Source organism: Cyprinus carpio, chromosome A9, assembly GCF_018340385.1.
Source record: "Cyprinus carpio isolate SPL01 chromosome A9, ASM1834038v1, whole genome shotgun sequence".
Taxonomy (NCBI): domain Eukaryota; kingdom Metazoa; phylum Chordata; class Actinopteri; order Cypriniformes; family Cyprinidae; genus Cyprinus; species Cyprinus carpio.
Window position 1 is genome coordinate 10,707,276 of NC_056580.1, and position 118,474 is coordinate 10,825,749.

The 118,474-nt window shown below is 36.5% G+C and overlaps 4 protein-coding genes and 1 pseudogene across 8 annotated transcripts; 4 read left to right on the top strand and 1 right to left on the bottom strand.

Moving 5' to 3' along the window:
* The first annotated feature begins 835 nt into the window (after positions 1-835).
* On the top strand, positions 836-6,981 carry LOC109048586 (transformer-2 protein homolog beta-like). 3 transcript variants are annotated; one of them, XM_042763458.1, is made up of 9 exons: positions 836-974; positions 1,206-1,273; positions 2,720-2,865; positions 3,996-4,161; positions 4,253-4,441; positions 5,062-5,177; positions 5,319-5,426; positions 6,561-6,634; positions 6,801-6,978. In XM_042763458.1, exons 2-9 carry the CDS (start codon positions 1,241-1,243, stop codon positions 6,809-6,811), a joined length of 843 nt encoding a protein of 280 aa, XP_042619392.1. In that variant the 5' UTR covers positions 836-974; positions 1,206-1,240; the 3' UTR covers positions 6,812-6,978. The 3 variants fall into 3 exon arrangements, with proteins under 3 accessions (XP_042619392.1, XP_018921769.1, XP_018921770.1); XM_019066224.2 differs by lacking the exon at positions 836-974 and having other exon boundaries at positions 1,089-1,273; positions 6,801-6,981; XM_019066225.2 differs by lacking the exon at positions 836-974 and having other exon boundaries at positions 1,089-1,273; positions 5,319-5,417.
* A 3,124-nt stretch (positions 6,982-10,105) lies between these two features.
* Positions 10,106-68,691, top strand: LOC109048587 (insulin-like growth factor 2 mRNA-binding protein 2). 3 transcript variants are annotated; one of them, XM_042763461.1, is made up of 16 exons: positions 10,106-10,762; positions 11,799-11,859; positions 44,036-44,084; positions 45,176-45,227; positions 47,649-47,712; positions 48,456-48,743; positions 50,328-50,462; positions 50,543-50,665; positions 51,367-51,502; positions 52,435-52,569; positions 56,591-56,659; positions 57,401-57,517; positions 62,287-62,361; positions 62,523-62,654; positions 63,736-63,849; positions 64,611-68,691. In XM_042763461.1, the coding sequence occupies exons 1-16, from the start codon at positions 10,588-10,590 to the stop codon at positions 64,704-64,706; spliced, it is 1,821 nt and encodes a 606-aa protein (XP_042619395.1). In that variant the 5' UTR covers positions 10,106-10,587; the 3' UTR covers positions 64,707-68,691. The 3 variants fall into 3 exon arrangements, with proteins under 3 accessions (XP_042619395.1, XP_042619393.1, XP_042619396.1); XM_042763459.1 differs by having other exon boundaries at positions 10,107-10,762; positions 57,398-57,517; XM_042763462.1 differs by lacking the exon at positions 10,106-10,762 and adding an exon at positions 10,802-11,195 and having other exon boundaries at positions 57,398-57,517.
* Positions 68,692-69,911: 1,220 nt separating this feature from the next.
* LOC109073377 (transmembrane protein 41A-A) lies at positions 69,912-72,440 on the bottom strand. The gene is made up of 5 exons (XM_042763463.1): positions 72,107-72,440; positions 71,490-71,640; positions 70,957-71,112; positions 70,728-70,866; positions 69,912-70,645 (listed from the first exon to the last, which is right to left on the bottom strand). Exons 1-5 carry the CDS (start codon positions 72,277-72,279, stop codon positions 70,425-70,427), a joined length of 840 nt encoding a protein of 279 aa, XP_042619397.1. The 5' UTR covers positions 72,280-72,440; the 3' UTR covers positions 69,912-70,424.
* A 631-nt stretch (positions 72,441-73,071) lies between these two features.
* LOC122146049 lies at positions 73,072-79,792 on the top strand (annotated as a pseudogene).
* Positions 79,793-80,614: 822 nt separating this feature from the next.
* On the top strand, positions 80,615-89,940 carry LOC109096150 (UPF0524 protein C3orf70 homolog B). Its single transcript, XM_019109816.2, has 3 exons — positions 80,615-80,983; positions 81,289-81,477; positions 87,226-89,940. Exons 2-3 carry the CDS (start codon positions 81,294-81,296, stop codon positions 87,813-87,815), a joined length of 774 nt encoding a protein of 257 aa, XP_018965361.1. The 5' UTR covers positions 80,615-80,983; positions 81,289-81,293; the 3' UTR covers positions 87,816-89,940.
* The last annotated feature ends 28,534 nt before the right edge of the window (positions 89,941-118,474 follow it).

Genomic DNA, 118,474 nt, shown 5'->3' on the forward strand with positions numbered 1-118,474 from the left:
TCAGTAATTTTTTTTTCTTTCTTTTTTTTAATAAAATCAATACTTTTATTCGCAGGATGTGTTAAATTGATAAAAAGTGACTCACGCAGCGTAAAGAAATATATTATTAGAATAATATAAGTAGAATGATTTCTAAATGATCATGTGATCATGTGATGTTTACATGTGACACTGAAGGCGGCGTAATGATGCGGAACATTTCAGCTGTTGCATCACAGGAATAAATTATTTTTTTTTAAAGTATATTCAAATAGAAAAACTATTATTTTAAGTTGGTAATAATATTTCCAAATATACTGTTTTTTCTGTATTTTTGATCAAATAAATGCAGGCTTGATGAGCAGAAGAACTTCTTTCAAAAAACATTAAAACGCAGTAATGTTTCCAAATCTTTTGGTCCGGACATGCTATTATTATATATAGTATATATATATATATATATATACAAATATATATATACTATATATATATATATAAATATATATATATAGAGAGTTTTTTTGTTTTTATGTTAGTAATATCCACATCTGTTTCACCACTTTTTTTTCTAAAACAGAATAAAAAATTACATGTGCAAGTTTACTGTTGTGTATAAAACAAAACAACACTAAGGGCAGCAGAATGGTTATTTGTAAGTGTAGCACTTAGGTTTTTGAGTATACCTCTGCTCCAAACAAATTAAAAAAAACAAAGCCAATACAATTAATAAAATTCAAAATTCATAATACATACAAGTTTCTATTAACGTCAACAAAATAAAAATCACTACCATCCAATCCATGTCTTTCACATACACACACAATCATCAATTATATTTCAGCCAATCAGCTCCTCGCTTACTGAGTAGTAAAGAGTCTTTCATAGGAAGAGCAGCCACTCCGCATTTGATGCCAGCAGAGCCGTCGACACTCGGATCGGATCTGTTCTGAGGATTTTTTTAAAGCTTTGCGCTGTTTAAAATGAATTGAATAAAGGTCTGTTTGTGTAAAACATATGTTTATTACAGATGTATGCTTTGACAAGAAGCTTTTACGTATTTTCGACGCCCTCTTGCGGCCGGTGCTTTGCCGCGCGAGTGGGAGTGGAAACGCTGGTTTCTAAATAAAGCCTCTACGACCGAGAAAGGCGTTCATTACCAGACGTTCGATCTGTTTGTACGTTTGTGCGGTCTGTTTGTGTTTAATTATCTGTAATTTCTCCCGCAGTGTTACAGTTGCAGCGCAATACATACTAAACGACAATGAGTGACGCTGAGAAGGAATTCGTGGAGCGGGTATGTAGTATTTTTAATGTTTTCTCTTCTTGCACGCGCCCTTCCACGTTTGTTCTAGAAATGGCCTCCATGTTGTATGCTAGCCAGCAGCAGTGAGTCAGACTCAGTCGTTGTGTAAAATCTGATTATTAATGTACAAATGCATTGATGCACTCTATGCCTTTACTCTTGTAATTTCTAAAAACTTCATAAAATGTATATAACGTTACCTTATTATGGATTTGTGTCGAAACCAAGTATCCAGTTAGCTAACTTCAGTGCTAGCAGACAGACAACGTGCTTCAGATAAGAAAGACCTTTATTTGCCTTTCAGTTTCTGCTTTTTCACTAGTAAGCAAAATGTTTAACTGTCTCTACTAAGTGTTGTTTTTTTCTTGCATGTTTTATTAAATCGATATAACCTGTATGAGTATTACTTGCTGCTAATACATGAGAGAAGGTCATCCTGAGCCTTAAAGCAATTCGTATATGCACAAAATGCAAATTAGTTTCAAAATCACGTGTATTTTTTCTATTACAGCGACGTTAATCTTTTATTAGTTTAATAACATAACAGTAGACTTGATATGTGTATGCATATCAGGATCTTTTTCATGGTGGCTTAAATTAATGTAAATATGCAAGTGACGTATTTGTTTGTAATTGGAGCAATTTCTTTTGCATGCATGCATAAGGCTCAGGATGCACCTGAAAGTATCTAATTGTTCTTCTTGATGGATATTAAAGCTCACTTTTCATTTCTGTTGGTTCATCTATAATGTTTTTCCCACGCTAATAAAACAATAGGTTTATTGGTTGTGATGTCCAGTGTTTACACATTCTTCATCCTTTTCTTTTTTGTTAAGGTTAAGGTTGGAAGAAGAGAAATCTGGATGAAGTCAAATGTCAAGTTGTTAATGCGAATAATTTGAAGCTGAATTTTCAGTGCATGCTAATTTTCGGAGCAAAAGAAGTTCCCATATAGCATTTATGGGCAGTGAGAGAAATGGGGGAAGAGGAATGAAGTCAGAAATGAAATTGAAACTGAAGAAAGAAGAAAAGATGTGTTATGAAGTTAAGATCAGAAGTTATCTGGGATAAGATCGCAGCGCTAAGTAACTCTTAGTATGTTTGTCCCATGCGTGCATGCATAAATTAAATCTTCTGTTGTCCATTTGTATTGCAATAGTTACTGTTCTCCTGTAGCATGACAGATTTACAGCTAGTTATTTTCATAAATAATCTGATGTATTACATGTCAAAAAACTGCAAAATGTTGTAAGTGCTTCAGAGTAAATTTACACTAACACTAGTTCATGAACTTGCAGGGAAAAGGCCATCATCACTACATATTATCTTAGTCTAGAATGTTCTCAGACTCATTTATATGCACACAATAATTAGTTAAACATTGTCAGTGTGACCATGTTCTCTGGCTCAAACGTGATTTGGATGTGGTTGGTTTAGGAGTCCCGTTCGACTTCTAGGAGCCCAAGTCCTAGAGGATCTGCTAAATCAGCCAGTCGCTCACCGGAGCGTTCACCTGCTCGGTCGAAAGAGGGGTCCCACCACTCTCGCTCCAAGTCCCGTTCTCGCTCCAGGTCCAAGACTAGGTGAGTGTTTCTAGTGTTTTTGAGATCAAACAACCTGCATGGGAGAGCAAGGGGCTTCTTAATTAATAACTATAATTAACTTGTGTAGAACCTTGTCACAAAGTGATACACAATAATAATAATAATAAAAAAAAAAAAACTACTTTTACAGGAAAGCAAGTAAAAATACTAGTAAAATGTATATTATTGTAAAGCTGTATTATTGGGTTTCTTTGTGTGTCTTAAAGCCTTGATTCACCCTTCCACAATTTAAGGCATTACAAAGGGTCTTAAATCAGAGCACAACGTTTTAAATTCATAAATGTAAGGCATTAAATATTGCATCCATTGCAAAAAAAATATTTTTTTACTATACATTTACTTGGAAGTGTAAAATGAAGTCTTGTAAAATTCAGTAACATTGAGTATGCTTAAAACATGAATAAATGAATAAGTATAAATAACTTAAAGTCAATTGGCAGATATCTGTACTTGTTTTAATAATAATAAAAAAAGACTTCAAGACTGAAATGTATTAGTATCATTAATTTTTAGTAAGAAAATAAAAAAAATTTATATGAAAATAATAACCTTAATAAATTCTACACAAAATGTATTATTTTTTTTTTTAATAACCTTAAGAAATTGTATTTGAAAGGTGTTATTTTTTTGTTTTCTGCACAAAATGTATGTTTGTTTGTTTGTTTTTTCCCCATTTTCATTCATGTTGATGTATATGTTTGCCAATTTTTTTAAATTAAGTTTTTACACATAGGGAAGTGGTTGTGTTGCTTTTGATCAAGTCCAAAATCGCATGTCATTTGAAACTTCTGAAATGGCCTCGTGGCTCGGCTACTAGTGGGATTCACAGTTCTTGGAGTCGGCAGAGTGGACGTCACACCTGCTGCTTTCCGGTTAAAAGTAGAAACGGTGTTTAAGCCAGATTTAAAAAATGTTCCCCCACCCAGGACTACAATTTTAAGCACTCTGCAGTTGATCATTTGACATGCGTTGGTAGGAACTTGATATATAATGAAACTGAAGCTGGAGGTTCTTGTCTGTCTAAGAAGTTTAAGACAGGACTTATTAGTTGGTAACTTGATAGACTCCAAGTCTGTTGCTCTTTTTCATTTTACTCCATACTTCTGCAGGTCCCGTTCCCATCGGAGTTCTCGCCGACATTACAGTCGTTCCCGTTCACGCTCTCATTCTCGCCGGCGACGTTCACGCAGCCGCTCAAACAGCAGCGAATACCGCCGCCGCCGCAGTCATAGTCATTCTCCCATGTCCAACCGTAGACGTCACGTTGGAGACCGGGTGAGACGATGAGCCAGTTCCAAACATGAGGTTTTTTTTTGCAGTGTTTTTGTAGCACTGTATTGTAATCTGTAAAGTTTTTCACCTTCAGACAAACCCAGACCCGAACTGCTGCCTGGGAGTGTTTGGCCTGAGCCTGTACACCACAGAGAGAGACCTGAGGGAGGTGTTCTCCAAGTTCGGCCCTCTGAGTGATGTCAGCATTGTGTACGACCAGCAGTCTCGACGCTCCAGGGGTTTTGCCTTTGTCTACTTTGAGAACAGAGAAGATTCAAAAGAGGTGAATTTTCCAGCTGAATAGTCACGTGCAATTTAGCTGTGAAATATGATCAGTTAATAATCTGCAGCTGTTATTTGTATGGACTTTGCTGAAATCTTTAATTGACAATTTGAAAGGTTTTTTTTAATTGCTTTATTCAGAAGGTTAAAGGAATATTTCACCCAAAAATATGAGTCCTCTATCCATAATATTGCTTTTTCCTGTAAAAAAGCTGTTTGAACTTTCATTCTGACGGCACCCTTTCACTTTTCAGAGGATCCATTGGTGAACAAGTAATGCTAAATTTATCTAAATCTGTTCTGATGAACAGATGAAGAACTCCTCTGGATCTTGGATAGCCTAAAGATGAGTAAATGTTTAGCAGATTCTCATTTTTGGGTGAACTTTAATTAGTCATTTGTATGTTTCTGTATTGATTGTAGTATGCTGCATAATTGAAAACACTGTGGTCTGTCAGCAGCAGAAGTTGCATTTTTTTTTTTTAAGTACAGTACAGAATGTATTGTTCTTGCAGCTATTTTATGGCCAGCAATAGAGGCATACCTGGGATTAATGGCCTTAAGCAGAAAGAATATTGTTGTGTGCTCTGTATGGGTTATTCTGGTCTGTTGTGGTTTTAGGCTAAGGAGCGTGCAAATGGTATGGAGCTAGATGGCCGCAGAATCAGAGTTGACTACTCGATTACCAAGAGGCCACACACACCTACTCCAGGAATATATATGGGCAGACCAACATAGTGAGTCTGATTCCTTGCAGTCTGTTTAATCACACACTCGGATACCTCTTCTGAATGTTCTAGATGATAAATTGAGTATTTCTCTCACGGTAAATAGTCTTGATCAGTGTTGAATTCAAGTCATTTTTTTGTCTTGTGCAGTGGTGGAGGCCCGAGCGTAAGCCGTCGGCGTGATTACTATGATCGAGGATATGAGCGTGGATATGATCGCTATGATGATCGTGACTACTACAACAGCAGGTCGTACAGGTGATCCCCTACTGTTCAACAGTCTGTATGTGTTTGTAGCGTGATCCCCCCCATACTGCATGGCTCAACAATAAGGATTCCTCTCTGCTGGGCCTCATTTCACTATAAAATGTGATGTTAAATATGCAGTATATTGTTAAACACACTACCATGCCACCATTACAAAAAATTATTTTATTTTTTTAAGTAATATATTTATTTAGCAAGGATGCTTTTGATTGATCAAAAGTGACATTAAAGTCATTTGATGTAACGCAAGGTTTCTGCTTCGAATAAATACTGTTCTTTTGAGCTTTCTGTTTAGTAAAGAATCCTGAATTAAATATCACTGTTTCCACAAAAATATTAAGCAGCAGTTTTAAACATTGATAATAATAAACGTTTCATGAGCACCAAATAGTCAATTAGTCATTACAGGAATAAATTGTTTTAACAGTATATTAACAATTTTTTTTAAATTGTAATGTTATGACTAATGTTTTTAACTATTTTTGATCAAATAAATGCAGCCTTGGTGAGCATAAGAGACTTCAAAAATTTTATGACATTTATTTTAAGGATTTTAATTAGCAGTAATAAAACCTCTACAAATAAACCTCTCTACAAAACTCTGCTGAATTTTTAATGCTAAGCTATAATGCTTACACGAATGCCAAAATTCATTTAACATTAAAAACATTCTAATACCATTTTGACCATGCTAATGCTAAGCTAAATAATAGTACTATGATAACTTTTATACGAGCAGAAGTTATATTCAGTTGATTTTAAAAACAAAAATTTAAAATTTGTATGGCATACAAACAATACGTATGAGCTAATTGAAAGTAACGTGTAGAGTTGATGAGCTCCACTGGTCAAATAGGTCAAGTGACAGTCTATTCAACTGGCCTGAAACACTCAAACACTTGCCCCAGTGCATCAGATTATCCTTATTGTTGAGCCCTGGTCCTACAGACTGCATACTACATCAGTTCACACTGCATACAGCAAGATATTTTTTTCACATGCAGCATGTGCTAAATGCCTTTTAACTTTTAAAATGGTTTGATGTTGTACAGTTTTGAATGCCACTTCTTTGTTGTGAGCTGTAGATGCTGGCATATCCATTAAATCTCAGCTTTCTGTTCACAGGAGAAGATCCCCCTCTCCCTACTACGGCCGAGGACCATACAGGTCAAGATCACGCTCTCGCTCCTACTCCCCTCGTAAGTACTGCACAAGCACTACCACAATAAACTTCAATGAAAGTCATTTGTTTTGTCATGTTTGAAGAGTGCTTTAAGCTCAACACAGTGTAAGTGCTCTGGTGATTTGTGACGTGTGTATGTATATGTATGTTTTAGTTCATAAAACTATTATTTGATTTTACAGGCCATTACTGAAGTGAAGTTTGACTCCTCTCGCCCTCCCTGAAGATGATGTTGATGACAATGACATTGTTTATGACGTAGATGTTTATTTCTGGTGGCATGAGTTTGGATGTACTTTAAACTCAATCCCCTTGATTTCTTGCCTAGAGATGTGTTTTTGACCTAACTTTATTTTCCATTATTTTTATTATTTTTTTTTTTTTTAATTTTTTTTATACTATTTTTTTTTTTTTTTTTTTTTTTAAGTTTCCTATCTGATGATAAACTTGCTTTTGTTATACGATAGTGTCCTGCTCACACACCATTATGTTTTAATGCGTTTTAAGCTTAGCAGTGGTCTTGCAATAAACTTCTGTATACCTCCTCCCTGATGTGAGCTTCTGCTTGAATCGCTCTAAACATTGAAATCTGTATGTTTCAAACCTAAAGGATTGAAATCCTTGTCTTAAAATCCTCCACTGCAGATTTATGGACAGCATATTTATGTAATGCCTACAAATATTCTCTCAAGACATTTCCCTTGAATGCAGTGAAGTTAATAGGCCTATTGAATAGGAACGCTAGAACATCAGTGCCTGAGCTCTGTTCCAATTTAAGTCTCATTACCTCAGAGAATAAATCGTTAATAATAGGATCATCTGAAATACTTCTCCAGTATGTGTAAAATATAAAGTTTAAAGTACTCAGGGATGTGGACACGGTGAGGACGTCTGCTTATAGCTGACCATTCTGGGTTCCTTTTTACTGTACCTGGTTTTTGGATTGATTTTAATTGGCTTTCTGAAGTTCTGAAATCAGTATCATTAATATTTTTAAGGTGTTTTTAAACACCACAAACTTGATGGTAACTGGTAACTGGTTCCAATTTAGTCACAGATTATGGATGTAACATTGTAACAAACCAATGCAACATTTTGAAAAAAAAATTTTAAATTTGAAGGACCAAAAACTGATGTACAATCACCTTAAAATGAACAAATAATAATAAGGGGGCAAACAACATTTCAGGTAAAAGCAAAGAGCAATCCTGTAACTGATGTACAGTCACTTGAAATGCAGAAATCAGCATAACATAAAAATAAACAAAGATTACAATTAAAATAAATAAAATCATCTAGATATTCCACACATATATATTTCCATACACACATCTATGGCATAAAAATGATGGTAGATATAGGAACGAGGGAGCGGAAATAGTTCCTTCTCAAAAAATTAGCATATTGTGAAAAAGTTCCATTATTTTCCATAAGAGTATGATAAAAATTAAACTTTCATATATTTTAGATTCATTGCACACCAACAATATTTCTGAGATATTTCTGATATACAGCTCATGATTGTTTTAAATTCATCTAATGATTTTGGCTACAGACGGTTGATGAAAAACCCAGCTATTCCTATCTCAAAACTAATTAACTGCATATCATGAAAAGATTTCTCTAAACCAAGCTATTAAAACCTAAATCATCGTGAATAATCAACTGAGCTGCTGTCCTTTTAAACACCTGCAAAAGATTAAGACACAGAGGAAATTTCTGAAAATAGCTTGTTCCCAGGTAAAAGGGTACCTCAGTGGGACAGTCATTACTCAAAACGGCAATCATGGGTAAAAGACTGCACCCCGACGTGCTGCTGTCCAGAAGATCATAGACTATTGCCCCTCAAGCGAATAAGAACAGAAAGAAATTTCATGAACGAATAGGCGAGTGCTGTATCAAGGTACCTCAGTGGGAAGTCTGTGGGAAGGAAAAAAGGTCCTGGCAGGAAACACCGCTGCACAACGAGAAGAGGTGACCGGACCCTGAGGATTGTGGAGAAGAACCGATTCCAGACCTTGGGGGACCTGCGGAAGCAGTGGACTGAGTCTGGATAGAAACATCAGAGCCACCGTGCACAGGCGTGTGCTTTTGAACCAGAAGAGAACAGCGGCAGAAGCGCCTGACCTGGGCTACAGAGAAGCAGCACTGGACTGTTGCTCAGTGGTCCAAAGTACTTTTTTCGGATGAAAAAGCAAATTTTGCTGTCATTCGGAAATCAAGGTGCCAGAGTCTTGGAGGAAGACTGGGGAGAAGGAAATGCGAAATGCCTGAAGTCCAGTGTTCAAGTACCCACAGTCAGTGATGGTCTGGGGTGCCATGTCAGCTGCTGGTGTTGGTCCACTGTGTTTTATCAAGGGCAGGGTCAAAACATGCAGCTAGCTATCAGGCGATTTTGGAGCATTCATGCTTCCATCTGCTGAAAAGCTTTATGGAGATGAAGATTTCGGTTTTTCAGCACGACCTGGCACCTGCTCACAGTGCCAAAACCACTGGTAAATGGTTTACTGACCATGGCTCAATTGGCCTGCCAACTCTCCTGACCTGAACCCCATAGAGAATCTGTGGGATATTGTGAAGAGAAAGTTGAGAGAGACGCAAGACCCAACACTCTGGATGAGCTTAAGGCCGCTATCGAAGCATCTGGGCCTCCATAACACCTCAGCAGTGCCACAGGCTGATTGCGCTCCATGCCACGCTGCATTGAAGCAGTCATTTCTGCAAAAGGATTCCCGACCAAGTATTGAGTGCATAACTGAACATAATTATTTGAAGGTTGACTTTTTTTTGTATTAAAAACACTTTTCTTTATTGGTCGGATGAAATATGCTAATTTTTTGAGATAGGATTTTGAGTATTAAAACAATAAAGCCAAAATCATCAGTATTAAAACAATAAAAGACCTGAAATATTTCAGTGGGTGTGCAATGAATCTAAAATATATGAAAGTTAATTTTTATCACAAAACTATGGAAAAAAAATAACTTTATAACAATATCAAAAATCATTCATAATTACAAGTCTATCATATATATTTCCATACACACATCTATGGCATAAAAATGATGGTAGATTTTGCTCAAATATCAGTCCTCTTTAGAAGGCTATTAGCACAGTATGCTTAAGTGGAATCAATGCATTATATTCATATATAACGTTCATGCTCCTCCTGAATCATAATTCCATAAGGTTTCTCCACATTCCTGTGTCTTTTCCATTGACATGGGCGTTCCCACAGAAAGTCCCATTTTCCAGCAGCTATTCTCTTTGGAGTCTGTGTTTACAGTTTTTCAGTCCAATTATTAATCGTAGATTAAATAGCGAATCAAACTCGAAGAGTGTAAACGAATATAAGATGCCAATCAAGCCACAGGGGACGGAGGAAACCGCCCATCAATCCACAACACCCTGAAGATGCCAATCAAGCTGTCAATCGCATGCAAATGAAAGTTATTTAAACACGCATACATCCGTGTATTAACACAAGCTGAAGGGCTGTATGATCTGTCATTACAATATAATATTGACTTGAACAGACATCCTCTCTCTGTAAGTGGATTTAAATGACCTAAACCCTACAGTGTTACTCACTGAGTGTCATCATTATGCCGTATCCGATGATTTATTCCGGCAAACTGAACACTATACACCAATCTAAGTCCATAAACACCTCAAAAGTGATTTTGTGATATTTAAGAGCGTTTTTATTTAGAGGCGGCGCTTGTTGGCAACAGAGTAACGTCGCAACGACACTTTTTTTCAGTCCCAGTAAAAGAGTTTGAGCAGGAACAGAGTTGTGTATGTAGCAGGGGGGGTCGGGCTGCATCTGGGGGGTGACTGCTGATTTTCAGCACGTATATTTTATTTAATTTTTTTCTATTTTATTTTCTTCTTATTTTCCTAACTCCGAGCAATCAATTGCACGCGCGCACGCCGATATATTTGGACGTACAGACCTTCTTATTGACCATGAACAAACTCTATGTGGGGAATCTGAGTCCTTCGGTGACCGTGGAGGACCTGAAGCAGCTCTTCGGCGAGAGGAAGCTTCCCTTGACCGACGAGGTCCTGCTCAAATCCGGCTATGCCTTCGTGGACTTCCCCGACCAGAACTGGGCGATTAAAGCCATCGAGACTCTATCCGGTAAGTGCGTTTTTCACATCGAGCAAAGTCACGGTTATATATACATATATGTATATTGGACTGACACCGTAAAAGACTTTCTTGGAAGAAAAAGAAAAAGTAACGCTCGCGCATCAGCCGCGCGCTTGCTCCAGTTCGGACCAGTGCGCGAATGAACGCCCGCGAGCTCAATCGCACTCGTGCTGGCTTCCAACACGCGATACAAGTTGAATTTATGGTATAATTCTTTAAATGAACACTCGTTTCGCCGAGCCGAGGTGCTGAACGGGGGTGGTTTTTCAGCCATTGGCCCATAGGAATGTATCGGATGGGTCTGATGCTCGGGTGAAGCGCGTAATTATTTTTCAGTTATTTTTTGTCTTGATTTTATTGAAAAGAAGCGAGCGAACTGAGCGAGAAGAATGCGTCACATGCATGTTCCTATGGTGTCCAGGTATGTTTTTACGAGGTGTCTTAAAGGTGGGTGACGGGGGTCTGGAGGAAAGTGCTAATAAACAGGTAGCTGGGGGGACGGAGGTGAGATGCCAATTTTTGTGCTGCGCCAGGCCACTCAGACACAACAGATGCACAGCACAACACCTCTTTGACGCTCGCGAGTCGTTGTGCATGCAACAGAAAAGTACACATCCAAACCTACTTGAAGACACAGGACAAATTTAGGCAGAAGAGTCTTATCCTTTGACCTCCCATTCTTCAAACTCTCCTCGTTGCTCGTATGTGGTTAGTTAGTGGGAGTGGGAAGCATGGCTGCCCATTCTTTATATCGTATCAGATCATCAAGCATTTCGCGTAATATCATCAGGCATAATAGGAAATGTGGTTAATATATTACACCTTACATGTAGACTTGAGAAAACTCACTACTCACCGACGTGCATTTATAAGCACGAACTTGCACGTGCGAGTGTATCCCACTTATTTACGTTGCACTCACGGTTGTTTGTTTTATAAATGTGATTAAAACGCTGAAATAAATGTCGATAATGCATTCGAGGAATGCAATTTAGTGATCATTTGTTTTGTTTCCTGCTCGCAGGGAAAGTTGAATTACATGGGAAAGTGATCGAGGTCGACTACTCTGTTCCTAAAAAACTAAGGTAATCATTTTGATTTATTTATATGCTGTATGCAGTGCAAAGAAGCGTTAACTCTGCTGCATTTGGAAGTTGCTGGTGCAGTGTTTGTTTTGTCTTTGTGAAGCTGGGATGTATAGGGAAAATTTAATGTCATTTTTTAGGTTATTTTGCATATTTGTCAATCAAGCTTAACTTTTATTTTTCTTGCTTGTTTATTTTATCTGGTCTGTATTTTTAATTAATTCTTGTCAGGGTTAACGAGCTCGTGATTTTTGCAGTTCATCTTTAAGCATTGAAACTGGCACAGTGTGGCCTGGACTCAAAATACGCAGTTTTACCTATAAGTTATAAACTGTAAAAGCGCTATCTTGATTGTATCAGGCGTAGAAAAGAATACTGATGATATTGGGTGTTTCCTTGCATAATCCAACACAGATTTTAAGTTTGAGAAGCTTTAAGAACACGCCGTGTTTACGTGCAGTAGATCCAGGTACTGAAGGAAAATATAGAAATAAAGTTTTAACTGAAACATATCTGAAATCTGACATTATACGCCCTTTTCTCACGCTTGAATTGTACAAGAGCAAGATCATTGTGCATGACCTCATGGCGCGTGTTTAGGGCCTTCCTAGGCCCACGTGATTTCCCCTATAGGCCCTGCGTTTGTGTTCCACGGGAGGGCGGCATAGAAATGGCTAGAGAACAGCCCACAACCTTGAGATGTAAGGGTTTATGTGAAATTACATGTACCGATTTACAGTTTATATCAAAAGCACGCCTATTACGGCGTCTCCTTGTCAGACAAGGCGTCACACCCAACGCTTAAATAAAAAGAAAAAAACTTTCTGTAAAGAAGCAAAAGCGTTATTTCGGAAACCATATTAATGGCTGGTCTCTAGCGCCTCGAGGCCCCATGTAACTCGGGGAGTGTGTTGCATAAAGTGCGCAGTCAAGATGGCCAGTCTTTGATTTGGAAGAGTCGGCCATGCTGCTGCTAGAGTCAACCTAACATGACTGAAAGCAGCATGTACGAGCAGAACGTGTGTGTGTTTTCTCTCAGCTCGCGCAGCTCGTCCTAAACGTTTTACGCAGTTCTAGAGTGCTTCTAGAATCTGAAGTGTAATCTGAAGCGAACTGGAGCGGCTCGAATTACAAATGTGCGATATCTGGACGCATTTATTTCGCAATATAATCCTCACAAACAAGGCGCGTATGTGTTTTATGTGTTAGATATGGTACCTCCGCCTCTAATGTCCATGTTGGCCGTGATTATAGGTATTTCTGTTGTTGTTGGTGGTGTATTTTTATTTTGTTTTTCCCTCAGTGTTAATTTCACAGTTCATACCTACACTTTCAAATTAACAGCTCATAAAAGACGTACATAGTAATGCTGAGTAATGGCGGAGATATTCAGTGCAGCAGCATATACGTTGTTATTGCTGTTGTGATGGACGGCATTAACTTGGACACTGAAATAAGATGTGTTATCGATATTTAACTCAATCCTTGGTGTATTCTGTGTTTAATGCAGTGGTGTGTTTAGTAACGGCTGGTTTAATTTACATGCTTAATTTATATATGCATACTGTGAAAAATTACCATACGACTGAATCGTTTTCTCCTCACTAACATTTATTGAAGAAAATGAGCCAATATCTTATATATGTGATTTTTTTTTTCTCCATACACTGACTTGCTTGGTACAGATTTGTTGCCTTAATAATTATAATGTTTTTAATTAATTGTTTTATTGTTTAACACTGGGATGCTTTTTTCTTTAAGACACTGACATTACATTCTTATTATGAACTGGTTTCTGTTAGAAGAGGCTAAATTAAAAATGCAAAATTAAAGAGAATAATTTAACCCACATAAGTGAATACATATAGTTAGTTTTAATGTGCATTATGGTATATTGCATTTGCTGAACAGACTTTCCAATTTACAGAAATAATAAAAAACAAACATTAACATTAAAAATAATATTAAAATAATATAAATTTTTAAGTAGTTATATTATGGCTGTATTTAATAAATAATATTACAAGTAAATGCATTTTAATATAACATGTAAAATAATGTGAAAATAATATAAATGATCACATGTAGGCTAGTGAATGACAAAATAGATATTATGTTTGAAATGAGTATTGTTTTTGCCAAATTATCATATTGATCTGTAAGTTATTAACTATTGTATGCCAGTAATCCATTGTTTTCAGTGATCAATTGTTTTTTATATTTTCACAAATCATGCTGTAAATCTAGTCAGAATTTAATGAAAAAGGCTTTTAAACTTTATCTTTTACATGAACATTTAGTCAGCTGTTTTAAAAGTTATATACTTTACATATAATTTTAACATGTCAATTCAAAGTAGCACAGTAACACAATTTTCACAGGTTTTCATATTTAAAAAAAATTGTAGCATATATCTTGAATAATCAGAATGAGAATACAGACTATTGAATTGTGAATATTGAATTGGTACCGAATATCTTTCTAGAACAGAAATGTCCCAGTATTTTCTCTGTGCATTTTGTAAAAGATCTATTGCAGTGGTTATACAAAATCTCTTGAATAGCAGCTGTACCTTCCCTTGATGTATGTTACTTTTAGATTCATAACTTTTGGCTTACATCAAGCAGCCTGTGCTCCTTTCAGGATTCTCCCTGTTTTCATGTGATCTTTTATTATGGAGTCTTGTGTATTTGCAGTAAGGGAGTGGAAGCATGAAAACATACAGTGCAGTGCAGAGCAGAGCTGCATGTATGGAACAGATGACATTTAATGCTGTAAACAGTTTCTCTAGTTTCTCAAATCTGTCTCCAGTGCTTCTTAAATATTGTTTTTGTCTATAATTTTAATCTGCATAAAATCATACATTTATACAATGAAGTGATAATGTTTTAAGCACATTATGGAATTTTTACAATTATTCTGAAATGTTGACCAAATAACTACCATATTTAAATTTCTTTTTAAATGTGCTCACAGGTTAGGTATAATCTCTAACTCATGTTCTTGTCATTGAAGTGACTTTTTTTAATAGCTGTGCTAAACAGTAATAAACCATGAATCTCTAACTCATGTTCTTGTCATTGAAGTGACTATTTTTGTGTATTTGTTAATCTGTTTTTTTTAAATACCAGGAAAGGTTTATAAAAATTTCCTTGTGTGGTGGCAAGCCTGATATTTTAATGATCTAGTTTGTTAGGAATAATTCAGCTGGTTATTGATCTGATAAAATGATTATTTATCCAAATCCAAACAATAAAATATGATTTTGAAGTTTGCAGAACAAGCATTCATATTTAGTAGTAAACATTCATATGTAGTGTAATGAACAGATATAAATGGATTACAGAAAATTTGGTTAAATTCAGAACAATAATGCATTTTATTTTATGAAGGATGATTCATTAATTTTGTTTTTAAATTGAGTGCAATTGTTACTGTGTTATAGTGATGCTCTATGAGTTTTACTTGATTATAGTTTCTACAATCAGATTATTTGTTGTGTAGGAATATTCATACTCTGTTGAACATAACAGATTTTACTTTTACATTTGACAGGCAGATTAAATTCCAAATAACTCTGCTTATGTTTTCAGTTTAAACATTTATTTAAGAGTGTCTGTAATGATCAGTAATACTCTTTCCCCACCACAGATTTATTCATGGTCACTTATGGAAAATAAATGACCTGTAATACTCTTTGTAAAATCGTTGTGTGAAATCCTAAAAGATTATTAGAATGACTCAAGATTCTTGTTAAAGTTTGATGCAAGCTTAAGTGTTTATTTTCTGAAAATTGAAATGCAGCGGATGCGATACTAAATGCTTTTACATTTAAGGCATCAGTGTTGACATTATTTGTTGTCATAAACACATCAGTAACGTTTAAACTCTGAGCAAATGAAATTCATTGCATTGTGCTCTTCTCTTTAAATGAACATTGCATATTTCTCTTTTCGTTATAGTACACTATGCTTACCTTTGGTTCTTCTTTGAAAACAGTGATTAGAGAAACTTAATGCACAGGTGTTTCTCCCTTAAAAGAGGGTTCCCTATTGTGTAAAAAACTTAAAAAAAGGCATCGCAGAAACTTAATGCACAGGTGTTTCTCCCTTAAAAGAGGGTTCCCTATTGTGGATAGAAATACACTGTCAATCAAGTGTAGTAGTAAAAATAAAAAAGTTTTTTATTGAAATGTTACTGTTACTGTACTTGGCTTTCTTCTATGCCTTCTGTCACCTTGCCTCACTTGAGATTAAAATACTGTAACGCATAATTCCTGATTTGTTAATCCCTTTATCGCTATAAAGGGCGCAGAGTAAAGAAAGGGATTATATCATAAAGAATGTGAGAATGATTGTTGTAGAAGCTTTTATGCTGTAATCTCCTCTGAAGCGGCTTTGGCTGCTCTCTTCACTGGCTCTTATCAAGCGTTTGTTTGTAGACTTGCGGGTTAATGATAATGTTTCTCATCTGTTGAGTATTTTTAAGAGAAGGTCTGTTTTGATTTTGTGTCATTGTTAAACCTGTAAACAGGTGTAATGTGTTTCAGTCGTGTTGTTGGAGTGGATTCTGACCTTCGCTGGCTGTCAGTTAGTGGTTTGTAGCTCATTTGCTAGCTGGCTTATTTGTTGTCATTTGTATGTATACCTTAAAAACTTTGTCTTTAACTGTTCACATGGTGACAGGAAGCACTTGAAAGGTGGTGGACTATATGCTCTGTTCTTGTGCGTACAGTAAATGTTCAGATTTAATCTCTGTCTGTCTAGATCACTGCGTTAAGGAAAAAGGCTTCAGTCTGGTTAGTGTGAAAAGGCTTAACGTGAATGGACGCTGTTTCAAAACAAATCTGCAATCATTTCCTGCTTGTTTGAATTGAAGTTTTATAGTCGGCATGAAATGAAAATTCACCCTATTTGTTTTCTAAATGCACATTGTTGTTTTTATTGTGAGGGATTCATCGATGCAAAAAAACATTAATCTGTTTAAAATAATTGACCTGGTAATGTTATCAATCTGATCATAGTATCATAATCCGGTGGTTCATAGATCATCCGGTTAAATGACAGACTTCTCTCTGGTGACATAGGTTGAACTTCTGATTAAGTCCGCTTAAACCTCTCCCCTTGATTACAATCGATGCAAGCTTGCATTTCTTCCTTCCTTCATCCAATCAAGAAGTGATGGATTGAACCAAGGTACAGTTCTACTTTTTTTTCTTTTCAGATAATCCATTTCACTCATGTTTGTCTCAATACAAAAGAAAAGATCAGTCGCTACTTTAGTTTCACAACTTTAATTCTGACGTTAACTTACATGACATCTGCTCTTTTACCCTGCACACACACACACACACACACACACACACACAGAACAAATGTAAAATTATCAAAACATCTGAATTGTCCATCAGATCATGTTATCTGTCATCGTCAAGCATAAAAATAAAAATAGTATGTTTTTGTTACATTATTTACAACAATCTTGCATAAAACGCTTGAGTACAAAATTCTAATTAAAATATTGTATATCCACAAATAATTTTCCATTGGATACATGTGCGCAGTAGCCTTGGCTTGATGTAAGCTTACCTTTGCAGAAGAGGACTGTGGGATATCTCAGCTGAGCAGGGGTGCAGGTGAGTGTTCAGACACGGTGCAGTGGCACTGTTTTGGGGTTTGTCTTACTCTTGGGTGGCATGGCAGGCCGGGGAAACAGGCAGCTGAGAACCCAGCAGGTGCCACGTCTTGCACTTCGGCCCTGACTGGCTCACACTGCAACTGAGTGCCGTTAGTGTGTGTGTGTGTGTGTGTGTTGGAGCAGTTGTTATCCCCCAGTGCTGGTGAGATGGTGTCAGGCTTGCTCAGTACCACCTGTCCAGTACAACCTATTCTTCTCCTAATGATTCACACTTGTAATACTACGAAGGTTCATCTGTCGTTCACTGAAGATGGCAGTCAGTTGAACTTGATGGCATTTATCTTGTCCTTCTGCACAACTGTCAAAAGAAATATGCGTAATATAGAGGAATTGTAAATATTTCATCAAGGGCATGCTGCCTCATCTTACAGCGTTCAGAAGAGAGAGTACCATACCATTAAAGGGAGCTTTTCCTCACCCAGCGGTGTTTGCAGATATTATCAGTGCTCCAACTGTTCTGGCAGAACAAAGTTTATACCCAACAGTGATTCCAGCAGAATAATCATATGGTTACCATATAAACCAAATAGGAGTGTTTTTTTTTTCCTGAGAGGTCAAAGATGGAGTAAAGGATCCTGTATTATACATTGCATTTTATAAAAGTGCGTGTAGCTTTTCTTTTTAGGCCCAAAGGAAAATTGTATTGCTCAGAGGTTGTTCTGTCATAGCCCAGGAGACCTGTGGAGTTTGCTGTTGTTATATTTAAATATCAGCTTTGTCTCAGAAGTTTATTATAAAACTCTTTAGGAGGAATCCAAACAGACACAACTGAGATTATTGTTGGTAAACTATGTAAGAATGTAAAATTTTGCAAGTTTATGGATTTGATTCTCATGGAATGGTTCAGTCACTTTGGATAAAAGCACCAACTATATATGTATAAAATGTAAATAAAAGGTTAAATGGCACTCATTTTTGTCCACATCTATTATTTTTTGTCTTCTGTAAGGAGCATGTTTGTATTTCTGAATTTAAATTAATTTTAGGCGATCTGTCCGGATACCATAATAAAAAAAGAAAAAAATCTAATTAAAAACAAAATAAAAATATTTCAATAAAAATATATTAACAAAACAAAAATATTTCAACTAAAACTTCTAAAAATCTGATTACTGCCAAAAAAACAGATGTCTGCCAAATTAGCATTCAGCAAAAATGCATTCAAAGAAAAAATAATTTTATTTAATGGTTTCACCACATTTTAGAGTCATTAAATTGAAACTCTTATAATGGTACAAAAGTGTGTTTTTTTTTTTTTTTTTTTTTTTTCAAAACCAACATGAATACATAAGGTACATGTACTTGGCATATGTGCTTAAAACTGTATTTTTAAGACTTTGTCTTTAATGTGGACACGTTTAAATGTCATTGCTCATAATGAATATACATAGCACAGCTCAAATAATTGGCAAATCTGAGCAAAGCTTGTGACATTATTGAAAACTATTTCAAATACCTCTTGAGATTACCAGCATCTTTTTCTCAGAAGAAAATTGCTCTCTAGGGGAAACAGTTACAACATTATGGGGATATATTTATGATTTTTGTTTTCATGTGTAATGTTGTAATTAATTAATTCTGTTATTTAGAAAGTCTGTGGCTTTGTATTTTTATTTGTTAAATTTCATGATACCTTGTATCCTTTTAAAACGTGTTAATAATTAAATTGTCACTGTCTATCCCTCATGGTCCATCTGCATCTCAGCTTTTGGCATTTAGAGCACAATGTCTCTGGTGTTTGTGGGATCTTCCCCTACGCAACTGTGAAATTCTATCAGTAAGATTTTTATTCATGAATCCCACTCATGCATTTACATTTTGCCGCTCCATATGTATGACTGAGAGGGCATCAACAACACGTCCTCAGAAAGCCCTGAGCGAGTCAACACCCACCAGCTCTGGGCACAACTCTGAGTATTGTTTTGCAGTGGTTGATTTGTTATGAATGAAGAGACAGCCCTCCGTGAGTGGACTAGACAGATGGAGTAATCACAGCCGTCCACAGGCCTTGAGAACGTTACTAAATGAGTTTTGATGGAATTGTAAAGCTCAATTCAATGTTCCTGTGAGATGTTTGCCTTATTTGATGTACCTTTGATGGTGGTGGAAATTTTGTTCAAATGGAAAGTGTCTTCTCAGTGTTAACAGTCAAGCTGTGTTAATAGAATGTCGATTTTCTTTTATACATAATGTATACGCTGCTGCTGTTAGAGAAACAAAGAGTAATACCTTGAGAAATTTTTCCTGTTAGCATTTCCATTCATATCAATGGCAGTTGAGTTTGGGGTTCGTAAGAATTTTAAATGTTTTTGAAAGACTTCTCTTATGCTCACCAAGGCTGCATTTATTTGATAAAAATACAGTAAAACAGTAATATTGTGAAATATTACAATTTAAAATGTTTTTTCTTTCTTTTTTATATTTTTAAATGTAATTTATTCCTGTGATGCTTAGCTGAATCTCACATGATCCTTCAACATTTATTATTATTTTTTTTTAATATGATGATTTGCTGCTCAAGAAACATTTCTTATTAGCAGTGTTATGCTAATAAACAGATGCGCTGCTTAATATATATCTGTGATGCATTTGTTTTCTGGATTCTTTGATGAATAGAAAGTTCAAAAGAGCAGAATTTCTTTGAAATAGAAATCTATTGTAATATAAATGTCTTTACTGTCACTCTTGATCAATATGTCCTTGCTGAAAAAAAAAAAATATTGAAAATCTTACTGAGCCCAAATATGCTAATTATAATAAATAGTTTTCATTTATTAAAAACATTTTGCATAAACGTTGCATTGAAGAAAGTAATGTTTTTTATATATATATATAGGAGGTAGGTATTTTTTTGAAAAAAAAAAAATATTTTTAAATAAATGCTGAATTAATGAAGCATTAATAATAAGTCTGCTCTTGGCACAGATCGACAGTTTATTGTTAGAAAGTTTGCAGCAAAAGTCACCATCAAATGTCCTCCGGGGTCACCATACAACCTCACTTTCTGTACCAGTCACTTGATGTCAAAGTTTTGTTCATTAACAAATGAATGGTGCTATTTGATCAGACCACTGTTGATGGTTAAATTCTCATTGAGTCTTGTTGGGGTAACCATTAGCTGTTGTCCACGGGGCTCTTGTTTAGCATGTCTGCATTGGCTCTGAGAGTCGCTGGCAGATGGCAGTGTTTCAGAGGTCACGAGCAGTCTACCTGCTACAGTATGTGCTGGTGACATATATAAAGGCATTAGTAAGCCTAGAAGTCGGTTCTATGCCTGTGGTGTACTCATAGATAGTCTGTTGTGGGTGCAGTTCAACAATGGATGACGCCATGTCAGACACGTCTTTCAGTTACACCATTTTTGGACAGTGTGTCTTTGTCACCCTCTTGCTGACTGAAAAGCCTCTGCCTCAGCCTTCATTGTGGGAATCGGTCAATGAGTACACTGAATGAAACTCTCCCTGATAAATATTTAGCCCGTTCGCCTCTGCAGGCTAGGCAGAGAAAGAACCCCTTGAAATAATCATAAAAGCGAGAGCACGTTTGCAATCATTGGAAACAAAACAAAACTGGGGAATGGATCACAGTACAATTTCATTCTTTGACTAAAATGTTCTACTCTAAATGTTCTAATTTAAACAGGCTCATTATCTCAACGGACACTATGTTGGCCCTATGAAATCTGTTTGATTTTTTCCCAAATTCTGTGTTTTCTGTTTTCATTTTTCTGGATTCTGTTTTAATGGTTTAATTAAATTTTAAGAATAAAAAAGAATGTCTAATCAGTTGAATTCATAAAAGTTTAACAATGTAGTAATTTATAAAAATGTAATAATAACAGTGCCCTATGAAATGTTTTATGTATTTTTTATTTTCAGAGGTTTTGTGTTTTCTGGATTTTCTGTTCTATGATTTTATTAAAAAAAATAATAATAATAAACAATGGTAATACAATGAATGCATATAACTTATAATATATTTTTACAGTATATATTTAGATATCAGTCACTGAAAACACCATGAGCGTCATGTGTTCTTGACTATGTGTAGATGAACCTGTGCTTCTCATTCAGATAGAGACAGAGCATTTCAGTAGCAGTCTTTTTGCGGTTTAATATTCACAGGCTCTAGACCATACTGCGATTTATGTATACAGCCCTACTTTTGATTTATTTATCCAGGTTTTGCCAAATTATGTGGAATGGGTCCCGATTATGTCTGCCAAAATATACGTGTGATTGGTAGATTTCTAATGTTTGATATGATGCTTTTGAGCGGAGCAAACCCAGCTTGTTAAAGGTAAAAAGCCTGTGTCTTTTTTCAAGCATGCTAGATGTAGGGCTGTGACATATGCAGGTGGTATATATCGTTTGTAAGTAGCTGTGTTTGTGCGTCTGCCAGTGGGCAGGACTGGTTTTTAACGTTTGGAAACATGTATTGCAACAATAATGAAGGATGTATCCCAAACAAGTCAAAATGAGGAATAACTTGTTACTACGGGGTGTTTGCAACAACAGGAAACAGTTTTAGTTTGATGAGAAACATCACAAACTTGTTTCATTAATATAGAATTCTTCAGGTGTGGTGACATGGGTGCGAGAATTTTCAACAGCTTCAACTGACTCATCCAATCAGAATTTTGATTCCTAATTTTCCATTTTATAAAGTTAGTTTTTTTTTGTATACTTTCTTTTAGCAATTAAAATTATTTTCTTTTCTTTTCTTTTCTTTTCTTTTCTTTTCTTTTCTTTTCTATTCTTTTCTATTCTATTCTATTCTATTCTATTCTACTCTACTCTACTCTATTCTATTCTATTCTATTCTATTCTATTCTTTCTAAAATTTAGATTGGGTTCCACAAAAATATCAAGCAGCATTTAACTGTTTTCAACATTGATAATAGGACATGTTTCTTAAGCACCAAATCGCCATATAAGAGTTTTTTAATGCTAGATTCATTCATAAAAATAAGTTAACAAACAAATTAATTAATTAAATCTTTGATCAATTTGAAAAAATAAAAAGATTAAATGGATTATAAAAAAGTAGGTTATTTAATATATGTTAATAATTGTAATATATTTGATTGTTTTTGTGAGTATAAACTACAACAGTAATAAACAACAATAAAGAAAATAACTGTAAATGTGATATAAGGTTGTGGTCTCAATTATTAGGTCTGGCTATGTTCAGGGTTTCCGTGGGTCCTTAAAAATTCTTAAATTTGAGTTTAAATATCCTGCAGAGAAACCCTGATGTTAAAGTAGACTGCTACTGCATTTCCACACTTATATTTTTCTGCAACAGAGATTCAGGCGATCACTAAATAATATCCTTGATGCAATGTTTGTTCACCAAAAGCACATTAAAATATTGCTGAGAAAATTGCTATTATTGATTGTTTCTTACACTTTTTTAATAATAATAATAATAAAAAGTTTAATTTCATCTGGTGACCAGTACTATTTTTATGACCACTGCTGGTCATTCATTCAAATAAATTCATTCACCATATTTTGTTGTTGTATGATGCCAGTTCCTTCAACTTATGTCTGCATCCCTTTTAGTTTGATCTGTCACATTAAACAACACCTGAGCCATTGAATGTTTTAGATGAGCATGATAAGGTACCAAAATAGTATCCACAAACCTTGACCTTGATCAGATTCCCCTGACTTGTGGCTCAGATGCCAAGTTCATTAAGTGATTCATTCAGAATGTATTGGGTCATGTTGTTGACTCAGTCCCCTGAGGAAAAAATAGCATGTGGACTTGTTGTGGCCTTGTGGACAGACTGAAGAAGTAAATTTGTTGAAACTCAAATCTGAAAAGACGTTTATATTTATTTGACCCATCTGTTCCTTCGTTAAAGTCTGTTTTTCTCTCTTTTGAGGGTGCAAATGGCGCTAACTGTCTCAGAGATATTGTTCACTAACAGACATGTTGCTAGGATACGGAATGACTTCACTTAGCACTGAGTTTCAGTGCTTTGAAAATGACCATGGAGAGTGCTTTGTCTCTTTCAGACTTTTACTGAAAGCATATTTAGAAAAAAAATCTATCACGTCTTGTTTATCTGATAGTAAGACGTTTGTTTGATGTTTCCTGTGAATGTGTGACAAAAAAAAAAAAAAAAATCAATTAAGGAGCCATTGGCTCCTATAAGAAACAAAATTAGGCAACAAAGTATTTTTTTTTTAAGTGCCACAGAATAAACATGTTTTATTTATTTATTAATTTAATTTTTAACACTTTAACATTTCAGTCATACCGTCATGTGTTTGTCTCATCTATATCAGCATTTTAATCCACCTTGTAGATGTCCTGGGAACTAAGGTTCACTTAAAGTAGGATCTATACATCTTTTCCAACTTTTAAAACTTGTATACAGTTTTATTCCAACTGTTTATTACACATAATCTGTGCCAATATCACGGCCCATAACTATGTCAGCATCACTTTGCCCTTTTGAGTGTAGTTTGCATCCTATAAATGTTGTCATATGTCTGTTTTTCTTTATTAGTAACATGCAGTTATATAGGAGGTGTTGCATTTTATCTTTAGCTCCTTGCGCTCTTTCTTATCATGTAGACAACAGATTAAGTGAAAATATGCAATATAGCGCATATATTTAGCAAATTGCTCCTCTTTATGGTTATTTTTTATCTAGCTGACTAATGATTTTATGGACACCGGATGGTTATTCTGAGGTAAATGTATTGTTGCGTAGCATTGTTTACAAGTTTAAATGTTTTCCACAGTTTGAAACACTGAATGAGCGATTACATGAGACATTTCAGTAAGTTGCACTGCATCTTATAATGTTCATTTTGATGTCCATTCATGTTTGTTTGGTAGTAGTAAAGAGACAGATATGATGGGTTCAAGTGCCGCTTGAACTGAAGCGCTAAAGCGATCGCTCATGCCACATTTACGAGCATCTAAATGGTATTTATTGTTTGAATTTCATTATGAATTTGGCAGAATTTTAAAGCTGATACTTTGTTTATTAGAAGGTGACAGAGCATGGTTAATGAGCATGTTTTTCTGAACATAACACTTTTCATAGAAATCTCAGATTCAGTGCTATGAGTCGTTCTTCAAAGCTTGTTGTAAATCAAGGGAGCGGAGCGTAGTGAAGGGTCTATTGCTGTTCAGAAATAAATGTACGCAGGCATATGTTAATGTGCTGGTATTTCTGGCATCAAAACAGTGTTTCAGTCTTAATGAGCTATTTTAACAGCTTAATTTCCATAGGCTAGGTAGAGCTTTGCATTGTAAACACTGGAGTATGTGTTCGTTGTGGAGCTAGGTCTTTTCTGTAACATCTCATGACACAGTCCTTGCCTTCCTTTGCAGACTGTCGAACTGCTATATGGTACTCAGAGATTTATTTTATTGAATTCGAAGGCCTGTAACTCTCTGTGCACAGGTGGATTGTGATGGACGTCACTTTATGGAGTGGAGAAACTGGTCTCTGTGTGCCAGAGCAGGCTCAGAAAAACCACAGGCCTGCCAAGAGCAATTCATGCTATCATCTGCCCGGTGACTGTGCCAGCTGGGTTTCAGATGAGCTGCAGTCTCTCTTACACATCCCTGTTTTGTCAACACTAACATTTTAAAATGTCCTCTACAACTTCCTTGTTGTTTTTGCATGTCTTATTAAAATACTGTTGATGTTCTCAGCTGCTCAGTTTGGTTCTGCTCCTCTGCTGTTGGACTTTTGACTAGACCTGCACAAATAATCAATAAATAATTCAATTAATTACAAATTGAATAAAGCCTTGACTGCATGTATATCATTTAGGTCTGCATCAATAATTCCTGTTAGCAATGTTTGTGTGTGTGTGTGTGTGTGTGTGTGTTTATCAGCGGTGGAGCTTTGAACAATCACAGATATGTCTGTTATTATCACATTATTTAATGTAAATACTAATAATCAAAATTAAAATGACAATTACAAAATCAGGGAAAATACTCAACATTTGTGCTTTTTGTCATTATACATTTTGTCAATATATTTGCTCTTAGAAGCTTCAGAGTCAGATGATTTTGTACTATAAGACAGATGTGAAAAGTATGAATGTGGTATATAATTCATTAAATTTGTTGCACTTCTGAGTTGTATAAGATTATCTTCTTGTTTCACTGCCCATCACGGTGATGCATGTTTCTCAGTATTATTTCTACTCCACACAAACCCGATGAAACATAAATAATCCTGCAGAACAATGAATGCATCTTGTAAGCAATAAGGCACTGGATAACTCATTACACAAGGTAACTCAATCTCATTTTACATGTTGTTACTCGTTACATGAAGTCATATTAATGTAAACTATAACAGAAAGTGATTTAGGATTTTCCGCAGATGTGCTTGATTCAAGGCTGCCTTTTGCTGGATGAGTACTGAAGAGTAGGGATGCACCGAAATGAAAATTCTGGGACGAAACCGAAAATTCTGGATGCACCTGGCCAAATCCGAAACTGAAAATGCTTTGTAATAATTATTTATTATTTTATTAGTAATATAAAGTAATTTTGTAAGACTTTTTAATTTAACTCAATAATTTTAATGCCATATATTTTCGGCTCTATGTACCTTTAATGTACTAATATGTACCATTTAGGGGCAAATAAAGTATAAAGATGTAACCTTTAGCTTTTGTTACTAAGGGTACCACTCCAGTGACAGTTTTGTGCTTTTTTCTGAGAGTGTAGGGCAGGCAATTTAACATGTTTAGTGATGCAGTTCTTATAATATATATATATATATATATATATATATATATATATATATATATATATATATATATATATATATATAATTGACGCTTGAAGTACCATCTTTTTGTGAATAAGCAGTTAGATAAAGCTGTTTTTTTTTTTTTTTTCAGCTGGTCTTCCAGCCTGCCCGAAACCACTCTAAATCTTATTACCTCAAAACATTTAAGTAAACGTGAGAGCGTGTTATAGGCTATATGACATGTCATAGCCAGATAGGACAGCGTTAATGCGACACGCATTGACACAGATGAGTATTAAGTATCTCTTCAGCAAGATGATGTGCAAACTGTCACAAATGAAACTAAAAGTAAGTTGCAGATGCTCAACACACAATCATCTTCATTTAAAGTAACTTATCTTTCCAGTGCTGATGCCACTCTTTCTCCTGTTGTGGTCTTTGATCTTGAAATTAGCTGATGATGAATAAAATGTGGCACATATCTGGTGCTTTCACTGATGTACACTCTGTTAAATTTGCATATAGCGCGGGAATTAAAGAACTGATTTATATCCATTTTGCAGATAGACATGTATGTGGCCAGGTGTAAATGGAACCATTTTAACAAATCCGATAGCTATCCGATCAGAGAAAACACATGAAGTGCCCAGATGTAAACAGTGAGGATGCCTCATGTAAACACTCCTTCCTGTCTCTTGCTGTCTCAACCATTAATCTCCTTGAGCAAAGTGGACAAGTTCCTTACTGGAAGTACTCTTTGTGTTTCTCTAATGGGGCGCTATTTAGAGCAGGTATTTCTTAAATAGGAGAACAAACAGATCACTGTTACCCAGGGAAGATGAAAGCACAAATAACTGATAAATACTTGCAGATTCGTGTTGCCAGGGGTTTTTTGTGTGTGTGACTGACCCATAAAATGGAGCTGTACTGGAAACAGCTGGCAGACTTTACCTTTATTTACCCAACAACAACTCTGCACCATGCTTTGAAAGCAAACTGCCAGCATGTTGATTACTTAATGCATCAGTGAACTAACAATGCCCTCCTCCAAATCCTGTGATCTCTTCAGCTGAACATTTAAGCAAACAGTGAGTGAACACAGTGTACCTGCGGGGTACAGTGTGCTGTTATGAAGCAGGATGCTATAGTAATTTCTGTCTTTCTTTCCCGGCTCCATGCTGAATGTACATTTCTACAGTGCTATTGTGCTAATGTAGAGTGATGTGGATTTTTTGATCAGAGCAAGGTGGCCATTGACCAATATATAAGATATCATGCTATTTAATTTAAATATATTAAATAATACATGCATAAAGATTTCTGCAAAGAAATTTATATTTATTTATCAGATTTTTTTAACTCCTTACTAGTCCTGTAAGTAATTAGAAATACATAATTTGAACTTTATAAAATCTAGATTTGATGATTGCTTTTTGGGACTTTTGAAGAAGCCATTCTTTTCTTTTCTGTGAACAATGATAATTATATGAAATTACAATTAATTAACATAAAACATAATTGAAAAATTGAATGAATAAAATGTTGTGCATTTCAGGACTGGGACCATTCACTCTGACCGTTCTCTTTCCACTGTTTTGCCTCCTCTGTCTCTCATTGGATGAGAGTATAGTGCTCTCTGATAGGCTGTGCCAGTCAGTGGGCGGGGCTGCGACTGGGTGGCGCTTGCTCAGGGTGCTGCTGTGTGATCTGTGCGTCTGTGTGTGAGTGTGTAAGTGAGTTGCAGTGCAGCTGCTTGAGTGGTAGTTACGCCTGCAGCTGTGAGCAATGTGTCGTAAAATAGTAGTTAACGACATAATCTTATATGTACTCTGTAAAGCTGTAGCAAGAGTGTCTCAGTGAATTGGACTGAAATGTTTATCTTCTATGTTTGCATTTGATGTATTTTTCCAGTTTTAAACAACTTCGGTTGTATTAGCGGCAAAGATTAGACACATTTAAGATTGTGACTATAGTGATATTAATAGTGCCTGTGGCAATCCCAAGTTTGTCAGAAATCTGTCTCACTTCTTTTGTGGTTCAGTGTAGATACATTTTATAGGAGATGTATTTTTGGTATTAATTTGAATTACTTCTGCATCTTCCTGTTGGGTAAACAGACTGTGCAGATACACTGATAACCTAGTCAACGGTTATTGCTGTTACTGGCTACATATCCTTTTCATTTATTTCAGCTTTGACTGTCAGTTGTGCCTGCAGCATGGATGAATTTCAGCCGGTGAGATGGGGATGGTTAGGAGAGACTGAGTGTCTGAAGATGTTTGAAAGAGTGCATTTCTAATAGTGTTTTAGTTAATCTATATAAAAAAGAGCATTTCCTGTAAGAAGCATCTTCAAATTACTGTTGGGCAGAAAAACAAAAAAAGTCATGATGACGAGGATGAATTAATGTCAGTTATCATGAAGCGTGACTGAAAATATAAAACGCTCTCACTTCCTGTTTTATAACATGACATCTAATTGTGGAGATGTGTTAAAAGTACATGTTTTCAAAATGGTCTTTAATGGTTAGTTCATTTAAAAATGAAAATTCTGTCATTATCATTCATTCACCCTCATGTCGCTGCATTCCTGTGTGAGCACAAAAGATTTTGAAGAACATTTTGGGGCCCAGTCATTTCACAAAATATCTTTTGTGTTTCACAGATGAAAACACGGGTTTGGAATGACCTGAGTAAATGTTGACATAATGTTTTCATTTTTAGGAGATTATATACAGTGGGTATAGAAAAGAATCACCCCCTTTAAAATAATAACATTTTGTTGCTTTGCAGCCTGAAATGAAGACGGACACAGTTTCTGTTTTATCCAACTGTATTTATTTATAACATCCAAGTTAAAGATGTAACACCAACATATCAGAAAAAACAAAAACAGAATCATAGAGTTGGAAAAAGGATCATCCCCCTCCTAAAAATGACTTGTAAACTCAATCAGGTGTAGCTAATCAGCTTCTCAAGGGCGGTTTCTCAATTCCAAGAATGCAAAGAACGGACTTGTGTTCTCATGGAGACCGGTCTTGCCAGGCTACCTTGAAAGAACAAACTCGGAAGGACACAAGAACACAGAAGGCATTTTTGTGAGAATTGAGATGCGCTGTGATCTGTCTGCTTAACTGACCATCCCAGCACTTTATAAGGAGCGATACACATTAAATAACACATAACATCACAAACTAATGCCATATTGAAACATTATTTCAGGTAATTATAGACATTATTTTATTTTTATATTAGTTAAATTATTCTTTTTATTTTACCACATGTAGCCTATTTGTGAAAATGATTATGCTTTATCACTTTATTAAAATTATGCAAAACAAAATAACAATGTTTACTTTCACAAGCCGTCGCGTATTTACAGGCTTGCTGTGTGTTTAAAAGCTTACAGGCTTCCATAGGTCATCCTCCCGCAGCGTTTTCTGGGATTTCTAATGGTTTGATTCCATCAAGTCTGCATTCGATGCATTCTCGATATCAAGAATGCATCTGGGCACTTTCATGTGTCCTCTGTACTTGCGTTCTAGAGTATTGGAATTGAACTTCGATGGTTAATAATGACGTAGAGCGAGAACACTAGGACGCAAGATCGCTTTAGAATGCATATTGAGAAACGGCCAATGGCACAAAAAGCCATTTGACTTTCAATTGTCATCAGCTGTGGTGATTTTGATTAGCTCAGCATGAAAAAAAGCTTTCCTGGAGCATTTCAGTACTTGGTAGTGCAGCTGAAGCAAACGATCAACTATGGGTGGCAAAAAAAGATTGCGAAGTGGTAATATTGGGATCAGGGCCGACTAAGCATTTTTTTTAACTGATCAGTATTGGCTCTCCTAAGCGCGATCCTTATTTTATGTCAGCTGTCATGTCGTACAGTTGGTGTTGGTATGAACCTTCCAGAAGGCCATAAATAAAAGAAGATGCTCAAATGTGCTTGCCTGACACGCGAGAGAACCAATGAGGTCTGTTCTAGTGCCTCACACATGTTCGAGCTTCCGTGTTTAACACATTTGATACACTTTTTAATGAATCACTCGAGTCATTTATCTACAGTTTACATTTATCTGCTGTCAGACTATCTCTAATATGTTGTAATGGGTTGTGTCTCGTGGGACTTGACTGACAGACCGGCATTCTGACACCGCAAGCTTCTTCTAACCTTATCTTACCTTAACCTTTTTTCCTCTTTTTGTTGCAATTATTCTGCATATTATACATATAAAATACAAGTTTATATCAGTAGTCCCATATTCATAATTGTGACAACACATTCTGATCACAATGTCTACTATAGTAATATGTTTACATTTATCAGTGTCTATAATTACTGTAGCAATTATTTTTATTCATAATATATATTATTTTTTAAATCTGAGCCCCTGTCCCTGAGAAACTCTCTGCACATCCTGTATAAATTGGGTTGATTTTAATAACTCTATAAATTGAATTTACTTGAAGTGTGCAACAAGCACAATGTTTCATTATCAGCAGATTAAATTAATCGGATCAGACCAGGGGCATAAGAAACCTGATCGGAACTTCCTTAATTTAAAGAGTGTGCTTTGTCCAATGTGAAACAGAAAATCATTCATCCACAGTATGATAAATGGTTTGAGATATTAAAATACATTGACTAGACCAGTGGTTCCCAACCTTTTGCCCAGACCCCCACCCCATGTCAAAGTGACATTAAATGCAACCCATAGGTGTAATTAAACAAAGCATGTGTAAAGCATGTTGCTTAAGCCCAGGGTTTAGGAATGTACAGTATGAAATGTCAGTTTATGGATACCTTGGATTAATTGTTAACCCCGGGGTAATCCCCATTTCTAACATAAGCTTGTTTTACTTCCTCAAATCTTCGAGCATGGACTAAAAAAATCCTAAAAAGCTGCATAAAGTTGTCCTCCTTAAACTAAGTTTAAGAGTTCATGAGTGTCTCCTAAGAGCATGACTTCCTGACTGCTGTTTTGAATGAGTGAATATTGACAGCAGCCGAGGGCCTGTCAGAGGACTGTTGCCTCCATTTACCCACGAGCAGCATCTGCCTCACGCAGGATCTCAGCCAGGCGGGTAAACACACTGCATTCTCATTAGCCTTTGCTCTGAGAGTGAGAGCGACAGCAAATGAGAGAGAAATGGAGAGGGTGTATATGGCATTGTTGTTCCCTAAGGTCCTTTTGTAGGTATGTCTAAGGCACAGGATAGAGGGCAGTATAGATCAGAATGGTTAGGAAGGTTTCTGCAGTTGCCGTGTCACATTCATCGTTTTTGGTGCCATTTGAGCATGTTGTATAAAACATTGCCTTTCTCTGTCATGTGTATTTGGCAGTTCTCTCTCCTGTAGTTGTCTCTTTACACTGAGTTTTGGTACATTTTTCCATCTGAGAAATTAAAATGTAAATAGTTTTTCATACTAAAGAGATGTGTTACTTCCCAAAATTGTATACTCATTGAGTTTATTCTTGAAATGCAGTGGCATAGTCTTGTTTTTTTATTTAAAAAGTGCCTGTTATGTTGCTGTTAGAAAAGTTTCAGTGACACTTGGACAGTTCCAAGTTTTAGTTCCTGTCGTGAGAGGTTTTGTAGTGACTTCAGGAAACATTGAAAGCTCAGTCCGTTATAACAGTGGGGAGGAAGTCAAGGCAAACAAAACATTTTTGCAAAAGTACTCACAGCCCCATCTTCAGCTACTTATCTGACAAACAAGAGTGACCCTCTGGCTGAAGTGTTAACCTCAGTTGGTTGCACTCTGAATGCTGGTAGTATTATAGTATTACTGCAGAATTTTAATTTGACTTTTGTAAGGGAGAAATAATGTGGGTTACTATCATCTTGTTCTGTACGTTTTTTTAAGCCACAGAGCCCCTTCTTTGAATATAAAATAATTAATAAATATTATAAATTGTGTAAAATATAATCTGGAAAACATTTACTTTCTACTCATCATTAAATTACTGGTAGATTTACATTGTCGTTCAAAAGTTTTAGGTTGGTAATTTTTTTTTTAATGTTTTTGAAAGTCTCATGTTCTTAAGCTATTTAATTTGATCAGAAATGCAGTGAAAATAGTAATATTGTGAAATGTTATTACAATTTAAAATGTTCTATTTGATTATGTTTTAAAATGTAACATTCTTGTTATGCAAAGTTGAATTATCATCACACAGTCTTCAGTGTCACAGGATCCTTCAGAAATCATTCTAATAATTTGATACTCAAGAAACATAATGTATCTGATCATTATCAGTGTTGAATATAGTTGTGCAAACCACAATGATTTTTATTTACTTATTTATTTTAAATCAGGATTCTTTGATGAATAGAAAGTTCATAATAACTGTTATCAATAGACCACTATATTCCATAACATTATAAATGTCTTCACTGTCACTTTTGCTAAATTAATTGCATTCTTGCTGAATAAAAGTATCAATTTCTTTAAAAAAAAATCTTGACCCCAAACTTTTTAATGGCAGTGTGTAAACCTGAAGAGAAACATAAAACTATGTCTGTCTATAGAATAAAATATTTGTGATTGGCATCATGACCAGTCTTCAGAAAGAACTCTTTATCAGAAAGAGCAAAATGAGTTGATCTTAATGTCATGTGAATCTCAAGAACTACATGTCCACATTCTTCCCATCTTTTCCAAAATACTCTATGAATCTGTAAAGTTCTCAAGAAAACCAGCACTTTTGCGAGCATAGATGCTTCTTTATCATGGAATTCCTGAGAGTGAGGGCAACCCATTGTGGCTTTTAAAGTTCATGAGCAGCTAAAATGATTAATGCCAGGAATGTGAATCTTTTTAAAGGGTCTGCATAGATTCACAGACCAAGTGTAAGGCATCTGAAGTGGGACTGCATTTCATGCATCTGAGGAGGGAGCAAACGTTCCTGAAACTGCTAATTTAGCTCTTCTTCTTTGAGTCTTTTTGTGGCCACACTGTGGGACATATAGGACAGACATGGAACATTGGGCATCTGTGGCTTGTGAGCTGCTGCCTGGTGTCAGTTCTGCACACCCTTATGAGTGTGCGAGTGTATGTGTCCTGCCACCCATATGGAGTGGAGCCACTATGTCTCATCTCTGTATGAGTGCGGTTTTTGTTCCTGTGGATGTTACCTATCATAACATTTACTCCACCCATGAGACTAATATTGATTTGAAATAAAAGATGCAACAATCAAAAGGTAGGGCTGGATATTGACAGAAGATTTCACAATTTTCTAATTTGATCCAAAAGCTCTTGATTTGACTTAGATTAAATTTTATTTGATTTATTTGTATATCACTAGGTCCATAGCTATTGAACCTGACCAATTTTTCCGTGTTGAAACATTGATTGAGGAGAGAAAAAAAAACAGTTTCTCTCTCAATGTCTATACAGTGGTAAACCCTTACTATAATACTATAATATTAAAAGTTGAAATGACCCAGTCCGAAATATTAAAATTCAGTTGTTATTTATTTCAATACATAATAAAAAATCAATACATTACAACTTTTTAATTACTTTAAGACATAATATGTATAAATTAGACATAATAACAAGGCAGTTTTGTTCAACTTTTTAATGACGTGATTAATTTTAATAATGTAGTTTTCCAACAATTCTGATTATGTGTTCTACAGTTTCTACAGCAGTGGTTCCCAACCCAGTTTTTCAACTCGCGGCCCATTGCCATAACCAAAAAATATATACATATGTTTGCGGGGCCCACTGCAAAAAAAATGAGTACTGAGCCCCTGCTATTGTTCTGGGTTAGCATCCTCTGTAAACTATACTTAGTACTCAGATCAGCTAGATTGTTAACTGTATTTATTGAATGAACTAGGGTTGTGCGATATGGACAAAAAAAACATATAAATCTTCTGAGAGCACAAAAATAACAACTCTATCGCAATTTCTTTGACATTAATTTTGCGATTTGATTCAACATGATTTTAATCACAGAGGTAAGTGTGCCATCTTTTTGTCAATTGACCACACACAGATAGGCAATTACAGTCAGTAGCATTACATAAATGCATTCCTAGGATGAATATTGTGAATCAGGTCGATTAATAGTTTTAATTATGTGATTATCAAGTAATTCTTGAGCTTTGGGATCTTAGTAAAATAAAGCACCAATTTGACTTTAATTTGAATTTGAATAATCAAATAAACAATTAATCTCTTGAACTTTGGGAAAAAGAGAAAAGACAGCTGCTGCTTCTCTCTGCTTTTGACTCAAGTACAGGAGGAGATTCTTACATTTCAACAGCCATGCGGTTGGTCTTCGCAATTTACCCCATGATGAAAAATGTCCTATTAGCTTGCTGACCGGAGTTGTATTAGCTGTAGTGGTAGTAAAAACAGCAGTTTTTCTCTTTATCTCTGGATCACTGTCTGAAATGCAAAGTGATTCTTGAGGCAATTCAGGCCAGTCTGCAGCAGGACTCTTCATATACTGTATTCTGAACCTCTCAGCCATCTTCCCTCATTCTTAAAAAAAACTAGACCTTTACACATCAGGAGGCGTCATCAGTGGGATTGGCTGCAGAGTTCACATAATGCCACTGAAACTTCTGTGACAGATTTCTGAAAGCTAAAATCTGTTGGCTACATATGTCTGGAATCTGCTAGTATCATTTAAGATGTATTTGAGGACTGATGTACTGTTCGTCCAAAATACTGAATCATCCAGAGTTAACTTTCGTTCTTCCTTCAATATTCTGTCAACTTTTGAAGCAAGAACTGCGGCTGCTAATTCAAGTATAGGGATAGTCATTCAGTGGGGCTACTCTTGCTTTACCAATCACAAAAACAACATGGACAGAACTGCTGTTGTCTACAAGATGTAGATAGCTAGCCATACCATAGCTGATTTCTATATATTTTCCCAAAGTTGTTGGGTATGAAGCATCTACTGAAGCTCAAATTCGAAAGTACTGTAGCTTGAGCTCCTTTAGCCACTTGTCCCATTTTTTTTGCAAAGGCTGCAGGAATTTCTTCATCCCATCCGTAATTCATCCAGCACGATTCTTGTCCAATTCTTTTAGCTGGCAGCATTACTAGAGCAAGTAATCCAAGTGGGTCATAAACTGACAAAATACCCCTTCTGGTAAATTGTTGTTGCTTCAAAGCTATTTTGAAGAGAAAGGACTCTGTATTCCAGTGAAGTGTCATTGCGCTGTTTAAAGGAAGTTCATCTCTGTGCAAGTCAAGATGTTTCACTTCTTTAGATCTCTTCTCATCAGGGATTGAGGCTAGTACAGTGGGGTTATTACTAACCCATTTGGTGAGCTTAAATCCACCATTAGCACATGCTACAGTGAGCTCCTGAACCAACATGACAGCTTATCTTTCATACGAGACAGACTCGAGGCAATCATCCACATTAAAGTTGTTGCAAATTGTGGAAAAACATTCTGTAACAGCTTTGCCTTCATTATCAGTTGGTGCAACTGTTTAAAGTTGGTGCAACTGGGGGAAGAAACAGCTCCAAAGAGATGTACAGTCATTCAGAACTCTTCCATTAGTTGACTGATATCACCATTAGGCCACCACAGGAATCCCAAAAAATTGAGGAATTCCTTTGGAACCTTAACTTGGTGAAACATACCCTAAATATCCCCCATCACAGCTATGGGTTCTTGGCGAAACCGGAGAATTACACCTGAGAGAGTATTCGTGAGATCCGGACCCTGCAACAACTCTGAATTTAGTGAAGTACCTTGAAATGAGGCGGCACAATCAAATACCACTCAGATTTTCTTTTTGCTTTTATGGTAAACTCCATGATGTGAAATGTACCATACTCTACCATCATCATCATAGCAGTTGAGCTCCTCTTCTGACACTTTCTCTGCATGACCTTTCTTTAGTATGTCACCAATAAAGTCTCTGTAATCTGATATGAATGTTTCATCCTTCTTAAATCTCTTAAGTATACTTAAGGCTCATTGTTCTGCAGTATTTTTGTTGTCAGGCAGGGTGAGTTCAGGTTTGGGAAACCGAAGGCATATTTGGTTATGACCATCTCGTTTAACAACAGAGTTGTTCACAATTTCCAAGAATCTCTGATTCTCAAAAGAAAGTTTGGGTTTCTCATTGTATGCGTGCTCTGGGAAGTCATTATTATACTTTTCTTCGAGTAATCCATCCAGTTTAGCCACTGAGATTCTGTTAGAAGACACAAGTGGTCATCCATGAACATCTGTGGATGAGTTACCATTTAGTGCCCCGTTAACTAGCCATCCTAAACACGTTTGGACTGCATAAGGACCATCCTTCTGGCTGTTAATAATCCTCAAGCATTCCATCGCTTTTGGGACATAGATCCCAGTTAACAGATCAACATCTGCTTTTATGGAACACAGTCAAACATCTTTCAGATACAGCCATTTCTTTATGTTCTTTGAGTGAACTTTGTGTGAAAGTTTCAGCGAATTCCTTGAAGTAGTCGCTGTCCAGCCTACTTACTTCCAAGCCACTCAACCGAAAGGTTATCATGGGCTTTTCCTGTCCCATTGTCTTGAGCAGGATTTCAATTCGTTTGCCAGGCATGTTTAATCGCCTCATTTATATCTCCAACTAGAATGTGGCGATTGACGATTTTTCTTTGGTTGACTATTCTGTTTTGATGCTTCAATAGAACAAATCGTGGTAACAGAACTTTTCCTGCAAGAAGATATCTTCAATCTCCACAAAAACTAGATACCAAGTCAGCAAAGTCAGACCTTCTATTAATGATCTTGAATCTCTCCAAAGACTGGATCAAGAAGAATATTAGCTTGTTTCTCAATGAAAGCTACCAAGTCAGCAAAGTCTGGCCTTCTTTGAATGCGTTCCAGAATTTCACCAGCTGTAGCGCTCGACTTTTCTCTTAGATTATAAGGAAGCTTAGAGACAATAATTTTTAAATTGGATGGTAAATTGAACTCTGCAAGATCTGCTGGATCTTGTGCTGCATTGCAACGTCTTCTAAGGTAGACTGCATAGCTATACAATGCTTTTCTATCATCAGAGCGAACGTTACCCCATTTCAGAGCTTTCGACGTATATGCACTAGCAAGCTTAAATTAATCTCCAAAATGGTCCTTAAAGGGATAGTTCACCCAAAAATGAAAATTCTGTCATTAATTACTGACCCTCAAGCCTTTCCAAACCCGTAAGACCTTCGTTCATCTTCAGAACACAAATTAAGATATTTTTTATGCATTCTGAGAGCTCTTTGACCCTCCTAAAATAGTCCATGTGACATCAGCAGTAAAATTCACCCTAATTTTACGGAGCTACAAGGATACTTTTTGTGTGCAAAGAAAATAAAAATAACAACTTTGTTCAACAATTCTTCTCCTCCTAATCCAGTCTGCTGTGGCTTGCCTCCATTTTGGAGAGTATTATGATGCATGCACGCACTTCGTGCTTCGTGTAAACAACACATGTGCATTGTGCTGCTGCTTACGTCAACACGGACATGCGTATGTGTAATTCGTTCGTTCTTGCATCAACCATTTGCATCAGCTTAAATCTTTGGCCCATATTAGACAACTTTGAACCATCTTGCAAGACTGCTTTCAATAGCCATCATCATCACCATCCTCAAAACATGTGCCATAAATCTTGCTTTAAACACTCTCAAGTTCAAAAATAGCCTTCAATTCACGTCATATCAGATCTTATAAGCTTAATCACACATCCATCGCAGCTCCACAGCCAGTATAATTCATAATAAACTTGCCGAATGGCTACCCGGCCACGGCACAGCACATTCAAACAGCGTCTTAATGAAGTCAGTTCCTTTGCTGAATAATCCATAGGTGCAGTACAGCAGGAGACATCCACATCAATAGCCAGCAAGTCGTGTCACAGATTTGGCGTGATCCGTGTCCACGTCTTTTTCAGACTTCAGTGTGGCGGCACATTTGTGATTAGCCGCTATCCATATAGGGGCGAACAACTGACGTGTAAGTGCATAGCATAGCTTCTTAATCATTTATTTTCACAAAACAACAGTTCATAAAATCAACAGTTGAACCGAAGCTTCACCGCTAATCATTAACACATACAGCCACATGAACACATGGTCTGAACATTGTCTCTGCTTCCCCCTACTAACTCCACCTACTTCTTTACCTGCACTAAATACGTAACTGCAATAATATAACCTTTTTGATTTCATCATAAGACATTGCCAAGAAAGTGTTCTTATTTCCTGTGCATGGATCCAGATAAGGGTCCACTTCCTGTCTTTGCGTCCCCTGCCAGAAGATTAGAGAGAAGTGAGGTCCACCTCTTCCTAATTCTCCAGTGAGGAATGTCTGAAGGTGTGTTCTCTGTCGGCACACGTGTGACTCCCAATTAGCCACCCCTGCTCACGTGCCCACATTGTGGTCAGGTGATTTATGTATGGTGAATAACATTTTGTCTGGCTGACAGGGATGATCAGATGGTGGTCGTTAGTAGGTCTGAGAGGTCCTGGCCCAAGGTGAATGGAACTATTCTGACCCGTCTGCTGCACGGTGCTCCGCACGGTGAACGATCTTCCACACCATCCACGCAGATGTGAGGATCTGTATGTGAGCGTGTGTGCCGACATGGTTTTCTAGCTTGAGCACTGCAGCTGGCTGCTGTAAATATTAGCTTTTCAAATGAACGTGGCCACCCTCAGATATTCAAAGGCAGAAATTGAGAAGCATGTTTTTTTATTTAGTTGTCTGGCACCCTTTTCTAAACCAGCAGCAGACAGCTTGGTTACGTTCAACAAACATACGGTAAGCAGTGCATTCAGCCTGCATCTTCTAGTGCTGGTGGTTTTGGACTGGGGTGAAGGGGTCTGTGAGACTGGTTTCAAAAGGGCATTGGGTTCAGCTCCATTACACATAAATATAAACAAATACTCACTGAAGAGATTCGAAAATAACAAGCTAATAAACCTAACCTCCCTATAAGCTGAAGCTATGCAGAACTTGAAACAGAATTGATTAGTCCACCTCTTGAGTCCTCGGGTTCGAGTTGTTCGTTCAGTTAATGCTATGCAGTCTGTACGGGAAACAGAATTGATTAGTTCACCTTTCGAGGCCTTGGGTTCGAGTTGTTCGTTCAGTTAATGCTATGCAGTCTGTACGGGAAACAGAATTGATTAGTTCACCTTTCGAGGCCTTGGGTTCGAGTGAATTCATTCATCTTGTGACAGCATAGGGCTATAATGCAGTCTGCACCAGAAAGAGAATTGATTAGTTCACCTCTCGATTTGGTTTGAGTCGTTCGTTCTTCACATGACCGCTTCCCGGCTCAGTATCTTACAACAAACACATTACATTAGTATATTATTAACATAACAATGTTTTTGAAAAACATACAATTACAAAACAAAAAATCATAAAAAAACGGTGACAAAAACTTGATTAAAAAATAACGTCATTTAAATAAACAAATATTCAAACATTTGTTTTTTATGAGCCCAAATATTCGAATACAATATTTTTGAAAATTGCCCCTCCCTAGTTATGATGACGTGAAAGTAGGGAAAATGTTCATGCATTTAAATATCTACTCGATGACACTGACACGTTAAAAACAAATTTGTAATATTGGCCATAATCAATTTAGTACCATTATTTTTTATTTTTTGATTCTGATTCAGTGATCCAGCCTTCACAAGTTTTGTAGAAGATGGACTTTACCATCACTGTATGGACCAACCAAAAGAAAAAACTAAAAACAAACAAAAACACAACACTGATACATTGTTTGGATCCTAAGGAATGAATGGTGCTAAGCTGAATGCTAGCATAGTGGCGGTGCGTGCTACAGTGATTGAGTGTACGGACTGAGATGGGAGAGGTACATATCAGCTCGTCTAAGTTGAGGGAAAAACAGTGGAATATGGAAAAATTGTGTCGTTTTCCTTTAATGGGGGAAAATCATATATACAATGTCTGCAAGTAAAAGCTGTTAATTTGTAGATGGGATAATAGCGTGACTAGAGTGGCTCTACAAGCGCGTTAGATTAGATTAGATTAGATTCAACTTTATTGTCACTGTGCAGAGTACAAATACAGAGCCAATGAAATGCAATTAGCATCTAACCAGAAGTGCAAATAACAGCATATATAAAATAAATATAGAATGTTTATATATACATCAAGCTTTATGACATATAGTGCAAGTTATGAGGTAGGAGGGCAGAGACCAGCTTAATGCAAATGACTATACATACAACACGGTGCAAAGAAAGTATAAACAGAAGATGCATTGTACAGTGAGTATAAAAAGAAGGTGCATTATACGGTGAGATACGTAAATAGCATACGTTTATATATAGCCAATGACCATAACAGTGCAAATGGCATCCGGAGGTAGAAATGTGCAAGGAAATGTGCAAAAAAATCAGAAATGTGCAAAACACAGGGAATAATAAGAACATTGTGAGTGAGGATAGCAGACAGGTTATTGTTCAGTTTTCACCACCCGCTGGAGGGCTTTCTGGTCCGAAACAGTGCAGTTGCCATACCACACTGTGCTGCAATTTGTGAGAATGCTTTGAATAGTGCAACGTTTAAAGTTCAGCAGGATGTTGGGGGACAGGTGAGCTTCCTTTAGTTTTCTAAGGAAGTAAAGGTGCTGTTGTGCCTTTTTAATCAGTATGGAGGTGTTGAGGGTCCAGGAAAGATCCTCAGAGAGATGGACACCAAGGAACTTGAAGCTCGCCACGTGCTCCACTTGCAAGCCCTATCAATGTAGATGGGAGTGTGGTCCTTCTTAGTCCACCGGTGGTCTACAATCAGCTCTTTGGTCTTTTGGGTGTTGAGTGCAAGGTTATTGTTGGCACCAGGGATGGGCGATATGGGCTTTAAATGCTATGTGCTGTTTGCTGGTTTATAGTCTGTGAGGGCATGGATGCCTGTCCACATGCGACGAGGGTCATTGTTTTTAAATCTGTCCTCAGTGCACAGTTTGTAGTTGTATTTATTTAGCAGATTGAATTCCCCTCTTCAGATTGGACCTGGATAAGCTGTAGGCATCACAGTCGCCAGATTTGAAAGCAACATCACGTGCCTTCAACAAGAGCTGTATTTCCTTGTTCATCCAGGGTTTCTGATTGGGGTACATTTTAATTGCTTTATGGGTGGTTACCTTGCCAACACATTCATTGATATGATGCAGGACAGAGGTGGTGTAGGTATTAACATCTGTGTGGGAGTCCAGTGTTTGTAAGCATCAGGGATGTTTGATTAGATCTAGAAACGACATGCCTGTCAACCCAAATTGTGCCTCAGCTGGCTGTAATGGACTTCTCCAGTGTAGACAGCATTACTGATTATAATATGAGCAATTTAGTTTATCAAGTGGTGCTGCTCATGTCTGCTGTGGACAAGGTGTTATGTCGAAGCTCTAATTGGAGGGTCGGAATGAAGAGGTGGAGGTTTGAGCTAGCTGAACTGCCATGCTCAAATGGGATATCCCAAATTACCCTTTCTCAACAGGAAGCTTATAAGGATTGAACGTTTGCAGCATACTAATCCAAACCAAAATGAATGCATTCAATAATAATGAAGTTAGAAAGAATGCATGAAGAATCACCACTCACAAAACGAGTGAGTGATGGATTCCATGTAGAGCACTAGAGTATTGCAGAGTGTGCTGGGCAGTTGTGTAAAGACATGAGTCAGGGCAGCTTTACAGTGTATTCAGTTCACACTGAAAGAATGAGTTTAATCTCTTCCTGTCGGGCACCGTGAAAGATGATGCTTGGCGCATCTTTGTAAGCCACTGTTCACTGTTATCAGTCTGTTTACTCTGCATTCATCTTATGAAAGTCTACCTGCATAAAAAAGCACTAATGAACTGCGAGTGAAAAACAAGTGCCTCTGCAGATCTGGTTCTCCCTCTCTCTCGCTGCTTTTTTAAAATCTCTTTCCTCTGGCCAGCTCAGTTCCACTAATTTTAATGTAGTTGTTAACAGCTTGCGGTGGAGCGGTTTGTGTGGCTTTGGTGTCTGTACGCTCACAAGCTGTTGGGTAGTGTCGGATCCGATGAATGAAGGATCGCAGACACAGTCAAATCCCTCTGGTGCAAAGTAGTGAATGAGGGACCTGCTCTCCCTTTACTACTCCATCTCTCTCTCTCTCTCTCTCTCTCTCTCTCTTTCTCCCCTGAGCATGTGTCATTGGATGGTTGCCAGCAACCGATGAGCTTGTGATTGGTTTAAAGGATTTCAGGAAATATTAGAATGGTGCCGAAAGACTTTGGTAATGAGTGAATGTGCAGAAACGCAATATACTTTTTGATTTATTAAAATACTGTGATATAACCGTCTTCAAAATGGTTATTACACAGTAGGTGGAAATTGGAAGTCGATAACATCTTATTTTCTTCATTTCATACTGAATACACTGTGTGTTTTCGTGTAGGTTATAGAAATACATTAACAATAGAGTTATCAATATTTTCTATTGAATTATACATTATGTTTTGATACATTATGTTACAAGGTTTTAGTGTGAATGGACATAACATAATTGATAACAGGCCGCATCACCCCGTGGCCGCATCACCACCTCGGGTGTGCATTATTTTTCTAATAATTCAATGGCCCAGAGTCAATAATTCCGCTTATTCTACGGTTGCCACACCTCAAGACATTGATCAGATGATATATTTCAAGGCATTTGTTTGGTTTTTGTACTTAAGAGCTACGGATTAATTTCTTCCACATCTCATCTAACACCTTCATTTAAGACCTAAATAATAAATAAGCCATTAAAAACACAGACAGAGAGAGAAGAGAGAGAGAGTGTATATTACCTCTCTGCACCTGTGTGTCTCTCAAAATACATTTACATCATAAAATAAAATAACAATTCGGCCAAGAGATACCTACAACTAATTCCGCCCAAAACTTCCCTGAAAAAAATTCACATCATTTGGCGAAGTGATATGGACATGTAATGCGGTCCAGAGCTGCCTGGAACTATGTTCGCTGTACATTTCCCTGAAAATAATTGACGACTTTTAGAACGTTCGTCAGCCAATCAGATTCAAGCATTCAACGCCCCATTGTATAATGATTAATAAACTATAAATAGTTACAATGTCATATGACTTGCTATGAAGACAGATTGGAGATACATGCAATTCTACAATAATATTTGATATCTCAACATGTATATATTTGCTCTGCATTTCAACCTAATGTTAAACATATTCCAAGGCATGTTTTTCACGTTTAACACAAAAATGAACAATATTTAATCATTTTTATCACAAAACGGCACTAAACAGCAGTTTATTTTTACTAAAACATTTTAAACTATTGTGAACTATTGTGGGTTCAAAATCATTGAATCAAAGTTTAGAATTGATTCACTGAAATTATTCAGTTATAACATTACTGTCTTAGTTATAAGTTGTGAGGTCTTTTTTTATGGAAAAGGCACTTTAAAGTTATAAGCATTACTATATTCACAACATTTCAAGAATATGGTTACTGTTTGTCATGTCACAACAAGTGGACAGCTCAAGTTATAGCTTGTCAACTACTGTAGACAACTGAAGTTGAGTGTTTTGTCTCACTCTGTTTCTTTGGGTTCTATTGGATCTGATCTAGAGGCAGTCTGTGTGTTTTAACACTGTAGCACCTCTGCTGAATACCGCTGCGCTTCTCTCTTTCACTTTCTTTTTTGTCTCACTGTTTCTCTCTCTTTCTTTTTGTGTTCCCAGGAGTCGGAAGATTCAGATCCGGAACATTCCTCCTCATCTCCAGTGGGAGGTGAGTGTCTAACTGCTCGGGCAGAGAGAACAGTGTGTGTGTGGTCAAGACTCTGTCTATCTCCGCTGTGCTGCAGCACTTCTTTCTCTAACTCTCGGTGCATTAGGGAAGCTCCGCCCATACACACAAGTACACTTCCTCTGCAGTCCATGAGAATCTGCCTGGAGAGAGTTCAGCACTGGTGACCCAATTGTAAATCCTAATGACATCATCACAGTGAGCGCTGGCCCACTTGCACGCTCTCACACACTTGTGCGTGTATTTGGACACTGTGCCCCTGTATTCTGCATTCGAGGGTCAAGTTTAGTGGTTCACTGTGTAAAAATCCATGTGTTCATTGAGTCTCATACCACATAAGCAGTATTGACATTTGCACACCAGTTTGAACCTTGAGCATGAACAGGCACTTGACACAAGCTTGGGCAGAACTGAAGTATCTCAGGCAGTGTCTCAAACAAAGCTATCAAATGATTTGAATTATGATGAATATACAGTATGTACACTTTTTGAACTTTAACAGCCTCAGGTGACTGAACTGTCGTTATATGATAAGCTACACTACCGTTCAAAAGGTTAGGGTCTATAAGATTTTTATTCTTTTTTTTTTTTAAGAAAGGGGGGATGGGAACACAAAAATATTAAGCAGCATATTAACTTTGATAATAGGAAGACATGTATCTTGAGAATGATTTCTTATGAAAGACTGGAGTAAATTAAACTTTATCATCACATAAAAAATTTTTTTTTTCTTAATATCAAAGTTTTTACTGCATTTTTTAATCAAATAAATACTAGACATTAGGGATATAAAATATGAGACATCTTTCAAAAAAATAAAAAAAACCTTACTGCCACCAAACTTTTGAATGGTAATGTATATATACATTGTGGTAGACAGAAAAATAATAGCATACAGAGTTTGATATTTGATGTAATAGTGAATATAATGGTGGCATTTTCATTTCAGGGTGAACTATTCATTTTATTTTCCAGCTCTTTCCAATCTTTATTTTCTGGTATTCAATCTAAAAACAGTTTATGAGATGTTTGGCTGTTTGTGTTTGTAACTGATTGTGCTCTTCTCATTGCAGGTTTTGGACAGCCTATTAGCACAGTATGGTACTGTAGAAAATGTGGAACAAGGTAAAGGAGTTGCATAGTCTATAAATTGACTATACTTGCATATAATTATATAGCACACTAAGCTTTGTTTTTTGTTTTTTTTTTCTGTTTGGGTAGTTGACATTTTAAGCAGTGCTTTAAGATATGACATGCTAAATTCCATCAAAAAAAAATTCAATTTCTTCAGTAATTTATATGTTTGCAGCTGGTATCAGCTGGATGCTCAATCACATTCATATTCATGTTATTAGTGAATTAACCATTTATAAAACAAATAGTCTTTTCTGTTGAGGACTTTGTCATACTGCACTTGTGCTGATATACCCTTTTGGATGAGTCTAAATTACTAACAGACTGTCCCAAATGAGAGAGAGTGTGAGAGGGAAGGCACACAGGCAGGGCGCTTGAGACTGAGTGTGAATGAGAGGAAGTCACAGACAGACAGTTCATGAGAGAGGGATGAACTCTGCTCTGGCTGAAATGAGCAGTGTGTGGATTGAAGTGGGAATGGCGAGGCTCCAGCTGTAATGTGTGTGTTTTCAGGGAGGTGCGGCATAGTATTAGAGAGGTAAATGTAGGCGCCTGTGGTCTCTCTCTCACTCACAGCTGAGACAGATTGCATTTATGCCTGGTTTAAACTTGCGTCTCCTGCAACCACTTGTGATTCGATGGAAGGGTCTTTGATTTAGTGACTAAATATTATTTTATCTGTGTTAACTTGATGTTGTTACAGTGGTGCTTGACATGACCTGTCATTGTATGCTGATATCAGACACAAACACCTGTTCATATTTCAGACAAAGACACTTACATTTTAGCAAACATGTCAGTGATATCCAGAATGAGAGTCCACTGTAAAGAAAAATGTTTCAAAAATGTACTTTAAAACACACGTGCCGAGTTCTTAGAAATATACTATTTGTATTTATGCTGGATACATATAGTTTTGAAAAACCTTTTTTTTGCGATTTCCAAGACAAGTTTACTTTTAAAAGTGTTTAAATGACTTTAAAACTGTCATGTGGTTTAACAGTCAATTCAAAATATTGATCTAACACCTTATATGTGAGTGACATTTTTGCAAATATCACTCACATATAAGGTGTTACATCAATATTTTTTTATTAATTGTTTATTAGAATTACTAGTTTTGGTGCGATACAGCTTAAAAGTTAAATTATTGGATAATTAGTCATTTTATATAACAATCAAATAATAATAAACTGTGAAGCAGTTTAAATATTTTTATAATGAATTTAAATATGTATGAAATAAAAGATTGTGCTAAAGTACTTAGAATTAATTTAATGAATAAAAGAATTACTAATCAGGTTTTTATTTCAAGAATTTTAAGCATTTTAATGAATTTTTCTTCATGATTGATCACCCTCACATTTTTGACTCCATTTCATAAAAAAAAATCATAATGAATTTTAGTTGAGAAATGAAATAAAAAAACATGCTCATTATAGAAAAGGTGTATTCAAGCTATTGTATGTAGGAATTGCATTTTTTAAATAAGTGAATAGATCCAGACTAAATTATTGAAATTACAGACTATAATAATAATTGTAACTCCAGCATGGTTTAGAAAACTAATCCCATTCAAATAGTGCTGTTGTGTGACATGTGCGCTGCATCTTACGAAATAAATATGATAATGTTGGCATGACGTAAGGGTCTTGCTACTTCTCGTCGTTCTTTCTCAGGGCTTATTGCGTGATGTGTCTACATTGGTGACACTCATTGGTTCTGAGATTGATCACTTGAGCTGTCTTATTACAAGGCTTTGTGGTTCTCTTCATGTGTGAAACTCTGGATTTCTGCCCAGCTGTCTCACTCAACTTCGTCCAGACAGACTGTCTGGTCCTCTCAGCACACAACTCCATCTAATCAATAAAAAGGCAGGCTCTCCTCTTAAAAATGCCATGCACATGCACATTGTCTATATGCAGTGGCTTCTGTCTGTAATCACTGAAATGACCCAAGAGGAATTCTTGTAATGTGGCACAACCTTCATTTAGTCCCATTTCACACTCTTCAGAGAATATAATACAGCTTGACCTTTAGAGGTCCGGATCTGTTCACAGGTGCTATAGTTAGCTGTTGGACCTGTATAGCTACATGAACTCTTGAAGTGGAGGTCTTTCCCTCATTGTGCGTGCATTTACATGATACACAGGGCTTTGATCTACGGACGTCAGGGTTGTTTTGTGCTTGTCCTGTGAAGTACACATCTGGCCATGGCACAGTAATCCTTCTTTTATATGCAGACACTGGGACGCACAAGTGGCTCTTCACAGCAGCACTAGTATAAAACTGGGTTTGTTTGTCTGTATGCACCTAATATAGAAGCATGCAGTCTCATGTTTATGAATATGACCGAGCTCCCTGTTTCTAACTCGTGTTTTCTCTCTGTATTCATTCACTTTCTTTTTGCAGTTAACACTGATACAGAAACAGCAGTGGTGAATGTGACATATTCAACAAAAGAAGAGGCTAAAATGTAAGAATCTAAGAATTAAGGTTCTGTTTTAGGAATGGACAGTGTGGCCACAATCATATGTAGACATTATGTTTTAACTGTAGTTATTTTGGCTCATTTTAATATTATTAATAATAGTCATTATTCTTTTCTGAAATTTAGAAATAATATAATTAATCTTTTCTATTACAATCATAGTATAAAGCACTTTTTTATTGTTGACTAAAATGTTGTTTTTGTTAATTAAAAAAAAAATAATATAAAATAAAAAATAAAACATAAAAATAAAATAAGTAAAAAATAAAAAAAATTAAAACTAAATAAAAAAAAAAATATTAAACTAATAAAAATAAAAGCATGTAGCAAAATGACTGACAAATTAAAATGAAAACTGAATATATAAAAAGCTGTCAAAATATTCTAAATACTATAATAGTAAATAAATAATATCAATATAACACTAGCATAAAATTTTATACTATTACTAAACTATATAAATATTTTTTTATATAATCTATATCAAAATTCAGTTTTTTCCCCCTGAATTTTTTTTTTCCCCAAAATGTTACAATAAATCACTCCCATTATAATTGGCAAAGTTTTCTGCATTGTACATGCCCTTCTTCAGAACCTCTCATGGTTGACATTTTTAACTGTCACTGGTTATACACCATCATACTGATTTATAAAATAGCAGTGCAAAACTCACTATCTGTACACTGTCATTATATTCCACTGATAATTGTCCCCCTCTGTGTCTTCAGAGCTGTAGAGAAGTTAACAGGACAGACGTTTGAGGATTACTCCTTTAAAGTGTCTTATATTTTGGATATGGATGCTGCTCCACCTCTGCCTGCGACCCGGAATCGTCGCAGTGGAAGGACAACACGGGAACAGGACTCGCAGCCCGGGACCTCTGGAGGCTACCTGGTGCCCCGACAGAAACAGCCAGACTTCCCCCTGCGTATGCTGGTGCCCACGCAGTTTGTGGGAGCCATCATTGGCAAGGAGGGGCTCACAATCAAAAACATCACCAAACAGACACAGTCTAAGTGAGTGAGAGAGTGAGATCCTTGCTGGTATTGAACAGACATCTGTGGTTGATAAGATTCTGAGGAATTCTTTCAGTGCACTGGAATTAATATGCATTTATTTTTATAATTTACATAATACATAATAAATTCATTAATTACAAATGTGATATACACTACCATTCAAAAGTCTGAATCAGTACGATATTTTGGAAATACTTTACAATAAATTTTTAACCACATTATTTAAAGGGATAGTTCACCCAGAAATGAAAATTTGATGTTTATCTGGTTACCCCCAGCCAATACAAAATTTACTTTACTTTTTCATTACAACACAAAACAAAATATTAAACTTAAGCTTCAGCAGTCTCACACTCTCATAATTAAAATCAATGGCAAAATCAAACGAAATCTAGGAGAGTAAAAAAAACATGCACAGACAAATCCAAATTAAACTCTGCGGCTCGTGACGATACATTGATGTGTAAAGACACAAAACGATCGGTCTGTGCAAACAACTGAACAGTATTTATATTGTTTTTTACCTCTGATTCACGCATTGTCCGAACTGTTAGAACTCCTAATTGAGATTGTAGATAGAGTGTCAATGGTCCATTTGAGAGATAGGTGGCGGTAATGCACTTATAAGTCTGCGATCTGCCATAAAGCAAGAAGATGAAGAAGATGCCTCACGTTACACATCAATTCAATCACAATAACAATAACACTAACAGTTCGGACACTGCGTGAATCAGAGGTAAAAAACTGTATAAATACTATTCAGTTTCTTGCACAGACCGATCGTTTTGTGTCTTTACACATTGTAACGTCACGAGCCGCAGGGTTTAATTTGGATTTGTCTGTGCATGTTTTTTTTACTCTCATAGATTTTGTTACCTTTGCCATGCATTATACGACTGAGAGACTGCAACGGCTGGAGCAAAACAATATTTGTGTTCTACTGAAGAAACAAAGTCACCTACATCTTGGATGCCCTGGGATTAAGCAGATAAACATCAAATTTTTGTGTGAACTATCCCTTTAATACACTGTAAACGTAAATGAACATCAACTTTATTATTGAAATATATTTGAATATATTTTAAAATGTAAAAATTACATTCATTCCTGTGATGGTAAAGATGAATGTTCAGCATCATTTCTCCAGACTTCAGTGTCACAAGATTCTACAGAAATCAATCTAATATGGCGTTGTTTTTTGATGAATAGAAAATTCAAAAGAACAGCATTTATTTTGTCTTTAATGTCCCTGATCAGTTTAACATATCCTTGCTGAATAAAAATGTATTTAATTTACAGAAATTGCTTAAAGACTTAAGTTTTAAACAGTAGTGTTTAGTGTACATAGAAATGCTTCAGTTAAATACATATTTTACATAATATATTTAAACACACACAAAAAAGAGCACTATTGCTAAGATCATTAGTATATTTTGCACATTAAATATCCTGGAAATATTTTACATTTATTAATCAAATTTGGCCATAAGTGTCAATGATTTTAAAAACCTGCTTGATGACAGTAAGAACTCTTCATGAAGCTTTGATCTCTGCTGAATAGTCATGTTCTCGTCCTTACAGGGTGGACATCCATCGTAAGGAGAACGCAGGAGCGGCGGAGAAGCCGATCAGCATCCACTCCACTCCGGAGGGCTGCTCTGCCGCGTGCCGCATGATCATGGACATCATGCAGAAAGAGGCTGATGACACGAAGGTGTAAGTCCGAATCTTCTGAAGTCACTGGAGTTCTTTAATTACATCTCTGTAGTTGCCAACTTGTGGTCTTGCTTCTGTAGAACTGAGGATATTCCTCTGAAGATCCTGGCCCACAACAGTCTGGTTGGAAGACTGATCGGGAAGGAGGGCAGGAACCTGAAGAAGATTGAAGAGGAGACAGAGACCAAAATAACCATCTCCTCGTAAGTGTCTGTTGCATTTTATGGCATCCAGCAGGTGAAAACAAGGAAAGCTCATAATTATTTCTTTGTTATGTGAAATTCTATAATGTTCTGTTACACTCCAGCTCCACAGTCGTCGACTTCTCTATGGGGGCATACATGATTACTTGGTTCACCATGGAGAGCTCTTTTGATAGGAATACAGCGTTTTGTAGTTAAGATATTGATCGTAACATGACCTGAACATGTGACATCTCGTAATGGGCTGCTAAGTGCTGGGATCTGGTTCAGAGCATCAGAGTACAGGTGGTTTTATGTATTTCCCAGAAATAAAGTGTGTGCTGGGCACACAGATAGCTTAGGAAGTGAGTCACCCAATTAAGCTCTAACCAGGACTGCTGACGTCATTGCTTAGCTGTCTCTCTAAAAACAGCCTGATTTACCAATGCTGTAATTATTTAAGATTCTAATATATAACTTTCTAATATTAGTCAGTACCAATATGATCACATCATACACACATTATAATAATAATAATTGCAAAAGATATTGACCCATTGAGGCTGATGTCATATCCGCAATATAATAATTAATAATTAACTTAATTAAAAATGCTCTCAATAGGAACACTGCTCTGATCGGACAAAAGTAATGTGTTTCTTAAACATGTACCAGTGATTTTTCTCTCACCTACTTTTTGTCTTTCTTGATTCTTTCCCCAGTTTGCAGGACTTAACTATTTATAACCCAGAGAGAACCATTATAGTGAAGGGGAGTATTGAAGCTTGTTGTAGGGCTGAAGTGGAGATCATGAGAAAGCTGAGGGAAGCCTATGAGAATGACACTGCTGCTATTAACGTAAGTGTTTGCGGTTTTGACGAAAGGAACATGTGATTTCCACTTTTAAGCCACTGTTTTCATGTCATAATGAATATGACTTTTTTTAGATTTGACTCAAAGAAATGCTTATGTGCTCTATATAAAACACTGTTTATTGTGTGTCGAGTGTGATCAACCTTGAGTCAGCGTCTTATAGATGCCTCATCTGTTTACTTGTATTCGGTTATTGACTGTTTATAGAAAACAGCCTTTGAGTCAGTCCGTCCCCTGCCATCCTCAACAGCCGTTCACACAGCCATACACGCACATGTGCACCATTCCCCGTTAACACGCATGACATCACTGCCTGTGTCTGAGGGAGGTGTAGCCATAGACTGAGAGCAAATACTGTAACAATAGCATCATCATTCTTGTTTACACCGGCGCATCCAGTGTCTCCCTTCATCTTCAGTGAGTCATTTATTTTGGGGAAGAAGCCTCTATCAACTACAGAGATCAAATTTATGCGGTTTCATTTATACTCACGCAGGCATACAGTAAATTATTCATGCTTGGATCAAATGTTTTTGCGACAGTTTCATGTGTAAATGTCTGCTAGTTGATCCTTGTAACCTTTGAATGAAAGAGGCGCAGCAGATGAATCAGACCACGAACATGAAAACTCAGGCATATGAACTTCTCTCTCAAGAATAAACAGCATGAAAACTTCTATCTAAAAGTGTTTGCCCCATAAAACGATGCACCGGGTTGATAGAGCCACCTAGCGTGACGGTAGCGATATTACAAGATGTTATTACAAATATTCACATGGTTCATACAGCTCTGAAATACATTGAAGCTGAGAATCCTTTGAGTATTTTTTAATCTCATATGAGAGTTAGTGTCAAGAAAAGCATGATAGCTTGAGGTCATACACTGCATAATCATTCATAATCCATGATGTCTTGCAGCAACAAACCAACCTTATCCCTGGGTTAAGCCTGAGTGCACTGGGCATCTTTTCAACTGGTTTGTCAGTATTGCCACCAGCTGCTGGGCCCAGAGGCATCCCACCTGTATCCCCAGCTAGCTACAACCCTTTTCTTGTGAGTACAAACCACAGTATGGAATGGACTTCATTATGGAACTACAACATAACTGGATATTTCTACCTCAGGAATGCATTACAATTGGCAGGTCAAAATACAGATTTGAACAGTTAAATGACAAAGAAGAACACACACACACATACACACACACACACACACACGTGTGTGTGTGTGTGAATTGTAATCTATGTATTATATATAATGTAATCTATTGAGTAATAGATTAAGATCAAATTGGTAAAAATGTTTACAAATTGGTAAAATAAATTAATTTACCTTGAGCATAATCAAATTATTAAAAATGTTATAGTAATTATAAATTTCTAAATTTCTGTAAGTATCATTTTATTATGAGTAACATTAATGTTTGGCTCCATTTATATAATAATTTATATTATATATATATAAACACTAACATTAACCATTTACACAATAAATAATAATATATATATAAAAAAACACCCAGACACAAACAAACAAACAATTATAAATAAAACTCTCAAAAAATAATCAAAAAAAACAATAATTAATACTTGATAACAATTTCAAAAAATACCCAAAATGAAACTTTACAAACATTTTAAAAAAATATTCAAATAAAAACATTTTCAGCCACGATACACTGTCCCTTTCTCAGTGAGTGCTCACCTTATTTAAATCTAAATTGCTCACATTTAGCCACGTTGTACATACACTGTCCCTTTCTCAGTGAGTGCTCACCTTAGCATGCACCTACTCCTTATTGAGTTGTATAATCCTTCCAGTCGGTTAGCGTGCTGCAGAATTCCCCTTCATATTTAGTGATGAGTCAGACAGGACAGCTTATGGCTCACGGATGAACTAATGAAGGTAGAATATGTGTGTGGGTGTGTGAGATGGCACTCATTACAGAATGAGTGTTCGCTGGTTTTTATCATCCTCAGTAGTACTCTAAAACTTGTCAGTTATGTAAATTGTTACAACAGGTTTTTATTGTTGCAGTTCTTTCCTTAAGGTAAATCAAGTTCTCTTCATGTCTTTTTGGGGCTTTGGCATTTGCTGTCAATAACATATTATACTTGCAAACTGTTGCAAAGAGCTGCCAGCATGTTGGCATCCTCACCAGCCAGCTAGTAACCTGTTATGCTAGTAACTGGCCAGCTGGTTAGCCAGCTTTTCTGTCATACCTTGGATATGAACAGCATGGAAATGCCCTTTGAAAACGTAGTTCCCTTTCGAATGGTATGTCCTGTTGCATCTCTGATACTGAAGCCTGATTTGCTTACATTCATGTAACTGCATGAACCTGTAAATGGTCGGTCTTCTCTGACTGGTGTGTAGCACCGAACCAGGACCCCTCATTGGGCGACGTGTCCTATGTGCTAATCTTTCCACAAGAGTTTCTGAGGGGCGCTTCAATATGGTGACCAAACGTGCCATTTTCCCAGGACACGTCTTGGCCAGGATTTCTATATTGCCTCAAATATCCATGTTTTGGCTTTGGTTTCCTGTTTTCATACTTAATGAAGGTAATGATCGTTTGACCAATAACATGCAGACATTGTATGTAATCGACAAATCGTGGTGCGGTCAAAGCGATGCAAATACGTGTACATATTAATGTTCGACTTGAAGCAGCACTGAGCATACCGATCGGTGTATGACATCAAAGTACCGTGAGAGCGATTCAAAAGCAAAAGAAGCTGTCTGCTCTCTAGAGCTCACGGTACTTTGTCATACAATAACTGGTCTGTGCAGCGCAAACAAAGCCAAAACGTGGATATTTTAGGCAATATAGAAATCCTGGCCAGTGTGTGTCCTGGGAAAATGGCAGGTTTGGTCACCCTAAGCTTCGAGATTGAATACACTTCGCCCTCATACTGTGCCAACTTGGGACTTATCTATAGTTCTCAGTGCCCTAAGAGGTCCTCCCTTTGAGCCACTCCAGTCGGCAGACTTGCAGCCCCTGTCACTTAAGACCACTCTCCTTTTGGCTTAAGCATTGGTCAAGCGAGTGGGTGACCTGGAAGCACTGTCAGTCAGCGCTTAATAAATTGAGTTTAGGCATAATGACTGTAGAGTCATCCTCAAACCGAGACATGTGGCTATAGGGCCTTTCGCACTGCTTTAGTTCCAGAACTACATGTACAGTACTAAAGTACTGGGACGATTTTGCGCGAACTGTTTCCCAGTACCATTTAAAGGGTTGCATCTGCACCAACAGTGTGTGCTAGAATGTGACATAAGCCGGTTGACAGCGATGTCATTTCAACAACGTTAACAAAGAACAAAAACAGGAGGATGGAGGACGGTGTGATCGGAGCTGTGTTTTTGTTGTGTCTTGCGGGTTTCACAATAATGGACATGGAATGTCGACGTATACGTAAAGCGATTGAAAGAAGGGAAAGGAGGATTAAGATTCTCCAACGACAACTGGCTGTGCTACAGTGCTACAAGTGCCTGCACATTAGCCTCCGTATATTTATCGCTGTTCATCATACTTGCGAAAGAAGTTGACACAATGTTTACAGTATGTTACACAGTGTTTTAAGTCATGGCGAGTGAGGGTGTTTTCGAATGCGTCTGGCCAATCAATGTATACTTACATCACGGGTAGTACCAGTTGTGCTGGTTAGACCCTGCTCCGGAGTAGGAGCTAATTTGGTTCTCGAAAAAGGCAGTCCGGTACTCAAATCGTACCCAGTTCCTGCGGAGCGAAAATGCCCAAAATTGGGTAGTTCCACGATTAGTTCTGGTACTATGAAAAGGTTCCTGCAGTGCGAAAGGCCCTTATGTGCCAAAAGTGCTCTCCAGTCCGTTCAGAGCACAAGTCATCACCCTCCTGACGCTCCCCAATTCAGAAGATGAGCAGGGTCCTAATCCACTCTGCCCGGTACAGACTCTTAGAGTGTATGTTAAGTGCTCTGGCCCATTTAGGCACTCAGAGCAGCTCTTTGTATGCTACGAAGGCTGCTCTAAAGGGCCTGGATAGTCAATGCTATAGCCCTGGCTTATGCCTCAGTGGGCTTGTTGTCTCCTATAGGTGTGAGGGCCCACTCCAGCAGAGGAAAGGCCCCCTCTTGGGCGTGGTCCAGTGGGACTTCTATTTGTGTGGCCGCCTGCTGGTTGTGGCCGTCTACCTTGCAGGCACAGATCTTGTCCACTTAATTCTACCTGATCCCCTTTGTAAGTGGAGAGGGTTATGTAGTCTTCAACCTAAGCGGCTTGCGTCTCATTATTGGCTCATGCTTACAGGAGCCCTCAGTATGGGTGCTCCAAGGCTGGGCTCGCAGAGTGGCTTCGTTCTGCACTTGCTTATAGCATGGTGCTATTGGATGCGCTCTCCATGAGCTTTATCGACACAATGGAGAGACAGTTCGAAAGGGAATGCTCTGGTTACTAACATAACATTGGTTTCCTGAGATAAAGGATCAAGAGTTGCGTAGGCTGCCATGCTATAAGGCTTCAGGCGAATCAATGACCGTCTCTACAGTTGAAAGATTATGAAGAAATGGCTCTTAGAGCCGACTTGTATAGCAGTTGGCTCCTTCCCTTTTAGTGGGTTGAAGCACCATTTTTTCGTACAGTTACAAGAAAGTGAACAAATTAGGCTTCAGTATCAGAGTAAACAGGAGTTTCTTACAAGGAACCGAGGTTACGGTAGTAACCGGGATGTTAGTTACACTGTGAGTTACTTACAAAAAGTAGCTTAATAGATTGTAGATTTTTTAACTCTGTTTTTTTAATGTAGTTTTTTTTCTTCCTTTTTTAAATAAGAAAAACAGTTATGGTCACACAACACTTATAATAAATTAAAAATAACCAAAAAGAATTGTAAAAAGTTTGTTAAATGTTGCAGTGTCTTTTTTAAGCATTGTGTTAAAGCAGGGCTAATGATCTATTAAAAAAAATTAACTAAATAATCATTTCATAATCAGGTTTCTGTAATTATTCATGATTAAATGCACCTAACATGAACATTTGTAATCATTAATACATTTTTACATGTTTGTAAATTGATCCATCCCATTTGTTCCAGGGTCAATCATCACAGCTGGGTGGGCTGTACAGTGTCCCGCCTGCTAGTGCCATCTCTCACCAGCACACAGTGAGTACTCTAACTGAAACTGTCCAGTAAAATGAATTGTTCTGGTTGTGGATGATGATTTCTGGATGCAGTGTTCCAGCTGATCAATTTTGTGTGATGTCATATTTTATATCATATATTGATATCTAGAAAGCATAATGGCCGATATAATGCTAATATATTGTATTGTATATGCAGCACAATTTAATTATGGCAAATAAGATGTCCAAAAAGACACCTATTTTACACAATATTTACGCAAAATTCACCCCAAAACAAGCTAATGGTGTTGACTTGAAATGCTGTAAACTCCTGAATGAAAAAGCTCTCTGGCATCTTTAGTCTTTCACTGTTGCTCATGCAGAGAGTCTGAACAATGAGTCATTGGTTTCCTATGTTTCACACTTCAGTGCCAGGCAGGTCAGGTCCTCTAGAAACAGATAAGAGCTTTGCATCCTCATCATCAGTTTGAGTGTTGAATGGATTGTTTTTGCCTCCGTACAAACCTGTGTGAACCTTCAGGGCTTGACCTCCAGCCTGCGCTGAAGTGAGCAGTATCTCAGTGGGATTGTAGGTGGTTTGGGTAAACTAAATGAGTAAACAGACAGAGCGACCAAACCCTTTTAAAAAGGATGAATCTACAGTACCTGACATGCTCAGATGTATTTTAGAAGGCCTTTTTGAGGAATCCCTGATTTGCAGAATCACATTGTATGAGAGGCCATAATATTTTGCATGTTTTCTCTGCCCTCTCCACAGCAGGCTCCTGAACAGGAGGTGGTCTACCTCTTTATTCCAACTCAGGCTGTTGGTGCTATTATTGGCAAGAAGGGCCAACATATTAAACAACTGGCACGATTCGCAGGAGCGTCTATTAAGGTAGGAGTTTCTGCCTTTTGGAATGCCACTGCTTTCATGTTAAATCTGTAAAATGAAGCACAATAATCCATATAATTTTGTCCAATTGCTAAGATCCTTGATTTGAATCTAACCATATCATGCTCAGATTTGGCCTAGTGCCTCAGTGTGGGTGAGCCAATCATCCGTAACCTCCTCTCTGTTGATTCGGCCAGTCCTGTGGGTTGCTGTTTAATCAGAAGGGGTGAGAGAGTTCACCACCCATAGTTCAGAACGTGTTTGTACCTCAGTTCATTTCATGTCTAATGGCATCTTTGAAAATATGCAAGAATGCATTTATTTGATCAAAAATACGGTAAAAACTGTAATATTGTGAAATATTATTACAATTTAAAATAAATACTTAAATTAAAAAAAATCACCCCAAACTTTCCTATTATAAAAAAGTTTAACACATTTTACAATTTAAATAATTCATTCACACAAAACATTCTAAATGTGAAATTCGACATTTTAACAAATTACAATTATCATTTTCCAAGCAATTAAAGTAATTCTTAATATCGGTGAAGTAATGTAGACTTAGAGCAGAGATTTGGCATTTATTATTTTGTTAAGTGACACAAAAAACTTTTTTTGTTTCGTAATAATGCAATCACTAAATTCAACATTTCACAAAATGTGAATTGTATGTAATTTTACAGTGTGGTGTATTTTAATGCAGCATATGGTTTAATGACATCTGATATTTTATTGAATTACTGATTTAACTAAATTCATGGCCACAAAATCAAAATACAAAAGAAACATTGAGAATTTAAACTGTTTAACCCCTATTGATCAGAGACGGCCCTTGGAAGTAATTGGAAACAGAGACCTCTGGTGGCTGTGTGATGAAACTTCAAGAGAATGAGCTCTATGAATGGTTGCACACTTCAGATCCAGCTCTAGTAATAAAATGTTCTTTAAAGCAAAGTGTTTCTGATCTAAATAGTATGACCTAAATATTAAAAAACAAAAATCAAAAAAAAACATGCACATACAAACAAATTAATCACAATCAAACAACATAAATTCAAAAAACAATCCTGTCTTACAGGTGCACTCAATAAATTAGAATTTCGTGGAAAGTAATTTATTTTTTCAGTAAATTCAACTAACATTGTGAAATTTGTGAAGTTCAATGCACACAGACTGTAGATCAAGAAATCAGTTGCAATCATTGACTCCCTTCACAAGGAGGGTAAGCCACAAACATTCATATTTCACAGATTGCTGTATCCAAGTGTTTAATCAAAGTTGGGTGCACAACCGGACCGAATTATGAGGATTGTCAAGCAAAATCCATTCAAGAATTTGAAGTGAACTTCACAAGGACCTGGAAGGGTGGGGTTCAGGCAATCCAAGAGCCACCACTTGTGTTGTCTGGTACAAAATTTCAGTGTTCACCGATACAGGTGAAAACCACTGACCAATTTCGGTACCAAAGCAACATAACAAAAATATGCTAATTAAAAAAAAAACAATTTTTTATCACTAAAAATAATAAAACCCCTGCACATGGTGTAAAGTTTTTCTACAAGGTCTATAAATATGAAAACAGTAAACAAGTTTCACCCAATTTAATTTGTTTTTAATTGATATGAAATTTAAGATTTTTTTGTTAAATAAAAGAATTAAAAACATGGATTATAAGTCTTTCTGTCTTTATTTCCCTATTATACAGGTCCTTCTCAAAAACCTCAGGCATATTGTGAAAAAGTTCATTATTTTCATACTGGAATTGATCAAAATAAACTTTCATAATTTTAGATTCAGTGCACACCATGAAAGATTTCAGGTCTTTTTATTGTTAATAATGAATGAAATGGCATACCAGCTCATGAAAAGCCCAAAATTCCTGATCAAAAAATTAGATATTTCATCCGACCAATAAAAGAAAAGGCAAAAAAAGTCACCTTCAACTAATTATGAGGTTATGCACTCAATACTTGGTCCAGGAATCCTTTTTGCAGAAATGACTTGACGTGGCAGGGAGGCACACAGCCTGTGGCACTGCCTGAGGTGTTATGGAGGCCCGGATGCTTCATAGCTGTGCCTGTTTAAGCTCATCCAGAGATGTTGGGTCTTGAGCTCTCAAATTTCTCTTCACAATACTACCCCAGGATTCTCTATGGGCTTCCAGGTGGATTTGGCAGGCCCAATTGAGCACCAGTAAATACCATGGTCAGTAAACCATTACCATTGGTTCTTTTTTTTTTGGCCCTGTGAGTAATCGTGCATGAAAACAATCTTCATTTAAAGTCAAATAGGCGCCTTGAACCCTGCCCCTTGAGAAACAAACCACAGTGACAACACCAGCAGCTGCAGGTGCAAGGCTCACGACTGTGGGTACTGTACAAACCTTCAGGCATTTTTGGCATTCTCGCCACGTGACTCTGGCCCCTTGATTTCCCGAATGACATGCAAAATTTGCTTTCCATCATACCGAAAAAAGTACTTTGGACCAGAGAAAAGTCCAGTGCTGCTTCTCTGTAGCCCAGGTTCAGGCGCTTCTGCCGTGTTCTGTTTCTGTTCAAAAGCACACGCCCTGTGCACGGTGGCTCTGGATGTTTCTACTCCAGACTCAAGCCAACTGCTTCCGGCAGGTCCCCTCAAGGTCTGGAATCGTCCTTCTCCACAATCATCCTCAAGGGTACCGGGCACATTTGTGCAGCGTGGTTTTTTTGCATTTTTCCTTTCCACAACTTAGAGGGTGCCTTGTACAGGAAACACAGCAATTTTCGTTCAGAAAATTTTTTTCTGTGTCTAAACCTCCTCTGCTTGAGGGTGGTAATGATGGCCTCTCGGTGTTAACCTCTACCCCATGATTGCTGGTTGGAGTAAACAGGCTGGGAGTTTTTTTAAAAAGCCTCGGAGAATCTTTTTGCAGGTTGTGTAGAGTTAATTAGTTGATTCAGAATTAATAGGTCGTTTTAGTAGAACCTTTCATGATATGCTCTTTTTTTGAGTATGCCAAATCCATCACAATAATAAAAGACCTGACATATTTCAGTTGGTGTTGACAATGAATCTTAAAATATATTAAAGTTATAATTTTTATCATTACATTATGGAGAATAATGAACTTTTTCACAATATGCTTAAGAAGGACAATCATATATGCAAATTCATTTTCTGCCAGCAGGAGGCGCTTTAAAGAGCGGAGAGATACAGGATTCTCCGGTGACGGCTGTAAAGCAACGCTGAGCTCACAAACGCTGCCTTATCAAGCATTACATGCAAAATGAAATGAAAATGAAATCGACAAATTTAAATTGACACTAGTTTTACTCGAATGAAACGGTAAAATGCTTGTGAAGTGACTCAGAACAGTTCTGGTGATGTTGTTGATGTATTTATGTCCTCATTGAGACGACAGATGCTGAAATTACTGCAAGCATCACACGCTTCAGTCTATGTAGTTAACAAACCCGCACGTCTCTGCCATTCATTCATTCACACAGAGACGCGCAGAACAACAATAACTGAAACTTTGCGGCTTAACATTTACAGAAACTGGGTCCATATGGAGATTTGATTTGATTAATTTATGCTAAGTTTGACAAATTCCGCGTCTGTCTGTCCCATGTTAAAAATGTAAATTTCATTTTCATGACTGGATTTTGAGATTTCGTCCGCGTTTTCTGCTTCGCGGAAATCATAGCGCTGTATGCGTCAAGAACCGGGTTGACCAGGTACTCGGTACCACCGCTACTTAAAGAAACCCTGCTACCGTGAGATTTTCATTTTTTTAGTACCGACTTGGTACCGAAGAACCGGGTCTTTTGAACAACACTAGCCACCACACACAGACATGTTAAGGAGTTTGGCTACAGTTGTTGTATTCGTCTTGTTAAGCCACTCCTGAACCACAACATCAGAGGCGTCTTACCTGGGCTAAGGAGAAGAATAACTGGACTGTTGCCCAGTGGTCCAAAGTCCTCTTTTCAGATGAGAGCAAGTTTTGTATTTCATTTGGAAACCAAGGTTCTAGAGTCTGGAAGAAGGGTGGAGAAGCTCATAGCCCAAGTTGCTTGAAGTCCAGTGTTAAGTTTCCACAGTCTGTGATGATTTGGGGTGCAATATCATCTGCTGGTGTTGGTTCATTGTGTTTTTTGAAAACCAAAGTCACTGCACCATTTACCAAGAAATTTTGGAGCACTTCATTCTTCCTTCTGCTGACCAGCATTTTGAAGATGCTGATTTCATTTTCCAACAGGATTTGGCACCTGCCCACACTGCCAAAAAGCACCAAAAAGTTTGGTTAAATGACCGTGGTGATGGTGTGCTTGACTGGCCAGCAAACTCACCAGACCTGAACCCAGAGAAAGAATCTATGGGGTATTGTCAAGAGGAAAATGTGGAACAAGAGACCAAAAAATGCAGATAAGCTGAAGGCCACTGTCAAAGAAACCTGGGCTTCCATACCACCTCAGCAGTGCCACAAACTGATCACCTCCATGCCACGCCGAATTGAGGCAGTAATTAAAGCAAAAGGATTTTGTTTGTTTTATTGGTCTTGTGAAGTATTCTAATTTGTTGATATAGTGAATTGGTGGGTTTTTGTTAAATGTGAGCCAAAATGATCACAATTAAAAAACTAAAGACTTAAACTACTTAAGTCTGTGTGCACTGAATTTAATACATGAGTTTCACAATTTGAGCTGAATTACTGAAATAAATGAACTTTTCCACAACATTCTAATTTATTGAGATGCCCCTGTAAGTGTGGTGTTCTCTATGTTTAGATTGCACCTGCAGAGAGTCCTGACGTCACTCAGAGGATGGTGATCATCACTGGCCCACCAGAAGCTCAGTTTAAGGTAAAGGAATAAATTGCAAACTTAAAATCCCAGGATTAATTAGTATATGACAACTGAAAATTCATAGTTCTGTTAAACCCTATAACCCTCATTAACAATGTACACTAAAATGCACCTGAACAACTTACATTTACCAGACTTGACTGGCTTCTGTGTTTCAGGCCCAGGGCAGGATATTTGGGAAACTGAAAGAAGAGAATTTCTTTTCTGGAAAAGAGGAAGTGAAGCTGGAGACACATATAAAAGTGCCCTCTTCAGCAGCTGGGAGAGTCATCGGGAAAGGAGGCAAAACGGTGAGAATATGGTGAAACATAGAAGTAGTAAGTACGATCAGAAACATTCAGTGATGTTCCAACATGATAGGCCTGCTTCACAGTAGTGTTTTCTCTTATTACGGGGGAGCGAACACAGTGGATATGGCATCAGGCCTTAGTGTGGTGTTTATTAAAAAAAACAATGATTAAAAAAAATACAAAGTGGGGGGGAAATTAAGTGTTCTGTGGGTATTATTTGTTTATTTCAGATTCTGAAAAACATATTTATGCTGAGCTTGAGTATCCATTCAAAGGTGATTCACTATCCAATGCCAGACATACTATATGATTCTGATTCACGATAAACTATCTCTGTTTACACATTTTCAAAGAACAAGATGTTGTGTAGCGCATCCAATCACAGCTACTGTCTCATCGCAGAGTCAGTATTCCTTTCATTATGCACATAAAAGCACTGAAATGCCGGTGAAAGTTTCTTTTTTTTCTACAGTTATTCTCAGAATCCATAAAACATTTAAAATAGCTTTACAAAAAACAATGAAATGTTCGTGGTTAAAGAATGGGAACGTTGTTGATTATTCAAAGTTAATGTGGTGTGAAGAGTTCCTGAGAGAGCTAATACACCAGAGCAAATTATGGAAATCTTGTTATTGTCTTTCATAATCGTTTTGTATGTACCAGACATATTTTTCTGTGTAATTTGGTCAGCAAATTCACTAAAAGCACTGAAATGCCGGGGAAAGTGGCTGATCCAAATCAATGTGACCTTTTTTTTTAAGGGGAAAACCTTTAATATGGCAAAAGTTTGGTTATTATGTTGTATAACTCTTACTTTTTAGTCTAAGGCTTTGAGAGGACAGGCTGATCCAAATCAATGTGACCTGTTCTAGTCAGCTTGTTGCAGTTGTTGCCCAGGGGCATCATAGCAGCTAGGTCTTGACGTAGGTCATGTACAAATGAGCAACTGGATATGTGCTGCTTGTTTTTGTATGAGTCTGATTGAACCACAGCGTTTGCACATTTTGACCCAGTTGACATTATTATTAGATGTACTGTTAGGTAGTGGCGTCATCAGCCTGTTTCTCTAAACATGTTTCAGGTTAATGAGCTGCAGAACCTAACCAGTGCAGAGGTCATAGTGCCACGGGACCAAACCCCAGATGAGAACGATGAGGTCTTTGTCAAAATTAGTGGCCATTTCTTTGCCAGCCAGGTGAATTATACACCACACATCACTACAAATGTGGAAAGTGTTTGTTTTCATATGAAAAACTTTCTGCTGTTTCTCCAGTAACAGTAACTGTTTAAGGCCAATGTAACATTTATTTCACCATTAAATGTGATATTTTGCCAACTATATTTAAATAAATTGATACTTTTATTTAACTAGGACAGTAATTTTTTTTTAAAGTGACAGTAAAAATATTTGTTAAAAAAGTTAATGCTGTTATATTTACTGAAAAAATGTTTTCCACAAAAATATTAAGTAGCATATTGACTATTTTCATTATTCATAATATAAGAAATGTTCTTTGAGCAGCAAATCAGCATATTAGAATGATTTCTGAAGAATCATGTGACACTGAAGACTGAAGTAATGATGCTGAAAATTCAGCTTCGCCATCACATGAATTAATTAAATTTTAAAATATTTACATAGAAGACTATTAGTTGAAATTGTATAATAGCCTTGGTGAGTATAAGAGACTTCTTTTAAAAATATTTTTTTACCAAGCCCTCTTGAATGTTTGTGTATTATTTTTATTTTTTTTAATGTTGCTTCTTGACCATGTAAAAGCTAAATGCAGTAAGTAAATTCACCTCTTATCAGTCAATGACACATGGCAGTCACAAAACATGAAATCTGTTATAATGGCTTATAGCGTCACCTTCATTCAGCCACCTCTCTCTTATTGAAAACAAACTCAAAGTGAACATTTACCACTATAAACATACTCTCCTCTGGTCCCACAGACTGCACAGAGGAAAATCAGGGAGATCATCCAGCAGGTGAAACAACAGGAGCAGAAGCACCAGCAAGTCGCCCCCGTGACACACAGTTCCAAGTGACCATCAGGGCAGCCCCAGTGGGCACCTGCCAATGAATGTAGCCCTCCCAACTGGAATCAGACCAGACCGGACGAAGGGGACCGGCCGGGCAGACCAGCAGCCGTGGGATCAAAACCAAAGAACTTCTTTCTGGGGGAGATGAAGGAGCCACAGGCAGAAGGGCTCTGAGTGCACTGCCAGCTTGGGGAGGGAGGTGGGGGGCGGGGGGGAGCAAGCGCAAGGAAGACTAGCGTTCCTTTTATTGTTCAAACACACCCTGAGTATGAAAAGAATAAGTAGGGACATCTGTTATCGGGACGGGAAACATCAAGGTCGCCCCACGTAACAATGTATTTTTTAAATTTCTTAATTTAGGCTTAATCTAGGGTTAACACAGATAAGAAGCTCCATAAACACTTGTACACTGATGCATTTTGACTGAGTTGTGTTGCTGTTTTCTCGGGTAGGTAAAGTGTGGGTGTGCACTAGCAGTTGGCGACCGAGATTTTTTTTTTTTTTTTCTGTTTTTTTTTTTTTTTTTTGATGCCCAGATTGCGATTTCAACAATCAGCAGTATTCTCACCAGTACACTAGAACAAATATACTGTTATATCTGAAGCAGAAGCACGATTCTTCTTGTTTTGCACAAGCCATCGGGCATGTAGTGCACATATGCGGTTGAACTGATGTTTTTCGGATTTCTTTGATGATGGGACAAGCAAGTTGGGAAATGTTAATGACAGAACGTTTACTCGTATCTTAGCCTGTTTGCATTTCGGGACACATCACCCAGCTCAACGGATCCTTGTTACTTAGCCTGTGCGTGCCAACAGATGCCGTTAAAACATTTCTTTCTGTGCATATCTAATTTTTTAGCTTTTATCATTTGTAGTTTGTTGTTATTTCTGTCCAGCTCTTACACTCCCTTTTTATTTTTCTGCCAGTGTTTTTGCAGCCTCTGCATTTAGTCATTTCAATGCCACCACATTCTTGTGGCGGCAGTTATTACGAGACGGAGTAGGTATGTGGTAGATGTGGATTAGGAGTCAACACCCCTTGTTTGCTTTAGGGGGTATGAAAAGAATATAAAGCAAGCACCAGCGTCTGAAAGACAGCGCACCTTTACTGGCTTGGGCAGAAGCGAATTTGAATGTGCACCAAGAACTCTGCCTTAATCTATGCTGAAAGGAAACAAAAAGATGGGCGACTGAAAATGTGATTGGAGGGTCAGGTTGATGTGGGACGAGGAGGCACCTCATGACCTGTGGTACACACACGACCGCGTTTGGCTTTAAATCTCTTTGTCAGGGAGCTTTCTAAACGGCATGACAGCTGTGAATGTACAATAAGCAGCCTTTTAGAAAGAGATCCACCCTGTCATGTTCAGTAAGCTGGTTGGTCGGCAAGATTGTTTTTTTTTTTTTACTGATACTCTGGTTGTTTTTGGAAACAAATAGACTGTTCCAACAGGATGTGCAGGCATGGATATCCCTTTGTGCTTTATTTTCTTTATTTCTTCTTTTTGACCATGGAAGTTTGTGGCCTTAAATGTCACCGGTCTACGTCATCACAGACAGCTCCCTCGCCCAATGAGAGCTAAGCCTCATCTTCCAGACACAAGGTTTATGCCAATACGCACAGCTTCCATTAGTATTCTGTTGTGTATATAGATATATATATAAAGAGAGAAGTATTTATGAATCTATTTTTTTTTTCCTATTTTGTGACGAGAGCTATTAATAAGAAACAAACAGGAAAAAAAAAGTCTTTTTTGGTGGAACACTGCCATGTTATTCTGAAGGGATGTGTTTATTTTCTTGGAAGTAGACTATGAATATTGGTAGCAGACTAACAGTAAGAACAGTAATGAATCACCGCAACACTTTGATCAGAATGTGAACGGTGCGCATGTCAGTATTGTGATCTACCTCATGCGTCAGGGTACCTCAGTCCAATCTTAAATTTCCCTTTTTTTTCTCCTCACATTTTGTATGCCTTGTAAACTGAAAGTTTTTCAAATTTTCCTTTAATTAATAATAAAAGAGATCAAGAAAAAGATCTAGTCTGAAGTCTTCAGGTCCATCTGACAAAAACGAATGGATCTTAAAGCTTTCAAAACTGTATGCAAATTTACTGCGTTACTTCACCGATTTCAACCTTGTGATTTATACAATGTGTAACTGAGGAGTGTTTACTTGCCCAAAAGGGGTTCTGAATGTGGATACTATGTACTGATGTTTAGATCAGTGACAAATGGTTATAAAGACGATGAATATCAAGTAGAATGGCTTAATTCAAAGCATTCTCCAGGAACAGCTACGTGGTCTGAAGCGTAAGCCAGCATTCTCTTTACATTTTATAAACATGAGTCTAAATTCAGGAATTACAGTCGGACCAAATTTTTTAATTAAGGTTTTTTTTTTTTTTTTTTTATTAAGGCCTTTCAAAAAACAAAACCAGGTTGATATGAAAAATAAAAATAATAATAAATAGAAAAAAGAAAAAAAGAAAACATCTTTTTTCTTGATGTAATCCACAGAGTAACTGTTTTTTAAAAGTGTTTATTGTAATCCCACAAAAATCACAAATGCAGGTATTTTTGTTGCCTCAGATCTGCTGTGGATCTGTTGCCGGTTGCAGTCTTTGTGTGTTACCGCTAAAACAACAAGGCCTATGTCAAATCAACAGTAGAAGGCCACTATGTTAGGTCCAGGTGTGTGTACTTACAATGGCTGGTTTGTCTTCACACAGTAATTCACATGATTTGTCTGTGGACTGAACTGCAAGCTGTCCCACTCCAGTTTTAGTTCTAACATTTAACCGTGTTCAATAGAGGCGTTACTGTAGACCTGTGTAAATTAAATTTTTACCTACTGAAGCAACCCGTCCACACGTATCCACAAAGAGTAGCAAAGATATCAGGTGCCGAAGGTGTTTCTGTTAGTAAAGGTTAGAGGCTTTTTCTAGATCAGGTCCACTTTGGATTTCGAACTAATTTTTCACTCAAGAAGCCGAACTCGGATCTTATGGTTCTTGACTCTGTGAAGGCTTGTAGCTAGACGAGGCCGTCATTTCCCCCGAATGATGCTTAATCTCAGGTGTTTGCTCATTGATGGAGTTCAGGTTGTGTAGCAGTATAACTCAGATCACTTTGAACTGTTTTTGTAACTGTAACACACACCACGCTGTCGATAGACACCTAATGTTCTACAGTGGTTCTTAACTTTTCTGAAGAGTTTGTATTTCGAAGCTTTGTCAGGTGTGCATCAGTCTTACATCAGTATTTAACTTTAGGGAAGCATTAGTTGATACTTGCATTAATTAACATCACACTGTTATATTGTCTCTGTAGTCTGGTAATTAAGCAGTCTCGCTATCCATTATGATATCCTGTAATATAACGCTAGGAAGAATTGAGGTCTTTGCATTAACTTTAGGCCAAAAAGTCATAGCTAATATAAGTCGAATGAATCAGGTCAGTTTAGGATAGCTGTTGGTTGTATTGTTGGCATGAAATCTCATAGTGGTTTACTTTGGCCCTGAAGCTTTTAGGGTGAATGGAAACAAAGAAGGTGCTATTCTATGTTAATTTTCTGATATTAGAATAGACCACAGTCACAGCTATAGTTGCTCACACTATGACGGCACCGTTCTAGACATGTTTAACTCGGGATGAGAGCAGGAAATCAGAGCGATGCATGAGAAATCAATGCAAATCATAGGCTGTGAAAACTTCTTTGCGCCTTTACCACAGCAGATCCATTCCTACGCAGCTCTCTAGCTTCTCACGTTAGTTCCTTTCGAGCGATGTGAAACAGAGACTGGGCTCGCTGCACTGCCTGCCGTGTCCACTCAGCTGGATTGTGAGGGGTGGGTGGGGGGGTGGTTGGGGGAAGAGCTAACTCATTCTTTTTTTTTTTTGCTAACAACCATGTTGTTTTGAAATGTAGGTGAACTGTACTGCTGATCAACATGGATTTGAGCAATAAAAATTCTTTATAAAATTCTTGTGTCTGAAGCTCATATTGTTGGACAGGTGTGTCCAATCCTCCTCCTCAAGGACCACTGTCTGATGGATATTTGCTTTATTACTAATATAAAAAACAACAAAAAACCACATAAAACAACAATATATCAGCGATACCTCCCGCACCCTCATTCACTATTCCTTACAGTACTCAACTTATATAGTCCACTGAATGCACCGAGTTGCTGCGGACACATGTTATGGCGAGACATGGAAATTAATTCAGCATGGAGCTTAATGTGTAAAGGTAAAGTTTAGGAGCTAGCTGGAAGTGCATGGAGGTGCATTATGGGGTTGAATAAGTGCACTCAATGTCCACTATAGTTTTGGACGCCACTATAAATGGCTGTCCCCTGGAATAGTGCATTATATAGAGCTGCACGATTAATTAAAACCTAAATCGCAATAATGTCACCATGAATATTAGTATTGTAATTTTACTGTTATAATTTAAATTAAAATGATTTTATTATTCTTAAAAACTCAGTTTTACAGTGAAGTATTACCCTTTTTTATTACTATTTAGTTGTAATTATTACTAATTATTTTATTTTGTATCCATATTAAAATATTATCAAAATTGTGCAGCCCTACAAACAAGCACTTTTTAATTTTTTTTTAACAAAATGATCAGAAAAATCGCAATTAGATTCTTAACCAAAACTGTGCAGCCCTAGCGCTATACAAGGATATAGGGAGCAAATGTGAAACAGCCCTAGTAAATTCCAGGACATTGGCCCTGGTCAGATAAATATTTGGGTCAGACAAATGCACTAATCATATTTTGATAGCATTTTTTTATTTAATAAAAAAAACCCGGCATTAATTACATTCAAAATCTGCATATGAATACTATCTTGAAATGAACACAGCATGCAGATGTGATAAAATATTCTGACAGAAGCTAACGGATGAGTTTATTATCAGATGATTGAGCACATCGTAAAGCACTTTACTCACGTGATGTAGGCACTCATACAAAAAAAACAATTAACTCTAACACTTATACACAAACCACAATTAGCTTTAATTCACCATTTCAACACTATTAAGTTGAATGGGCTTTTAGTGACCAGGCAGAACTTCCTTCTTCCCCATAAAGGAACAAACCCCATAGTGAATATTTACAGCTTGATGTTTTAATGTTTACAAGTACTCCAAGAAAATTGAAACTAATAAAAAAAATCACAAAAAGGTAGGTCACTTTTACGGCTGATGTGAAACTTCAAAAGACAGTAACCCACAACCAAAAGCCATGATATTACAGTCTGTAAATACAGAAGAATAGAATCAAATACCTCAAATGTCTATATTTTGCTGCAAAATTTCACATCATTTAAACCACAAAAGCCTGTTATGGACAGCTGATGTGCACTGGAATAAATGTACAGTATGTATAGTAAGTGAAAACCGACAGATGAATATAGTTATATATTTCTGTGATTTGTACATAAAGGCAGGATTCAGAATTCAAGACCAACAATATAATATATAAATACAGAACTTCCCAAAAAGGCAGCAAAAAGTCCCTTTTTCTCACTTACATTTCGATCCATGCCAGTAAAGGCATAGCAGCCTTTAAAGTAAAGGCATTTTAAAAAATGTGAGGACACAAAAAAGATTTTAGAGCTCTTAAAAGCCACTTTAAATACAAATAGAAGCCACCCACAAAGCAGCCAAGGGGGATCGAATCACTGACCCCACACTGTCCCTTATCTGTTTTTCTTGTCTTGACTGAGTCCACTTGTTTCATGACCATCCAGGTGGAGATGCCGAGTGCTGTATCTACGGATCAGAGCTCCAGGCAGCAGAGCAACACAGGCAATAAGCAGTAGTTTCAACACCACACTCCAGGAGAACAAGTCGTCCAGAGTGGAGATTTGAGACAGCATTGATCCCGTCTGGACGCAGATGAAGTTGTACGGCATCAGGCCTGAAAGAAAATACAGATGTTTCAAATAAATGCTAGAAATGATGTTCTGAAATATATTCTGCTGTCATTTAACGGTATTTACCAATGAAGACAGCCATGAAGAAAAGAGTGACGGGAATATTCAGTATCGGGGAGGTCATGTTTAAGAACCAGTTTGGACTCATGGGAAAGAATCTCAGGAACAGCAGGAAAAAGAACAAGCTACTTCTGTTTTCCTCAACCTGGAAAAGAGTAAACATGAAATCTAGTGATGATACTTTTGATGATCTTGTACTTTCAGACATCTTAGAAGATGAGATATGTTGATGTACCTTATTTTGAAGCATGGCAACCTTCTCAGGGAAGAGTCTCACAATGTGCTGCTTGCCAAATGCCTGGGACATGAGGAAACAGAGAGTGGCACCCACTGTGGTGAGGACACAGGTGAGGAGAAGACCATACCATGTCCCGAACAAAGCACCAGCCAACTACGAAAAACAAAAAATCAATACCACAACACTAAGAAAAAAAAAATCTAATGTATCAAATTGACCCCCATTGGTTTGAAAGTAATTCGCCAACACTACGAAAAACAAAACCTCTAGAGCAGCTTGCGTTGAGTAAACTTGTATTTCATATTTTAGTCTTTGATAAGCTACCATATAGTTTTCAGATTTTTGTCTGCTGTATCCATGTTTGTCAAAGTATTGATTTTTGGGGAAAATGCATGGAAATCAATGGGGGTCAATTTGATAATTGTCACCAAAATTTGTACAGAAAGTTCAAAACACATCTGTGTTGAAGCTTTGCATGCACATTCAAGTATAGGTCAAATTGCATCAAAGTATAATGCTAATATACTTACTAAGAAAGAGGAACCCGGTATTGCAAAAGCCTGCTTGTAGAGGTAGGCACTGCAGAAGAGTAACAGCACATAACCTGTGTGCTGTGTCTTATAAAACTGCAACAGCTCTGCCATCTCTTTCAGCTCATCCAGATCTGATGGGAACTTCAACCTGGACCAAATATAAAATCACATGACATGCACATTGGTAAACTTGCAGGGTCAGTATCTCTGCTGATTATGCATCTGGTAAAATTAAACCTACAAACGTCGATATTAAACCAACTCATCAGACATAAGAAAAAATGTATCTTTAGGTTTAAATAGATTAAGAGTAGGTAGGCCATCACAGACGATAGCAGTGGATATTCAGATACCTGAGGGCTTCTCTAATATGATAGGTAGGATAGGCCATCACAGACGATCACATATGTTTTTCACACGTTCATACATCCTCGAAATGTTTCGTACAAGATTGAAAAATCAGAGCATCCATTTTGGAAATGCTTCACACATATGTTTTTCACACGTTCATACATCCTCGAAATGTTTCGTACAAGATTGAAAAATCAGCTGTGAGTGCTGCAAAAAGCAAAAGACGTGGTAGTCCTCATCACATATGAAAGACAAAAGCACACCTGGAGACTGCAGTCTTCGTTTCACTTGGGGTGTCTCCATCATTAGATTTTCTCGTCTCTCCTTCAGGGTCTTGCTTAGGCAGCCGAGGACCAGGAGGGATATAAAAGGACAGTAAATAAAGGTAAAAAGTAGCCGTCAATATTACAGCAATAAGACCAACAAGCGAACGCATGACGGAGTAACTGGAGGGCGCAGATACTGCATGTCCAATTCACTGCGGATCACTTCCGGGAGCAGATTACGAATTCTACGTAAGAGATCATATATATATATTTATATTTACGTTATATATCTATATCTCCATGTAAGAGACGGACAAGCTTATAAATATTAATTAGTCTAGGTTACAGTTCGGAGCAGCTGATTGGTAGGATTCCTGACCTGCCTGAACACGTGATCTAGTTAATATTCAAAAGCTAGACTCGCGTCGCCAGTTTACAGAAAATTATCAACATTTGGCCAGAGTACAATAAAATACCAGGAAAAGTTAAATATTATATTTAACTATTAACAATATCCCATTCTATAAAAGCCTTTATACAAAAATACTACAGTATTGTTTAAAGTTATTTATTAAACGAAAACGTAAAATACATCAGAAATATACAATCACTCTAAAAAATACAAAGACAATTCTCTATAACCAAATCGGATAATGTAGCATAATTAATATTCATGAGCAAATCATACAATAATCAATACTCTCACTTCATGAGCAAATCATAGTAGAATCAGTAGTTTCGCTTTCGGGGGTGAAAGAGCTGTCTCCTGCGGTAACCAAATGTTATTTGAATAACTTTAGCTTTATTTTGGCAAAGCAATGTTTTATACTCATAGTGAAAGTCAGTTGTCATGGACGTCCTCATTAAAGACACAAGCCCAAATAATACCTGCAGTTATTTAAACACACAAAAGCACTCCTGCAGTTCTTTCAACTCACAACAGCACCGTTCAACTTAACAGAATGGCCCGATATGAACTTGTTAAACGATCAGTTGCTCTGATCGCTCTTACCAACCCACCAGTCAGTGCCTTAAGATGAGTGAAAACCTGCTTAGAATGCATACATCTGTGTTTGTTAAAAAGAAAAACCAAATTACAGTAATGCAACATCTTGCATATATTTTCTATTAATATAATGCTTAATACTACTTTGTATAAAACTTTTTATTAATGCTAAGATTTATATCGATCTTGTCCACAAAGACAAAATGTCCTTGAAAAGTCCCTTTTTCGAATGCTTTTTTTTTAAGTTAATGAACAATAGTGATTTGATCACTTCCATCTGCTCTTTCTCTTGAGTTCTGCAGTGCGTCATGCCCTGAGTGACCCAAAGGTCACGGCCGTGGTCATCTGTGGAGAGAATGGAAGTTTTTGTGGAGGTTAGACTATTAAAGATAAACATCCACCAAAAGCTTTTTTTTAAGGGAAAAAAAAATAAAAAATAAAATCTTTCAGTGAAATGCTTTACACAGATATATTAAACTATTAAAAAAAATACGCCCCTATTAAAATCTAAAAAGATTTTAAAACACTAGGCGACGTACACTTGACAACATTGGTACAGAGGAAAAGCTTGTTATACTAAACAACTGACTATCACACACTGCCAGACTTTAAAGTTGTTCCTACAAACTCATGCAGAAACATACGTCTCATTGTGTATTCAAGCCTTAAGAAGACCATCTATTATCTGATGATGCAGTGTTCTTCTGCAGGTGCACACATCCGGGCAGGGTGCGATGGGCAGGAGTTTGCTGGACCTTTAAAAGGGCCTCCTTTTGAAAATTGGTAATACCCTTGTTGGATCTCCGTTTAGAGGCAGGAGAGAAGCCTGTGGTAATGATAGAGGGGGTTGCTCTTACATAGGTGAGGGCGAGCTTTTTTGAAACTTAGCCCTAGTCACTGTCACTATCGGATATATGCAATCACAGATCGGGACTAAGGTTGAATCATGATTTATTTATCTATATGTCCCTAGTTAGTCGGCTGAACTTTGATATATTTGAAGTTTATCAGAGAAGGTAAAAATATTGTGCAATACTGTCTTGTGCTTATATGTCCCTAGTTAGTCGGCTGAACTTTGATATATTTGAAGTTTATCAGAGAAGGTAAAGGTTGTTTTTTTGTGGTTTGTGCACTATGTAGTGTATAACATATCATGTGTTCCAGGCACGTCTTGGACTTCCAGAGGTGACTTTGGGCATCCTGGCAGCTGCAGGGGGAACACAGCGTCTTCCCAGGCTCCTGCTGCCCTAGAACTGATCACCACTGGTGAATCATACATTTAGCCTACTGACACACCCACAATTCACCCCAACAGATTTCAGCCACTTTGCTAACTTTAACCACATGCTCTCTCTGCAACCCTCTAAAAAACATATCAGCCATGTCATGCAGAGAGTATTTCTGAAATTTCAGGTGGATGCTGCACACTGGTGGCGGTTGAGGAGAGACCCCCTCATGATTGTAAAGTGCTTTGGGTGTACAGCAATACACAATTAAAGCGCTATATAAATGCCTCATTAATTAATTTATTCATTCATTCATTCTTTCATTTTAGCAAGTGCTAAATTTAATCTGATAAGGTACATTATGATAAAAAGGCACGATATGGTGTTTTCAGTAATAAATAACATTTTCCCCACTAGGTGTCAGCATTGTGCATTGTTTGTGAATGATTCGCCTTAGGCTTAAAGCAATAGTTCATTTAAAAATGAAAATTGTGTCATTATTTACTCATTCTTATGTCATTGCAAACACGTTCTGATATATTTTTTTGTTTGTTTGTTTTTGGCAGAACACAAATAGAAAGAAGAATTTTCACAGTGCCTTTTCTGACCACATATATATTGATGATTGATTGATTAATTGATTGATTTGTGGGCCCATGTGAATATTCTTTAAAAAAATCTTATTTGTTTTCATTTTCTTCTGGTAAAGTAACAGTATGGAAGATTGAAATGCTATGAGGATGAGTAATTTATTTTCATTTCTGAGTGAATTAATCCGTTAACAAATGAGTAATCAGATTTCAGTTGTTTTATGATTGTGATGGGATTTTCCTCACCTGTTTTCATAATATATTAAGCAGAAAAATAATCAACTAAAGCACCCCACATTACTCAGTTCCTCCTTTACCAACAGCAGCATTATTGTTTGATATCTCAGCCCAGGAGGCTCTGAAGCTGGGCATCGTTGACCAGGTCACAGAACAGAATGCGTGTGAGGTGGCTGTGGAGGTTGCCCTGAGAGCTGTAGGTATGTCATGAACTGGCAAAGTGGAAGTACAGACTGAACAGTAAAGGGAAGCAGAGTCTTTGGCAGGCTTTCAGAGTCAGGGGACATACCAGACAAATCCTTTGCACCAGGAAATGGAATTAATGTTTCATATCCTTGTCAACGAGTTTCAAAGTCGTTCTTTGCTTTTGATCTATTTTTCAAGAAGTGAAAAGGAACAAGCATTTTTAGAATATTAATTGTGACCCCACATTAGAGAATGATTTGAACAAATTAAATTTTTCATGAATGTTTTTTTTTTTTTTTTCATAGTAACAGTCAAGTTCTTGAGTATTAAAAATATTTTATTCCCTTTTATGATAAGATGGTCTTTATATTACCACAAACTAGTTCAAAAACATGCAAAATGCTAATGATTATACTCAGGGACTAGACTCTTTAACTGGCTATTTCCAGGTCAAGTGGAGTCAAAAATGATTGTTTATACTCTCGCTTGGAGGGTGTTGAATCGTGCTCGGCCTGAAAAAGTGATTAGAGACTCTCTCTGCAGCTTCTGAAAAATGAATACCAATTCTTCACCTGCTTGACCCTCATTTCCTCCAGTAATGAAAAATCATATGAGAGCAATTAAATCATTGAATGGATTACTGGACTCTGAAATATTTCTGTCAAATTATTCAGCTTTTCTAGGTCTACAGTAAGTGCAGCTGTTCGTTGTACTCAACAGGCCACAAATTCTCGCTTAGACTGAGGGAGTCAGATCCCATGTAATGTGAATGTTGTGAGTGACACTCTTAGGGAGAGATCAGGGTTCATCTAGAGTCAGGATAAGCTCTGGAGGGAGATTAAAGACTGGCCACAACTATAATCACACGCTGAGCGAAGATCAACCCGACAAAATCCCCATGACAGTCAACTAAATGGAATTGTGGAGCTGGTATGGTGGACAACAGCCAAATGTGCCTGATTTACTAATTAATGGTAAATATCTAGTGTAAATGGTTCAAACTGATCAAATCTGTGAGAATGTAAACAGCACAATAATAATAATAATAAATGCACCTAACACTTGTAACACTGAAGACTGGAGTAAAATTCAGCTTTACATATCAGGAATAAATTATATTTTTTAAAAGTAAATATTACAATAGAAACCAGTTTTAATTTGTAATAATATTTCACAATATTACTTTTTTGCTATATTTGTCATCAAATAAATCCAGCCTTACTGACAAACATTATTACACTTCATAATTACTGTAAGTCAGTAGTTTAATTTGTATAATTGCTTTTGATTCAGTTACATCATTCACAATGCTTCCTGAGTAGTTAATTTACTCATACAAGAATGTAAACATTATGAGTGTCTTTTTAATTATTTCCAATTATTTATTTATTTATTTGCCTCAAATCAATGTTGAAATGTTGTCATTCATCTTGTAGCTCTTGAAGAATTTATTTAAAATCCCCTTTCACAATGAATGGAAAAAAATACTTGCAGAACCAAGATTATGTGCTCATTTTTTTTAAATTTATTAATTTATTTATTTAACAGGGAACCATGTAAAAAGTAATCAGAAGTGGCATATTCATATTCCCTAAACACTTTTTGTAGAGTCTCACTCTCAGCTGTCATAGCTACAGAGATTCATCTTGTTTTCCAGTCGCAGAAACATCTGCCAAATGCACCTATCAGGATCTAACCCAGCCCTACAGTACTTACTCACAATAAATCACAGCATTAGTGATTCAAGTCCTGCCCACAGCATCACAGATTAACCACAGATACATCTGTATAGTGCAGTAGTGTGAACAGTACACTAGACATCAGACTGAACACTCCTTATGCTTTTATGTGTTACTCATTCAAGGAATTAATCATAGCCATTGTATAGTACAATGAAAATGCCACTATGATACTTCATGGGTGAACACAAGTTTAGTTTATCATGTTTAGTGAAAAATATGCAGTATTTGCAACTCTGAAATTTAGAGAATTAATAAATCATGCCCTTGAGCACAGTTTTAAAATACTGATTCCTATCAATATACTTTATATTGATTGCTCAAAACAGGAAAGTGCAGAAAGCAGACAGAACTGTTGGTTTCTGGTTTTGCTGGCCCTTTAAGGCTCATCAGTGTGACACAGATTCCAGAGAGAAAGATGAATCTAATGCAATTAGAAACTATATTGAATCAAGTACCGCCCTGCATAATCTTTTTAGTGATGCAGGAAATCAAATGTTCGAACCTCTGGTAAATTCAGAAAAATGCAGTTTTGATGGGCTGTTGTGTGTGTGTATGTGTGTGTGTTGGTTTGTAGTGCCAGTGTATATATGAGGAAGTGTGAATGGGTGTGTATGCCAGAGCGAATATGACTCAAGTCAGGTTTAGTGTTTGTGTCTGCCACACTGTGCTTTGAGTGCCATGGTTATACACTTTCAGACTTTCAGAAATTCAATTCATATTTTAGCAAGTGATATAAATTACCTAAGGATTTTGAAATATTGGTAGATGAACTTGTTGACAGATTCAGTACTGTATGATTTTTGTGTAACTGTATATAGATCATTACCACTTTCCATTGTCAATCAATAATCTGTAAGTCAAACAGGCATTAGGCACCGGAAAGGTTCAGGACTGTCCATCCAGCATTGCCTTTATGTATCAAATTATATTTTGACATCATATTTTGTATATCTTTAACAGCCAAACCGCTGTCTTCCCGAAGATTGAGCATGCTGACCACACACTGCCCTCCAGATCTGGATGCCCTCTTAGATGCGGTCACCATGCAGGTTAAAAAGAAGGCTCCGGGAGTAATGGCACCTTTGGCTTGTATTCAGGCAGTGCGGGCAGCCGCTACAATGCCTTACTACAAGGGAATAAATCGGGAGGGTGAACTGATGGCCACTCTTTTCAACTCCAGCCAGGCCCGGGCTCTTCAGTGCTTCTTTGCTCAGAGGACTGCTGGGAAATGGACTCTACCTAGTGGAGCGCAATGGAACAACAGCAAACCCAGAGAGAGCCGAAGTGCAACCGTATCAAAAGAGAATGTCTTTATGTGTATGAACAAAACCTGGGAATGGTACATAGTTATTGTTGTCAACTAAAACTATTAAAACATTAAGGTTAATTTAAATAAAGCTGAAATAAATCATAAATATTAGTTTAAAAGCTTAATCTTGGCAACTGCAATAAGTTGAAGCACTGAAATTACTAAATGGACATTAAAACGTAATAATTTTTTATATATATATAAAAAATAATTTAGTAGTATAGTAATATTTAATTAATAACATGACACATTCACTAAACATTCACTAAAAAATACAATTAAAATATAAAACTAAAAGCTAATCAAAAATATTAATAAAAACTATGATAGTATACAAAAAATGCTAAAATAACACTGGATGGTATAGAGTGTTAGTTCACAGAAATGTGAAAAACTTTACTTAACTTGACTTACATTCTTCATACACTCATTGTGTGGACAAAACACAAATATCTTCTTTTACCGTTTTACATTTATTTTCTTTTATGTAACCCAAAGTGACTTTAAAGCAGGGGTGTCAAACTGCAGAGTTTAGATGCAACCCTAATTAAACACACCTGATCCAGCTAATCAAGTCCTTCAGGCTTATTTGAAAGCTAAATGGTATGTTTGCTGGATAGGGTTGGAACTAAACTGCAGGGCTGTGGCTGACATTTGATCAGTGTGCCCCCTGTTCACTGAAATCATTGCTGGTGTCATTCTCTCTGACAATATTAAAGTTAATAAAAAAAAAAATTTAAATTAAAAACCTCATTGTCTAATTTTTGTTGAGTATTCTCATCTTGGAAAGCTTTATACAGTTATTGGTTGTTAGTGTTCTAATGTTGATTTTCAGCAGTGTTGAAAACATCTGTTTGCTTGAAGTTTGAGACAAGCAGAGATGTTCTCTTATCACAGAGGAAGGATGCTGGCACTGTGCAAACCATCATGCATAGAATTCTGGCAGTTTTGTGCTCTGCTCAGTTTCACCATCTGCCGGTTGACAAGTCTAATTGTGCCTATGTTGTTTTAAATGGGTGGTTTTGTTTTACTCTGTACTGACCATCAGTTGGTCACTCTTTTAGGTCTGGGCACTATGGGAAGGGGCATTGCTGTGTGTCTGTCACGTGTGGGAATTTCTGTCATTGCTGTAGAGTCAGAAAAGAAACTCTTGGAGACTGGCAAGCAGATGGTTATTGGCATGCTGGAGAGAGATGCCAAAAGACGAGGAATGAGTGCCTCTCTCAATCTCCTCAAATTCACCCTCAGCTTACAGGACCTGAAAGATGTAGACCTTGTTATTATTTTAAAATGTAATTTATTTCTGTGGTGGGATGGCAAATCTGAATATTTTAGTAGACACTATTAGTTATCTGCGTCACATGATCCTTCAGAAATCATTATAATAGGCTGATTTGTTCAAGAAACATTTCTTATTATCAATGTTGTAAACAGTTGTGCTGCTAAATTTTTGTCGAAACTGTAATGCATATTTTTTCAGGATTCTTTGATAAACAGAAAGTTCAAAAGAATAACATTTATTTGAAAGGTCTTTTGTCTTTACTGTTACTTTTGATCAATTTAATGCATTCTTGCTAACTAGAAGTCTTCATTTCTTACCAAAATCTCACTGACCCCAAACTTTTGAACGGTAGTGTATGCATGATGAATAACCTGTTAATATGCTTTTTATTATTTATATGGCTGTGCTTTCAGTTTGAGGGGAAACTTTTAATTAATTTGGCTTTGAGGATCTATGTGGAATAGCTGGTCTGTGAGGTGTACTGTGTTTGATGTGATTTGTGCTTTGCTGCAAGGGATAAGTTCATTGCTATTGCTTCTGTTCTGTTTGAGGCTGTTTAATTAAACACCGCTAAAAACCTCATCAAAAAAAAAAAAAAAAATGGTGTAAAAAACTATGAAGACCAAATTATTTGTACATATACAGAGAGAGCTCAGAAGTTTGCATCAGTACTTCAGATTCACTAATCATCAAGAAAAAAAAAACTCACCAACTTACCAAGGATAAGTCTAATTGATAAAATAATAATAATGATAATAATAATACATTATTTTAGAAAATATTTCTAAAGTCTTTTCTTGTACACATTACAATAAAATTATGTAAATGAGAAAAGGAGAATACAGCGCCGTCTGCTGGTCTAGTGTCGTCTCTGCCGCTGTGTGTAGTATAATATGTGTCAGCGTGCGCGAGCAGCTCTCAGTCCCGGAGCAGCATCCGCCGCGACAGCAGCACCATCAGGGTCACGTTTCACAGACGTTTCAATCTCCGCTGCTTTGCTGAGCTTTTGTTTCTTCTTTAAATAGCGAACGCTCCAGGACCCTTTACAGGAAAGATTGCTCCTCAATAGACAGATACCGTTGTTTTAACTCAGTTCAACTGATATTTCTCTGGAAATCTACGAAAACACAAGGATTATCCGCATCCAGAAGCCATTTGTCAGTTTAAATGGAAAAATGTCATTCTTCATATACATTACGACTGCAGGGATCTTAATACAGATGTTGTGGGAAGTTTAATACAGATATTGTGTGATGGCAGGATATCAACAGCTTTAAGTTCTCAGACCTCATTAAGGTAAGCAAAACCAAACTCCAAATACTTGTGTAGTTTTTATTATTCTGATTAAGAACTGTCTGCTGTTCTTCATTTATTTTTAATACAGTAAAATTTTACATGACATAATGACATGGTAATATTATATAATACTAAATATTAAATGTGAAATTATAACATTTGGTATGGATACTGTCATAGAAAGTGTCCCAAATACATTTTATTCAATTTAATCCTTATTATTTTAGACTAAAACTTTTCTATTTGTAATGCATTTGTAATACAGGTTGACAGTGTATTTCCATCGCATGACTCCTCTCTTACAGTAACCATGGCTTACACTGGAGCTCAGAAGGCTTTGAAGAGCGATAAGATAGATGAAGCTCAAGCTCTGGCCAAAAGCTGCGCAGGCAGGCCGGACTTTCTCCCCTGTGATGGACTGTCCATCTGCGCGACACACAGCCACGGAAAGTGTTTCAAACTGCACTGGTGCTGCCATTTGGGCTGGTGTCACTGTAAGTGGTCAACTTCTGACATGCAAATATATTCTGTTCCATTTGATTCTATTCTAAATACATCACCTCATAATACAAAAAGTTTCCCCTACTCTGAAATGAGTAGTAAAATGTCACGTCACACACACACACACACACACACACACACACACACACACACACACACACACACACACACACACACACACACACACACACACACACACACACACACACACACACACAAATAAACAAAAACAATATTACAGCTTGCAGTATGATTAAAGATGACTGCTCAAACATTCTATATTCATAGCAGACAAAATATACTGCTGTCGATCATCTTGCAGGAAAACTGGGTTATAGTGAATACATTTACAATATTTAATTTTCTTCACTATTTAAATGAATCTAGGCTTTCAAATATGACATTTATTTGATACATACTCTGTGCAGTGTGTATGATGATCGTGCAACCTGTTTTTCTGATTCATTGTCACAGCTGCTTTGGGAACATGTATGAGCTTGTGCTGTCATCAGAAATTGCTGTCTGTGTCGCTTGGATGCTTTTTAAGCATTATATGACTTCAGATGTACCTGAGCACAAGCTTGAGAATTTCTTAGTAAGCAAGATGTGTCAGCCATAAATATCTCCCCTGCAAATCCAGTGTGAGGGTTAACCTTTATATTTGACTTTATCAAAGCAGACCTTACCCCACCTGAAACCACCTCTATATTCTCCAGTCATTAGCTTGACGTGACCCTGAATCCACCAGTCATCAGCATATACACAGGAAGCGGCTGCTCAGCTCCTTTAGCAGGATGTTTTCTTCTTCTAGCTCACGTCCCTCTGACTGAGTTCAACTCTTGAGTGATTGTAAAGGCTTTCAGGTGTTTAAAGGAGGTAAATGTCAGTGTGAGGCCTTTAGAACTGTGTGAACTGATCAAACCATATTTAATACCCTCTTATGACACTTCCATCAAGGGAACTGAACTTTATTGAGTTCAGCCGTCAAATAATAAAGGAATATTATCCTCAGTGTCCCTCAAGAGTAGTTTTTTTTATTGACCCCATCCTTTTCTAGCTTATTTCGGATTAAACACTGATCAGATACTGGCCAGTCCTATGTTTGTGATTACTTATACAACACAGAAAAGGTACTCTATTTATGTATTTATTTGAGCAATAAAATCACGTCTGTAATCATGATCAATTCCCACTCTCTGCATAATGTAATACTGGTCTACAAATTCAGTTATGAAGCTTCTATTTTATGACTAATTAATCATTGTTTGCATGCACTGTGATAATGTAATAGTTTTTACCTTTCATTAATGTACACATAAGATATGAAGTTGCAAAATAATGAACTTGGACTACAGAATGGTGGGAGACACTTATTGTTTCTTAAATACGTGTATGTCCTTTATCAGTCTGTGCACATGATGACAGCTTTAATCTAACATCATTGCAATAGAGACAAAGCATTATGTTAATGCATGCTCATGGGCCAGCACACTTGCACTGTGATATAACTACTGACTGGTACGCCATTGTGAGAAGCACTAAATGTTCCATAAAATTACAAAATGCTCACCCCGACATATTGTTTAGAAGGCCTGTTCTGTTAAATAATTAATGGCTGGAAATCCTGAGCTCTGTTGCATAACTGTGTTGCAGAACTTTGCAATCACACCTAGCACAAATGATGACTGCTATTCGCAACCCCATGAGTGGCTCATTAGCAGGTGGAGCACTGTTGTCATTTTACGACAGATCTTCAAATCCTCCGCTAAATTGGAAAGGTACACTACTGTTTAAAAGTTTGGGGTAAGATTTTGTTTTTCCGAAAGAAATTAATACTTTTATTCAGATGCATTAAACTGATCAAAAAAGTGACAGTAAAGACATTTTTAATCCTACAAAAGATTGAAACATTTGAAATCAGCATATTAGAATGGTTAAAAACTTTATAAAATAAAATCAATAATTAAAAAAATATTAAAAAATTTAATAACATAAAAAAATATTACTTATTACATTTTAAAATATATTCAAATTTTAATAATATTTCACAGTATTGCTATCTTTACTGTATTTTTATCAAATAAATGAAGCCTTGGTGAGCATAAGAGACGTTTCTTTTAAAAAACATTTAAAAAATCTTACTGACCCCACTGAATGAATACTGAGCTTGTGCTCAATGGCAAAAAAAAAAGTAAATCCCCTAAATCCTTCCGAATGCTATTCTGTTACTATTGTAGAAAAAGTCTTTATTTTGTCGTACCTCTTCTTAGGGTGCAATGAGAGCCCCAATGGGACATTGCTGTGCTATGGTGTACATTGTGATGATTTACTACACAAGATACCGTCAGCTTTGCTCAGCTGTGTTTGGGTTTGACAGTATCCAGTCATACTCTGAGCAAACCCAGGGCTGTGGTGAGAGAGCAGAAGCTGTAAGAGTGGCGTCTGCACTTCAGGTGTGTACGTGCTGCTTAGTGATGTTATGTGGCCATGTGTGAAACGTAGAGAATGAAGCCTCCTGTTTCTGGCGCTGTGCCTGCAGTTCCAGCTGTCAGACATTGATTTCCTCTGTGAGCTCTGTTCTGGCTTGGAGATCCGGTCCTTTGTTCAACAGATTTATAAAACAAAGAACTGAAAGAAGTCTGTAAATGAATGGCAAACCGTACAAGTGGAGCCTCTATTGTTGATTGCACATGAGAAAAGTACAGCAAAATTATTGTTGTTATTCACCACCCTTGCAATTTGCTTCATTTGCACTTTTCACAGGACAGGTTTGGAATCTCATTAGAATGTAATGAGTTTGTTTTGCTTTTGTATTTCTTTTGTTATCATTGCTTTTCTTGGCAAGATATGTTTATTAAAGGGTAAGTTCTTCCAGAAAGGAAAATTCTGTCATTAATTACTCACCCGCATGTCGTTCCAAACCCGTAAGTCCACAAAGAAAACAAAAATAACAACTTTATTCCACAATTTTCTTCCCTTCCATGTTGCGTACACGAGAGTACAACGACACATGCATGCGTTTAGTTCTAGTCAGGAATGTATTACAGAAGTCATATCAAATCTCAGGGCTACAATAATTGAATGCTTTTACACTTAAAAAGGTACAAAATTGTCACTGGGGCAGAACTCTAAAGTACAAAAGCTAAAAGGTACATCTTTGTACCTTATTTACTCCTAAATGGTACATATTTATGGTGGCTGACAGAGCTCAAAGTGCTGCAACTTAAGAAAACACATGCAAATAGAAAAAATACCAGCAAATTAAGAAAACATCTTCATTAGTTTGACAGTTAGTTAAACCCTGGCACGGTCATCTGTTTGCAGCCTCAAACACAAGATATTTGACAGCTGCTGTCTTATACTTTCCTAAGTGTCCCCTATAAATCCGTTCTAGGGAAGTAAATGGGATGGATGGGGCTACTGTCATATGTTATCTCTGTAGAGCTGACTTCTTTATGATTCAAGGGATGCATTTTGTGAAAGAGAAAGATGGAGATAGAGCATGTGAGACAGACTCTTAGACAAAGAGGCATAAGACAAGAGACTTACTGTCAAAGGCCATGAGCGAGTGAGTGGATGTTGATCTGGGCCTTAGATAACAGGGGATTAGTGTTGTCATAGTTGTCCTGATCACACCCCGGCTGAATTCTACCAGATGTGTGGAAAGAAATGGAAACAAGCTTAATGGTGCTGTCTGTCCCTCCCTCTCTGGGCTTTTCATTTTGACGATTTTTCAACAAGAGACAAAAAAAATACTCCTTAATCAAACTTTTGATGTACAGTAGTTTTCTCAAATTCCTATCTGTAATATTTACAATATGATTATTCAAAGGGGCCATTCATAGAAACCAAAATTTTTCTTGATTGACAACAAAACCATAAGCACATTTACTTATGACCACCAGGATTCAGGGCGAAAATAATCAAGATTTTTTATAATAAATACATTTTATTTAAACACCTCTTTATAAAATGGTGGAAAATCTTACATGTGGTATATTTCTTTATTTTCTCAGATTAGTTCTGTATTGCTGTGACTGCTGTTGAATATGTAGCCAGTATAGTAGTTTTTGGTGACTTTTTTCCAAAATAGGCTCTGAAAATTATAATAAAACACTCCCAACTCTAAAGTTTTAAATAGTGTTTCTATTAAAATGTACTTAAATGGTAAACAGTGCAGAAAGCTGTATAATATAATGTAGGGGACGGCCAGTTATGTAAAACGTATTCAAACAGATTTATTGTATGATACATCTACAGTATTCACAGCTATTTTTGTATTTTATGCTGATTTGATTGTATAATTAACAACCATACAGCCAACAGATCAACAGAGGTCATTTATATGTGTTAAAGCTACAGTAACAAAGATTCAACAAAAGGGTAGAAAACGAAACGAAATGTATAATGAAATCTTGATTCTTTTGGCACAAGAAACATTGCCTAACATTCTTAGTGGATTATGATAAATATAAATTGCTACAATATGTAGAATAAGCCCCATTAATTCATTCTGAAAGTAGTATTGCTGAACTGTAATACCACCACAGTGGATAATTCATTATTTATTATTATTATTATAATTTTTATCTCTAACTATTCTGATTGTACACAGGTTTTTATTATGTAATGAAATATGTTTCAATGAATTTGACAATTTTAGATTTTTGCTATCTCTTTTCTGACAGCAAATCCAAAGACAACTAACAAAAGTGGTGTGTCCCAGTAGTTTTTATCGGCATGTAGATGCACGCCACAGGTTTTTGGATAACTGTCTCTGTGTGAGATACTGATATTTGTGTTTTAATGAAAACAAAACAGATTGATTTGTAAATGATGATGACATTCAGACCAGAGGTCTGGAACTAATACTGAAGTGCACTGCAAGAAACTACATAATGAAGCATCCTGTGAGTTTTAATGCAATGCATATTTTCCTTTTTTTTCCGGATGCCTCTGTTATACTTAAAAGAACAGTTCACTCAAAAACAAAACCCCCAAGCCTTTCAAGATGTAGATGAGTTAGTTTATCTGTTGGAACAGATTTAGAGAAATTTTGCATTACATCACTTGTTCACCAATGGATCCTCTGCAGTGAATGGGTGCCGTCAGAATGAGAGTCCAAACATCTGATAAAAACATAAGAATAATCCACAAGTAATCAACATGTCTCCATGCCATTAATTAACATCTTGTTAAGTGAAAAGCTGCATGTTAGTAAGAAATCTACTAATCTAAATCTACAAATGAGTCAAATGAGTCATCTATCCATAATATTGTTTTCTCCAGTAAAAAAGTCAACTCATATGAATCAGGAGAGAAACATGCACGGATCAAGCACGCCTTAATGGTTTATTTGTTTCTGGACTGGAGTCATGTGAATTAGTAGTGGATTATTGTGATGTTTTCATCAGCTGTTTCGAGTCTGACGGCACCCATTCACTGCAGAGGATCCACTGGTGAGCAAGTAATGTAATGCTAAATTTCTCCAAATCTGTTCCGATAGGAGAAACAAATTCATCTACATGATGGCCTGAGGGTGAGTACATTTTCAGCAAATTTTCACTTTGGGTAAACTATTCCTTTAAAGCTTTGCTACTTAAATATTCCCAAAGCCTCAGTTTAAATTTACTGCTTGCTCCAGTCTTGTTAAGGTAATACAATTTTAATGCACAAATTAGTGTGTTAATGTGTTTTTTGAGACATCAGGATAATAATCTCCTTTTACTCTGTCTGTACAGGTAAATATGTCTACCAGCCCATGACCAATGTCGCTCAGCTACCCAGCACACCTGTGCCGGCTGCTCCGTCTGACTGCACCGACACCATCGATCTGTCCATCTCACTGGCTGAACGATTCCTCCGCATCTCCCCCTGTTTCCTGCCTCCACCTTGTCCCGAATCTCCCAAATACTGCAACATTGCCGATCTGTTCATCGATGACTACATTGTCAAACGCATCAACGGCAAGATGTGCTACGTTCAGCGGCCTCCAATTCACACGGAGGCCCCTCCCACCCCACCTCAGATAAAACCTGCCTCTCTGACACCACAGAAACAACACACTGAAGACAAGCAGACTGTTGAGGAGACTGTTAAAGGACCAAAAATGGGCCACTGCTCTTCACCCTCCAGCTCCGAGGACTCAGGGATCAATGCGTTGGGAGGACACTTTCTGGAGTCCTGTGAAGAAGAGTCTGAGGAAGAGGATGAACTTAGCACAGATGGACACTCCAGTCCAGGAAGTCTATGGGACCAGGATGAATGCACCCTACTGTCCCCTTCGAAATCCATTGTGGAGATTATTGAAAATATTGAAACTACTGTGTAATATTTGTGTGATCTCTCTCTCTTTGTCTGACAAGATAAATTCATTGTGTTAAAAGAAATATTGTATGTAGAAGAAAATGCTACACCTATAAAGACAGTGCTATATTTGCATTTGTCTTTGATCTCTACACTTATTATTACACCTCAAATTGTCCTAAATTAGATGTTGATCACAGTCTTTGAATTTAAACCTGCACTATGGAAGATTTTTGGATAGAAGTAAACCAAATACCATTATTGAGCAAGAATCAGAAATGTGTTATTGGCTTACCTCAGTTCATTATAGTATGTCATAGTAAACTTGGGGTAATTTATGCTAAATAAATTGGGGAATTGGGGCAAAATTTTTTTTAAATGAATTATTTTATTACTATAAAATATGTCAGGCTACCATGGTGGCATATGTGCTACTTGCTCCGATGACACATTTTTCAGATATTCATCTTTGTGTAGCTAGTGAGATATGGTGATAACATTCAACCATGTAACCTCAAACTATCAGAATGATCTGTGAAGAAGAGCAGTGTTGACTCACAACCAAGGAAAAACTCTGCAAGCTTGTAATTTTATCTTTCCATCTCTGATGGCGATAGAGAGGTTAACATTTTGTAGTGCAGGTTTGAGGAGATTCAAGATTTTTATTCGTCACATACATGATTATATAGAGAATATATAACCAGCAGTGAAATGTGAGTGCCAGAAACAAAATGAACAACAAAGAAATGACACTTCTTCACCTAAACCTTCTTTGCCACATTATAACTAGCTGACCAGTATAGAAAGTTAAATGTGAAATATTTGGACCCTTCTCACATTTAATTCTCAATGAAGGAGTTGTTTTCATGTGTTTAGAGAGCAGGGTGAGCAGTCTCTCTGATATTGAAAGCTGGCATCTGGTCAATCATCATCAAAGAGGAGGTCAGTGCTTTTATATGCCATTTTTTATATTCTTTAAAAAGAGTAGAGTAACAGACAAGGCAAGATTTATTTATACATTATGTGTGTTCCCTGGAAATCAAACACATAACAGTGCTATTGTTAATACTATACTCTACCAAAGGAGCTATGGTAGCAGGCGCAATGAAGACATATTGGTCTTTCTTTAATCTTTCATGTTGCTTCTACCATATTTAGCTGGGTTCTCTATTCCTAGGAGTTTGGGAGAGGAAAAGGCTTTGTTGGTCTTTGATAATTTAATAGTCTCTTAAGTGCTGAATATGACTGGCCTTTCACATCACAGACTTATGTAAGACCATTCAGAACCCTATGCAGTGCCGACATAATGCATTTTCATCAAGGCTAATCCTATTCCAAAACACAGAACATGAATAGGGCACATCATTAACATTGGATGCAAATTATATTCATGCTATTATAACTAATATTAGTCATAAATGTTCCTTGCAATCCTTCCCTTCAGTTCTCTTGCCAGGTTTAACAAAAAGAAACAGGTGTCTTGATATAAAATTTTCTTTTAGGCCTAATATGGCTGAAATGGTTTTCTTTTGCCTCAGTCTTCAATATGTCATGCTTGAAAAAATCTTGAAATCCACAGGAGGGTTTTTTTTTTTTTTTTTTTTTTAATTCACATGCTCTGTTTCAGGATACACCATTTATTGTAATTATGAATAATAATTTCAAACGAAAAGTTGCCCAGACACCAGCCAGAGGGCACACTGCATCAAACTTAGTAGATATAGTTTAATGAACAGAGAGGAGATCATTTATGTTGACTCTCAGTTTGACTGAACATTATTTCCTTAACTCAGATCAAACAACGGACAATGTCAAATCCAATGAAATTTGATAAGGTTATGATATTTTAGTGCATCTAGCCATGTCACAAAATCAGCTTAGCCTGTTTGGAAAAAAAAATCTTTCTCTAAAATTGTCTTTGAATCCCATCAGTGCATGGTGAAAAAAAAAAAATCTTTTTCAATTTCATGTTTGGAGAAAACATGAGTAATGCTTGCACCTTACTACATTTAGGGTGTTCTTGGTGATTGCCAGTGCACTGCTTTAATGTCTGTTAAGGCATTCTGTTTTTAGTTTGTTGTTATGTGGTTGGGTGGTTATTTTCCTCTAAATCTGATCGATTAGAAAAGTAATAGCACACCTCCCCTTAACACGCCATGCAGCTTGAGGTATCATTCATGTTGATACCATATCATGTTGATGTTCATATCACAAGATGAATGCATTGACCAACAGAAAGCTGAAAGGTTTAAAAGATACAAATTCAATAACACTACCAAATGAACAACAACACAAATATAAAATAGAAAAAGAACAACTATTTCCTTTATACTAACAAACAAAAACAAAATCAAACAAACAAACAAACAACAATGGACCCTTTTTATTCCAAATGTGAAACCTGCAAATACTGATTGATTTCTTCTTGAGGTGCTGTCATGTTTGAATAGCACTTTTCTTACACTGTAAAAATAATAAAGCAACTCAATCCTACCCCATCTGCTACCATCTTTCATAAATAAAAACCCAAAACATAAAAATTCTGTCATCATTTAATGAATTTGCCTCATTCTAAACCCTGTTTCTTCTGTAGAACACAAAAATAAGGAAAAAAAAAAAAATGTCAGCTAGTGAACTATTCCATAAAAAACAAAGACAAAACAAAAAAATGAAGAAAAAAAAAGTCATAGATATGAAATGACATGTGTTAAGTAAATGCTGACAGGATTACATTTTGGAGTGAACTATTCCTTTAATAAGGCAGAGAAAACACAAAGGCGATCTTAATTATGATTTGATATTTACTGCCCTCGTTGTAAATCTGTGCTACATAAAGAATGGGAAAAAAGTCCTCTTGGCTTTCCAGCATCGTTTTGCGTGTGTCCTTTTCAGCATCGAAAGATTCCTCTAAAAATATGAATATTTTAATACATAAGCCCAGACCAGACTGAGCACACACACAGACTGAGTCAGCTCAATGAAACCACATGCACAGACGCATGCGCCGAATGATGTGTGTAACCTCATGAGCGGAAACTCCCCCGCTGAACATTCTTATTTTCAGAAGGACAATCGTATTTTTTCTTCTTCGTTGCAGGAATAATATCTCTCTGACTGAGGTAAATCAAGCCACCTCTGGATCGGGAACTCACCAATAGTTCACCTGATAAACAGCTGCCACAGTCTGTGGTCCGTGTGCATACCTCTGTGGGAGATCTGGGTTTGATAAGCTCCATAAATGTCTTTGAGTCACCCCGCCGAGCCATCCGCTGCGCTCACCCTGTAAAATATTCATTGCTTTTCTCTTCTCCTCAAAGATTGTTTTTTGGGGGGTTGTTGTTTTCTTCAACATGGCCCTGACTCCACAGTCCACTGTCTATTCAGACATTCATTATACTAACCGTGCACAAACAGTGCTTTTTCAAGGAATAGCAATGCTGACAGGGTCAAATTCACAATGCAAATGAAGAGGAATACTATTGAAATTGTAGGTGTGGATGCTGCTGAGACAGAAAGGCTGAAATTGATATTCAAATGTGCTTGATATGAATTGTATGAGGCACGTGTGTGTTTGATGGCCGGAAATAATTTATACCTTATGAATTGACAGTAGAACAGATGCTTATTGTTCTGGGTGTGTTATTAGCTCTCCTGCGTAGGAATACATTCATAATAGTGTGAGTCACAGCTATCTTCTTGTAAATGACTTCAGCGGTCATATGTGACTATGAATCTGATTAAGGGAATAGTTTTTAAGCGTCATGTCCTGTCTGCCTCTCTGTTCATTCAAGCCTGAAGTGCTCAGACCTTGAAGCATTATGGATAACTGACTATGAAAGAAAATATCAACGTAAATACTGATGCTTTTACTTTAATAACTTTTAATAATCCACTTTAAATAATCCACTTGCATCCTGCCTCAAAATACATTTAAAAAGAAATAAAAATATAAAAAATTCACATGCAGTGTTTTAATTCCATTAATAGTGAAGCACTTGTGACAGTTGAGGCACTCAGTCTGTGAGAGAATAGCACAGTGCTAGTTTTTCAGATTTCCATTGTTCTAAGTGCTTAACTGAAGATACCCAAAGTAGGGTGATGAAAATAGTTTACAGTATATACAGGGCAGGCATAAGCAGTCTGTCATCACAAATATGGGGCAAAATATCCCAAACTACTTTTACAGTATATACATTTTTAGAAACCATCAACTATTGCTACATAATTGCATTATGTAGAATAATGTGAAGTGTTTACTTGGTGAAATTACTGAAAGCTTAAATGTAAAATAACAACAGAAAATACAACAATAAAAAAAGCTCAATATATATATATATATATATATATATATATACACCACACATACACACACACACACACACACACATTATACATATACACACAATTCTTTTATTTAGAATTGTGTTTATTTTAATTCATAAAATTGATTCTACTTTAAGAGGTGAGAATAGAACAAAAGTTGTAACTGGACTGACGGTTTTTACAATTTCAGTATCTGACACCCAGGGTTTCCCTATGCTGTGCATAATACATGTATTCGTGGAAGCACTTTGCTTCAAAGCTGCACATTAATCTGTTAAAGGTAGAACCAGCCATAAAGCATGGATATGTAGAGCAGCCTCTATTTCACAGCTTCCTGACTCTCTCTTTTTCTCGTATCCAAAACTGAGCAATTTTCTCCTCTATTCAATATATGGAAATGAAATGGTAACAAAACCCAGTGGAGTCGTCAAAATCTCGAGGGAGTTGAATATGGCAGACTCATTTGTGTTTGAATGGCCGAGTGCAGTGGGGAGACCGACCGTGTGGGAAGGGCTGGGCTGGCAAACACAGCTCTGCTGATGAAGTGCCATGCAAATGGGGCTGTGGTGTGGACTATGCAGATGGGGCTCAGCAGATGGTTTTCCACATCACAGGGACGTGTGCCACACTGACCTGGAAAACAGCACACCGGTGGTTTTCCCTCTCATCACCAGAAAGAGCAGCATGCTTGCTGGCGACAAATACTGATGGCTTTGTGCTGATAAGTGGAAGGCCATTGTGGCTGGATTATGTTTTTTGACAGATGTGCTATAAGTGCTTGTTTTGGTGATTTGGTTTGTGTGCTTTTATAGGTTGTCTGATGTGGGCGCTGTTGTTCTTAAATGCCAAGCATTTTATCAATGTACAAGCAAACATATGTGTCTTTATTTATTTATTTATTTATTTATTTATTTATTTATTTATTTATGTATTTCCCCCCAAGAGAAAGCAGTGAAATAGCGAGCAGTGAACAAATTCTCTGGGCTTTTGTAATGAGCAGTTATTTTAGTTCAACCATTTTTCAGCAGTTCTCTCCACTCTTCATTTTCACTGTTTCAATGCAATAAATATGATAAATAGACTAAATGGAAAACAATTGGTGATGTGTTTCTATCCTTAGTGATAGCAGTAAATAAAATAATATTATAAACCTGTGAAACTAAATAGTAAAAATATAATACATAGTTATTGAAATATATAAGTAAACAACTTTTAAAAACTTTTTTAATAATTGCTTATATATGTGACCCTGGACGATGAAACCAGTCTTAAGTATTCAATTTTTTGATAAATTGAGATGTATACATCATCTCTGAAAGGTGAATAAATACGCTTTACATTGATGTATGGTTTATTAGGATCTGACAATATTTGGCCGAGATACAACTATTTGAACATCTGTAATTTGAGGGTGCAAAAAAAAAATCAAAATACTGAGAAAATCGCCTTTAACATTGTCCAAATGAAGTTCTTAGCAATGCATATTACTAAATTAAAATTAAATATATATTGAAATATCATCATTATGTAAATAATTATATAATAATCTTAAAATTAAATATATATTGAAATATCATCATTATGTAAATAATTATATAATAGATTATTTTTTTAAAACTGCATATTTATTGCATGAAAAAGAATAATGCAACATAGCTTATTAATGAAAGAAATCTGAAAAACTGTATCTGTTTGTTTCTGACTCATCTCGTTCTGAATGGAACAAAAACTGTTCTATACTCTCTAAGCACTGGCAAATCCACTTCTAATCAGTAAAACTTCCCATGGGACAGAGAGAAATTGTCTCTCCTGTTTGCACTCTTGAATCCTGTCGAACATCTGCAAAACTCCAGAGGCAGTTGATGCAAGCCTATTTGAGCCATCACTGTTAATCCCACTGTTTCAAGAAGAATCCTAATCAACACTGAAAGAGTGATGGATGATCACTGTCTACCTCTCTATCTTTCCTCTCTCAGTTCTGTCTCAAGATATCTCCAAAGTTTACTGACTTTGTAAACGGATGACAGTTCAGGCTCTGTTCAGAAACTGTAGTTACTCATGCCCTCATTCTTTCATGAATTTAAGGGGCCATTAACTCTGATGCTCATAGGTTTTTTAGTTCTTTAATCTTCTAGGGCAATAAAAAGTTATTAAATTTGAGACACTGATCTCAATATTTATTGTGCCAGTTTTGGTCTCTCAAATCTTCCAGCAAAATATAACATTTGCGTTTACTGCATCAATGAATTTGATGGCAAGGATGTCTTATAGAAAGGGGAGCATTTTTTGTATTCATAATGCATTTACATATCGAAGGACATCTTGGTATTTGTCATGTAACCATACCCTGAAAGCAGCTGAATGGTTTTGTCTTTCTGCCAAACAGATTTGAGTATGGCTCAACTGGCGCAGGCCAAAACCCATAAATTAATCAGCATTTTAGCTCTCCTGGTTCCATTGGCCCAAAGTAATTTATTTTTTGAATGAGTTTTTGGTTAAATGCTTGGAATACGGTCTGTTTACACAAGCTCAAGATATTTTCATGTTTTACACTGCAGCATAAGATACATCAGTAATATCTCTCTTGGCAATGGTGGTTGCTAACAATTGGATGAAAGGTACTAAAGAGGTGGTCAAGGATATGTTTTAAATTTTTTTTACTTCTGGCATTGTATTTAAGGGTGTAGTTCGTTTAGTATTTAAGCTTCAAAAGACATTGAATTTTTTTACTTCTGGCATTGTATTTAAGCTTCAAAAGACATTGAAGTTACATTCATCTGTGAAGATTATCATAATGAAAAAAATATGTAAGAATCATAGGCTTTTGTGGTTCACAGAGCTTATTTTCTGCATTTTTCCAAAAGCCAAAATCCTATTGGGTTTTTGTTGAGGGAACCAGGGTGCTAAGTTCCTAGTTGGCCTTAAAAAATGACGTCATCACTGCAGCACTTTATTGAGATGAAGCCTCACTAATATTGATTTTTGAAGCGCAAAACCATTGTAACAGACTGTAACACAAATCTGAATGTGAGGACATGAGCCTGTATGTTCATAATGCTTTATCAGTTTGCAACATTTGGAATTTGCATTGCAACTATCATGCTCTGAGGTTGTAGGTTTCAAATAGCACCATCAAAAGTAATGATAATAAAGTTTCATTAATAATCATATAATATTATTATGTGTATATATAATTTTATATAAATATTTATTTGTTTGTTTGTTTGTTTGTTAATACAGATACTTAATTAAAAAAAAATAGGCTACAGTCAAGATATTTCAGTGATACATTATGAATTCTGTATTCTGTGTGTGTTTCACACAGCACTCTTGTGTTGTCTGAATATTTGACATGATGTAAATCTCTCTCTTCCATAATCAGCAGCAGCCCCTTTGAAGGTTGGGGCACTTGGGTGAACATTGCTTGCTCATTAATCCTGGTCGCTTATTGAAATGTTCATAGGGTTTCTTGTTTGTCAGCAGTTGTAGGCTTGATGCTGAAGAGAGGAGGTCTGGTTAGGCTTTGGAAAGCCTGCTTGAGGAAAGAAAAGGTTTGTTTTTTTTAGCCCAGACAGCTGAAGTTGCAGGTCAGTTGAGTGAGTTTAATGAGGTGGATGTGCGATAAAACTCATGACACAGTGCTTGGCACTAAATTTCCTCTCTGCTCCCTTCACACACAAATCCCGGACCACCTGACTAATCATTTAACCCTTGTGTGGTGTTCATATTTTTGTTACTCAGCTAGTGTTCGTGGGTCTGGTGGACCTGCTGCATTTTTGGGTTGTGGTCATTGAAAATTTGTTCTGATATATGTTCTTCACAGAAAGAACTGATCCAAGGCCATTGAGTCTGAGTTTGAAAAAATAATGAATCATATCATTTTTCTTTTGATAAAAAATGAAAACGGGTCCCGCAGAACCAAACACCATACAAGGGTTAATAAGTAAACAGGAGAATATATGAAGTGTGTGTGTGTGTGTGTGTGTAGGGTTGAATACAGAGAGGAAGATATTAATTATTTTAAAGAATTTTCAAAATAAAGAATCTTTGGAGAAAAAGAAACAGGTCAAATAAATGTTAAATGTTAGAGTGAAAGATTTTTAATTCTTGTTACAAGATGCTTAGAAACTGGTCAAGTTGCTTTCATCACTTTATTCATTTATTTATTTTGTCCTGTCAGATTTTTTGTCTGGGATTCTGTCATCTATGTTGTTTTTCTGGGTTTTAAAGTATACCAACATTGCCCACAGTCTTTAACCACATTCATTCTCCATTATGTATCGTTTCATAACCACAGTATCTTGCATCTAGAAATATCTATATTATCTGATACTTCTCCTAAAACTCTTGTATGTAGAATTATCTATAAGACACACATACACAAACAAACAACAACAACCAGTCTCACCTTCAATTTATCTGATACTTCTCCTAAAACTTTAAAAATTAGTTTATTTAAAATGACATAAAATTTGCATGTTGAGTTCTGCAATGTTAATTAACAACACTGAACCTTGGGGTATCACATGACGAAGATAAATTTGGCTCATCCAATTATCAACTTGTTGAAATGGTATTTCATTACGGTGTATGTTCATATAATGGGTAATTAGACTATTTAATATGCAGCTGATAAGTTATCCACTGAATTAAGCAACATTTCTTGTCACATTCTCCCAAAAGGTCCTGCAACTATAACTAAATATGAATATCTGTTACGTTACGCATAGACCATTTATCTTGTTTCAAATGTTTATTTTGTCATCATTTTTTATATCCAGCAAAGTAAACCAAAAGATTGAAGGGTGATTGTCAAAAATCTGTATTTTCTGCAAGCTTTTTTCAATATAAATTTAGATGTCTTTCCAAAAAAGGACACTTAGAAACTCCAAAAAGGACACCAAAAAACCAAATGAAATAAGGAGCCCATATAAGCACATATGAAAGAAAAAATAAATCAGAATTGTGTAGTATGTATACAGTACAACATAAAAGAGCTTTTTTACATTTTAGAGACAGGACCACATGGAGATGCCAAAAAAAAAAAAAAAAAAACCTGCTGACTGAATATATCTACTACAGTACACGGATCCATTCAGAATAACTAAACACAGCAACATACACATGACAAATCAAAACATTATCGTGAATGTGTGTGGAAACAACGTGAATATATGGAAATGTCTGTGCCTGTGCATAAATACAATGTCAAGAGCACTAATATACATGCATTATTACAATGGACTCATGCGTGCTTACTGTACGACTCCTGTGCGCCACCGCAGTCGTCTTTACCTTGATCCAGTCTTCATCCATCAAAACTTTACTAGCGAGACATTGGTTATCCAGTCGAGAAAATGTAGTTTGCGTCTCATCTGGCCATACAGCGGTGGGATGTGTTGACAATCCATTTAGTCTGTACTTCACACAGTGCTATGTGTAAGGGCTCGCGCTCTTCAGAAACAATCACAGAATATGACAGAGCTTGTGTTTAAAAGCAAAACACACTGGAATGAATAATTCACTGAAAATGCAACACAAGTCTCTGATCTAATCAGCCTGGTTTCCTTTATATAAGTGCTGTTTTGGACGGATTGTTTGAATGCAGTCACTTACTGGATCATTGGACTGAAAACTTTCCCAGAGTTTAATGGCTTAAAATGATCTGATCGCAAGCAGAGAAGCAAAATTGGGTTAAAGGGTTGGAACAGAAATTGTGCTTCAGTAATTTTGCGTTAATTGCATTAAATTATTTTAATGCGTTAAGGATTGTAAAATTAATCACATGTGTTAAAGTATTAACGTTGACAGCCCTAATATATATACTATATATATATATATATATATATATATATATATATTAGTGCTGTCAAATGATTTAACATGATTAATTGCATTATTTAATTGCAATAATTTATAAATTATGTAATTAATAATTAATTACATAACTGCAATAATTGCACAGAGAATTGATGATAAATGAGATTGTGTAACAGGGTGTGAATAGCCAGTGATGAGAAGTTACAAGGGTACTTGTGAAGGGTGACAATAAAGCAGCACTACTGATATGTGTGTACTGTGTATATTTATTATGTATATATAAATACAAACATAAAATTGGATGCAATTAATTAATTATGGATGCAATTAATCGCGATTAATTAAAAAAATACAAAAATAAAATAAACAAACAATAAAATAAAAAAACAAAACAAAAAATAATAACAAACAATAATAAAATAATAAAGTTTAACTACTGTAGCATGTCTTTGCATTAAGTAGTGCTGCTTTATTGTCACCCATCACAAGTACCCTGTTTTAACTTCTCATCACTGGCTATTCACACCCTGTTACACAATCTCATTTATCATCAATTCTCTGTCAAAAGCTGGAGATCAAAAGCTCACTTCTCCAAATTTCCACTTGCTGTCTGATCCATGTCTGAACACAATCATAGTAATCCCACAAAGATATTTTGATGTTGTGTCGACTGGCCAAAGACTTTTAGTGCTTCACAGATTCCAGATGGATGTCGCTGTGCTGATTAGACTCTGCAGGATCAGGGTACTGTGATCGTGGGGAGAGTTATCGGGAAAGATGCTGAAGCTTTAACCGAACAAAACTGTATGTCAAGATGTAATGAGGTCAATTTTTGGAAGAATGGATTTTCTAGTTTTCTTTTAATTATTTAAAATATTGCCTTGCTTTGATTGATATGAAGGACTTAATAGAGTAAAACTGCATGTCACCTTGTAATAAAATGTTAGGACACTGTAAATCTTTGATTGATGCACCAGTATGAAGGAGATCATTTTTGAAGAATTCATTTGAGCTCTTAATATTCTTTAGAAAGTGAGTGTGCAATTTCTGTGCCATTAACAACACCAAACTGCTTTCAGATCAGATTCCTGAACACTCCCACTGTCTGCCATTGGTCGGACAAAGAGATAATCCCACCTTTAAACTTACACTATTGAGTGCTAACTTATAAAACTTTAAAGACAGACCTACTGTGAGCTACGCTATTGTTAATCAATGGTATATGCTTTTGTTGAAGTCGCCAGTCCACATTATTTTAACTTATTTTTAATTAATTTTTAGCAGCAGAATTCCTGGTGAAAAACTACATTACCCATGATTCTGTACAGAAATCTCCACTAATCACATAACTAAAACAAGCAAATTGTCAAAAGAGCTCTTTAGTACCTGTCCACTCTTATGAAGCACTGCAAATTACTTAATTGAGTCAGTCTACCGTTATACTTTCAAATGAGTTATTATTTGTATGTAAATGCATATTTTGTATAAATAGTCTATATCTATATAGTTTGTATATATAGTTTCATATTTCTCCGTTGTTTTTAATTTGATTGCCATTTGCAATGCTTCGTGAGGTCTTTCCCTCATTAAAGCTTTTATTGTCTTTTTGTCTGATTTATTTTGTATTTTTTTTATTTAATTGTTTTTGTCAAATCAAAGTTTTTAATGTTGTTATTTACCTCATAGCTTGCTGGTTTTGACTTTTTCCATATGAGAGGAATGAATGAAAAAAATACTGTAAAGGAGTCTGCCATTACTGTTGCAACCAGTTAAGGCAACATGTTTTAGTTATGCTGATGCTCAAACAAGTATAGCAATATTTGAGGAAATCAACCAATGCCTATCTGTGCATATTACGCTAGGATAGGAAAAACTTTCCTTATACTGGCACAATCTCACGGTTCATCATTTTCTGTTCAAATTATCCACAAACCTCAACTTGACATCTGTCTAGACATCTGTTTCAGCACATGCACCTTAATTCAGTAAGTAACTAGGGGAACAGAAAGTGTTTTGATTGCTCTAACCATATGTGTCCATTGGCACAGAAAGAACATATTACATATTTCTTTAGGGGAGCTGAACAACAGTGAAGTGAGGCCAGTGATGAGAGCATCAAAACATTGAAAAATTCTCAACTTTATGCAAATGAGATGGAAATCTAAGTATATTACAAATAATAATAATAAATATAAATAATAATAATAATATAATATAAATATAAATATAATAAATATAAATATATAAATAAATAAATACTAATAAAAAAAATTTAATAAAAATTCAAAAAGCAGTTAATTCAGAAATACATTTTTAAACTGATAAATAAAAACATTGTCAATGCTGGTGTTTTGGGTGCTACTAAGTTTCCTTAAGTCATTAAAAGTCACCAAAGCTCAAAATAAAGTCACCAAAGCTCAAAATACCAATTTTACATGCAAGTGTAACAGGAAATAAATGTTTTGGGTGCTACTAAGTTTCCTTAAGTCATTAAAAGTCACCAAAGCTCAAAATACCAATTTTACATGCAAGTGTAACAGGAAATAAAGGCTTACTCTGGTTGTTAAAGTATTGTGGGCCGGATGTTATTTGGCAGATGAAAGCCCAGAGGACCGCTGAATCCCTGCTAGTTCAGCCCTGTCAAACAGTTCTGTTGCGCACATTTTTTCCAATTGCAGGCAGCTTCCTCAAATGAGACTCATGGGGAGGAGAAAAGACCAGTGAAGCAGCATGAAGACATGTAAGCGGACATTGTGCTGCAGATAGGACATTTTCACTAAAGTGAACGAAGAAGTGAACTCAAAGCTCTCAGATTCAAAGCAGATCACCACCAGTGGAAGAGGCGCATCTTGTTTGTTTTTAGCTGACAAATCAATGCTGACATTGGCCTTGGATACAATTAAATGACACAGAATAGAATGATGAGCATGTCCATCCATGGCTAACCCCTGCAGCACCCTTTTAACCATTCATAGAAGCCTTTGTTACACACTCTTTAGTCTTTTGTGAGAACATCTCAATAGGATTCAATAGGAAAAAGCTTGTGCGCTGGTCTCAGAAAATATCCCCAGAGTGCTTCTAATAACAGAATGTTTGTCCAGTGTGGTGTAATAATGATTTTCATTGATTGTAAGACCTCTGTATAATAGTTAAACACGTTTCGTGATGAAATAAGCTTTTATAGCTTGATATAATATTTTCTTGTTGGATATGAATAGCAAGACTGATTTAACATCATTCAGGGTAGTTGATTCATAAATTGTAACACCTTCCCCCCTCTGCCCTGGGCACACCGCCATGAGAGCTACAGACTCCATTTAGCAGTGCACACACACAGTTAGAAAGAACATTGCCAAGGCTTTTCTTTGGCTATCAGAGCGTTTACCCTCACCTGTTCAGCACCTTTGTGAGTTGAGTCTATCAGCATCTTTTCTAGTGATATATTGTTGAATATTGAGCTCAATGAAGAACAGCTGAAGGCTATAGAGAGAGAGAGAAAGAGACCGAGAGTGCTGGCAGGAGAGGCCGGTTCTGGAGCTGTGAGACTGAAGCAGATGGGCTCTCATCTCTGCATGTTCTTTTGATGATATTCTCCATCTTGTGAGATTTGTTGAGATTCAACCAAGTCACCTCCCTTCTAAATGGTCAGGCAGATGGCTTTTTGCACTATTTATCTGTCTCATGTAGTGCATGTGCGTGCTTGTTTACTTTGATTAAGAATTAACTTTATATTTTATATTTTGAGGACAATATTGTCACCAGAAGTTAACTAAAGCAGGCAAAATATTTAAAAAAAATCCACAAATAAAATAAATAAATTATTAAAAACTAAATAACAATATATACATTTTTACTCTCAAAATAAAATGTTATGAATTGTAGCTTCATATTATTCTGAAATGTAAAGGGTTTGAATTGTAGCTTTTTATAAAAACAGTTCAATGGCCTCATTTAGATAGAAGAAAATGTGTGTGTGTATGTGTGTGAGAGAGAGGGAGAGAGATCAAGAGGGTGAGAATATTTGTGCATTTGTGTTTTTTTCTGTGACAAGAACATAGGATTACACATGACAGCGCAGCTCCTCTCTGGGTCTTTCCAAGCTCAAATAAATGTAAATGGATCCCCATTAAATTGGATTTTGCTCGGTCATTAGCATACAATCACTCATTTACTAATGAAGAGACTACACATTCAAGCCTCTTAATGATGGAAAGGTCATACACATATTTCAATTCATGGCTGATATTAGTGCATTTTCATGCTTTATCTTATGTCACATAACCTTCCTGTGTACAGTACCTGACATTTCCATTCATCACATGCTACATAACAAAACCACCGGTGAGTTTAAAGGTGTCGCTTCTGGTCTGCAAATGGCACCAAAGGGAATTGTAAAATTAATGACTGTTTTCAAACACTTTTCCCTAACACTCCCCAGATTTCTTTTACACAGACAAATAGGTTTTATGATGTCACATGTAACATATGTAATGTTTAGCCAATTTAAGCCAGTTTGACCTTATAATGGTTTTAGTTAGTGCTTCTAAAGACAGAAAAGGTTGGAACCAATGTGACACACGCATTTTAGATTACATTTGTACATTTATTCATTTGGCAAATTATTTTATCCAGTGACTTGCATTGCATTGAGGGTATACATTTGATCGGTTTATGCATTCTCTCAGAATCTAACCCATGCTCTACACAAGTAAAAGATTGAAACTGATTAATATTAAACCATAATATCAGTGTCTCAGTTACTGTACATTCATATCAACTACATCTCTTTTTGTGTTATGCAGAAGAAAGAAAGTAATACACATCATAAATGAAAGAATATTCATTTTTGGGTGAACTATCCCTTCTAACTGGAATAAGAGAAATAATTGTTGCATCATCTTTACATTCGGTGAATTCAGTTACAAAAGTACGTCATTTCACTAACTGTTCTCTCTACCTGCTGCTACTTCTGAAACAACTTGAAAAAACAGAATTTTTGTTGGGTACTGCATCAGCACTAGATCCCGGGGAGCGCTTTTATTTTTTGGTCACATTTGGTCAAGGGCAGGGTATGTGATGGCAGGCAATTACTGCTGCTTTTCATCTAATAGGATGGCAAGGGCAGCAGGCGATGTGGCTGGAGGCAGAGCTGCTCTGAAAAAGAAGAAGTGAGAAAAAAGACAGACAGCACAGAGAGACCCCTTAAAACCCTGCCCTGCTGTGACTGAATGCTTTACTCTCATATCAATCAGTCAAGCATGGCACCATGTTGTGTGCCCATAATGACTTTTTGGCAGCAACCATGGCAAATGCACAACAGTGACAGGGAAGTTCTTACAGGCCTGAAACAGGTGTTATAAAACAGTAAAAAGTGCTCATTCATCTTTATTTGTCACCTGCTGAATGGCTACGGAACTTGTAGCTCTGTTGGTCTTTTGTTCATCTGAATTTCAGCAGTGTGCAGCCAATGCTTCATGTAGCCAGTTCATTGACTAAATGGCATAAAATTATCTATTAATGCAATTCATACATACAGTAAATCAATCACACCTTTTCTATTATGAGCATGATTTTAAATTCAGAATTACATTTTTAATATTTTAGGGAGCATATATTTAAAAATGTCAGGGTGACACAACTGTCCTGGTATAAGAAAAAATGAAAAAATGGTACTTTGATCTCCTCTCCTGTGGCCTCATGGGATAGTAAAGTTTCAAATGTGTACTTCATCTTGCCGGAAGTAGGAGGTAATCTGTGACTTTTTGTCTGCTGTTTTTTCAAATGCCATGAATTTAGACATACTTCTCTTTTTTACACTGTTTTTCACCTACTACGTTGTATGTACTGTAGTATGTAAGTATAGACATTTGTATGCAGCGAGCGTGTCAAGGTCAATTAAAAATGAATATATATAATAATATAAATATAAAGATAATTTGACCTTTATTTGAGAGTTCAGGGTGTAATGATATTTAATAAGTAGCAATTTATGATATTTGCAAAATACTATTTTTATTTATTTATTTTAATTTTTAACTTTTTAATAATATATACAGCATTGTTGAAAATAATGATTAAATAATGATTACGATGTGTAAAATCTAGGTGTAAGGACAGTCTTCTTTGTCATTGGAGTTTTAACAAGACGTCACACCCTTACAGGAACGTCCACATGGAGGGTAAAAAAAACACTTTACATCAATTAACGACACATACTTTTAACAGGAAATCATAAAAAACCAAAGTAGTAAGACAGTGATTTTTAAAGGCCAAATTCAGTGTACAGCTATTGATGATGCATGCTTTGTACAGGCAAGCAGATGAACCCAGAATATAAATGCAATGCACAAAGTTTAATATTAAATGTATTCCCATAAAAAAATATTATAAAGAAGACACTTAACCATCTAGTGCATTGCATTCGTATTCCGAGCTCATTTGCTTGCCTGTATAAAGCACGCATCATCAATAAGGTGTGTACTGTAAGTTGATCTTTTAATATCACTGTTTTAAAGTCACTTTAAGTGTTTTCACATTAAACATTTTAGAATGTACCACTGTTTTTAGTGATTGAAATATTGTGGCGGGTGTTTTATCTGGATTGCTAAAGGCCAAAACTTGCATTTTGTTCACATATCTTTGTTTTATTCTTTTGAATAGAAAATTGACAGGCTAATACTTCATAACTATCACTCATGAAACTTTACATAAATAAAAATAAATCGACTTCTATCACCTGAGAAAAAAAGGTCAAAAAAACATTTTGGAGTTCTATCCCTTTTGAACATGAGGGGAAAAAAACTTCTAAAACCAGTTTGGCTGGTCTTAGCTGATTAAAGCTGGTCAAGCCGGTGTTCAACTGTTTTAGCTGGTTGGTAAGCTGGTCTCCCAGCTAAAGAAGTGGTCAAAACACCTCTAAAACCAGCCTGCAAACCAGCTATGACCAGGCTGCAAGACAAGCTAAAACCAGTCAACCAGCTTAGAATGTTTCCAGATGGGGGATTTTTTCAGTAGGATATATAGCTACTTTTGTGCCTTCTGTGTGTATTTCAAAGAATTCATCTTGACAAATCGGGCAGTAGTTCTTTCTTAGTAAGTGCTTTACAGTGATTTCCAACAAACTGAAATGTGCATCACATACAAAAAAAGAAGAAAAAAATAAAAAATAAAATCAGGATTTCACAAGTGTGTGTTAATGTTCCCTTCATTCACAGATATTATCATTTCAGTTATCTTTTATTCTGCATGAAGGGCCAGGCAGAGGTAAATGCTTTTTGACCAACAGAGTTGATGGCTGCAGAGAGCAGATGGGTCATTTGAGCCACTAAAAGCTTCTTGAGTCCCTGTTGAAAGGCGAAGAAAACTGCAGTTGCCACAGAGGACATGCTGAAGACAGAGAACAAGCAGTCCCTGAACTGTATATTTAGAGTCTTGTGTAATATGCTTTTAACAAAAAAAAAAAAAAAAAAAAAAGAAAAAAAAAAATGCATGCATTTTTAATGCCGATAGGCAGGGGAAAATGAATAGAGTTAAGTATTTAATCTTCAGTGCTGCTGCTGGATGCTGTTTTGTGTATCAGTATTTTTTTAGGGTTGTGGTATGGTTCTGACAAGGAAAGGAAATTTGGGGGTTAGAAAAAGCAGCCATTTGGGGCAAATTATTTTTTTAGGGTTGTGGTATGGTTCTGACAAGGAAAGGAAGAGGAGTTGTGCAGCCATTTGGGGCTTTGTGAAAGAAAGTGAAAGGGAAGGGAAAGGGAAAGGAAGTCAAAAAACCAAGTGAAAACCTAAGGAAACTTCACCTATGCTATCAAATTCCACATAGTCCATTTTGTTCTAAAAGGGGTCATATGACGTTGCTAAAAAATATCATTATTTTGTGTATTTGGTGTAATGAAATAATTAAATGTGTTTAAATGTTAAAAAACAAAAAAATCAACATACTCCACAAACTTTACAATCCTCTATCCCCCCCATTCCCCAAACTCTGAAACGTGTCGATTTTTACGAAGCTCATCGTTCTGAAAAGCAAGGTGTACGCTGATTGGCCGGCTATCCAGTGTGTTGTGATTGGCCGAATGCCTCAAGCATGTGACGGAAATGTTACAGCCCTTACCATACTGTGATGCCGTGTCCCAGTAAGATGAGACAAAAACAATAAAACCCATTACAAACGAGACATTTGCATCATCCATCGGAGAAACAACAAACGATTATAATGACTTTTACTGTATTTTATACGTTGCATTGCGCCATGTAAACATAAAACCATGTCTGCATTTGTGATTGGAGAAACAACAAACAACAAGCTCTAATAGTTATTCTACACTGCTCAAAACTCGCGTTTGAATCATCAGTGGCAAATCCTTTAAATATGAGGACAAACTTACAGGCTGTGAGTCAGAACAGCAGGCATTGTAGGCTACTCTCCCAGATTCAGGAAACAATCCTCCATAAAATGTGCTGCACACATCTGAATATTTGGTTTGAACCGTTCTGGAACAGTGTTGTAAATACAACTTAACCACTGATTTCTAGTTGTGTCCTCTTTTGGACATTTGAACATGAACATTAAGGCAGTGTTATGCAAATTGTCCCACACAGTGATGTAGACATGTTTAAATGAGACGTTTTAGGGGAGTGTGGAGGAATCTTAACTTTTATAAAGAATATCTCTTTGGGTTTGAGACTGTGTGTGCACTACTATCATATTTTCTACAAAAAACATTACAGCTGGTAACACTCCAAAGAGAAAGGAAAACTTGAATTTGCATCATATGGCCCCTTTAATGTTATTGACAATGTAAATGAATCACATATGTTTTGAATTAATCCAATGACATGCTATAATTGAGAGACAAACTGATTTGACTTCAAAGTCAAATGTCTCTGAAGTTGACAGCAATGCAAGGAGCTTAACAGCGTCCCTGCTTGGGTACATAACAGAAATATACTTATGCAACGCTTACTGCGGATTTGCTTGGGCTTATCAGCAAAATACTATTAAATGTCCTGGGAGATGAGGGCCATGTGGAGAAAATTAAATGATGCTTTTAGAGGCAGTTTTAGTGCTGATGCATATTATTAGCCTTGGCTGTCACTCTGGCAACGTTTTTTTTTTTTTAAATGGGAAACACTAAAGCTACAGACAACAAAATCAGAGTGCCCCCCCCCCCCCTTTCCCCCTTGTAACTACTGTATGCTCCCTTAGGACTTTGCTAATAATAATAAAAAAATCGTTAAAATGATTAACAAGTGTGTCTTTGCTCTGGTATGCAGGTGCCTTTGAATTCATGAGGCAAAAGATACCTAATAACATCCCCAACACTGTCTCCAACATCTAAACTTTCAAGTCTCATACATCTAACGTTTCAACATAGGGTTAATCGAGTAATATTACTTAAAGAGTAATAGTCAAGTACTAATAACATTATGTTAATCAACTAATAATTACAATCAAGCATCAGGCAGGGTTATTATGACTACAACCATAATAAAACATGTTTGTTACATTAAATAAAATAAACTTTAACTGAAATAATATATATATAATATAAAATTATACAAATATTTTATTATTTGCATTTAACATTGTACTTCACCTTCCACACACAACAGAAAAAACCACATCAACAAATTCAACTCTCCTCACTCTGTAGACATGATGATAAACCAACTATTTTAAATCTTTGATCTTTGGCTGTGGAAGTTCCAATCAAGACTCCCTGGGTCATGCTGTGCATCTAGCTACAGGCACTATGTTAAGTGATTGTGTTGCTGGCTGAGGCATGGTGAACTTATTAGCTCTCTGCTTAGTTTCCTTCACTTTGAGTACAATCTGCAGTGCTTTGAGAGACATGACAGGATGTTAGAACAGCCCAAAAAGACTGATTGGACATGGATCAACTAGGAACTGTCTATAACTACCAGTCTTAAACATGCAAAGGGTAAAGATAACAATTACTGTCATAAATTTGTCAAAAAGTTGTTTATGTAAATTAAAAGGAGGGACATTGTAGGTTTACTCATTAAATGTTTGTTTCAGGGATACTGACATTGTATACAGAGGATCGACCCTCACATAAACATATTGACAGCATGCGTTTTAACCAGTAGTTTATTATTATTATTTTATTTACTTATTTATCATAAAAAAAAAAAAAAATTTGCAAAATTAACTTTAAAGTGGGGAACAAATTAACTGCCAGCAATTATTCAAACAGTGAGAGCAAAAAGACTATTAAAAGAGACAGAAACAACACATATATATATTTTTTTGTTTTAGAAATATAGTGATAACAAAATTTAATGTTGGGTACAATGTCACACAAATCTGTATGATTTTTTGATTGATCGACAGCCCTAATATATAATATATTTATATATTTTTTTATAAACCATACTATACTTAAATATAGTCCAAGTAGCCAGTGCTCATTTCACCTCTCTTAAACTGTATATGAATGTATTGGTGTATAACCTCAATGGATGTAGAAATTCTAGAGCCATTCATCATTCAACCCGAAGTGCAGTGACAAGGAAATAACCTTGCACCGGCTAACTTGATCTATTGTTGAGATCAGAGGTTATTAAGAATACTGAAAAACAACCTTCTCACTTCCCAGTTTTGAATACAAATTCTACATCAGAACCCTGTCAAAGCACAGTGCATAGTGTGAGTGAAGATTCAAATTTCATCCATTTTAGTTTTTAGAAGAAGCTTTTCAGTCTTCTCATTTCAGTGCATATTTGTAATTCCATCCATTGAGGAATATGTGAAATCTAAACCCAGACACCTGCATCTGTGAAGTTTTCCATCTGCTCTCCACTCTTCATCACACCAGGACTAAACTGCTAATGGCAACTTTGACAGCAGGCGATGTGAAGCATTTTTGTAAAAGAATCAGAAGTGCAGCTGTTTCAAGCACATCAAACAAAACTAAACTGAAATAATGATGATGAATTAACAACCACTGGGCTGTTGTGTTTTGGTTTGGTTTTCAGCTTAGCCCTGTGCCATCAGTCTCTTGGACCCATGCAGTGCTGTAAATGTGGCGGGTACTAAGATCAGAGTGGTTGTCATGTCATTGCGAAACATCCCATTGAGTGTCATCATCGCATCCTTCAGGCATTTTTTGAAGTGGTTTAGATCACTGGCTCAAAATCCCACATTAACCTGCTCCGACCACTACTATCTTAACACATGTCCACACATCCTCACTGCTCATGTTTTACAGACACAGTGGGAAGCGTTTCAACATTCCAGCTGTACACAAGAGCAGTTGAATATAAGCATAACATTATGCTACATCTGTTGGTTACATCATTTAGGTTATGCTGATTTCCAAATGCATGAAAAAACAGTTTGAGTTCAAAAACAGTCAGAGGTGCTAAGGTTAGAGCTTGGAAATGTGTTGTATGTCATATTTTTGTCACAGTAGGAATTGCACCAGTTGCAGTTGTTTCTATCAATGGCAATAATAGATCCATTAGTTTTGATTGTCTTTATTATCAGAGAATGATACATTCAAGGACTTCCCCAAGATGGAAGAATGTGTTGCCTTGGTGATGGATCATGCCTGGGAGTGAATAAGTGTGTGTGTGTGTGTGTGTGTGTGTGTAATCACTGGCTGCTGTCATTAGCCTAGTCATGATTCAAACAGTCTTTGCTCAGAAATCATCACATTCAGGGATGTCCTCTATCTCTGTGGTTTTGCTTTAGGTCAGATAATTAACATTGGCCTTCGATGGTGAGGCTGGTGACCCAACAAAAGCAAACATAAAATTAAAGATTGAAATGTTGAGCACAAGAGAGAAGATATTTTGAAGGATGTTGGCAAAAAGCTTTTTGGTTACCAACATTCTTTAAAATATCTTATTTTGTGCTAAACAGAAGAAAGAGACTTGTTATCTTTCTTCCATTTGTCTAAAACAACTTGAAGGTGAGTAAATAGTGACAAAATTTTAGTTTTGGGGTGAACTTAAATTCAGGGCCATTTTGTCAGTCATCTCAATGGCAAGTAAATGGCCCAATTTATGTGAATTCACCCCCAATATTGCATGGACAACATGAACAAAATCAATAAAAGTCAGTAACCGACACAAAACACAAAAAGCAAAAATTAGCTCCCTTTTGAGATCCACTTCTTACAAGAGCTCCTTTAAAAAGCTCTCTGAGATGCAGTTTGTCTTTTCTTTAACAGGAGATTTATTAACAGCTTGAAAGATGTTTTCTACATTTTCTACTGGCTGCATTGTTTCAATTTGTTGAAAAAAAAAAAAGTAGCTATCTTGCACAGAGATCACGCTGAACTGGAGAGTTGGCTTTAAGTGCAATTACTCGACTGAGAAGTTTTTAGGCACTCTTTTTACTGAAGAGGATAATGAGCAAAGACGGTAGCAGAGGCTCACTGAGTAATGAGAGCAACTGTTTGGGATGCTGTCACTGGGTTAGAGAGCACCAATCAGGGTCACAAAGTTTACCTCTCCTATTAGGAAGCTCCATTATCACCACATAGTCACAAGTGCCCAATGAATGGGCTGTCAGATAATGACTGATCTGCAAACCTCAGAAAACAGAAGTTTTTTTCATAGAGGTGAAGTGATACGGTCAGGCATCTGATTACCTTGCACAGTACTTAAGAGTAAGGTGTTCACAAGAAATTTGATGCAAAGTTAAATAATAATAATAATAATAATAATAATAATTATAATAATAATAATAATAATAAATGTTACTTTTTATTTGGTCAAACTAGTCTTGTTGTCTTAGTGTTATACATATGATCAAAAATGAATTATAAGATTAAGTTATTTGCCCTTTCATTCTAAATGAGTTCAGTATTCCCCACTGAGAGGGATTACATTGTGTTCTTATCTGTCAAGTGCACCTCCACACCAGCTCTAATCCTCCTTGAAGATTCTGTGCAGAGCAGCTTTTACCCACATCATGCCACTGGACAAGCTTTTGTTTGTTTAATCCCTTTTTAGTGCCTTAGGATTTCAGGTCAGTGAATAATGATGGTTTACGGACAATGTAAATAACAGTAAAAAAAATAAAAATAAAAAATAAAAAAACAGAATGCATTCTATATATAAATAACTCATCCAACACATATTTGTTAGTTGTGTTAGTCCAAAAGTTCATTTATTTAACACTAATTAAGCTGACGTGGGGAAAAAAATGTCTTCCAGCATATGAAAAACACCAGACAGACATGTAAACTACAGGTGCATCTCAATAAATTAGAATGTTGTGGAAAAGTTCATTTATTTCAGTAATTCAACTCAAATTGTGAAACTCGTGTATTAAATAAATTCAATGCACACAGACTGAAGTAGTTTAAGTCTTTGGTTCTTTTAATTGTGATGATTTTGGCTCACATTTAACAAAAAACCCACAAATTCACTCTCAACAAATTAGAATATGGTGACATGCCAATCAGTTCATCAACTCAAAACACCTTCAAAGGTTTTCTGAGCCTTCAAAATGGTCTCTCAGTTTGGTTCACTAGGCTACGCAATCATGGGGAAGACTGCTGATCTGACAGTTGTCCAGAAGACAATCATTGACACCCTTCACAAGGAGGGTAAGCAACAAACATTCATTGCCAAAGAAGCTGGCTGTACACAGAGTGCTGTATCCAAGCATGTTAACAGAAAGTTGAGTGGAAGGAAAAAGTGTGGAAGAAAAAGATGCACAACCAACCGAGAGAACCACAGCCTTATGAGGATTGTCAAGCAAAATCGATTCAGGAATTTGAGTGACCTTCACAAGGAATGGAATTTTGGATTTTTTTGAAAACCAAGAAAACCAATAAGTCTGTTCATGCCTCATCAAGTCTGTTCAAGTCAAGTCTAGTCAAGTCTTCATTTATTGTTTGGATTATGTTTGGATGTCTGGATCATATGTAAATAAACTGCACTTGGTTTCTCACTATGCTTGCCTTCAGTGGACTCATTACAGAGACCAAAAAATGTAGTTGAGCTGAAGGCCACTGTCAAAGAAACCTGGGCTTCCATACCACCTCAGCAGTGCCACAAACTGATCACCTCCATGCCACGCCGAATTGAGGCACTAATTAAAGCAAAAGGAGCTGTGAATGAACAGTACATGTACAGTGAATGAACATACTTTCCAGAAGGCCAACAATTCACTAAAAAATGTTGAGATTTTTTTTATTTTTATTGGTCTTATGAAGTATTCTAATTTGTTGAGATAGTGAATTGGTGGGTTTTTTGTTAAATGTGAGCCAAAATCATCACAATTAAAAGAACCAAAGACTTAAACTACTTCAGTCTGTGTGCACTGAATTTATTTAATACACGAGTTTCACAATTTGTGTTGAATTACTGAAATAAATGAACTTTTTCATGACATTCTAATTTATTGAGATGCACCTGTATGCATAAAACTTTTTTAACCACAAGGTATCTTTAATAATAATCTTTCTGCAAGTTACATCGATAGGTCAGTAGTTCAGAGACGGTATTATTATTATTTGGAGATACAAGATACAATGTATTACTTACCATTGGAGAAAGCGTAACGGTCAACTTAGATGACGTGATCCTTGATAACCAATCACATTACAGCCTTGATGTCATTGAATTTCAGTCAAGAATTGTGTGACACTCAATCGCCGTTTACGGATACCATAGGAATGAATAAGTCATTTTTTCCAGCGTAAACTCTAAAGATAGGCTGTCAGTTCATTAATGATAAGCTGTTTCCTCACAAAAGCTATTTATTCAGCAAAGTGAAGCCTCTCCTCCATTGACATCCATTCAAACAAATCGTACTCTGGTCTCCTTTCCTGCATCGCCAAAGCTGCAGCGTTAGCAGTAGCCATTACACTTTTTTGGCTAAAGGTTGCAAGCTTGCCTCCCAGTGTTTTTGAGTAGTTGGTGACCAAGTGTGCCACACACATTCTGAAAAGTGAAGCTGCTGTATACTGGCTGCAGTATAGGTCATAAACCCTGCCCTCTCCTTGTAAATGAATGGGACATAAAAAAGATCTAATAACACTTCAAATACATCTTTCCCAAAGATGGTTTCCATTGTTAGGTAGTTTTTACCACGCTGATGTATTTTCGCTTTTCTATAAGTTTGCTTTTAGTTTGTTATTTGATGCTAAATACACAGGGTGTGGTGTCATGATTGGGTCTAAGGAGTTTGGGCGGGACTTTGATACCACGGCTCCAGCTCATGACCACAACTGCGCAGACTCGGGCTCCAAATGATGTAATTTTCGCAAGATGACAGCGGCCATAATGAGATGTTTTGGCTTCACTTTTCTGTAAGTGGAAGGAAGTGGAAACTCATCGTCCATTTTTTTTACAGTCTATGGTGGTGACAAGTGAAAATCATTGAATCATTCACTTTTTGTTCAACTACCCTGAATCATTCAGAAACAAAACAATTGATCTTTATGAGTGAGTAACCGAATCTTTCTCTCATGTCTTTCAAAAATACTGATTCTGTCAGGAACAAAAAACAATACTGTGTTGTTCAGAGATGCAAAGGCTAATTTTTGGTGTAGCAAAATTAGGCAATAGTTTTGTGTCTTCAAAATAAGTAACGCAATTTTAACTTTGTGTTGTATAAAACCATGTGAAAGTGTGTTTATTTTAGAAGGTAGTGTGTAGGTTGTTTAGATCTGGTAGTTTTAGCAGAGCAGTGGCTCTCATGAGATGGCTGATTAGTTGGCCGGTAAATCCTCTGGGAGGACCAGCTGCCACAGAAGCACTTCAGTTCCTTACGTAGCTTTTACAGTTTTGTGATTTCTAAGTGTTATTTATGTACATTTATATTGACCATAAATTATTTTAGATAAGCTTGACACCATGATGTCATGATGATCTAGCCTTATGGTTACAGTAACAATATGTTTTATCAGTCCTATATCATATTCTGCAATCTCTTGACCCACAGCTAGCATAAGTGTGTGAACTGAAGACATGAGAGCGTGTGGCATTTTAAACATATCCTTCTGTAGCCCTCTAGGCTGAAATTGAAGCCACAGTGGTTTTATTTCACTGAACTGTGAAATAGGATATGGGAGAGCAGCAAACTGCAGCAAAGAGGGTGATTAGACCTTATTTAGATTTTTATGTCATAGGCACAGCACACCTGGAGCACAGGTTCAGAAGCTGTTCCTTTAACTTATATTTCATAGGATTAGACAGTGAACCTATAGTGAGATGAGAAGAGCTCTTAGTCATGTCCATTCAGATATGTGCCCTTTATATCTGTATTATAGCCTACCTAATGGCTCTTTGCTTTAGAAAGGCTCTAGGGAGCTAGGCTAGACATTGCTTTTTAGTGAACTGGACTTTTTTGTAGGTTTCACCTTAAATTGTATAGAGGCAAAATTACTTAAAATTAAATATTTCAATATTTCAATACATTTTTAATTACATCATTAAATTCTAATAACTATATATATATATAAACTATGCATACTAACAGTGTATTCCTTTTTTTTTTTTTTTTTTTTTTTTTTTTTTTTTTTTTTTACTTTTAATACATTTGATAGCAAAAGGTTAAAAAATTATGTTTTGTTTTTATTATTATTAAATTCTAATTTAGTGACTAAATTAGACCTGCAGCAGAAGTTAACAGACTTTGGCTGCACAGCGATTATTCAGGGTTTTGAGAACTACAGCCCTGAAAATAAATGCGTGAGTTAGCTTTTTGAACAGTTCACTGATGACTGTGAAGTGGAAATAAAGGCTGTTTGCTAAAGACTGATAATATAAAAAAAGTAGTAAGCCTAAAGAAGTAAGCATACCCAATGGTGAAACCATTAACAAAAACAAAATGTGAATAATATTTCTTAAAAAACACATTAAGTTAATAGCAAAAACAAAACCAGTTAATAGCAAGTCTTGTCTGATACCTAAATTCAGTCAAGTTATATATGTTGTTGTTTTAAGACATTTAGTAGGTAGAATAGTATGGACCGTAGATGAGTCTGATTCTTGTTTTACAATACTTCATCACCATTGGAGTTTTTTTCCATGACATAGTCTTAAAGAGATAAAGTGACAATTAATGCAAGATTCCCTGTTCATTTATGGCCAAATGAATATCTATCATTGAAACATACATTTTCTGTAATCCTGCTCTGAAACAATCTTTATTGTATTTAAATAAAAACAGTTCTACTCAGCCGTCATTGAGTCTGTCCTGTGCACTTCAATAACCGTCTGGTTTGGTTCAGCTACAAAATCAGACATCAGAAGACTACAGAGAACGGTTCGGACTGCTGAAAGAATTATTGGTGCTCCCCTGCCCACCCTTCAAGAACTGTATACATCCAGAGTGAGGAAAAGGGCTCAGAAAATCACTCTGGATCCCTCTCATCCAAGTTACCCCCTTTTTGAACTTTTGACATCTGGCCGGCGCTTCAGAGCCGCAAATACCAGGACAGTCAGGCACAAGAACAGTTTCTTCCCCCAGGAAATCTACCTCATGAACAGTTAAATGTTCACCACTTATGAAAAAATGTGCAATATTCTTATATTTATTTGTTACCCCTCCATCCAAGTACATCTCTGCATCTCACTCTATTCTAATCCATTGTCATCTATAGCACAACTGTTCATACAATTTATTTATTTGCAATTTGTTTTTTGTTTTTTGTTGTTGTTGTCTCTACTTAAAGCAAACTTAACTAAAAAAAACAAACTCCATGCATAAGCAAACATACCAATAAAAATATTTCTAAAAATAAAAATAATCAAAATTAGACAATAAAAATTACACTATAAAACCAAGATTTTAACAAAAAAAAAAAAGGATTAAAATAAAAATAGCAATATATAACCAAAAAAAACATATAAAAATTTATCCAAAAATAAACTAAACAAGATCAAAATAGGGATCCAAAACCAAGCTGAACTTATAGTCATTTTCAACTAAATTTATGAATTTATATTGATAATTAATAATGCACAATACTTAAATATGGACTTGTCTGCTACTTTTCACAGTACAGCTCAGGATAGTTGCTCCCAGGGAGATGTTTGGAAAAGTTAACTGATAGCCTTTTCCAGATATTAAAAAAAAAGCTCTTTGCCACCATTGTGCTTGACAGCTTCCAAAGCTGTACTTTCTTCCATAAATTTAACTTTACTAGCTATGTGGGCATGGAGGTGACATTGCCCTGAAGTGTTTAGACAGGGACTGATCACTGGGCAGTCATGTGAGTGAATGCCATCTGCTGTTGATGGGCCATACACATACAAATTTACCTTGGTTAATTTAAGAATGGAGTGTTATTTAGACACTTAGAGTGATTCTATAGGCATTGGCTTTGAATATGGAATTTCCCTAATATTACCTTAAACTCTCAGTGAATACCTTTCTCTGATTTCACAAATTTGGAAGTGCATTATTTTTGTTTTACCCTTTCGTTTTTAGCACTTTCAAATGAATCGGCATGAAAGCTATGGATGACTCTCTGGATTGAAACTCTACAGCCTGCCATTTAGTGCTTAAACTAATATTAGCTTCAATCTGCAGATGAAACAAAGGGTCAGCTGAACCACTGATAGCATAGAATGGCTAAGGATGGACATGAATGAATGATTATATCTGTACTTGCTCATCTAATTTTGGTTGACCGGAGGTTAAATCAAAGCAAAATAGGTCTTTAGCATCTGACAGCCCCTAGCACCTAAAGCAAAATGCTGTCATGAAACTTGAATACAAAATAAGTCCCATATCTTAGGGAAATTGACAGTTTTCTCATTGGAAATATTAGCATATCACAAATATGTGTACAGGTACAGAGTGCTGCAGGGATGTGTGCTGTATTTTTGTAGGCCAAAAAAACTGGAAACTAGTTAACATTTTAGCACTTCCTGGTTCCATTTTCCTAAATGGATTGGATTTTTGAATGGATTTTTGATTAAATGCTCGAAATAAAGTGGGTGATTAACGCAAGCTCAAGATATTTTCACATTTTATTCTACAACATAAAGTAGCCTACATCAGTAATACCCATTTCCTGTCTTGAAAAGGGCTAAACTTCGGAAGTTGTCTGGGACATCACACCAAATATGTAAACCTGCCAACTCACTGTTTCACACTTTCAACTGTTTCACACGTGCAAACTCAAACTTTCAGGGACTATGGATATTAAATAAAGACTAAAAGAGTTTTCAGAAGCAAAATGGTGGTGAAATGTGCTGTAGAACATTTATAACCTTTGTTTAGATTTTACTTCTGCTGATTGCATAGGCTTTAAAATTGGTTAAGATTATCATGGTGAACAATACATGTAAGAATCGTAGTGACCAAACTTTTGTCGGTCAATGCAATAATCCAAACTTCTGCAATAATCCAAATGCCAATGGACAAATCTCTATATCTGCTATTTTACAGTGTGGTTCATTCAGTCAGGGTTTAGATGCTGAATTTTATATTATTCTATTCTAGTGCAGGAGCTACTGGCCCTTTATGCCTTCATGTGTGTCAGCTTTGTCTTTCATGGAGAATGAAGGTGGGGGAATGTAATGGGGTCACATTGTCTGATTTGTCGGAGTTGGTGGTATAATGTGAGCTCAGTGCACATGGGGATTTGGATCTATGCTTTTAAACGGCTGCAGTAGTCTCTGCTGGTGCACACTGAGAAATGTTTCATGGAGTCTTTCTGGTCTTTGGTATTTGAGTGTTTGAGGGTGATGCTTGCGTTGTGAAATGTTTCATGAAAGGAAATTTAAAAACTCCTGTGCTGCAGCTCTCAAATCCTTAAGTCGTCAGGTTTGATGTCACTTATGCCAAATGACCGTGATGCACCAAATTCAAATATGTATGTTTCAAAATGCACTAATGCAATTATAAGAACCACAGTGTACTTGAGTTTCCTCTCAAAAATCTTGTATTACTTCAGAAGAGAGTCAGTTAAAGCTTTTCTTAATTTTTAAGGAGCTTGACAGTCACTGGTCACCATTCACTTTTCGTTGTATCAAAAAGAGCTGAATGAACATCCTGCCAAAAATAATCATCTGTGATCTTTAGAAGAAACCATGCAGGTTTGAACGACTCGAGGGTGAGCGAATGGTCAAAACAACAACAAAGCACTGTTGCCCTCAATGCCTAAGTGAGGTATGACAAACCTGCCAAATTGATGAATTCATTGCATGCCAACAGGCTGTGAGCCAGTAAGAGATTCAAACTGATTTGTATTACATAAAGTTATTATGACAGACATCAGACCACTACTTATCTTGGCAGTGTAACATCGCTGGGTATCTGTATTCCCATCACTAAAGTGGTCACCACAGGAGCCAGTTCAAAAATCAGCCCACTTACCCAGCATGCCAATTCTACTCTCGTTAACAGACATATTACAGGAGGAGGTCTCATTATTGCACCTCTGACTGTGCAGCTGAGTTGATCTTTGAAATCTGGGCTTGCAGCCGATGGAAACCCCTGTGGCTTTTCCAGCATCTACACATTACTCATAACTTAATCAGAGTAAATGGCAAAGAAAAACATTCCCTGTCAAAATCACTGACCTCTATAAATAAT

Coding starts and splice junctions, on each gene's coding strand:
- LOC109048586 (XM_042763458.1), top strand. CDS start 1,241: ATGAGTGACGCTGAGAAGGAATTCGTGGAGCGG. Junction 1,274..2,719: donor AGAAGGAATTCGTGGAGCGG/GTATGTAGTATT, acceptor TGGTTGGTTTAG/GAGTCCCGTTCGACTTCTAG. Junction 5,178..5,318: donor TATATGGGCAGACCAACATA/GTGAGTCTGATT, acceptor TGTCTTGTGCAG/TGGTGGAGGCCCGAGCGTAA.
- LOC109048587 (XM_042763459.1), top strand. CDS start 10,588: ATGAACAAACTCTATGTGGGGAATCTGAGTCCTTCGGTGACCGTGGAG. Junction 50,463..50,542: donor GAGGCTGATGACACGAAGGT/GTAAGTCCGAAT, acceptor TTGCTTCTGTAG/AACTGAGGATATTCCTCTGA. Junction 52,570..56,590: donor CTAGCTACAACCCTTTTCTT/GTGAGTACAAAC, acceptor CATTTGTTCCAG/GGTCAATCATCACAGCTGGG.
- LOC109073377 (XM_042763463.1), bottom strand. CDS start 72,279: ATGCGTTCGCTTGTTGGTCTTATTGCTGTAATATTGACGGCTACTTTT. Junction 71,641..72,106: donor ACGAAGACTGCAGTCTCCAG/GTGTGCTTTTGT, acceptor TATTTGGTCCAG/GTTGAAGTTCCCATCAGATC. Junction 70,646..70,727: donor CTTCATGGCTGTCTTCATTG/GTAAATACCGTT, acceptor ATTTTCTTTCAG/GCCTGATGCCGTACAACTTC.
- LOC109096150 (XM_019109816.2), top strand. CDS start 81,294: ATGGCTTACACTGGAGCTCAGAAGGCTTTGAAGAGCGATAAGATAGAT. Junction 81,478..87,225: donor CCATTTGGGCTGGTGTCACT/GTAAGTGGTCAA, acceptor CTGTCTGTACAG/GTAAATATGTCTACCAGCCC.